The sequence below is a fragment of the Schistocerca serialis genome, chromosome 2, assembly GCF_023864345.2.
Source record: "Schistocerca serialis cubense isolate TAMUIC-IGC-003099 chromosome 2, iqSchSeri2.2, whole genome shotgun sequence".
Classification (NCBI taxonomy): Eukaryota; Metazoa; Arthropoda; class Insecta; order Orthoptera; family Acrididae; genus Schistocerca; species Schistocerca serialis.
The window spans coordinates 390,549,081-390,693,259 of NC_064639.1; the positions used below are offsets into that span (position 1 = coordinate 390,549,081).

General features: G+C 43.9%; 1 pseudogene; it reads left to right on the top strand.

The window, feature by feature from the left end:
- The first annotated feature begins 12,535 nt into the window (after positions 1-12,535).
- Positions 12,536-12,653, top strand: LOC126458916 (5S ribosomal RNA; annotated as a pseudogene).
- Positions 12,654-144,179: the final 131,526 nt, after the last annotated feature.

Below are 144,179 nucleotides of genomic sequence, written 5' to 3' on the forward strand. Positions count from 1 at the left end.
GGTTTGTAAATCACTGTTCAAAGCGATACGAGACTGCATTTCAAATACATTCTGATAGTACTTGTCAGATCGATATAAAAACTCGGGTGGGTGGCTGATGAACCAAATAAAGTGTTTGGTTTAGATCTCTGCTGGTGAAAGTAAACATCTTGCAGCATTAATACGCGTATAAATGCGAATTTTCAGACATAGTATGAAATAGAGTGGTTACAGTTTAATGTCGATGTCTTTGGAGCCGTCGCACAAAACTTTGCTGCACTCTCTCAAACATGCCTATATTCTGTTGTAAAACGACACAGGCAACTGAGAGCGCTGCAGTCAGTTCCACTTTAATTACTATTAAGATCTGATACGTCAAAGATTTCATGTCACACCGTGTTTAGAAACATCACAAGGGTGAGATCCAGCGATGAATCTGGCCGTCATGCAGGAAGCCTTTTCTTCGGAAAGAGGATTACGACAGACAGACTGAAGTGGGAGAAGCAGCCAGCCAGCTAACTAGCAATGGTGAGTGAGGTCATGTAATGGTGCGCTCTTCAGGAATTTACTATTTTGTGGCAATGTTGGTGCCGTTTGGGGAGGAAGGCGATAATTTTGTAGCAATAAGTTGTCTCACGTAACTTGTCCCGACAAAACTGTGGTCCTGCAAGAATTACGTCTTACTTCAAGAATGTTCCAAACGCCAGACGATTTGGCAACTTCGGTCTGTCTAAACAATGAAAATCGTGAAACTTCTGTTTAGAACCCTATTCTCAAGTAAAATGCTTTTGACAAGCAAGCTACTGACAATTTACTTCGCAACTGTTAGTGAAACAGGAAAAGCAGAACTTTCTTAACAGAAACTGTGGTACTGTGCTTGTGGATTAACGTAGAAATAAAAAATTAATTCTCTAAAGTGTTACCCTGTTATTTCACATCCAAGATATTTACTTCACTTAAATCCCATCTTAAAATTGTTGTCTGTTAAGTGGTTCATTATGCAAGGAAGTGAAGACACGCAACTTTGATGGGTCACGTTGGTGAAATCATTTTCTTAATTTCTCAAGTCTAAAGATAATTCATTCTGGTGAAAGAGTAACTAACTTCTTTTTTATTTTAGAAGTTCTGGAAAACAAAAGCAGAACATCTTGTGAGTTTCATCTTGGTACTAAAAGCTAAAATTACATTTACTCAAAGATACAAGGGTTATTACGAGTGCGGAATACAGCATTTATTTTTCAACGTAATCCCCGTCAAATTTTGTGCACTTATGCCAGCGCTGTACAACGTTCTCAGTTCCACTTGCAAATAATTCCTGGGGGCATGTGCTTGACCAGTTACGCATGCTGCCTGGACTTCATCATCGTCAGCGAATTTTGAGCGACTAAGAGCTTCTTGCATCTCCGCAGGTTTACTCGGAAACATTAGTTGGGCGGATCCAAATGAATTTCTACATTTTCTCCTCTATTGAATCAGTCTAAATAAGGGTCTCTTGCCCGAATTTGACCCGCGAGGAAAACCAATAATTAAAAGTCCTTTGACTACTCTCAGAGAGACGACCATTGGACTGAAACATTGCACTGCTGACAGTTCAACCACCACCTCCGACTGGCCCCGCCGATAATCTCTCCAATGAAACGGAGATAAAGTTCAGACTCACTAGGAAAAAAAGTCATAAAACTGCTACACTCAAATTCCCACACAAACAAATATCATTTGTTGGCTGCAGTTAAGCCTTGCAAAGTCCATGTCGTTTACAAAACATCAGTGTCCAGCTAGCTACGTGACTCTGCAACCATTTTTGATGTCTCGCTTCCGCTATTTTCTGAAGTTTGTTTCCAATAATCTCGGAAAACAGTGCCCATTACGGCAAATCACAAGCTTATAATCCAATCTAGTCGGCCCCGACCACATTTAGGAGGATTGCGAAAAAACCGGCTCTGGGATACACAGTAGCTGCAGGACGAGCAGACAGGAGCGGCCAGAATATATGTCGCGTTGGGTGCTGCTTCACCATGTAGAGCACCCTGCCATTTCTCAGGGAGAGACACAGACCTCAACGTGCTACCTTAGCTACATCGGCGAATTTATGGTGCCATCTCGAGCTGCCACACGCACAACGCAGTCTGAGGATAATTACGGAATTCGAAAGGAATAATGATGAAAAAATAGTTTAGATTTTGAGTCGTCCTCTATGACGAGCTTAGGTTTTTCAATACGTACAGCTGTGTTCTCTAGCCTCGAATGGGGTAAGAAAATAAGCTGTGAAATAAACTGTTGCAGCTACTGAGTACGCGAAAATGAAGCAGAAGGGCTGTACGTCTATTTAAGTGATCCTCCACTCGAATAGCCCGTGTACTGCTCCATATCGCAGAAGAAACCTTAAACTTCCGGGCAGATTAAAACTGTGCGCCAGACCTGGACTGGAACCAGGGACCTTTGCTTTTCGTGGGCAGTAATTTCGTGTCTGAGCTATACTTATACGACTCACAGCCTTACTTCTGCTAGCACCACTCTCAAAACTTCTCAGATTCACATAAATTATCACGCGTATCTTGCGGGTTTAACATTCCTCGGAGAAATGGCTTATACACAGCGAAGAGGTGTGTTTACATAATGAATCTTTCACTCATAAGCCAAGAGTAAGTTGTTACGAAACTTGCTGGCAGTCCTGACTGGCAGAGGTAAAGCGGTCGCGAGTCGTGAAGGGGTAGCTCTGTCGTTACGAGCATTTTCCGAGAAAGGCAATAATGATGATTCGAGTCCCAGACCGGCACACTGTTTTCACCTGCCAGGAAGTTTTGTAGCACACTCTGCCACAATGATTCATTGTAGTAGAGTATAGACAGTGACTGACAAGAATGGGGGGCTCATGTGACGCCAAAATTGAATCCAACCTCGGATTATTCAGTGAGCGATCACCTTGAAATGTGAAAATGATGTTTACAATGCGCCCCAGTGATATGGAGGAAGTCGAGACGAAACATTTGGAACGGGACACTTGTGGTCTATCTAGTCGGGAAGCAACCTCAAACTGACCTTCAAGAGCCACGTACGCTATAGCGCATGCACGCCGCGCAATATTTTGAACATCCTCTCGCACCCTCTTAAGCCACCGGCTTAGCCCTTTTTAACTTTTTGAAGCGCGTTTCTTTTTTAGCTAAAATGTCATCGAATATGAAACACACCTTGTTATTGTATTTACAGATTGTAAAATTGACTTTTTATGTAAATTTTTCTTTAAAATTTTGTGAATTTTAACTACGTAACAAGAACAATTACATTGTTTTGTTTCTTTGGTCTTCTTACTATGATAATACTGTGCTTGTAAGGGTTAAATTTAGATCGAATTGTTTACGTCATTAGTCCTTCTTTTTATATCCTCACGGAAAAATTTACTTTATTGATGTTAACGAAGCAAAGGTGTTTCAGAATTGTGATGGGCTAAGTCGGTGGGAGGATATTCAGCGTCATGGGTGGCGCTAGAGCTTAACTGGATTTCGTAGGCCACTCTGAGGTCGTTTCCTGGCTTGATAGCTCACAAGTGTCCGTATCCATCTGTTCGCCTGTACTTCCCCTTACGATATCGTTGTACATTATAAACAGTTATCGTTTCAATTTGTGTATGAAATCCTATCATGCCAGGAATTCGACTAATTAGCTTCGCGTTCGCGTAAGTGCTTGACGGGTGGCAATGTGTGTACCACTCATGTCTACAGGCAAAGTAACCAAATTGTGGTAACGCGATAGCCTTCGATTCTGAGACAGAGGGATGGAATTTTGCTATAACAAGGGGAAACGCGCAGTCATTCTTCCGACACACTATCCGTGAATGTAACGCGAGGAAACTTGATGCGCAGTGCACCTTAAAGCGGTTTACGGGGTGTGGACAAAGGTGTTAAAAAGTCTTTACGATTGTAACTGACGATGTGACTAGGATATCAGGACGCTGGAATAAAAATAGCACTGAATTCCAATAGCAAGATGTCAGATAGAGCTTTGAGTACTTCATTTTCCCAGGGTGGAAAATACAATATCATTTATTTTTTAAATACAACGCATTAAAGTTTCTCGAGAGATATCTTACTGCCAGTGAACTATGACTTATTCCTAATTACAAATATAGTTTCGAAATGACATAGGACGCGGAATCGACTTTCAAAGAAGCTCAGTATTACTAATACGGTTTTCTTTCCTTGCATCTCAGTTGGAGAGTTTACATTTGCTGTGAGACTGGCATAGTTTTTTCCCTTCGCTCTGAAGCCTCCCGAATGAGTTTAGATAAGCGAAACGTGACTATCGATGCATTAACGTCATGTTGTTGCTGACATATTGGCTGCTTGCTGCTGCATAAAGTAATTTAGCGCTTCACAATAATCAAGTGAAGAACTATTGCCTAAATGCACTGATATTTTGTTTCACGTCGCGCCAATATATCATTAGCGTTAATCTGCACAGTGTGATGGCTGATAAAACGGCGTACATCATATCGAAGAAAGGAATTCCATGCTGGACCCTAGTCTTCGACTGAAGTGGTTCGGCAGCGTTTTAGGGCTGAGCTTAGTGCCCATAAAAGCTACAAGGAGGGCTCTTAGACCCTCGTAAACATCGCGGCGACACCCTCCTAACGGATGATCCCGAGGCCACGCCCACACGACGGACCAGTACTTAGGTCTCCCCGAGTTCTTACCTGGCCCACAACCCATCGAGAGGAGGGCTATCTCTTGGAAGTTAATCAATCTCTAGCCCCCTTCCAGCACCAGCTCTCACCAAAGAGGAAAAGAAGTATAACAACAACTGCTTTTTGTAGAGGCCAATGGGCGAGCGTAATCGAAATAAGAGGGGCTTCCCTTTTACCCCTTGGAGGACTGCAGCTTCTCTTTCACGCTCAAAGTCACGATGTGGTGTGTACGAATGCATAAAATAGTTCACTAACACGTGCAAATGCCGTATCCCTTCCGTTTCTCTCAACTTTTTTTCTGCTAGTTATTATTATTACTCTTCTCCTGACTGCGCTATTTCAAATATACTCTTTCTTCTCCTTCCTCCAGAGGCTTAGCTTCAGCCCACAATTTCCGTATTCGTTTACCATGCCGTTACTTCCTCGCTTCAGTTTACGTTTTGCCAACTCAATTTTCACTTTTTTTGAAAACCAAGGCATCCTTGGAGTTTCTTCTCGAGTAGATTGCGGTTTTGGATATCCTCCAGTGCTATCTTCACTTGTTGCAGATCGTTTTCTAAGTCGGTTAATCACACGTACGATCAGACCCTTTCTTCTCACAGCAAAGCATTCTCTGGCATAGAGGGACTCCGGTCGTTTTACTTTGTTCTATTGTCGTATCTGGACATTAACTGGTATTGATTTCTTCTCTTAGACACTTTCGGTTAGTTGACATGCTTTTCCCATTTTTCTGATTCGTGATACCAAGGCTTCTTTCCCAGAGGAATTTGTCGCTATCCACTCTCCTAGGTATTCAAACTTCTCCGTTCGTTTGATTTTCTTTCCTTTTACATTTAGTAGTCTAGTAGGTGACTTGATGTTTGCAATAAATGCAACAGGACATCTTGAGTACTGCGATTTGCTGTTTTTCTTCTCTTCAGTTCATTGATTAGTTCTGTAGCTGTGTCTAGCAAATCACAATCAAAATGGGAGGTCATCGACAAAGACAAGTCAGCCAACTGTCAAAATGCATACCTAAGCAATTTACAACACCATATTTATTCATTCTTTTGCGCCACTCACGGATCGCTTTCTCGGGTGCCTAACTCCCAACGTGATTTAAAAATAAAAAATAAAATTAAAAAAAGATACACCTGAAATCTTGCTCTTAAACTTCACTCGGTAGGTAGTGTCAGTAAGAGTATGGAAGAAAATGTCTCCTGTTTTGTTATCTAAGCCAGATTATTTCAGTATCTCGAGACTTCTGACAGTCTAATCATAAGCCTTTTTTAAATTTATGGGGATAATTTTGAATTTCTTACTTCTACGCTGCAAAAAAGGAAACACATTTGAGATTCGTGATTTGTTTGGCATGTGAACGACCATTGCTGAACCATTATTATTAATTTCAAAACACAGAATTTGTACAAAAAGACTGGACGGGCCTCAAAATTTTCTGAGTCTTTGGGTTCATTTTCTAAATTAATTATCAATTTATGTACATTCGTTTGACTGAGTGCAATTTATGGTTTTGCGTTTTTCCGTGACGAAAGAAGGAGTATTTTAAGCAAGAGTAACATGAATAAGAAACTGAAAGTACGGAGAGGAAAAACTTTCCTGAAAAAAGAGATATATTTATATTTATATTTTCTAGCACTGAATTTGCATATAACGTGTATATAGTAATTTTTTGGGCACAGCTGATTCAAACTGAGAGACCTGCCACGGCTAACCCAAAAAGCCATGTAAACGGGTCAGACCGGATCCGACTGATGCTGTTACATCAGGGACTGCCTGCTGATACAACAAGAACTGAGCCTACGACGCCAGGTAATTACCAGATCGCTCGCCAGCCGAGGGACAAGAGCTGGAATATCAGTGACGCAACAAAAAGGTAGGGCCACTGCAGGGTTGGTGGCCTGAATGCTTCACTTCCAAGCCCCGATTTTGTTGTGGCTTTTGCGATAGATACGTTGTGGCCAAGCGGTTCTAGGCGCTTCAGTCTGGAGCCGCGTGACCTATACGGTCGCAGGTTCGAATCCTGCCTCGGGCATGGATGTATGTGTTGTCCTTAGGTTAATTAGGTTTAAGTAGTTCTAAGTTCTAGGGGACTGATGACCTCAGATGTTAAGTCCCATAGTGCTCAGAGCCACTTGAACCATTTTTTTTTTTTTTTTTTTTTTTTGCCGTAGAAACCGGTGCTGTAGCAAAATATGGGCAGGCCACGCCCGTATTTTGAGTCAAATGGATCACAGTATGCCAGCCGCCAGTCCCGACGGGGAACTAAGACAGTCTACGAGTCTACGTGGATCAACCAGCCGACGCCTTCAGCCCTGCTATAGGTGCCAAGAGCAATGCTGTGGACCTAGCGCCCTCCAACCAGCGGGGCCTTCAGGTAGCCTACTTCAGCTGCTGCCAGCTTCCTGCTTTAGAGATCACAGCTCGAGCCCGGGCCTGCAGCGCCAGGTCGGATTAAACGAAAACATCGAAGCAGTTCAAAGACAGGCTCCTAGATTTGTTACGAGCTGCTTCGATCAACACGCGAGTATTACGGAGATCCTTTGTGAACTCAGAAGGTAATCTTCGGAAGGAAGATGGCTGTCTTTTCGCGAAACACTACTGAGAAAATATTGAGAACCGGCATTTGAAACTGACTGCAGAACAATTCTACTGCGCCAACGTGAATTTCGCATAAGGACCGCGAAGACAAGATAAGAGGAATTTGGTCTCGTATAGAGACGCACAAATAGTCGTTTTTCCCTCGTTCAGTTTGCTAGTGGAACAGGTGGGAATGAGTAATAGTGGTAATGGTGGATTGCGGGATATGTATGTAAATGTAGATCAGCAATGACGAAAATCGTCGCAGGCGACCATCGGTCTATCGAATATGCACAGGGACGCATTTCTTCAGTATTTGCGCAGGTCCTATTCCCAAACGTGTAGCGGTCTGCTACTACCTGATAGCAGAGGTGGGTACCTTGCTGACAGTAAATGACTTCTGTACCTCAGCCAGTTTACATCTCGACAATACATAGAGCAATGCCCTGCAGCCCAATTGTTATTATTACTAGTATTGTTGTCAGACATATGTACTAACGCAAATAATTTCCCATCGCTTTTCAGCCAACAAGCATTCTGCCATATAGCACACCCTTCGGCCACACCTAACTTATTTTCCTGTGTGCCTGGTACCTCGGCTCTTGGTTCCGCTAGGAGAGGCCACCTGTGCAGTGAAAGCCGGCACTCCTGTCTCTTCTGGGTAAGAGAGTGGTCACCCGCTCTCGGTTAGAGTGGCTCCCCAGAGGACGGTGACAAACAAGCCAGCCAGTATTTGGCCCCTCGATTAATGCATATGGAAGAGTCAAAGGATCTGTTTGTGCTGCGATTTGTTACCGTGTTGACAGATACATCACCCCATTAACCACTCGAACGAATCTCTCTGTCGGGGCAATTGCGGCACGCGGCACACAGAATGATTCCCGTGAGTCTCTGCCGAGGCATTTCGACCCAGTAATTCTCCGATTACGGTGTCGAGTAGAGCACTCAACCGGGTTAGGAAGAATTCGACTGATCTTGGGCATCAAACAGTTGCTATTGATACTGGTCAACTAAATTAAGCCAGAAATGCAACAGAAATCAAACGCTGGGTGGTAGGTGGCAACTGTCCGCCAAAAGAAGGAAAGACGATTTCATTTGCTATAAGAGCTAAGACCAGTGTCATCTGGGCTGTAAAGGGGATTCTTTTACATAGATATTCTACGCTTTCTTGTGTGTGTTCGACATCTTACCCATGTAAAATCGCGTTACGAACTATCAGTATGAACAACGTTATTGATGGTTTCAATATATTTAAGATCTGACAAACCAGTATTGTCAGTAAAAATTGAAGGTGTGCAGGAAATTTTTTTATGTTAGGGGACCCTCCCCTAACAGAGAATGCTCGCCCACGGAGTACGGAAATAGAAAAGGTTAATATCTCAAGATTTTAAACACGGCTGCAGCAGCAACTGTTGAAATTCTTCACGATAATGGATGACAGCCAAAAACAGTTGCAGGATAAAAATTTATTAAAATTCTTGACCAAGGTTTCGGTACATATAAATATACCTTCATCAGAAGTAAAAAATCTAAAATTACATCATGCAATGGAGATTAATAAAACAATTGTGCCAAAGGCGTCGTCAATAATTAAGACATCTTCTCCATTTGTACAACATGACTATAGGCACAGGGTCAGAGCGAATAGTTTAGCACCATTACTTCGCCTATGAACAGGTTCGAATCCTGCCTTGGGCATGGATGTGTGTGATGTCCTTAGGTTAGGTAGGTTTAATTAGTTCTAAGTTCTAGTGGCGACTGATGACCTCAGAAGTTAAGTCGCATAGTGCTCGGAGCCATTTGAACCATTTGGTATGGCAATTTGTATGATGAAACCTTCTACATATCCATTTGCTAACCTGAAGACATCGCCTGCAGCGCTTCTCCTGGGCTCGTGCCCACATCGGTTGGGCCCTAGACGACTGGATAACAGTGGTCTGGTCAGATGAGTCCGGATTTCATTTGGTAGGAACTGGTGGTAGGGTTCGAGTGGGGAACAGACTCATCGAAGTCATGGCCCCATGTTATCAACAAGGCACTGAACAAGGTGGTACGTAGCTCCGTAATGGTGTGGGCTGGGTTTACATGGAATGGGCACCGCCCTCTGGATTTTCAGCTACTTTGAGACCAGTTGCAGCCAGCCATCCATGGACGCCATGTTTGCCAGCAATGGTGAAATTTTTATAGATGACAGTGCGCCAAGATACCGAGCCACAACTGTTCGTGATTAGTTTGAAGAATCATCTGGACAATTCGAGATCTGGACAATTGGAGCGAATGGTTTGTGCACCCAGATCGTCCGACATGACTCCCGTCGTTTATGAGACATAATTGAGACGTCAGTTTGCGCACAACGCCCTCCATCGGTAACAGTTTCGGAGTTAAGGACGGCTATAGAGGCTGCATGGCTGTATGTTTGTGCAGGGGACTTCCAACGATTGTGGAGTCCGTGCCTCGTTGAGCTGCTGCATTACGCAGGCCAAAAGGGGGTCCGACACGACATTAGGAGGTACCCCATGACTTTTGTCATCTCAGTGTAGTGTAGGTGTGTAGCTGGGGGAAGGTCGACCGTGTGTCTACTGGACGAACCACAGTGGTGTGTCACTTCAGACGACCTGTCTATTTTTGTTGCTCTTAGAGATTAGATTGGACGGCTGTTTAACGTAGCGCGGAGGCGGCGGACGGTGAGGCGGCGTGGGCCGCGGCAGCGTGTGGCCGCGGGCGCTGGGCAGGCCGCCGCGTCCCATCGGCCGCCGGCTTATCGCGCCTCATTGTGCGCCGATCGTCACCGTCGGCCGCGCGCGCACAATGCGGCCGGCCCGGCCTCGCCTGCCGCGACGGGTCATTCCGGGGCGACAATGGCAGCCGGCGGCCATTACCACATTCCCGCGCTCAGCGTGGCAAAAGAAACCGCTCCTGCACCATCCTCATTACGTATTCGACAGCCGCTCTGTCCAATCCTACGGTACAAGATTCTCGAGAGTTAACAGGTGGCTTTCCTCTGGAAGTCACTACGCATCGTCAACCTATTTCCTCTGCAAATCGGTACGCGGAGTCAACATCTCACTTTGGGAGAAGGCTTCATAAATGCTGGCATTTGCGCTGATCCATATACAAGGTGTCCCATTGATCGTGACCACCACAAATAGCTTTTTGTCCAGAAGCAACACAATAAATCTGTCAAGCAAATGTTGTTCAGCTACCAGGATGACAAACTAGCATGATTGCCTTTCTTCTACTTTTGTCTGTTATGAAGAACACCTTTTTCAAATGTTGTTGTTGCTATTGTTTTTGTTGTTGTTGTTGTGCCCTTCAGTCAGAAGACTGGTTTGATGCAGCTCTCCATGCTGCTCTATCCTGTTCAGTCTTCCTCGTCCCCGAATAACTGCTGCAACGTACATCCTTTTTAATTTGCTTACTGTATTCATCCCATGGTCTTCCTCAACGATTTTTAGCTCCCAAACCTTCTTCCAATACTAAATTGGGAAGCCCTTGATGTCCCAGAATGTGTCCTGTCAAGCGATCCGTTCTTCTAGTCAAGCTGTGCCACAAATTTCTTTCTTCCACAATTTTATTTAGTACCTCCTTAATAATTACGCGGCGTTTCAACGTAATCTTTAGCAATCTTCTGTAGCACTGCGTTTCAAAAGCGTCTATTCTCTCCTTGTCTAACCTTACGTGCCTAACCTCCATACAAATACCTCCAAAAAGGCTTACTAACACTTAAATCTATATTCGATGTCAACAAATTTCTCTTCATAAAAAGCGCTTTTCTTGACAGCTCCAGTCTACTTCGGCCATAATTATTTATTTTGTTGCCCAAATAGCAAAATGTATCTATAACTTTCATTGTCTCGTTCCATAATGTAATCCTCTCAGCATCACCTGACTTAATTCGACTTCATCCTATTATCCTTGTTTTGCCTTTGTTGATGTTCATCATACATCAACCTTTGAAGAGGCTGTCCATTCCGTTCAACTGCTCTTCCAAGTCCTTTTCTGTCTCTGGCAGAATTACAATGTCATGGGCAAACGTCAAAGTTATTATTTCCTTTCCCTGAGATGTATTTCCCACCTATTCCAAGTTTTTCTTTGGTTTTTCATATAGCCCCTATATTTGTTTTATTCGTTAATCCACTTCCTCTTGTAACAACCGGTTCAGAAAAATGTTGCAGTGTACAAACATGATGTTATGCTTGCTGATGTCTGTGCTTGGGTAGCTCAGATGGTAGAGCACTTGCCCGCGAAAGGCTAAGGTCCCAACTTTGGGTCTCGGTCCGGCACAAAGTTTTAATATGCCAGGAAGTTTCATATCAGAGTACACTTCGCTGCATAGTGAAAATCTCATTCTGGCAACATAAAATTGACAGAGTCTACTGTTCTAGCTCACAGTACAGTTATTTGGGGTAACATAAATTGTCCTCTTGCTGTACTTGACAGTAAGCATATCGAAAGGCAAGGAGAACACACACCGATCATTCAGTCAACCGTTTACAGTTGCAGGCTTGTGTGAGGACAATGTACACCAATAATTTGTTGCAGAATTCATAAGTTATTAGAACTCAGTATTTTGACTGGTTTCATGCGTCCCACCACGAATCCTCTCCTGTGCCAACCTCTTCACATGAGAGCAGCACTTGCACCCAACGTCCTCGTCTACATCTACATCTGCAAGATTACTCTACTGTTCGCGCTGAAGTAACTAGCAGACGATTCTTCTGAACACCTTCAAACTATTTCTCTACTTTCCACTCTCTAACAGTGCATGGGGAAAATAAACACTTATATCTTTCTGTACCGGCTCTGATTTCTCTTATTTTATGACGATGTTCATTTCTACCTATGTAGTTTGACGACAATAAAATATTTTCACATTCAGAGGATAAAGTTGGTGATCGAAGATCATGAGAAGAACTTGCCGCAACGAAAAACGACTTTGTTTCAATGATTGACACGCCAGCTCGTTTATCTTATCCGTAACAATCTCTCCCTATATCACGATAACACAAAACGAGCTGCCCTTCCTTGGACTTTCGATGTCCTCCGTGAGTCCTGCCTGGCAAAGATCCTATACCGCACAGTAGTATTGTAACAGAGGATAGATAAGCGTAGCATAGGCAATCTCTCTTGTAGACCTGTTGCATCTTCTAAGTGCTGTGCCAATAAAACGCTGACCCTGATCGTTCCAATTTAAGGTATTCGTAATTATAATTCCTAGCTATTTAGTTGAAATGACAGCCTTTGCGTTTGTGTGATTTAAAGCGTAACCGAAATTTAACGGATTTCTGTTTGTACTCAGCCAACGGCCTTGTCGCAATGGTAACACCGGTTCCCGTCAGTTCACCGACGTTAAGCGTTGTCGGGCTGGGCTAGCACTTGGATGGGTGACCATCCGGCTTGCCGAGAGCTGTTGGCAAGCATGGTGCACTCAGCCCTTGTGAAGCAAACTGAGTGAGACGTAGCGGCTTCGGTCACGTAAACTGACATACGGCCAGGAGAGCGGTGTGTTGATCACATACCCCTCCACATCCGCATCCAGTGACGCCTATGGACTGAGGATAACACGTCGGCCGGTCGGTACTGTTGGGCCTCCCAAAACCTGTTCGGGCGGAGTTGGTTCGTACTCATGTGAGTGATCTCACTCATTTCCTTATTCAGAGGCAACTGTCACTTTTTGCACATAGAGATATTGTGCCTAAATCGTTTTGGTTTTGATCTTCTGACGACATCACTGTACGGTAAATGACAGCATCATCTGTAAATAATGTAAGAGGGCTGCTCAGATTGTATCCTAAATCATTTATAGAGATTGGAAACAGCGGAACACCCATAATACTTCATTGTGGAAAGTCAGATATCACTTCTGTTTTACTCAGTGATTTTCCGTTCGTTACTACGCGATCTCTCCATTGGCAAAAGATTCCGGAATAGTCCCCCATTCGGATCTCCGGGAGGGGACTGCCAAGGGGGAGGTTACCATGAGAAAAAGATTGAATAATCAACGAAAGGATAACGTTCTACGAGTCGGGGCGTGGAATGTCAGAAGCTTGAACGTGGCAGGGAAACTAGAAAATCTGAAAAGGGAAATGCAAAGGCTCAATCTAGATATAGTAGGGGTCAGTGAAGTGAAGTGGAAGGAAGACAAGGATTTCTGGTCAGACGAGTATCGGGTAATATCAACAGCAGCAGAAAATGGTATAACAGGTGTAGGATTCGTTATGAATAGGATGGTAGGGCAGGGGTTGTGTTACTGTGAACAGTTCAATGACCGGGTTGTTCTAATCAGAATCGACAGCAGACCAACACCGACAACGATGGTTCAGGTATACATGCCGACGTCGCAAGCTGAAGATGAACAGATAGAGAAAGTGTATGAGGAGATTGAAAGGGTAATGCAGTGTGTAAAGGGGGACGAAAATCTAATAGTCATGGGCGACTGGAATGCAGTTGTAGGGGAAGGAGTAGAAGAAAAGGTTACAGGAGAATATGGGCTTGGGACGAGGAATGAAAGAGGAGAAAGACTAATTGAGTTCTGTAACAAGTTTCAACTAGTAATAGCGAATACCCTGTTCAAGAATCACGAGAGGAGGAGGTATACTTGGAAAAGGCCGGGAGATACGGGAAGATTTCAATTAGATTACGTCATGTTCAGACAGAGATTCCGAAATCAAATACTGGATTGTAAGGCGTACCCAGGAGCAGATATAGACTCAGATCACAATATAGTAGTGATGAAGAGTAGGCTGAAGTTCAAGACATTAGTCAGGAAGAACCAATACGCAAAGAAGTGGGATACAGAAGTACTAAGGAATGACAAGATACGTTTGAAGTTCTCTAACGCTATAGATACAGCAATAAGGAATAGCGCAGTAGGCAGTACAGTTGAAGAGGAATGGACATCTCTAAAAAGGGCCATCACAGAAGTTGGGAAGGAAAACAAAGGTACAAAGAAGGTAGCTGCGAAGAAACCATGGATAACAGAAGAAATACTTCAGTTGATTGATGAAAGGAGGAAGTGCAAACATGTTCCGGGAAAATCAGGAATACAGAAATATAAGTCGCTGAGGAATGAAATAAATAGGAAGTGCAGGGAAGCTAAGACGAAATGGCTGCAGGAAAAATGTGAAGACATCGAAAAAGATATGATTGTCGGAAGGATAGACTCAGCATACAGGAAAGTCAAAACAACCATTGGTGACATGAAAAGCAACGGTGGTAACATTAAGAGTGCAACGGGAATTCCACTGTTAAATGCAGAGGAGAGAGCAGATAGGTGGAAAGAATACATTGAAAGCCTCTATGGGGGTGAAGATTTGCCTGATGTGATAGAAGAAGAAACAGGAGTCGATTTAGAAGAGATAGGGGATCCAGTATTAGAATCGGAATTTAAAAGAGCTTTGGAGGACTTACGGTCAAATAAGGCAGAAGGGATAGATAATATTCCATCAGAATTTCTAAAATCATTGGGGGAAGTGGCAACAAAACGACTATTCACGTTGGTGGGTAGAATATATGAGTCTGGCGATATACCATCTGACTTTCGGAAAAGCATCATCCACACGATTCCGAAGACGGCAAGAGTTGACAAGTGCGAGAATTATCGCACAATCAGCTTAACAGCTCATGCATCGAAGCTGCTTACAAGAATATTATACAGAAGAATGGAAAAGAAAATTGAGAATGCGCTAGGTGACGATCAGTTTGGCTTTAGGAAAAGTAAAGGGACGAGAGAGGCAATTCTGACGTTACGGCTAATAATGGAAGCAAGGCTAAAGAAAAATCAAGACACTTTCATAGGATTTGTCGACCTGGAAAAAGCGTTCGACAATATAAAATGGTGCAAGCTTTTCGAGATTCTGAAAAAAGTAGGGGTAAGCTATAGGGAGAGACGGGTCATATAGAATATGTACAACAACCAAGAGGGAATAATAAGAGTGGACGATCAAGAACGAAGTGCTCGTATTAAGAAGGGTGTAAGACAAGGCTGTAGCCTTTCGCCCCAACTCTTCAATCTGTACATCGAGGAAGCAATGATGGAAGTAAAAGAAAGGTTCAGGAGTGGAATTAAAATACAAGGTGAAAGAATATCAATGATACGATTCGCTGATGACATTGCTATCCTGAGTGAAAGTGAAGAACGGAATGAACAGTCTAATGAGTACATAGTGTGGTTTGAGAGTAAATCGGAGAAAGACGAAGCTAATGAGAAGTAGTAGAAATGAGAACAGCGAGAAACTTAACATCAGGATTGATGGTCACGAAGTCAATGAAGTTAAGGAATTCTGCTACCTAGGCAGTAAAATAACCAATGACGGACGGAGCAAGGAGGACATCAAAAGCAGACTCGCTATGGCAAAAAAGGCATTTCTGGCCAAGAGAAGTCTACTAATATCAAATACCGGCCTTAATTTGAGGAAGAAATTTCTGAGGATGTACGTCTGGAGTACAGCATTGTATGGTAGTGAAACATGGACTATGGGAAAACCGGAACAGAAGAGAATCGAAGCATTTGAGATGTGGTGCTATAGACGAATGTTGAAAATTAGGTGGACTGATAAGGTAAGGAATGAGGAGGTTATACGCAGAATCGGAGAGAAAAGGAATATGTGGAAAACACTGATAAGGAGAAGGGACAGGATGATAGGACATCTGCTAAGACATGAGGGAATGACTTCCATGGTACTAGAGGGAGCTGTAGAGGGCAAAATCTGTAGAGGAAGACAGAGATTGGAATACGTCAAGCAAATAATTGAGGACGTAGGTTGCAAGTGCTACTCTGAGATGAAGAGGTTAGCACAGGAAAGGAATTCTTGGTGGGCCGCATCAAACCAGTCAGTAGACTGATGACCAAAGAAAAAAAAAAAAACTACGTACAGTGACCTTTCTGACCGGAAATCACGAATCCAGACGCACGACTGAAGCGATACTCTATAGGGACGCAGTTTGATTTAAAGACTCTTGTGAAGAACGGTGTCAAAAGCCTTCTGTAAATATAGCCTCAGTTATTTGTTGGATATGTTCCAATCTCTGCTTTCCCCGACAGGTTTTACTTTCTGCAGCTCCCTCAAATGCTGTGTTGTTGTACGCTGTACACCCACAAGCTCTCAGCTGAAGAGTCTTGAGTGAATTGTTGATATCAATTTTGTGTGTATTTCTGAAAAATGCGGAAAATGGTTGAGTTATGTCATCCCAAGAAAAGGCACAATGCTGTGATATTACAGGAGAATCAAAGTCAATTTTTTGTACGTTTTTAATAACGTCATATTTACATGAATAATACACAGTGGTACGTTTTGAAGTAAGTACTGAAGAAATGCGGAATACAAAATATAGGGTGCTATTTAACAGAGTGGTACTGCTGTTAAAAACTTCGCAATGAACAAACTTAGAAGAAGGGCAATCATACTGGTGTCAGTGGTAACTAAACAGCATTTCCTTGTACGTTATTCATCTTGATTCTGGACAAAAGGTTTTTTTGATATGATCAAGGTTGATGGGATACCCTTCGTCAGTAAAACACCTGGGTATTTTATTTCCAGTCAAATGTACCTAGGTAAGGTATGATCCTGAGAAAAAAGAGGAACATAAGAAGCTAAGTTGCTGCTGCAAGTTAAACAATATGGCGATTATCATACGTAAAACTCAATCTATGGCATTTGAAAGATTAGAGCAGAACAGCAAAAATTGTACAAAGTGCACAGATAATTGAACGAATAAGTGAACTGATGAATCAATACCAGTATAAAAAAAAAACATAAACGGTATCGCAAGTATCGGTACACTTGGAAAAACCAGCCATGACACTGCACGGGCTGAGTAAAGCCGTCCACAAAAAAAGAAGAAAAAAATGCTGACACTCAAGTTCTCGCTGTGGAGGAGCGGTACCAATCCTGTTTGTCCAGAGTAGCCACTGAAAATAGTTCTAAATCTTGGACTCCCGTACTGCAACGACCGACCGATGCTGGTGGCCAAGCGAGAACCAGTCAAAATTGAAGCCAGCATTCTGCGACTGGTAGCCGTAGATTTTTGACACAGCGATCCCTTCGATCATCACTTGCTGACAAGTGATGTTCGAAGGAATCGCCGGGTCAGCTGTTATGAGAAGGGAGAGACCCTCAGACATTGACAAGAGAAGCATGGCATTTCCGGGTACGGGTTCAGCTCTTTCCACCATCAGTAATCAAGGAGTCAATCTTTGACAATGCCAGTCACTCGTGCCGGCGAAACTTGAGAAAAATCGTTAGACAAAGGTCTGTCGAAGATCCTGAGATGAAAGCCAACAGCAATACAAGAAGTATATACATCTGTACGTAGTGTAAATGTTCTCCATAGTGCTCACTCGTTAGGATAATGTAATATTGGTTCCGTCTGGTCGTTTCATATTTCTTTGGATTTCAACTGTGTTCACCCCTGATTATCCTTAGACCAGCATTTTTATGCCAGTGCATAATTCATATAAAACGACTGTATTATTAAAGTCAAATATGAAAGTAATGTTTCCGTAGACAGGACCAAAGACTCACTTCACAAAAAGGTAAAAGGAAGTTATCACTTACTTATGAAGTTAATTTCCTTTTTAATGACAGATTACTACCGTATATTTTCTTAATAGAACTTGTTGCTGGATACCAGTAAGATGAGGCTAAGGATTGTTCGGACAGGAAAACACATCGGTGTTTTGGACGCCATTATCTATAATTGCTGCCAGCCTTTGACCTGATAACACGGTCATTGGTCTGCGATGATAGATGTTCCTTTACTTTTGGTATTCTTTCATTATACGACCTTTGTGTTATACTGATAACATATACCAGTTTATTAGTTTCTATTCATGACACTACCTGTATGGATCGCACTGAAATCAGTTTCATTCTTTGTATGCACTTCATCATGTCATATGTTTGTATAGAATTTACGATCACGCCCTATCTGATGTTAACGTTATTTTGTTTTTTGACTGTGCATCATTTTGTTTTTTCCCTGTGCAGCTTTGTAAGTGCTGTAGGTGATTCTCTGTTCTTACATATTTTTATTTGACTGTATATGTGGCACATATTTTTCGGTTTATTTTACTTTTAGTACTCCAGCGTTGATGCTTTTATTAAGAGAACCGGTCGAGAAATAAAGTTGAACATGTACAGCTGAAGGCAGAAGATGCTTTACTTCAAATATCCGACGGCTGTAAGCTCTTAATACAACACCTGGCCGTGAAAGCCTCAAAAATTCGCTTTGTTTAAATCTTTCAACAAACCATTTAGCCGCTAACGATGTACATCGAGTGTAACATAAAACTGAACAAAATACTCCTTGATATATAAAATACATCAAATTGCACACATTAATATGACACATGTAGAATTACGTGTGCGTAAGTCCATCCTTACAGTGATGGTTGTTGGACCTCGGCTATTCAGTATAAAACATCGAATCAAGATTCCTTCAGCCGTTTAAATTTCCAGTTGTTCTTGTATTTGAGCAACCAGTTTCAGCATTACATTACGCCATCTTCAGGGCCCTGACGAACGTATGAGAAGAATCCCACTGCTCCAGTCAAAGGAGGGATCAACATTCTGTAACTGGTATCGGCAGATTTTTGACATGGCGATCCCTTCGATCATCACTTGTCGGCAAGGGATGATCGAAGCGATCGCCGTGTGAAAAACCTACGGATACCAGTCACAAAGTACTGGTCTCTATATTGACTGGACGAGGGGTAGGATTTTTCCTACACGTCGGTCAGCGGGCTGAAGATGGCGTAATGTAATGCTGAAATTGGTTGCTCAAATAAAATAACAGCTGGAAATTTAGCCGGCTGGAGATGTTTTTATTCGATATTTTACATCGAGAATTAATGTTTGCGTACATTACAAACGAATGAAAATAATACGCGATAGCTGAAACGCCCTGCTAAACCCGCAGGACAGGACAGGTAATTTAAATTGTGGAAAGGGGCCAAAATAAGGGGCTGTCAGTTACACTCGAACATACAACTTTATCATTTGATGAAACATTACAGTGGGCCAAAAAAATTTTTTTTTAAACACACAGCTTTAATCTTTGGTACTTAATTACCGGCTGAAGGCCACTTTAATTTAAAAACGGCTGAAGGCCAATCACTTAAAACGCAAGCATAATCAGGAATTTAAAAGGCAAGCCTTATCTTAAAACAGTACTTTAGTTAGGCTGAAGTAAACAAGTTAAATTCAAATCGGCTGTAGGCCTAACACTTAAAACTCCATAACATTAATTCTAAATACCACAGGCTTAGGTGAAACAGTTATTTAGGCTGAAGGCCTTTGAAACAACTCGAAATCAGCTGAAAACCCAAGACTTAAAATTCAACAACATTAAAAAATTTAAAAAGCCAAGGTCTTATATGAAAGAGTTCTTTAAACTAGGCTGAAGGCCTTAAGAGCCAAACAACGCTAATTAAGAAAAAAAATTGTCTAGAAGCCATACAAGTACAAACAACAAGAACAAATTTAAGAAAAGGGCAGTACACCCAAGGGCGCTGCCGGCCGTTGGTGGCCGAGCGGTTCTAGGCGCTTCAGTCTGGAACCGCGCGACCGCTACGATCGCAGGTTCGAATCCTGCCTCGAGCATGGATGTGTGTGATGTCCTTAGGTTAGTTAGGTTTCAGTAGTTCTAACTTCTAGGGGACTGATGACCATAGATGTTAAGTCCCGTAGTGCTCAGAGCCATTTGAACCATTTTGAACCCAAGGGCGCTCAGATGTTCGGGGATCGGCCTGGAATTCAACACTAACGCTCGCTTAGGTGACACAGGCAGTCAGGCCAACCATTGACGATCCGACGGGAACCCAACCGACTGACAGTCAACGGACCAAGCGAAAGGATAACTTAACTTTCGGTGAGCCACGGACCTCGTAGCAATGGGAACAGCCCCTGACACTCCGACCGCGCGTGGACGCCGCCAGGGCCTGGCCAGACACGCGCCACGGAGACTTCCTCGCTGCTCCACGTCAACCGACCAACTGCCCAGACCCGGAAACGGTGAAAGGAGCAAATATACGTCGGCTGACGAAATGAGCAACCGAACGACCAACCAACGGTCGTCCCGCTCCAATCACCCTCCGTCGGACAGTTTATGTGCGTCGCCAGCGGTCGGCGAGCACTGGCTGTAGGCGCCTCCGCGGCGTTCCGTCCCCCGACTTCACTGCCGCTGCGTCCCGACTGCACTGCTGGTCCGTCTCCAACTGACTGCCAGACACACGACGACTCGGAAATACTATCGGTCGCTCCAGAGATGGTAGGACAGTGCACTTCACTTATCGATACGCGCTGCTGCTGCCGCTCACGTGCAAGTAAGGCAGGAAGTTTGTGACGCCAGTAAATGGAATAAGAAATGAAGCGGCAGTACCTTAATAGAAGATGACAAACAATAAATGGGATAAACGCGAGCCGTGCACGGCTCAATAACATTCTATGGTCACAATGGGACGTTCGCAGTTAAGAATATACCCTAAATGAACTCACTGTATTTGCGGATTGTTGACGTGAGATACAGAGTGTTTCAGGTTTATCCAGTGTTGTAATCGTCCTGAGAACAGTTCCAGAAGCGGTGGAGGTGATTAGTGAAAGAAAGGGCCACCCAGGAGAACAGAGGTAATTGATGCTGCGTGGCTGTCAGCAGGTTGTAGGCGAGGCGGCCGCGTGGCCTGCCAGCGGCAGACGCGCGTCCTCGGCCGGGGAAGGCCGCAGGTGGCCGCGGCGCGCCACGCCCACGCGGCCGGCCCCGCCCACACACACACACACACACACAGGCAGGCAGAGGCGCTGCCAGCCGGGCGCAGGCTGAGGGCACGTGGCGGCCGAAACACTCTCCTAACGCTGCGCCGCGGAGGCACGCGGAGTAGCTCGCGCGCGAGAGCAACCAGGAACCAGCTCTTGCTTGTGGCGTGCCAAGCACTGGACATTACGTACTGTGCTGCGCGACACGTAAAAACTACAAAAAAAAAAAAAAAAAACATAGAGGGATAGTACGGTGCGTGATCTGCCCTTATGACGTAAGAGGTAGTGAGATATTAGAACAGAGCCGCCGCTGTGGCCGAGTGGTTCTAGGCTCTTCAGTCTGGAGGACTGGGACTAGGGGACTGATGACTTCAGATGTTAAGTCCCATAGTGCTCAGAGCCATTTGAACCACAACAGAAAAAACAATCTAGGTTGCACAAGATAGGTTCATTTAATCTTCACTTGTGACGCGTTTCGCCTCTTGTAAGCATCATCAGACAATCGATAACAATTCTTGCTAATCGTGGCCGAGGCATCGAACGTAATTAAGAGCCCCATAGAACTAGGAGGTAAGAACCAGATAGCCACTGTCAGTCCCTCATTACATCACCGATAAAATTCTTCGTAACGGCTATTTGGTTGTTATCGCCCAGTTCTTTGGGACTCTTAATTACATTCGACGCCTCGGTCATGATTAGCAAGGATTTTTATCGATTGTCAGGTGTCGCCTAGAACAGAGGAAACGCGTCACATGTGAAGATTAAATAAAGCTATGATGTGCAACGAAGACTTTTTTTTTCTGTTCTAAAGATCTATTACGACTGCTATACCACGGCCACTGCGGCACTCGTGGAGTGATGTGATTTTCAGGTAATGATATAGAGAGGTGTTGCACACACTTGGATCCAGCCAGCCAGGTACGCCACTCAGCCTTAATATGGTTTTCATGGAGGCTGTCACTTCTGTTCATTCGAACACTGGACTGTTTCTTCTCTTTTCCACGGCAGAAGAAAAATATGTGGTGCAAAATCCTGCGTTTGTGAGACTATCAAATCTAACTGAATCTGAAACTGATCAAGACTCTGGCACACCCTTGAGGTATGAGCCAGTAACAGCTATCTTGCAGCTGAACTACAATACTTTTGCTATCCCTAACATGCTGCAGCTGTAAGTGATGCGTATCATAATCTTCAGTACAGTGTGAGCAGAGTGGAAAGGCAGCGGCTCCACGACATGAGAGAGCAGCCACAACTTAGTTTTCGTCACCTGTCCAAGACTTCCGCCCCGGACCTCCTCCAGCTTCCGTATCCCTTCACTCTCTGTTACCGATATAAGCAGCTCCATGTTTTTTCCAGTCTGCTCCCAGCAGGTTGCTCCTGTCCTCCAACAAGACGGGACCACGTATCCTCTTAAAAATTGCTACAGCCCGCCGATGGTATAAACGCTTTTTAACGATATTTTCGACAAATGTCAACAAGCCAATAAAAGAATTTCTTTCCCTCGTTTCTAAAAAGCTTCCTGCTGAGTGTTATGTCCTCATGATGTCACTACTAACACTCCAATTCGTGTTCATTCAGCCACAGCCACCCTGGCATTACAGATCCCATGAAATACTACAAGGCTAGTAAGTTATTGTTCTCCAGTCTCCATCCGTTAAGTAGGTCATTGCTGTTTTGTCAAGTGTTTGCGGAAGCGAAGAGATTATTTGCCCAAGTATATCAGGAAACCCCTAGCGCCTACCACCCACAACTGACAGAGTCCCGTATTCTGGAATGATGACTTCTTAACTCGGCCTCTTGCAGACCGTCCTGTAAATGGACAATGGTCCGTCTTCCTGCTCTCCTTGCGGTAAAGTGACTTCCTTCCTATGACAAGGATGTGGGCGCCTTACCTGCTATTTTTCTCCCTCTGTTTGGGCGAAGGCCGGCACACCTTTCAGATACGATGTCACTTTCCGCCGGGCCTCACAAGAGGCCTGTCCATATTCAAAGCACTCCTTACTGCCAAACTGAGCCCTTGAAGCAAATGTGTTGCCCCAGAACCATGTTAGACAACAAGAGGTTAAGAAGAGAAGTGTAATCAGTTCACACAATCATTGTTATACCATGACTCCCACTAAACTAACTCATCTCCCCTCCAATTCTATGATTAAAGGTGAAAAGAGGCGAAGGGCTTGCTGCGTTTCAGTTGTGTAACACAAAGACACACAGAATAGTGTGTCGACTCATCCAGAGAGCAGTGCTTGCTAAGGCTCCACTTCAGGACGTGGAAGTGTGCTTGCAATGGATCGGCTCTGGCGAATTAATGACGAGGCTGATGTGCCGGACAGCCTCGATGTGGTTTTTAGGTGGTTTTCCACACCCCATTAGTTGACTACCTGGATGACTACACACAGACAGTTGGGGTACTCATATTCCATCCTGAAAGGGGATGGGGGGGCTGACGGCAGTAAGGACATCAAGGTACTCCTTAAACAAATAATGCAAAATCCATTAATAGTCATGACAAACCTGCGCCGATGTGACAGAAACACACAAGAAAAATTCGACACCCATAACAGTGGTCACACAGTTTGGAGATAGATTGCGCTCATGATTTTGTGCTTTCGGTAAAGATGGTGTTAAGGCGAGAGGAAACTGACCGTACATACGAAGTGTCAAATGTTCATTAAGTAAAGATTCAACTACTAATTCATTCCTAATGTCTTCAGTTCTGAAGCGAACTTCTCTAGTGCATCCTTTAACGCTTCGGAGAATTCTTATTTCCACGGTCTGGATCCTGCTTATATCCTTTTGGGTGGGAGAACCCAGATTTCAAAGCGGTGGAGAATAGTAAGTACTTCAACGACTTTGTAAAACTTAATCTGCATCTCTTTCGTTGCCTTTTTCTTTCTTTCTTTTTTTAGTGTATGTCTCATTGTTCCAAAGATGACAGTAAATGTTAGGATCTTGTTACCAGTTTCATGGTCGAAATTTCGTTCTGTGTCACAGGTGAGATACAGAAACTAGGTTACTTGCTCCAGTATTACATTACTTACTATACTCTTAGTTCTCGCAGGCGATTTTTCCTTGAATGCCACAACCTTTTCTCATTATTGGAGATTTTCGTTTTATATTTGGAAGCCAACAAAGGAACATGACAAACAATTCTTTGAAGAGCGAATAAATATATTTACTGTGTGTCCTAAGGTTTTAGCGTCAAAATTACACAGACGAGAAAAGTGCCCTACGCCTGTATGGGGCATGTGCTTGTATCGGACAGAAACTTGGACCCTGAGAAAGGTGTAAAAGAAAAATCTGCAAATTTCGAGATCTATTGGTGAAGAAGAATATTGAATACAGCGTGAACTGAAGTGTCTCGAAACAAAGAAGTGCTTAATAGAGAGCAAGAGAGACAAGGTGGCCACCCAAACCAGTTATTGTTAGCAGGAAGAACATGGTTAACCATCTGCTTCGACATTCATTCCTTCAACACTCGGATTCAATGAATGATGGAAAGAAGAGGATAGGGCAACCGAGACAAGGGTTCAGCCACCAGAAGATACGGGAGCTTCAAGAGACTAGCTTATAGATGGGAGGTTGTATGAGCGAGCCCACTAACCTTCTGATTGAGGAGAAAAAGATGAGTATTTTTAGATAATGAACCATTTGTTGGAAAGGAATATTTCAAGTGGTGTAAGGTCTGTAGCGAGTCATGACTATTAGACACCTCCTTGCCGCATCTACACTGGTCGTGTTTATGGTGGAAATTACGACCGTTTACAGTTCGTGACTGGCTGTCGGAAAGGAAGAAGAATGGTCGATTTGTGTTTAATATCCCACAGTTAACTACATCGTTAAATAGACCGGACAGGGGAAGAACAGGGAAGGAACTCGGCCGTCTTCCTATCATAGGAGCCGCCCTGAAATTTCCCTTAATCGATTTAGGAAATCTACAGGAAATCGAAATCTGGATGGTTGGAGGAGGATTTGGGATGGCGTCCTCCCGAGTAGTCCAAGAGTTTACTACTGTGCCACTTCACTGGGTCGAAAATTTATAATTACTATTACAGGAAATAAGACTGGAAGACCATGACACCACTGTCCTCCATGAAAGTAGGGTAGAATTGCAACGGAATTGACAGTTTAATAAACTAACAACACTATGGATTGAGAGTAATCCGAAGAAATATGAATGTAATTAGGGGCAGCAGTGATGAGATAGCCGACAAGGTAAACATTACACTTGAAGACCACCAGGCACAGTGAAAGAATTCTGCTACCTTGGAAGCAAAATAACACGTGATGAACGAAGCAAGGAGGACTTAAAAAGTAGACTAGTACAGGAAATGAGGGCATTCCTGGCCAAAACTAAGTTCACTTGTATCAAACACCGATCTTAACTCGAGGAAGAAATTTCTGAGAAAGTATGTTTGGCGTACAAAATTGTGTGGAAGTCGTAACAGACAGTGCGAAAACCTGAAAAGAAGAGAACTGAAGCATTTGAAATGTGGTGCTACAGAAAGATTGTTGTGCTACTAGGTTTTCTGTTGCTTCCCTAAACCGATTTAAAGTGCATTTCAGGATCCTTCCTTCGGAAATGAAAGGCCGATTTTTGGCATGTGCTTCTTTATACCTCGTAACTGGTGACAGACTGTCGAAGAGATGTTTAACACTAAAACTCCTTCCTCTCTTCCTCCCTGCTATTTAGTCGATACGTAATTGTTGTTGTGTGTAGATATAGATATGATTGTGGGAGGAAAGAATGCGGCGATAAAGGTTCAAGCAAAGTGGCACGCAGCTGGTGGGAGAGACCTAGGAACACAACTGACAGCAACCTTGCCCTAAATGGACGCACGAGCCGCTCTCGATGCATGCCTGTCGTTTCCGCTGTTCCGTCTCTGGTCTCTAAAAGGACTACAAGCTGTGGACATTTCCTAGTATTGGAATTTATATCAGTGCTCAGTGTAGCTAACTTTAGAAAATGCTCCAGTAGTTTCAGACCAAACAAATTCTTATACAGAGCAACATGCCTCTGAGGAAAACACTCCAAACATGATTCTCTCGCAGATCTCTTTAAATTTAGGTTGGTGGAACGCAAAAGTCGAAAACTCTTCAAAAATTGTAGTTGTCGGCTGCAGTAATAGGCGTAAAAGCACGAGCATTTTATAAATCAACTTCTTAACATCCTGTAATTTTGTCGACTTGTGTGAGCGATGATGATATGTCACACAGCTGGGTAGAATAACGATAATATGATCAAATGAATCTTTGTGTTGCTATCCCTCGCCACACGGCGCTATCGATGTACGTTTAATAGGTTTTTGCCGGCGGCTTTTCAAGCAATTAACAAAGGACCGAGCCTACCTGTCATTGCCGATGTCGTTCGAATGTGTGGTATATGCAGGGCTTGCCTAGGAAGTAAAGTAACAGAAATGGGAGTACCAGATAGCCAAGCGTTTGGAAAAAAAATGTCGGGTTAGACATGAGCCATTTATGCTAGCGTAGCTTCCACGCACCGGTTGGTGCAGCGAAAGTGTGGAGAGCGGTAATGCGGGGTTGTGGAGTTGAGTCACTCTGTGAAACATTTTTTATTTTCATTTTTTCGTTACTTACACAGTAAATAAACCGAAATAACGCTTAATACATTGTGTTTACTAATATTTTCATAAAATAGATAAAATGTGGAGTCAAAGGAAAACTTTAGATTCAGGAGAACATATATCTTCTATTAACTCACCCGGGGGGAGGAGAGGGGCAGTCTACATACTAAGATATTTTTCAAGATGAATAGGGATTGTCACCGCCTAGTGTTCAAGTGATTGACCTCAAATGAACTCTGCTAGTGCCACCTTGCGATGTCTGTTTTTATCGTCAGGTGAACCAGTTTGATCAAAAAGCTTCAGAACTGCCCTCATCCAGAGAGAAAAAGAAATCACAAGCCGGCCGCGGTGGTCTCGCGGTTCTAGGCGCGCAGTCCGGAACCGCGCGACTGCTACGGTCGCAGGTTCGAATCGTGCCTCGGGCATGGATGTGTGTGGTGTCCTTAGGTTAGTTAGGTTTAAGTAGTTCTAAGTTCTAGGGGACTGATGATCACAGCTGTTAAGTCCCATAGTGCTCAGAGCCATTAGAACCATTAGAAATCACAAATCCTGACAAATTCACATCAGAATACCTTACATTGTAGATCACCAGCTATCCTCGTCAATTTCTGGTGAAAGGATGCGTTATGTGCAGCTTGTTGATAAAGTGTGAGATAAGAGAGAATCTTTATTGAATGTAAACCAAGCTTGTTTTTCTACAGAAGCTTTAAAACGATCGCGTAGTTGTAAAAATGCGGCGTTTATGATATGTGCAAAAGGCCGATATAAGTACAGCTTCCCCTGTTTTTACAATTAATATCAGTCAGCACACATTAATCATTAACTATAAAATAATAAAAGTATCTAATTTTATATACGAAGTTCTCGAGTACTTATTACAATTCATTCCTGGAACTTTACTTGTAATTCCAAATTTTCCACTGCCAATCCATTTCATGCCTTTTATGAAAATGTTAATGAGTACGATGTATTCAGTATCACTTTGATTTATTTGCAGTGTAATAACATAAAAGTTGCAAATAATTAAAAAAGAATGTCCTGCATAGGGACTCGACCCTGCGATCCCCGTATTACCACTGTGTACTGTTCCCGCTGCGCCAGCTGTTGCCTGGAATCTACGTTAACACAAATGGCTCATGCCTCGCACTAGCCGCACCAATAATTCCATTTTTCTAAACTCTTGATCATCTGAAGCTTCCATTTCTGTCTCATTTCTGGTCAAGCCATGCATATATCATAAATCTGACGAAATCAGTGATGAGAAGTAGGTGCAGTTCACTTTTTAAGTTACGAGAATGCTACCGATTTTGACGTAAAACCCTTTTACTTATCCGAAAGTTAAGGTTGTCCAGAGTGTGAGGGTGTAGCTTCGTAACAAACATTGGAAACATAAAGTAAATACATAAGCCAGACGTGACCACGGCCTTATGATTCTCTTACGTGCGCAGTCGTTTTAGAATTTACAGCAAGCTATTGGATTCCATATTGTACGACTGAACTCTGACCTCACCAGTCTTATTTATGCCTTACGCCATTTGTTCCTCACTGGTCAGCGGGCTGTTTGCTTGATGATGGCAAAAGGCCAGTATATCAATTCAAGTTCAGAAAACTGGATCTAAAACGAATGTGTCGAAAGTTATAAGCGAAAGTGAGGTAATTGTGTACCTTTGGTATGATGACAGTGACAAAAACTCACGTAGATACCTTTTGTAGTACTTCTATCTGCAAAACGTGTTCACAACAACTGTTCAAAGTAGCTTAATCTAGAGTTTATTCAGGTAAGGCATCGTAGCACAAAGTTCAGTCGTAACCATGCGAAAGCTCTAGTTTTGTGCTAACAGTGTCACATAAATTTTTACAGGAGATAAACTATTCACAAGTAAAATGCTAACAAGAACGTCAAAACTCCATATTTAGAATTGCGCGATAGGGCTTACTTATGGGGCCGAGACATGCATACTGGTCAACAAGATGAAAAGAAAAATTACTACTCTAAAAAAATGGTGTAAGGAAAATTTTTGGACTAGTGTTTGAGCAGAAAAATTTCAGAAGCATTATAAAACTGCAGGAATAGAGAACAGTAGAACTGAATGTCTGGGACATGTACTGAAAGGGAAGAAGGGATGGTGAAAAGAGTTCCAGGGCGTGTGACACAATTTAAGGATACCTCTTGGTAGACCAAACCTCAAATGTAGAATGAAGTCAGGAGGAATCTGAACAATGGAAGAAGCTAAAGAGTGAGGTAGTTAACCGACTTCGACTTGGGTGGAGTATCTGGGTGAGGCAAGGTAATTTCACAACGCGCGTGTTATTACGAAGAGATCCTCTTCAGTTTCCACAGTCTTCTCGTCCACAAGATTCTCACATGGCCTCAGAACAAGAAATCAAGTGCGCTCAGGTAAAGCGAACGAGAATGCCACGAGCAGTACCTCTTCTTCCTTTCCACTTTGCATGGTTCTTTCGACGCAGATGTTCACAAATATTAAGCTGAAAGTGTGTTGGGATTCCATCATGGTGGAACCACGTACGTGTTCAAGTGAGATATCTTCTGACAACGAGGGGAGTATGTCTATCAGATACACAGCATATAGAGGTGTAGTTTAGCGAGGAGGAAGCGGATGCGGGCCTATTAAACAGCCATTGATTATGCCTTACGCCCACCCACAACCTCACGGCAAATCTATATTGATGGCTCCTCGCAGCTATAACGTAGGGACCCTCATCGGTCCATACGTCACCTATTGCGGCTTCTGAGTGTTCTGTCTGTAGGGAACCAGATTCATTCGAGGAAAGTACGTACACAAGGAACTGAGAAGTGACCATACAATACTACAGCTGCGTCAACAAGATGAGAGGTCCGAAGTCTGGAAATGAGACTTGCGCTTTCTACGGTGGGTGCTGTTCCACCACTAATTTACACACACTACTTCGCACGACGTCCACTGCATGTGCTACTGGACGAATGCTGACTGAAAGCCCATGGACACCAGCAACACGGCTTCTCTCAACTACGGAGTCCCTACAGCCCACTCTCCTCTTCTGCTGGCATGTTTTCCTTCCACCTTGAGTCAGTCCTGGAAATGTAGTGTGAGTCAGATATCTCCTAGTTCGGACTGATATCAACCGTCTTTCCTTGCAGTCCGTACACGAAAATCATCCCTGCTAATTCCGTAACTGAGTATAACACAATTTCACTGAGGCTGATCAGTTCTACACTATAAACTGGAAAGACACACTGCGATCTTACGAACTTTTACTTCGGAATTGACCATACCAATGATGCTATCACACCATCTACGGAGCGTTAATTGAGATTTATGTTACCACACATCACGAGCCTTAGCGTAACCTACATGTTTGTCGTACACAGCAGACTCATTCTTTTCCAGGCCCGTGATCGCTATCGCAGATTCAAATACATGTTCGTTTCTGAAATTTTGTACCATCATCACGGAAACACTACATATGACCGCCATTGACACTGTATGGATGATAGATACCACTGAAATGCCTGGCATCAGCGCTCTGCTCACAAGGACCTCGCTACTGATGAGTCATAAATCTTTCATCCCCTACAAATAGTTCTACAGACACATAGTGGTTTCAGTAAACTGCTTAGCGCAAATGCTTTCCTCATCCTATCTCAATACGACATTGTGCCCTATCTCAGATAACCTCGTCGTCGATGATATATCAAACCCTAATCTTCCTTTATTTAGGAAGAAAGGTTGGTTCTAGAAAGGAAGAAAGATTAGTGTTCAGTGTCTCATGAGGCTGTTAGAGAGAAAACGCAAGCCACATTTGGGAAATGATTTGCAAAGAAATAGATCGTTCCCTATCAATGGAATCATCTCGGTATTTGCTTTAAGCAGTTTATGGGAAGCACGAAAACCTAAATGTGCGCGGCTATACAAGGATTTGGACCCTCCTCATCCCTAATAAGAGTCCCTTTTCGGGCTGGTGTTCTATCGGTAAAGCGCCCGCCTGGAAAACGAAAGGTCGCAGTATAAAATCCCTGTCGGACCACGGATCGTAACACTTCTAAACGTCCCTACGTCCACTGTTTCCGGTGTGATATTGAAGTGGAAATGTGAAGGTACACATACAGCACAAAATCGTACAGGCCGACCTCGTCTGTCTTTCCTTGCAGTCCGTAAACGAAAATCATCCCTGCTAATTCCGTAACAGACGCCGACAGTTGAAGAGGATCGTAATGTGTAATAGGCAGACATCTATCCAGACCATGACACAGGAATTCCAAACTGCATCAGGATCCACTGCAAGTACTATGACATTTAGGCGGGAGGTGATACAACTTGGACTTCATGGTCGAGTGGCTGCTCATAAGCCACGCAGCACACCAGTAGATGCCAAACGACGCCTCGCTAGATGTAAGGCGCACGATTTAACAGTGGAAAAACTTTGTGTGGAGTGACGAATCACGGTACACAATGTGGCGATCCGATGGCTGGGTGTGGGTTTGCCGAATGCGCGGTGAGCGTCATTTGCCTGCGTGTGTAGTGCGAACAGTAAAATTCGGAGGCGGTGGTGCTATGGTGTGGCCGTGTTTTTGATGGAGAGGGCTTGCACCCCTTGTTGTTTTCAGTGGCACTATCACAGCACAGGCCTGCATGTTTTAAGCACCTACTTGCTTCCCACTGTTTAAGAGCAATTCGGGGATGGCGACTGCATCTTTCAATACAATCGGGCATCTGTTTATAATTCATGGCCTGTCGCGGAGTGGTTTCACGATGATAAAATCCCTGTAATGGACTGGTCTGCACACACTCCTGACCTGAATCCTATTGCACACCTTTGGGATGTTTTGGAACTCCGACTTCGTGCAAGGCCGAGAGGTCTAAGGCGCTGCAGTCATGGACTGTGCGGCTGGTTCCGGCGGAGGTTCGAGTTCTCCCTCGGGCATGGGTGTGTGTGTTTGTCCTTAGGATAATTTAGGCTAGTAAGCTTAGGGACTGATGACCTTAGCAGTTAAGTCCCACAAGATTTCACACACATTTGAACATTTTTTAACTTCGTGCCAGGCTTCACCGACCGACATCGACACCTCTCATCAGTGAAACACTCCGGGAAGACTGGGCTGCTATTCCCCAAGAAACCTTCCAGCACCTGATTGAACGTATGCTTGCAAGAGTGGAAGCTGTCATCAAGGCTAAGGGCGGGCCAATACCATATTGAATTCCAGCATTACCGATGGAGGACGCCACGAACTTGTAAATCATTTTCAGCCAGGTGTCCGCATACTTCCGATCACATAGTGTAGGATACTGCAGTGCCTGTGTTGTTCGGAAGTACATCGCATCGTTCCTTCGGACACACATGCAAATGGAGATTACCCAGAAACGACATTTGGTTCGGATTGCATGTTAAACTGCAGGCCGCTTTCCCCAAGGGGGTAACTGGGGTAGGTAAATGGGTAAAATCACCAAAGTGAGGTCCAATTGAAAGACTTCCCTTTTTTCCCACACTGCTCTCATTTTTTCTGCATGGCCCCTCTTCCGTTCCTCTGTCCATTTTGTTCCTACTTTCTTCGGAGCTTTGTTCTATGACTTAACTTCCCATCTGTCAATTTTCTGCTTAAATAGCTTTCTTTACAGAATATCTGAATAATTTATTTGACCTTTTTGTAAGTATTTTTGACCTCTTGTATCCAGGATATAGTTTAAAGTCCTTCTACGTATTTAAGAATTTTGTGCATAAGTCTTGTTTCGGGAAGCCTAGAGCCGTACTCATAAAATTTTAATCGACTTTTTCTAATATCTGCTGCAAGTTTGGACAATTTCTCAGTTATTTGACGGCATTGTTGTCTATAGCCCTTTTCTGTTTTCTTTGGCGCTATTTACGTCCTTCCTTTTATCTGGACTGTCACGGTTTCACTGGCACTGGGAATTTCAGGTTTTACTACTGTATTATAGTGCCTAATTTTAGTGTTTTTGGACAAGCATTTTTGACTGTACACCTTGTAGGTTCTTTCATAGGCTCTCTTTAGTTTTTGGAGGTGAACGTTTTGTGCTATTTTCTCTCGCCCCGTAGGTTCAAGGACTTCACCTAAGTATTTAAAATATGGGACTTTATTGATTTGACCATATTTTGTAGTCAAGTTTTGGATATCAGTTTTTGTGGTGATGAACTCAGATTTTTGGAAAGATATTTACCGACTAACTTTCCCTGCACATTCTTTAAGGATTTCAACCTGTTCGACTGCTGTTACCTCATCATCCGCTAGTAGGGCTAAGTCGTCAGAAAAAGCTAAACAAGAAATTCTTATGTCATCCTTGACTCGCCCCATCTGCATAAGTTTCCAGCAGTTTTTATTTTTCAATTCCTTCTTATTATTATTATTAGCGGAGATACCCGAGTTTCTCAGGTATTTATTTATAACTGTGCGTCACGTTCGTACCATGCAGCGTCTGGCCTTGTGCTTAATGTTTATGACGATATATTTCTTGAACTATGTTTCGTACAACTATGGCGACTATGGGATTCCGAGACACGAATAGCCGAACGCAGCGGAAAACTGCACCGTGCAGCGCAAACCGTGTAGCAAGTGGGTAGGTTACACGACGGAAAGTCTTTTGTTACGGGTGACGTGACTAGGGGCCGGACTGTAGTGAAACCAATGCGCCTCGGAGCGATATAAATACACCTGAATTTTAAGGTGGAAGCACTTCTCGTCCTCAGTCCAGCAACATCACGACGCCGGGGCCACACCGGGCGGCAAGATGACTGAGCATCACCAGTAGTAGCCGTGGGTTCGAGACCGGGCTGCACCAGCTGCCATCGACACTAAGTCCGTCACCGGACTTGGTGAAACAAGACCGCCAACATCCCATCAGTGCCTGCTGCCGCTACTGCTGAGTTCCTAGTTCTTCTCCAGCCGCTGCTTGACTGCTGCCCGAGGGCAGCACGTCGAATCCCGTGCACAGGGACATAAGTATAATATGTATGTGTTATTTGCCAAGAAAGAATTACATGGCTTATTGAATCGTATGAACACTCTAACGAGAACATAAAATGAATTCAGAGTAAATCACATAATGAGGAGAAGCAAAAATGAGTTGAGCGACAAGCTTGTCATCAAAAGTGGGTATATATATATGGGGCACTATGAATACAGTGCGGGACAATAAGTTGCGAATGTGGGTCTCACGGTAGGCGTGCCAGAGATAAGTCCCTGCAGACGCACTATCCTCTGTGTCCTTGGTGGCTCAGATGGGTAGAGCGTCTGCCATGTAAGAAGGAGATCCCGGGTTCGAGTCCCGGTCGGGGCACACATTTTCAACTGTTCCCGTTGACTTATATCAAAGCCTGTATGTAGCTAAGGGTATTCATTTCATTGTAAATTGGGTACTACAAAGTGCACGAAATGAAGGAATTCGTCTTCCTTGGAAACAAAACAACACGTGACAGACGAAGTAGGGAAGTTGTAAAAATCAGACTGACATGGCGAAGAAGGCATACTTGGTCAAAGGAAGGGTGCTATTATCAAAAATCTGCCTTTATTTGAGGAAAAAATGTCTGAGAATGTTAGTCAGGGGTGCAGAGTGTATGGAAGTCACAGATTGTGGGTAAACCAGAAAAAGAAGAGATAGAAATGTTTGAAATGTAGTTCTTCAGAAGCATGCTGGAAATTAGATGAAGTAATACGTATATCTTCATAGAATGAGCGAGGAGAGGAGTGAATAAGTGGAGAAGGGACAGGACGGTAGGAGGTATGTTAAGGCATTAGGGAATAACTTACTGGATACTAGGGCGAGGTAGAGATCAAAATCTGTAGGGGAAGACAGATATTGGAATATATCTAAGAAATATGTAATGGCTGCAAGTGATACACCGAAATAAAGGGATTGGCGCGGTGGGGGAAGTCGTGGTGCACTGTACCAAACCAGTCAAAAGTGTGAACAGGAAAATGCTGCTACTTTAGAAAACGTATTTTATAAGCACACGCGACTGTACGTCCCTACTCTGATCTGCAAGGTGTAGCGTTGTTGTTATTATGAGAAGTGACAGAATTTGGAACTCAGTTGAACATTTAACGAGGTGTTGCTCTTTACTCTACAGCTCTCTTACTGTCTTAATGAATTGTGTGGCTGTGAATGGACACGTACTGCAGTTTGAAAGCCAGCCACGAAGTTAAGAAATGCCGTAAGTCTGCGTCTGTTTTCGCGTAGCATGCTTGTGAGCGGCCTCAAGGAACTCATCTGTCAGCAAATAAATCTTCGGGCCATGCACCGTGTTTTCCCTAAATGCCTTGAGGCAAACGTCGAGAGGGTTGCTTTGGAAGGAGTACGGGCGATTAAACTCTCTATCATTTGCAATGCGAGCTATTTGACGCTGCTCTCGAGGGATATACCATCAAAAATTAGATGGAACACCCCATCGAAAATAAAGGCACTATTTTGCGTTGGAAATGACAGAATGAAATCGTCCGTATCCCTTTCAAAGGACCATTCACCATATTCGCCTCAAATCATTTACGCACCGAGGTCAGTACAGACAAAGCAGAAGGTTAACATTACAAAGATGAGTGAATGAAGCGGCTGTGGTTTTCAGAATTCGCATAACGAGTGTAGGGAAATCGCAGAAAACATGAATACATACGAGTAAGTAGGTATTCAAGCTATACATTACCTAAATACGATACCAACTTGTTACCATTTGCGCGATTTCGCTCGGTAGTCTTTAATCGACATGAGTATCGAGAGCGATATGTTGCAAATAATAAATTCAGGTAAAAAAGCAGCATATCGTCAGCTGATAACCGAGCCACTATCATACGAAGTATCTTCACAGTTCTCTAAATACAGGATATATCAAAAAGCATAATCCGCTTTTGGAACGTCTATTTTTATAAACATATACAATGAATTTTGTTTTGTGATAAACGGGAAACTCAAAAAGGTTTTTCATACCTTTTTATAGGTGTTCAACATGCCCCCCCCCCTTGAGATGCATGCTATATGTCAATACGGTATTCACACTGTTCCCACACTGCAGCGTGCATGAGTTGAGTTACAACTTCCACAGCTGCTGTTATCCGGTGTTTGAGTTCATTTATTGTTGTTGGTAACGGAGGCACATAAGCAGAGTCTTTTATAAACGCGCACAAGAAATAATCACATACAGTCAGGTCAGATGACCTTGGAGGCCAGTAATGTAAGGCTTGATGATTTGGTCCAGTGCTACCGAGCCATCGTTCAGTAATTCTTTGATTTCAAAATTCCCGCACTTCCTGATGCCAGTGTGGCGGTGCCCCTTCCTGTTGGTAAGTGAAGTAGTTCGAATCAGTCTCCAACTGTGGGAAAATCAACTTCTCAAGCATATCGAGATATGTGCTTCCTGTAACAGTGTTATCGGCAAAGAAAAATGGACCATACACCTTTTCCTGTGAAACTGCACCAAACACATTGAATTTTGGAGAGTCCCACTCGTACAGCTTCATGTGGTTGTTCCGCACCCCATGTTCTGACATTATGATGGTTCATCTTTCCATTTAAATGGAATGTTGCCTCGTCACTAAACGCTAAGTATGGAGGGAACTGTCATTCTCCATCTTGCCAAGAACGAAATCACAGAACTGCACACGTTGTTTCTCACTTCACGAAGAACATGTAGTAGCTGGATTTTGTATGGTTTCATGTTAAACGTCGACGCAACACGTGCCAGACGGACATCGGGAGCATGTTGAGCTGTGGAGCTGCACGGCCGACGGATTTCTGAGGACTCCTTGTGAAACTATGGCGGATGCGCTCGACGTCTTGTAAGTAGGCTGTTTATGTTTTCTTATTGGCAACGTTACGTAGCGCTCAATATGAAAATCGCTGGCTGTGCTGTGTGCAGTCTGTGGCTAGTTTGCATTGTTGTCTGCCATTGTAGTGTTGGGCAGCGGCAGCTGGATGTGAACAGCGCGTAGCGTTGCGCAGTTGGAGGTGAGCCGCCAGCAGTGGTGGATGTGGGGAGAGAGATGGCGGAGTTTTGAAATTTGTCATGAACTGCTATATTTATATATGATGATATCAAGGTAAATACATTGTTTGTTCTCTATTAATACCTTTCATTTGCTAACTATCCCTATCAGTAGTTAGTGCCTTCCATAGTTTGAATCTTTTATTTAGCTGGCAGTAGTGGCGCTCGCTGTATTGCAGTAGCTTGAGCAGCGAAGATTTTTGTGAGGTAAGTGATTTGTGAAAGGTATAGTTTAATGTTAGTCAGGGCCATTCTTTTGTAGGGAATTTTGAAAGTCAGATTGCGTTGCGCTAACAAAATATTGTGTGTCAGTTTAAGCACAGTCATGTATAATTCTTTAAAGGGGATGTTTCAGTCTGTATCAGACACCCGCAGACGCCCCGGCAATTTGCCCTTACACAAACAACCTGTTTCTCAGAATTGTTCAGGTCATCGTCTAATGCTCTGTGCTGGAGGAGGATCCACTCCGTACCTGGTACGTAAGTCACGCTGATAGTCATTACTGACCGGCACTGCGCAAAATGTAGTATACTAAACGCTTTCTGTTGCCCGACACCACTTTTACTAGAACGGAAGTGGGTGCACAGTGCTGCTATCTAGCGAGAGCGATATAAAACTATAGAGATTGGTCTTTTCCACTGTACATTGTTCACGCATAATCTCAAACAACATAATAATTATGATTTTTTAAAAATCGGGTGATTCTTTTTGACACACCCTGTATTTTATTGATACGACCAAAGTATCCAGTGTGTACTGGACTGGGTATGTTCAGCAGAAACGAAACTAACATAGGATGTACCGTAAAGTAGTGTAAAGAGACGTCTAACCTTCTCAGCATACATAATCGGTTTACCGGACAGCGTCGGCAGCATTGAGAGATTACGCGCTGGCGATGCTGGTTTTTGCAAGAAAGTATTGGACAATGGTAAGCACATGCCAAAAACTTAGACAAAATTTACGCTTGTTCTGATGCATGGTAGCTTTCTTTGAATGTGGGTTAATGCATGTTACTGTCTGTAATAAAGAGAAAGAATACGGTAGTATCTGATTACCAGGTTAGTAGATTGCGAAAGTATCACTTTTTCGAAACCTCATCATTGTCTCCCATTGCGATGCGTAAGTTAGAAATTTGGCCAAACCTTCCTCTGCAATGGTGCAAAAGCGTGGCGCCCAGCGACGTCATCCTCGAGCTCAGTGAGAATTCAAACAGAAAGGCGTCGACACATGCGAAGAAGAGGACACAGCTCAGAAGTTAACGATGTCACACCGGCACCTCATTTCATCACAGTTCTGCCCAACTTCATTGTGGACGTGTCACACGATGGGAAGCTCGTCACAGCTCCTCTTGCCCACATTTCACCCCTTCTTTTGACGTCTCTGCGATAGAGGTCAGAACGACGACACCCAGCGTTGATATCAAGCGGTTTTCTTATGGGTGACCGAGGAAAACATTTCTGACACACCGCTGCCCACAGGAGGTGGATTAAAGGGTGTCAGTGAAACAACCCCATTCCCTGGCACGTTGATTCCCAGCATTATGCGGCCGAAAACGACTGGTCGCAAGGCGATATGCAACAGGACCACGTAGTTGACAACGTCTGACGCTGTTGAAAACCCCGGATGATTCAGCCGTACTCTAGGACACTGCGAGGCTGCAACCCTATTGAACGTGATCTGACTCCTTTGGAGTGTAGTGTGACAGCAATTTTTGCTCCGGTATACCGTGTGGGATCACAAGGGAACGTTCAAAGCCATTCGACACAATTTGAACGGGATTCTAAGCAGGAAAGTGTGTATATGCTTTTTCAGCCGTCCTGCTGTATGATCATGTGGAGAAGGGGGAGGGAGGGAGGGAGGTGCAACATTGACACATGTGGGCGAATAAAACCGACACAATCTGAATGGGATTCGACGCAGGAAAGTGAGTCTCTGCTTTTTCAGCCCTCTTGTAGTGTGATCGCAGAGAGGGGGTTGGAAGGACGGAGGGAGTGAGGTGCAACGTTCATACATGTGCGTGAACATACCGGCAAAGAGTCCCTCTCAGACTCCGCAACAACTTTGGAGCCATCCATGCACCTACGCTGAGCAAGTTAAAAATGTACCTGTGAGAGACTTTGGCCTATTCAGTTGCGTGGTGCCTCGCGGCCGTTCTACCGCCTGAGGACAGGCAACCATTTCGATCAGTGTTAGGGCAGATGAATGCAGCGGTAGATTTGTTAAAAGAGTTTTCTGGGAGTTCAGAGCACCCGTTAAGGAATTTTCATAGAAGACGCTTGTGCGACCTACTCTGGAGTTTTTTTTAAAGCTTTTGGAGTCGTTGTCAAGTACTTGTGAGAACAGATGTAAAATGAATTCTGAGAGGCGATGCTACGGTCGCAATAGGACTTTGCAGCCCATACAAAAGTGTGACAGAAGTGTTCGGAGAGTAGAAATGGGTATCGTGGGAAGAAAGTGAAGACGCCGCAGTTCTTGTGAGACGCAATTGGACAGATGAAACGAATGTCTTAGAGGTCGACTGAGATCATTCTGGTGACATCTCCGTATAACTTGCGTAGGAATCTTGAGAGTACAATTAGAGAGCTTAATACGCCTCCAGAGGCGTACAGTCATTTTATCTTCCCTGAATACCAGAATGGGAGAGAAAATACCGAGTACTGGTACGCTCCACCACGCGCTGTTCTGTAGCTTACAGAGTATATCTGTAGATATAAAATGGGGCAATATAGTGTCGTAGAAGAGGCTTACCAGAATTGGTCCGATAGAGGTTGTTCTAGTTTATTTCTGGCGAAGAAGTTTCATTCGAGTACTGTAGGCAAGTGACATGCTCAGTCAGTCCAAAAAATTTCGTGACTGTAGTAATAAGAACTACAGAAAAGTTAAGGTGGTTGTACTAATACTTCAGGAAATACTTCAGGAAATCGTAGGAATTTCCTTTCACCGATTTAATTCGCATTGACAGGTTGTGTAAGACGTCACTAGGACTTCAGTATGTGTAACCAGGAAGCCGCAACTCTCAGCCGTTTTTGAGAAAATCGAATTTGAAAATTATGGGCGTACTTACGCTGCTTATAGTAAGCGCTTAGTTTCATAAGTGCGAGATTTCTGGATCGATTCTAGCTGCTGGTACTATTTCGTTTTGTCAGTTACCTGCACCAATATTCGGAACTATATTTCGATAATGTGTGACGACTGAGAAACGTTTATGATTGTAAAGCAAGCTTGTTCTGCAGTAGACACACGGGAAAAAAACCAGGATATGCAAAAATTCGGCGTTCATTACATCTTCTGTACGTGGCGATAACCATCGTTTTCTATGTTTCTACGATCTGTGTCATCGTGATTCATGCACTACTGCTTAGGTTACCCAGTTTACTTGTGACACATGTAGATAAAATAATATAAATAAAATTAATACATTGATTTGACTGAAATTTCTCCTGTATCCTTTCCTCACTTATAAAAAAACTCTTTCTCCTTTTTTCATGTTAAAGATTAGGAAAATAGTAAATTAATTATTAAATGTTGATAGTTTGGACGGTCATAATAAATCTGTTCCTGGATCTACATGCGAATAAAAATAAAAACTGCACCGAGTTTCGATCCGGAGACTTCGAGGTACTGAAATGTGCTGAGCTGCCGGATCGGTGAACACTAGCGACGCTACAAAGCGTACGACATGAGCAAACCCATAGTTTTCAAACTCGATATTCTCAAAAACGGTTGAGCGCTGCGTCTTCCTGTTTACATATGATAATGTCCTAGTTGTGTCCTGCACACAATGCCAGTATCAATCAAATCGGTGAGAGGAATTTCATACGGCTCCCTTGTTAGTTCTACAGGGACTCGTGCGTTACACTTTGAACACACGTTCACACGTTTCACTTCTTGAGAACATTCTGGTGAATGTACTGTACACCTCTGACTTACAGATGTTCCTCCACTGCGATTTGTGACACAACAGCGTTGACACACTACGGCCGCACGTCCACTACTTAACACTGCCTGTTCACAACTGGCTGGCCATTTGCACATCTGTTACTTACAACTGTTAGTTCAAGCTGCCACCATAATTACTGTGCTGACATCGCTTATACGTCAGGACTATGTGTGAATGGACGATGTATATGTCCGAATAACCCTAAACTCTGGAAATCATTGGCTTTGTGTCCTTTAGTTACTAGAGAAACGCAGCGTGTGCACCCAGATACATTACCTTTGATCTTCTGCCCTTCTAAAGAAGGTCCTCAAACAGTAACGATTCTTCGATTTGCGAATGAACTGGTGCAAGCTAATGTATTTTTCAGCACTGTACAAACTATGACATTATGTCAGAGGGCTTTCTAAAGTCTACATTTTGACGAAGTGTTCCTTGCTGTAGCAGTAGCACAATTTTGAAACCCGGTATTAAAGCAGATACGCGTTTAGACGATGCAGTAGGGGTACCTGCAAAATCAGATTAACTTGCCCTCGTGAATTTGCGGCATAGTAAGTTTCTTTAGAATGGTTTTGAATTTAATGAGCGTGTTATGGATACGAGGCGCGTACGGCGTTGCGTGCAACATCGAGGTGAGGCTGAATGGCAGCTGAAGCTGAAGTAATTACCAGCACAGGAAGCACATCCGTTCCGCATTACGCCACTCGTCATTAGGCGCCGCACTGCACTTCCTGCTGCACACGAACTGAATAACGAATTCCTAATAGGGACACGGTGTAGATCTCCTGCCATTAGCGAGCAGGTTATTACCGTGTTGTTAGTGTAGCTTATAACCTGTCATTAAATGCCACTGCGTGTTCGCAGGTCGTCAGCTAATGAGTAACTGTGTAGTCCATCTTGAAAACGGTGAAATGTTCGCAGTAGCGGGTGTGAAAAAAGAAACTGCTGAAATTCAGAGATGGCGTGTAGCAACGAAATAAGAAATACTCGTAAACTGGTATGTAATTTACACACAAAATTTTTTTAAATTACGTCATCTGGCTGCGTTTTCTAAGTGCACGCTCGAAACCTACGGAGGAACAGTTTTAAGACAAGGAGAAAATTTTCGAGACTGGCACAGAGGTTGCGTTGATAACGAAATTTTGTTTCTACTTAGGTATACGTTTTGCACCATTACAAACGTAGACTGTAACTTTTGACTTGCTAGAATGTCAAGTACTGAAATAGCTCTTCGAACCATATTTAATTTGTTGCCCTATTCTGGAGTTTAAAATTCTCATGTCTTCGGTATGTCTTGTATTTACAACTTGTGAACTATTACTGTTACAAGATGCAACTATTAACAGTAATAATCCTTTCTTCAAGCACGCAGTGGCTAGCAAACTCAAAGCCTACGACATATCATATGAAATTATGATATTTAATTCCACAGAAGATGGGGGATGGTGTAAATACTTTTCGTCTGTGCTTGGAGAATACATGAATGGAAATTCCCTGCAGAAAAAAGCCTTAGGTACTTCAGTTACCTGTCGTGAGTAACTAAAGGATCATCAGCCAATAGTTTGGTTTTCTTTTCACGTGCGCAGGGGTTCGCAGATAACTGGCTGTTCAGTGAAGGACGATTCAATGACACCAAGCGTGCCACTGCATGCAATGGAAGATAAAAGTTGGTTGGTTGGTTGGTTTGGGGGAGGGGATCAAATAGCCAGGGCATAGGTACCATCGGGTCAGGGATGGATGCGGAAGTAAGTCGGCCGTGCCCTTTCAAGGGAACCATCCCGGCATTTGTCTGAAGCGATTTAGGGAAATCACGAAAAACCTAAATCAGGATGGTCGGACGTCGTTCTCCCGAATGAGTAGATAAAAGTGTGCCCAAAGACAACATAGAAATCTTAGTAATGTACTCATACGTTCTGATATACAGCCGCAGTCGGTATTATTCAAATTTCGATTTGAGCAAATGGGTACTGACGATGGTATCGAAATGGGTCAGCATGTTTATATAGAAATATTTAGCTACGTTGCGCAAACAGCGGAGTCCCTTAGCAGTTATTATGAAGATAAGAGCAAAGTCCACTCTACAAATTCTGAAGCTGTTGAAAAGGGACATACCACGTGTATGGTAGGTGGCTTGTTTATTTTTAGGGGTCCGTACCTCAGTCGATAAAAAAGGAACGCTTACAGGATAATTTAGTTGTCTGTCTGTCGATCTGTCTGTCTATCTGCTCTGTCTGAGTGTTAAAAACTCGTTTTTTCAGGAACGGATAAATGTATCAAGTTGAAATCTGTGTAAGATACTAAGGCCTATAGTCCCTGTTCGTTGGAAAAGTTCAAGCTTCTAAGTCAGAGCAGTCAAAAGATTTGTCCATTTACGCCACATATTTTGATATTCGCAAACTCAGTCACCGAAACCAGTAGGGCACTTCTCACTGACCTAGAATCATGAAATTTTGTAAGAAGAAAAGTATCGCAATACAAGTAAAGGAAAAAAATATTTCTTCTGTCATTTGTCATCCAACTTTAAAATTAAAACATTCACGAAAGTTATGGAATTCCCAGGTCCGATATCTTGTAAATATCAATGTCGATAAAAGGTAAAAATCTTCGAGATTCTAGATTCCCAGGATGTATAAACTGCCTGAATACATAATTAAGTTTGTACGAAATCCTCAGTACACAAGTCCTACTCGAACTTGGACAATTTTTTTTATTAGGTTTAACGTCCTGTCGAAACCGGAAGATAGCTCAAGTACGTCTTGTAGACAGCTAAAGAACGTATCAAACGTGGCTCTGTTGACCAGAATTCGAATCGGGGGGAAAAAATAAACTCACTGACCAAGCTTTCCATCCATTTCCTCTTCTACGAATACACGCTTACCTATTAGCATTTTGCTATCCTGATCAACAACTTTAAGCTGATCCAAAGTATTTCAACCTGAAATTAACGCGCAAGTAGATTTTCTTTACTATTGAACTCTTCCAGATACTCTTGTGGGTATTGCACAAATGCAACTTACATAACGCTAGGATGATTAGAAGTTGTTTCTGCTAATATCACACATGTGAATACGTGGAATAACAGTTATTGTTTGCACCACTACCCAGGCGGTATCACTCCACCTGCGCCGAAAGCGATCGATACGTATCAGCACAGCGAAGGTAAACAGAAACGGTGGCGATAGCAAAGCAGCTATTACAGTCCCGCGAATACAGTTTATGTTAGGGAAACGGCAGCAGCATAAGAAAACACAGCAGCAGCGTTCAGCACTCAGAAGCACCAGAAAAACCGTGAAATTGTATTCCGCCAGTGTGGAGAGCTGCACAACAGTTTAAAATAAGTTACTGCGCAAGAGTGGGCGATAAAATGCTGTGAAGCCCGCTGTTAACGGCACAATAACCGCTAAAGGTCGCCTGTTGGTGACAGGTACGTGGCCCCGCGGCCTTCGTAAAAGTCTCGCCGTGCAGGTACACATATCTATCCGCGTCGGCGCGTCGCTTACTGTCCCTTCCCTTCCTCTTCTCATAGTAGCTGCTGCTCTAGACAAACGTGTCTTAATTTCCTCTATGTTAGCTGCACTCGGTTTACTACTTCGTGGGATAAATGTGGACTGAGAAATCCCCACCACTTCTGGGAGCTGCCGAATGGTCTGAGACAACGAGTCTATGGGCAACGACAACCTGCTATCCAGTAATTCAGTAATCTAGCAGCGAGGTGTTAAGCACATTATGTCTCCTTGTTTACATCTCCTTGAGTGTTGCAAATGCATTTTGATATCAACAATAAATCAACCACTCATTCTATTCTGATGCGTAAAACGCAATGTGTTTAGGATCATAAAAAAAATAAAAAAAGTCTTATTCAACCTGTGACGTAAGTAATGACATAGACTTGTACGTATCTGTTGCAATGCTCTTGAGTAGTTTATTTGTATGCTTTTATCTTACATGTCAAGATTACGCTATTGAAATACTCTCTCACATTCAAAAAGTTCAACTAACGCGAAACATCACTCGATATGGCTTCTCATAGATGATGGAAGTGACACTGAGAATAAACTGCATTCAGACGATTATTAATAGTAATGTGAACAAGAGGGAACAAAGTAGTAGTAATCAGCAGAGGAAACCAAGGAGGAATTTGGAAAGAGAATTTAAGTTCATAGAGAAGAAGAAGAAGAAGGAGAAGGAAAAGAAAAACAAAACAATACTTTTAGATCAGACGCGGCAGATGATTTGGAAGATGTGTCGAACGGAATGGACAATCTTGGAAAAAGCTTACAAAATGAACATCAACAAAAATAAAGCAGGTTGAGACAAATGTAGGTGGCAGTAGTTAAACGGAAATAAAGAGGCTTGCAACGGGTAGCGTAGGGATCTGCATCAAACCAGTCCTCAGACTGACGAATACAACGTAAACAACAACAACAATAACGACGACGACAACAAAACCTAGTCTGCCATGACAGATTTAGAATGAGAAATTCTCCTCCTTCTCCTCCTCCTCCTCCTCCTCCTCCTCCTCCCGCTCTTCCTCCTCCTCCTCCTACGACTACTAATAATACTAATAACAAAATAATAGACACTTTTAGGCACCTGACAAAAAATGCTAAGTAGTTACGGCTTTGGAAGTCTGTTTTCTTATGATGCCAGACATTAATTCCTGTAAATATATTTCTACTTTTACAGGCTTGTCCAAACATTTGGAAACCTTCCAAATTTAGCTGAACGTAAGAGTGGAGAAAACTGAACGGGTAGTTTGAAATTCAGTGTAGCGTGTTAAAAGCACTAATGGGAACAACACGTTATCGAGAGGAAAGTGTACGGGGCCTAGGGAAAATGCCTGCAAAATACTAAGTAGTGGACAGCTGTCGAATGGATAGCAATTTGGAAAGATATTATACGATGAACATCAACAAAAATAAAGCAGGGTCAGATAGATGCTAAGAAAAGAGAAGAAGCTGAAGTAAAGAAAAGATGCTTCAGATCTGTGGAAAGGAATCTTCTATTAAGAACTAAGGGAATCAGCAAATGATACACTGTGGTGGAAGAAGCACATCTGAAATTTGTCTTCTGACAGAATTGCATATTTGGTGATTTAATAGAGTCTTTCCAGACATATTTCAGTGACTATTTTTCATTCCATTTTCTGCGTAATTAATCAAAGTATCTTTTCGAGTTTTCATTGCATTTAATTTTAAGCTTGTTCTTCTTCTTCGAAAACTGTCTATACCAGTCTTTTGTCTCAATGATTGCTTTGTCTTAATGATTGCTACGTACTTTTTTTGGAATTTCTGTTCAGTAGCCGTCAGACAGCGTACCTGGAACAAAGGAAAAAAATATAAGAGTAATAAAAATATAAGAGTAGTAGTACAAGAGTAGCAAGACTGTAAAATTATTTAGAAAATGAATTAGTGCTATTGCATAATGAAAAGTGGTAATCATTCATGCAGTTGCATGTAACATTTAAAACGAAAAAAACTGAGACAATAATATTTTTGATACCTTTATGTTGTAGTAACAGAAAAGTAGCGCAAAAAACTAACTAAATATTTCGTAACGAAGTTTATTCGTAGTTCATCGAATATTAACCATTAAGATGAAACGCCAAACAAAGATTAGGGAACAGAAATAATGTGGAAGACGACTTCAACATTTAGTGAAGTCTTGTTTCTCAGTTCGAAAACTACATACAATCTTTAAGGGGAGGTTCGTCATTACACCAGAGACTTTCTGTTGACGAAGTATTTTTGGTGTTGACACAATCTTCTCAGACTAATTTCATGTTTTACTCCTGCCTCAGTCTCTTAACAACTAAATAAAACGAAGAAGAAAACCAAAACCAAAGGTTTTTTTGTGACACTGGTAAAGTATCCGACTACGGATCCAGATTTATCCGTCTCGATTCTTGTTTGGACCTAGAATTTTTGTCCTCCACTAGTTTCACTTCTAGCAATGTTAGTTAAGGCGAAAAATGCCGAGTTTCGCTGTAGTTTGAAATCCTAATAAAATTGTAGGTCCCCTTATAACTGCAGGGTATGTCAGATGTCAGTTCAAAGATTGGAGGAAAGAGATAGTACCACTGCTAATAAAACAGTGTGGAGTTCAAAGAAAACTTCGAATTGTTGACAGGTTTATACGTACTGACTAAATTCTGTCATAGTAACGGTTTACGAGTATGCGAAGAATAGTTACCCAAGCAATTTTGCTGTTTGTTGGCTGTCGTAGACCTGTGATGACAGTGAAAAGGGTACTGCATGATAACAATGTTGTAAATGCATTCAAAGACGCCATTTAGTCGTTTCTCATAAGTTACAGCTGCGCATTTAAAGAGCACAAACTTTGATTTTTTAAAGCGTGAAATGTAGAAAAAAGGTGTAGATTTAACCATATTTTCACGAAATGCTGTTATTGTTTGCACGAAAGTAGCCAAAAGTGTTGCGTACTTTCCTGACATCACTACATACACGGCGTAGCATGGAAAACCAGGAAATAGCGAAATGTATCCTGAGGGCTATATTGATTTGGACATCACAATGTAAGGCGCTACTGCACATCGTACGTTCAAATGGTTCAAATGGCTCTGAGCACTATGGGACTTAACATCTGAGGTCATCAGTCCCCTAGAACTTAGAACTACTTAAACCTAACTAACCTAAGGACATCACACACATCCATGCCCGAGGCAGGATTCGAACCTGCGATCGTAGCGGCCGCGCGGTTCCAGACTGAGGCGCCTAGAACCGCTCGACCAAATGGGCCGGCCCGTACGTCTTTGCCTTCGTCTGACAATGGAAACGTCTCATCTAGTCACAGGGGGACCAAATGCTCGATATGGAACCCGAGTCACAATATAACTAGGATTTTTTGCAAAGAAATGCTAGAGGTTGGAATATGAACCAATCAGTAGATCATATTTCGCTACGTATTGTACTTGTCGGTACCTTTCAAGAAATGGGCTATACGAGACATTAATAAATTTAACATATGATACAAACGAGTTCAAAAATGTAGTTTCACATTTCGTATAGTTTTCATGACATCAATAGCGTAGTTTTGTGCACTTACATACGAAATGTGTATTCAAATGGTAGATCTCATATAAACAATATTAATTTTTATTATTTTTCCAAATGCTTAATTATTTGTCATATGTTGCTTTTATTTCAAAATTTACTTATTAAATTTAATTTCTGTTTGAAGTTATAGGCATTAAAATTGTTATTATGAACTTTTAACATAACTTTACAGAAAAGAATATACACTGTAAGCAATTCGTTTGTTACGCCAAACAATTTCTTTGATACATGTATGATCTTTGCTCTTTTTAGTTACTTGTGAGAAGTAGCCGGAAAGATATACGTTGGTGGGAAGTAGACGTAATTGTTGGCGCATATTGCTATATTGAACAGCTGTAATTTCACTTGGAAGTATTTCAGTGATTACGTATGATGAACCGGCGAGTGTTTTGTTTTACTTACGTTAACCTTTTTTTTTTTTTTTTAAGAGGAAGCATAATTTTTGGTTTGTGAAACCATTCTGACTGATTATAACGAGAAAGTTCTAAATCTGAAGACGTTGTGGGAAAATGAAAATGACTATACCTGGAGTGAAGACAATAAATCAACAGAAGAATGAATTTTAATTACAAGGTGTACTTACCTGAAAATCAAAACCTGGATGAGCCTACCTAGATGCAAATTATTATTTCAGAATGGCACGTTTTCGTCGGGGAGCCACAACAAAGAGGGGAATAATAGAACGTTCATCGTGTGACCTCCTTTCTCAGACATTTTGGCTTGACAACTCCAACACTGCAGCAACTGCTAAAAAGGTGCATTTAATTTAAACAACAATGAGAGACATTTTTAGAGTTAGTAAATCAAAACTTGTGTAAGTTAATAGAGGAGATGGTCTGTTAGATGACGTTGAGTATGGATTTAGAGATGGTAAAGGCACCAGAGGGACATTTCTGGCGTTGCGGCTGATAATGGAGGCAACAAAAATAAAGACCAGTTCATAGGATTTGTCGGCCTGGAAAAAACGTCCGACAATGTAAAATGGAACAAGATGTTTAGAATTCTGAGAAAATTAAGGGGTAAGCTATGGGGAAAGACGGGTAAAATATAATGTGCACAAGACTAAGAGGGAACAATATGACTGGAAGACCAAGAACGAAGTGCGCAGATTGAAAATGGAGTACGACAGGGATGTAATCTTTCAGCACTGCTGTTCAAGCTATACATCGAAGAAACAACGAGAGAAATAAAAGAAAGCTTCAAGATTCAGGGTGAAAGGATGTCAATAATAAGATTCGCTGATGATATTATTACCGTCAATGAAAGTGATGTAGTACTGAATACGTTGGCAGGAATGGGCATTCTAATGAGTGCAGAATGAGAATTGAGAGTAAGTCGAATAAAGACGAAAGTAGTGAGAAGTAGAAGAAAAATAAAACAATGTGGAACTTAACATCAGAATTGGGGGTCACAAGGTATACGAAGTCAAGGAATTCTGCTATCTAGGCCGCAGAATAACCCATGACGGACGGAGCAAGGAGGACATGCAAAGTAAACTAGCACTGGCTAAAAGAGCATGCCTGGCGAAGAGAAGTTTACTAGTATCAAACACAAATCTTATTGTGAGGAAGAAATTTCTAAGAACGTACGTCTGGAGTACAGCATTGTACGGTAGTGAAACATGTATTGTGGGAAAACCGGAACAGAAGAGAATCGAAGAATTTGATATGTGATGCTACAGGCCGGCGGAAGTGGCCGAGCGGTTCTAGGCGCTACAGTCTGGAACCGCGCGACAGCTACGAACGCAGGTTCGAATCCTGCCTCGGGCATGGATGTGTGTGATGTCCTTAGGTTAGTTAGGTTTTAGTAATTCTAAGTTCTAGGGGAACTTTGTCCCATAGCGCTCCGAGCCATTTGAACCATTTTTTTGTGGTGCTACAGACGAATGTTGAAAATTAAGTTAACTGATAAGGTAAGGAATGAGGAGGTTCTGCGCAGAATCGGAGAGGAAAGAAATGTGTGGAAAACAGTGACAAGAAGAAGGGACAGGATGATAGAACATCTGTTAAGACATCACGGAACGACGTCCGTGGTATTAGAGGGAGTTGTAGAGGGTAAAAACTGTGGAGGAAGACACGAGATTGGAATACACCCAGCAAATAATTGAGGACGTAGGTTGCACATACTACTCTGAGATGAAAAGGTTGGCACTGGAGAAGAATTCGTGGCAGGCCTGCATCAGAGCACTCAAAAGATGGCTGAAAAAAAAAAAAGAAAAAAAAAAAAAGATAGAGGCCAATGTCGTCGGAACGTGAAAGTCGCGTTGTATGTCAGGCCCAACGTGGGATGGAGAACGGGACTAGGCTTTTAGGGCTGAACTTACGCACGTAATCTTGGGCCTGACAAAATCATGTCAGGATTCCGAAAACAATATTTTGACGAGTATCGCACCCGTTATCCTCTGGCGACTGACACATAATGAGGCTGTTGCATCCAGACGACGACTAGTAGCTTGAGAATACTTCACCAGTGAAGTTGGAGAAGATTGTCTCCGTTCACAAAAACAGAATAGCAATACATATGAAATCTTCGGCAAGTCCAATCTGCGTTTCAAAGCCGAAGTTACGTGAATGTACTGGAAGCACACAGCTTCTAATAAACGACACTAGGAAAGTACATTTTGGCGAGATGTATTCCCGATCTTGAGCAGCGCTGATTCTCGGACGCGCCGTCACGCGCTAGTTGTAAAATACGGCGGTCGGTGAAAAATGACGAGCGCCTGGAGTAGCGAGCGAGTGAGCAGCGGTCCGCAGCCGGGTTCTTCATCACCTGCAGCTCGTCAGCGGGGACTGCGGCGGCCGGCGAGTGCCGCTAGCGCAGCGCGGGCCGTAAATCTTTGTTTTACGAGTGGGCTCCGCGGCCGCTGCCGCCGCTCTCTGCAAGCAAAATGTCCGCCATCACAATGCCGCGCACGGAGCGTGCCGCGCTCTGCTCGCAAAAATGTCAAAACCAAACAAGACGTCACTCTTTCACACGTGGTTGCGCATTTTCACTTGTTACCAGCAGCGACAGGCACATGTTTCAAGCTTTCACCCAAACAAGACTCATTTTCAGATATGTTAATTCTCTCTCTTTCTGTTCTTGCGCTGTACTCGTATCCGTGCATAGATCAGTGCTCCGTATGCCACCCGGCATTGGGTGGCGGAGGTACTTTTTGAGGTAACGTCCAGAGATCGTGGTGCCTCATCAAAGTCGGGAAACCGAATCGATACCACAGACACTAACGAGGGATCGCTTCAATCCGCAACAACGTATTGGGGGGGGGGGGGGGGGGGTGCGCTCCTGGAGACCGCTCTGTCCCAAATCTATATCTACATGTACACACATACTCCGCAATCCACGATACGGTGCGTGGCGGAGGGTACCTCGTACCACAACTAGCATCTTCTCTCCCTGTTCCAAACAGAACGAGGGAAAAATGACTGCCTATATGCCTCTGACGAGCCCTAATCTCCCTTATCTTATCTTTGTGGTCTTTCCGCGAAATGTAAGTTGGCGGCAGTAAAATTGTATTGCAGTCAGCCTCAAATGCTGGTTCTCTAAATTTTCTTAGTAGCGATTCACGAAAAGAACGCCTCCTTTCCTCTAGAGACTCCCACCCGAGTTCCTGAAACATTTCCGTAACACACGCGTGATGATCAACCCTACCAGTAACAAATCTAGCAGCCCGCCTCTGAATTTCTTCTATGTTCTCCCTCAATCCGACCTGATAGGGATCCCAAATGCTCGAGCAGTACTCAAAAATAGGACGTATTAGTGTTTTATAAGCGGTCTCCTTTGCAGATGAACCACATCTTCCCAAAATTCTACCAATGAACAGAAGACGACTATCCGCCTTCCCCACAACTGCCATTACATGCTTGTCCCAATTCATATCGCTCTGCAGTGTTACGCCCAAATATTTAATCGACGTGACTGTGTCAAGCGCTACACTACTAATGCAGATTTCAGACATTACAGGATTCTTTTTCCTATTCATCTGCATTAATTTACATTTATCTATATTTAGAGTTAGCTGCCATTCTTTACACCAGTCACAAATCCTGTCCAAGTCATCTTGTATCCTCCTACAGTCACTCAACGACGACACCTTCCCGTACACCACAGCATCATCAGCAAACAGCCCCGCATTGCTATCCACCCTATCCAAAGGATCGTTTATGTAGATAGAAAACAACAGCGGACCTACCACACTTCCCTGGGGCACTCCAGATGATACCCTCACCTCCGATGAACACTCACCATCGAAGACTCGCACTGAGGTCAATATAGAGCCGAGCTTGACAGAGCTCAGCCCCATTTCGACACTGCAGCTACAGCAGTCGACATCATCGTTCAGGACCAACGAGCAGTTAAAGTTTCATATGAACTTAGATTGTTCATAATACTGAGTATTGTACCTCAAAAAAACAGTTTTTTGCTTAATGCATCAAATGATGTTTTGCTGGTCACTGGCGTAAATTATTCAGAAGCGTGCCAAAGTTAGTAAATCATTTATACATTAATTTGATAATAAAGTGAACTAACGTTTCATGTATTCTACTTTGATGAGCCTTCTCCCAAAGCAATCAAAGAGGCCATAGTTGTGGCCGGATGAAAGTGGTTTCACCTAACCGCAACACTTCTGGTATCACTAGGTGATCCCTCTCCCTCCCCTCCCCCCCCCCCCCCCTTCCCCGCGAAAGGCGCGTGTGAGAATGATTGTCGGTAAGCCTCTGTATTAGCTCTAATATCTCGTATTTTCTTGGCCTGGTCATTAACCGAAAAGTATGCGGGAGGAAGTGATACGTTGTCCGACTCTTTCTGAAAAGAACCCTCTCGGAATTTCAATAGCAAACCTCTCCGTGACGCACAACGCCTCTGCCACTGGAGTTTGTTGCGCATGTCTGCAATAGGTCTCGTGCCGCCTAAACGACCCCGTGACGAAACGCGCCGCTCCTCATTGGATCTTTTCTCTTCTGTCAGTCCTACCTTGTAAGCGTCCCAGACTGAAGAACAGTTCTAAAAAATCGGTGGAACAATCGCCTTGTAAGCCACTTCTTTACTGGGTGAATTACATTTCCTTAAGATTCCTCCTGTGGTTCTCAGTGTGGCATCTGCATTTTCTAGTATTTGCTTTATGTGGTCAATCCACTTAAGGTTGCCCTGTAAGCCTGTAGTTACTTCTACATACTTCACCGTTTCCACGAATTTGTCATCAATGGTGCAGTCGTATGATAGTGGATTTATTTTCTGAGTATGTGCAATACGTTACACTTATTCACTTTCAAGGTCATCCGCCAGTACCCGCACCATTCATCAATCCTCCGCAGGCCATTCTGCTTATGGTTACTGTCCTCGGGCGTTGTTACTTCCTTGTGGACAACCGTATCATCCGCAAACAGCCTTAAAGAACTTCCGAATCGTTCTACTAGCTAATTTGCATGCATTGTAAACAGTAACGGTCTTATAACACTTCTTTAGGGTCGCCCCGTAATTATCTTTATATCTGTCGATTTAGTACCGTGAAGAGCGGCGAGCTGAGTTCCGTCTGCAAGAGTCTTGAATTCAGTCTCAAACCTGGTTCGATGAATCGATAGTCAGTAAGCCGAATTTTTTTCACTAAACGACAGTACGGGACAGTGTCAAATGCGTTGCTGAAGTCGAGGCAAACGGCCCCAACCTGAGCGCCGATGTCTACACGCTGTTGATCTCATGGAGGAACAGAACGAGCTGAGTTTCGCAAGATTTATGTTCTCCGAATCCATGTTTATATTTGCAGAGGACATTTGCGTTCGTCAAAAATGTCATAATACATAAAACATGTTAAGACTGACATTAACGATATAGGACTAGTATTAAATACACCTTTTCTATGACCCTTCTTCGAAATGGGGTTAGTGATCCTGGATATTTTTTGGAGTCATCGGTTTTATGACTGGTTTGATGTGGTTCACCATAGCGTCCTATGCTGTGAAAAACTCCCCATCATAGAGTAGCACTTATATTCAACGTCTTCTGTAATTTATTGGTTAAGTTTTAGTCTCTGTCAGCCGCTGCAGTTTTTGTCATCTACATCCGCGCTAGTGCCGTGGAAATTATTCCCTAACACATTTACGATCATTCACTCTCTTCTTTAGCCGTCGTCTCGCGCGAAGAGTTACTTAATGGTGACGTAGAGCTGTACGAGTTTTTCACGTTGAGGAGCTATTTTGTCATGCGAAATATAAAATAAGTTCTGTGATATATCAGCAACATGTCTCGTAAAATAGAAACCATAAGAAGCAAGAACGCTCTCTTCGTAACAAGCAGAACTTGCGAGACACCATATTGTATTTGTCGTTTTCAGATGAATGGTTCAAATGGCTCTGAGCACTATGGGACTTAACTGGTGAGGTCATCAGTCCCCTAGAACTTAGAACTATTAACACCTAACTAACCTAAGGACATCACACACATCCATGCCCGAGGCAGGATTCGAACCTGCGACCGTAGCGGTCGTGCGGTTCTAGACTGTAGCGCCTAGAACCGCTCGGCTGGTGTTTTTTTATCATAACTGACATCTTATGAATATATGCTGTAACCAAGCAATAGCTCATTGAGGATTTCTCACAAACGGATCATTATTGTTACGATTTATTGTAATAAAGTGATAGTAAACGTCATATTGGTGGTTAAAGAATTTTCGTATTTAGTTATTTTCGTGTTTTAATTCACTTGTTATGAAAGTACACCCTACCTTCTTGGTAGGACACGTTATAATTAAATGACAGCTAATTACATACAGGCGATTAAAGCCTTCAGAAGATTATAAAATAAAAGGTCGTTTCCTGTGAAAGTTTAGTTTAGTTCAGTTTAGTTTAGAGGTGACAACTTACGAAGGAATGTGCAGCAGGTCTGCATTTCACTATATCCGAAAAAATTTTGCTCACCTCCGCGTTTTCTGAAAGTTTATGGTACTTTCTTATTAAATTCACAGAAATAATTTCTGTAATAATCGGTACTGTTTTAATGTGATTGCGCAGTATCTCAGGAGTGGGTTTTCCGATTTTGTAATGTTTTCAAAGAGGATGTCCTTAGTGAAAGGACATGGAATTTTCGTGGACACTGAAATTTTCATTTACGTATACAACAAATAGAACAACATGTCTAGCGTGTGGAAAAGCTAGGAACTGTGCGTTTTAAAAGAGCTAATACAAACTTTACGCACGTTCATTTTCGTAAAAAAAAAAAAACTGTGTGGTCATTCCGACAGTTGTCCTGGAGAGCGCTGCAGTTGCAGATCAGGTTAACTAGCACCTCCCATCTGACACGGGCGTTGTCTCGTGAAGTTGGATTTCCCATCCACGCCAACGTTAACTGCCTCGACTCCTATGAGGGCGGGTTTAGTGTTTTCTCCAGCATACCCAAGGGACAAGCGGTAGGTGGTTTTCGGCGCAAATGGTGATGGGGGGCCTCGGCTAACTCCTGCCTCTGGGCAGTGACCACGTGAAGACCGCCTTTCCTGTTTACGAGGAACCCCTTGAGTGAGAGGTCAATCTTCAGCAATGCTCATTTGAAAGTGTTGTATCAACAATTATGAAAGAAAAAATATTTGCTGCTAATGACTCACCATGTGCATCAGGAAGGCGACAGAACGTTATTGTCTGGGAGGTGCAGAGATCAACCTCCTATGAGATGCATTTATTACACTTCACAAAATGAACATTGTAGATATTCAAGAAATGTTAAATACAAACCACTGACTCGCACCACGAACACCAAATGAAAAAAGGCGAACCACAGTAATGACAAATATTCACACTGTCAAGAACAGAAGCGAACTACCTGGGAGTTAACAAACAGTGCAGGACATTCGGCTGGTTATGCAGTCTTAAAGAATGCGTATAGCATCATATTGGTGTAACGGGTGATGAGAACTGACGGAATATGATGGCGTCCAACCGAGTGCTAAACAGTCTGTAGTGAAGCTTCTAGTGAAACAGGCTATCCTTTAAGAATTAGATGTAGACTGTGCCATAATATGTGTCATAGACACAGAAAAAACAAACATCCACAGGATGTCCAATGCTTCCAGGCAAAGTCACACACTTTTAAATAGGGATATTTTGCTCTAAAGGAGTACGATTTTTATATGCAGTCCAGGAATCAAGCAAAATAAATTATTTTGAAAAATGGCTCTGAGCACTATGGGACTTAACTTCTGAGTCATCAGTCCCCTAGAACTCAGAACTACTTAAACCTAACTAACCTAACGACATCAACACCTCCATGCCCGAGGCAGGATTCGAACCTGCGACCGTAGCGGACGCGCAGTTCCAGACTGTAGCGCCTAGACTCGCTCGGCCACCCCGGCCGGCAATTATTTTGACCAGCTATTGGCCCAAAGCATTACTTATACCATAGTTGTAATTCTCTTATACCCCATTCCCACTCTTCCTTGCTGTAAAGTAAATATTTCATATTGTTGCAAGATAACGCACACGAGAAAGAATCGTAGAGTGCAGAGCAGCGCCAAAATTTTGCAGCACAATAAATAACTTTCCAGCCGATTTACGATCCATATTTACAGTCGGCACAATTATATACACTAGTGGCCATTAAAATTGCTACACCAAGAAGAAATGCAGATGATAAACTTGTATTCATTGGACAACTATATTATACTAGAACTGACATGTGATTCCATTTTCACGCAATTTGGGTGCATAGATCCTGAGAAATAAGTACCCAGAACAACCCCCTCTGGCCGCAATAACATCACTGAGCCAAACAGAGCTTGGATGGCGTGTATAGGTACTGCTGCCCATGCAGCTTCAACACGATACCACAGTTCATTAAGAGTAGTGACTGGCGTATTGTGACGAACCAGTTGCTCGGCCACCATTGACCAGCCATTTTCAGTTGGTGAGAGATCTGAAGAATGTGCTGGCCAGGGCAGTAGTCGAACATTTTCTGTAACCATAAAGACCCGTACAGGACCTGCAACATGCGGTCGTGCATCATCCTGCTGAAATGTAGGGTTTCACAGGGATCGAATGAAGGGTAGAGCCACGGGTCGTAACACATCTGAAATGTAACTTCCACTGTTCAAAGTGCCGTCAATGCGAACAAGAAGTGACCGAGACGTGTAACGAATGGCACCCCATGCCATCACACCGGTTGATACGCCAGTATGGCAATGACGAATACACGCTTCCAATGCGCGTTCACCGCGACGTCGCCAAACACGGCTGCGACCATGATGATGCTGTAAACAGAACCTGGATTCATCCGAAAAAATGACGTTTTGCCATTCGTGCACCTAGGTTCGTCGTTGAGTACACCATCGCAGGCGCTCCTGTCTGTGATGCAGCGTCAAGGGTAACCGCAGCCATGGTCTACGAGCTGATGGTCCATGCTGCTGCAAACGTCGTCGAACTGTTCGTGCAGATGGTTGTTGTCTTCCAAACGTCCCCATCTGTTGATTCAGGGATCGAGACGTGGCTGCACGATCCGTTACAGACATGCGGATAAGATGCCTGTCATCTCGACTGCTTGTGACACGAGGCCGTTGGGATCCAGCACGGCGTTCCATATTACACTCCCGAACACACCGATTCCATATTCTGCTAACAGTCATTGGATCTCGACCAACGCGAGCAGCAATGTCGCGACACGAAAAGTGTACTCGCGATAGGCTACAATCCGACCTTTATCAAAGTCGGAAACGTGATGGTACGCATTTCTGCTCCTTAAAGGAGACATAACAACAACGTTTCACCAGGCAACGCCGGTCAGCTGCTGTTTGTGTATGAGAAATCGGTTGGAAACTTTCCTCATGTCAGCACGTTGTAGGTGTCGCCACCGGCGCCAACCATGTGTGAATCCTCTGAAAAACTGATCATTTGCATATCACAGCATCTTCTTCCTGTCTGTTAAATTTCGCGTCTGTAGCACGTCATCTTCGTGGTGTAGCAGTTTTAATGGCCAGTAGTGTACATGTGCGCTAAGGCACTGATGTTAGGTGATCTTGATACAACTGTCTTGGTACCTCTAATTTCCAGTGTTCCTTTCACATGCATTTGCTTTTTAAATTCAGATTTGTGGGAGTTGAAAACAAATTCCTTACTGAAAGATGGGATAATTTTGTCTATCCCATTTAAAAATTGTTTGACAGGTTCCGCTGTTGGCTGTGCATCGTCAAGTTGAAAATTCGTTACCTTAAGTCTTCCAATTCTATAGCACTGTTTGAAGTTATGCAACTATCCACTGTTTCCCCTGAAATGACTGTAATCTATGTCGCGGCCAATTTGATGTGCATAAAGTAGTAGGTCACATTCTGTAAATTGTAACGAGCACCCTTGAAACGCTCGAAAACAGCCTTTGTAGGACATGTGCCTTATCCTCTCTCTCCTGAATATCCGTAGTTTTTATATGCACTGCACGGTCGTATTGCTGTGGACTTATTCGAAATCTGTTCATAATTATGTATTTTACTATGCTGCGGATGATCTTTCATGTAATTATGTTTAGTACACGCTCGTTGGACAACGATTGTCCTTTACTACGTTTCACCGGAGACGGGATTTGTAGCTTCCTATCCGACAAGGATGATGAACTACAGTACATTGTGCGACACTTGTTCCAATGCCACATTTATTTGTTAAGCACGTATTGTCATAATTTTACTCCTCAGGTACATCACCCACACAGCCAAGTGTGTATGTCGAGCGTCGAATGCCGTAAACGCGATTGTCACACGACCGTGCACTAAGGGTTTTCTTGTTGGTGTGTTTCGAGAATCAAGAGTGCTTAGGTAGCTCATTTGGTAAGAACACTGCCAGCGAAAGACAAGGGACCAAATTCAAGTTCCGTCCAACTAACTTGTAAACTGTCAATAAGTCAGTCACATATGTATCTAAAAGTGCAGGGTAGCATTTACTGTCGTCTGGACGTTTCGAAAATGGAACAGGCATGAATAATTTCGATAATTACAAGTATGAGTACAGAAATTATCTTACTAAAAACCGTCGGTATTTGCTGTTTGTGGACAATAAATTAGTGGAACTTTTATTTGTTTCGTTGGTGCTGGGCTGCATTATCTATTGCGTAACTTTGTTTGGTAACAGTAAAGGAATGTTTGCTGGCGGGTGTTAAATATGGTTAATATCTGTAATGTATTACATATTTTAATGCCTCTACATTTGTGGCTCGTTTGTAAAGTCAAATGTAGTAGTTAAACAGGTTTTAAGTAGTCAGCAGCTCGAGTGTCACCTCACTTTCTAGAAAAATCTCCATTAAACGTAAAATACTGCCAGTCTAGTGCCGAACTCAGCAATATATAATACGCCAGAGAATACTAATCACCGACAGTGACACATTTACCACAAACATCGTATATCAGAAAACTCCACTTGGAAACGGCTAAAATTACTAGTACGTCGTGTAAATGTCATTTATTGTTATCACACAGGCATTCGAAATGTACTACATAAAATACACGAAACGGTTATAGCTTGAATAATTAATCCCCGTCCCTATCTTAAAAGACATAAATTAAAGATGCTCTGGAACATTTTCATCCATAATTACTATCTCTATATATACCCAACAATTACTACCTCAAGGTGGCCGATCAATCACTGCATTAGGTCGTAACGGAGTGATACATATCGAGGGAGCCCAATAATTCAAAATTCTGAATCCGAATGGAAACTGGCAAGAAGTAATCTAAGACAGCAACGTTAAAGCAGTTACTTAATGGTGTGATACTAAATGTATGGATGAGAATTGTGATCAAACTGAAACATAGAATATAAATTCTGAGAGTACGACCTCGTTTTCGTATATCTTTGCTTCTTAATATTTGAAAATATAATGCGGGATATTCACAAGAACAAAGAAAACTGAAACAACGTAATTCTCATTCCTTAGAAATTACCCCACTCCAAAACACAGATGTGCTCTCTAGAGCCGGAGGTAAAAAAGGTACCAGAGTGCTATTGGTGTCGAAGGAGTTGTTAATCTTTGCCATAGAGCATAAAAGAAGTCGTAGAGATGATTGTACAGTGAATAAGAACATTTCTACCCGATTATGGAATCACGAAAAATATGCGCAAAATTTACATCACATTTTTTTAGAACGTAACAGGCCACAGATTTGTTTATTTCTTGATTAGTTCTTTCTGTTAAAGTTAAATTTTTTAGAAAGCAACCGAGACGTGGATATAGCTACGATATACTATTTAAGAAATCAGTAACTAATAAATGGATTCACTACTAAAAGAAAAATATATTCTAAATATTGTTGTTGTACCGAGTGAAGTGACGCTACGGTAAGACACTGGACTCGTATTCGAGAGGGAGGAGGTTCAAACCCGCCTCCGGCGATCCAAATTTAGATTTTCCGTAATTGCTCTCAATCACCGACGCCAAATACCGCGATGATTCCTTCTGAAGACATGGACAATGCCTTTTCGTAATCTTCCTTCCTACGTTCCTTCCGTTTGGCTGTGGTCTTCAGTCTGTAAACTGCTTTGAGTATCTAGCGACTAGCCTAGGCCGTGCAAGCCCCTTCCTCTAACTGCTGCAACATACATCTGTTTGAACCTGCTTACTGTATCAAGCTGTGGCCATGGTCTCCCAATCTCCCATGGAACATCACTTCACCCCCCTGCCACCCCAAATCTCTCCCCTCACACACACACACACACACACACACACACACACACACACACACATACACATCTCCTGACTTCCTCAGCTAATTATTCCTTGATGTCTCACGATGTGCATTATAAAACTCTCCGTTCTTTTGGGCGAGTCTGGAAGCACTTTATGTCAGGTGCTGTGGTTGCGGCCACGTGTTGAAGGAACTATGCATAAAAAGTAAATAGGATATTCATTGATGTTCTATAATATCGATTACTTACATACAATGAGTCCTGTTATTCAAATCGTTTTGTTCGACTGAACGAAATGTGAAGCTATTGTAGTAAGGTACAAAAAAAAAAAAAAAGTTCAAATGTGTGTGAAACCTTATGGGACTTAACTGCTAAGGTCATCAGTCCCTAAGCTTACACACTACTTAACCTAAGTTATCCTAAGTACAAACACACACACCCATGAGTAAGATACACTTACGTGTGTGCCTGGCTCAAGTCTGAACACTTGCCTTTCGCGAGCAGAAGGCTAATAGATTGTTAGATGGCGAAAAGAAGCGTTGTGTATGATCTAGCTTGGTAGTGCTGACATTCTCTAGAGTACGCCTCGGGTTTCTTCGCTGTGAAAGGATACAGGGAGTTGGGGAGAGGTATTACTCAGTACATACAAAGGGAGAGACAGATACAAGGAGCGCCTGAGCACCTAATGACAGCCACAGTTGCACTGTGGAAGGCATGAGAAAAACTGAGAAGACAAAATGCATACAGATAGCCAGAACTCCATCGAGAAACTTTCAGAGGTGATAGTATGGACCAAAACAAGAAATAAATATCTAGTGCAAGTGATTTCTGAAATGAATATCTTAAGAGATATGTTTCACAGCAGCGAAGATGAACACTGCTCATATCTCTTAAGGTATCCATTTTAGACTCCATGTTTTCCATACGTTTCCTTCTTGTTATGGTCCACGCTACCTCCTCTGAAATTTTGTCGGTGGAGTTCTGGTTCACCCTATATGTATACCACAAGCCACTATGCAGTTGAGGCTCGGTTGTACTTTTATCGACATTATTTACTCGAATATCACGTTCAGTTCTCTTCATAAATCGACTTATTTTATACCTCTATACTAGCTCTAATCACAAACTGTACTGGAGGTAAATTATGAAGGCAGTATAATTGTTGAAAAATCTGCATCGATCATCGATTCCCTATATCTCTCCAACGCCAACTTTTTCCCAACGATTTCAGAAAGTTACCTAAGTACCTCTGCTCTACTTTCGTATGAGCTGTACTGATCTGCTTCTAGGTTAACTATGTGGCCTGTTTGTTAACGACGTCTGGGACAGTACTCCATAGTAGCTAGCGTTAGCAACTTGTGTGTGATACCCTAAACCGATGCACTGTACTTACCCTCACAAGCCTATTATTAATCTTCGTTCCAATACACATCGCTTCGCAGTGTAGCTCCTAAGTGGTTGCACCCTATGACAGGCTCCAGAATTCCATCACTAACACTGTAATGGGTATGACTAAATCTTGTTTCATCTCGCTGGCGGCACAATTTTGCACTTACCTATACTGAAAGAGAGCAGTCGCGCAAGCGTAAGCATTACACTTTTTTTTCATGCAAATTTATGTAAATTTCGTCTGTGTGAAATTAAAATCGTGGCAAGTAATTTATAGGGAATTAAAATTCGGCAATTAATTAATGGAGCTATGTACATCGTGATACGACCACAAGCCCAAGAATATTTTGTTGAGAATCCGCCTTCGAAAGCCTTCATCGATGAAAGGCTTCAGATCTATGAGCACTTAAACAGCAAACGAATCGTCTTGGATCAATGGCTCTCAAGCCTTCTGCGACCATTACCCCTGTACGAAATTAGATGTCATCCAGTACCCTCAAAAAAGATTAGCACATAAACAAAACTTCCGTTTTTATCTAAAAAGAATAAAAAGGTTAATAACTGTTATTGTGAGATTTATTTTGACGACCTGAACCTTAGGGACGTTGTGTTACTGGAGAGTCCATTCACTTATTTTATTGATGGTACTAGCATACCCAGCTCTGGTTCAAATGGCTCTGAGCACTATGCGACTTAACTTCTGAGGTCATCAGTCGCCTAGAACTTAGAACTAATTAAACCTAAATAACCTAAGGACATCACACGCATCTATGCCCGAGGCAGGATTCGAACCTGCGACCGTAGTGGTCGCTCGGCTCCAGACTGTAGCGCCTAGAACCGCACGGCCACTCCGGCCATACCCAGCTCTACCCGGGTATATATTTCTCCAAATCTTCTATCAGACCATCTCCTGCTTCTTCTCCGTCCGTCTCCTCCTCACCCTCTCTCTGTCGATCTCCTCCTCTTCTCTTTCTCCATCCATTTCTCCGTCCCCCTCTCTCTGACCTGCTCCACCTCTCTCCGCCTGTGTCCTTATCCTCCTACTCCTCTTTGTCCATCTCCATCCCCTCGCTTCTCTTTCCACATTATCACCCCTACCGATGCTGGTTCTTGCACCAACAGTACTTCTTCTTTCCAGATAGTAATATGTGTACTAAAGTATGATTACATGTAAGATATAAACTCTTCACGCGGCTTTGCCCGCATACTCATTTGTAACGTATGTTTAAAATATTTCCCTGATATTTTCACCCATATTTCATCTGTATCTGTAACGAATTTCGCTTAGCAGTTCCGTTTTCACGCAGTTCAATGTTTATGATGTCATGTTTCGTTAACTACGGATCGTACAATGGTGTATGTGGATACTCACCGTGGAATGTGTTACAAACTGAGTTAGTAGCAAAGCAGTAATAAATTAAAACGTCATGCATGATGCACCAGTTTTTCGCGCATCTCAGTGTTTGTTACGTCATATCTCCTGAACTATCTCTTACAGCGATGCACTTTTTCAGGCACATTTAGTGATATATGTGAGCTCTGTATGCAAAGTATGTCGCATACACAGTCTGTAGTAAATAAGTAATAAATTAAAACGTCATGCATGATGCGGCAGTTGCGCTGCCTGTACAGCGAATATGTGATAAGCTATAAGTTTTCTTTCATTACTTCGAGAAGGTTGTCAGCGAGAAAAAATTTCGTAAAGGAGTGCCCTCATTCTCCATACTGACACTCATCCTGAGCACATTGATACGTAGCCGGTTCTTATTTCCACAGCGATTGTTTTCAGACAGTAAATGATGTTACCAAGTTTTGCCGAAATTGGCCCACTGGTTTAGGAGGAGATTTGGAACATACATACGTACATACATTTTTATGATGTGTATGGATTTAATACACATGATCTATTTCGACATAACACAATATCATGCTCAGACGTGCTTGTGGCGGTAAACACCATCCGAAAGGTTGAAGTACACATAGTATCATGAGGGCTGCGACTGTTGATAAGTATAAATAAAACAGTTTACTGCGTCAATCACTTGTTTATTTATACACTAAGCGTTTCGATGCTTCACACCATCATCTTCAGGTAGAGAATGATGTTGTTACATTCCTAGTGTTAGTGTAGAGCACAGTCGCCTTTTTACAACAGCAGATCAGGCACAAACTAGGTTAGTTTCGTTTTCGATGGGAAGTAGACTCGAAGAGACGTTACGTACCACTACTTTTTGCAACAAACAGAACGGATGCTTTTTCACAGGAGTAGACCAAGTGCAAGGCAAGTTATACTTCGTCTTTTGAAGGGTGGTGGAAACGAAAAGATGGTACATACTGCTACTTATTGCAACACACAGCAATATACAACTACTTTTTTGTTCTGCTTCTCTTCGTTGTTGTTGTTGTGGTCTTCAGTCCAGAGACAGGTATGATACAGCTCTCCATGCTAATCTATCCTGTGCAAGCCTCTTCACCTTCGAGTAACTACAGCGACCTACATCCTTCTCAATCTGCTTACTGTATTCATCTCTTATTCTCCCTCGACGATTTTTAGCCTCCACACTTTCCTCCAATACTAAATTGGAGATTCCTTGATTTCTCAGACCGCGCACTACCAACCGACCTCTTCTTCTAGTCAAGTTCTGCGACAAATTCCTTCCCTCCCCAATTCTATCCAGTACCTCCTCGTTAGTCACACGATCTACCCATCCAATCTTCAGCATTCTTCTGTAGCACCACATTTCGAAAGCTTCTATTCTCTATTCAGTACCTCCTTGTTAGTCACACGATCTACCCATCTAATCTTCAGCATTCTTCAGTAGCACCACATTTCGAAAGTTTCTATTCTCTTCTTGACTACACTATTTATCGTCCACGTTTCACTTCCATAAATGGCTACGCTCCGTACAAATACTTTCAGAATGGACTTCCTGACCCTTGAACCTATGCTCGATGTTAACAAACTTCTCTTCTTCAGGAACGCTTTCCTTGCCATATCCAGTCTACGTTTTATATTCTCCCTACTTCGACTATCATCAGTTATTTCGCTCCCCAAATAGCAAACTTAATTTCGTAATGTATTTCCTTCAGCATCACCTGATTTAATTCGACTACATTCCATTATCCTAGTTTTGATTTTGTTGATGTTCATCTTACACTCCTGGAAATGGAAAAAAGAACACATTGACACCGGTGTGTCAGACCCACCATACTTGCTCCGGACACTGCGAGAGGGCTGTACAAACAATGATCACACCCACGGCACAGCGGACACACCAGGAACCGCGGTGTTGGCCGTCGAATGGCGCTAGCTGCGCAGCATTTGTGCACCGCCGCCGTCAGTGTCAGCCAGTTTGCCGTGGCATACGAAACTCCATCGCAGTCTTTAACACTGGTAACATGCCGCGACAGCGTGGACGTGAACCGTATGTGCAGTTGACGGACTTTGAGCGAGGGCGTATAGTGGGCATGCGGGAGGCCGGGTGGACGTACCGCCGAATTGCTCAACACGTGGGGCGCGAGGTCTCCACAGTACATCGATGTTGTCGCCAGTGGTCGGCGGAAGGTGCACGTGCCCGTCGACCTGGGACCGGACCGCAGCGACGCACGGATGCACGCCAAGACCGTAGGATCCTACGCAGTGCCGTAGGGGCCCGCACCGCCACTTCCCAGCAAATTAGGGACACTGTTGCTCCTGGGGTATCGGCGAGGACCATTCGCAACCGTCTCCATGAAGCTGGGCTACGGTCCCGCACACCGTTAGGCCGTCTTCCGCTCACGCCCCAACATCGTGCAGCCCGCCTCCAGTGGTGTCGCGACAGGCGTGAATGGAGGGACGAATGGCGACGTGTCGTCTTCAGCGATGAGAGTCGCTTCTGCCTTGGTGCCAATGATGGTCGTATGCGTGTTTGGCGCCGTGCAGGTGAGCGCCACAATCAGGACTGCATACGACCGAGGCACACAGGGTCAACACCCGGCATCATGGTGTGGGGAGCGATCTCCTACACTGGCCGTACACCACTGGTGATCGTCGAGGGGACACTGAATAGTGCACGGTACATCCAAACCGTCATCGAACCCATCGTTCTACCATTCCTAGACCGGCAAGGGAACTTGCTGTTCCAACAGGACAATGCATGTCCGCATGTATCCCGTGCCACCCAACGTGCTCTAGAAGGTGTAAGTCAACTACCCTGGCCAGCAAGATCTCCGGATCTGTCCCCCATTGAGCATGTTTGGGACTGGATGAAGCGTCGTCTCACGCGGTCTGCACGTCCAGCACGAACGCTGGTCCAACTGAGGCGCCAGGTGGAAATGGCATGGCAAGCCGTTCCACAGGACTACATCCAGCATCTCTACGATCGTCTCCATGGGAGAATAGCAGCCTGCATTGCTGCGAAAGGTGGATATACACTGTACTAGTGCCGACATTGTGCATGCTCTGTTGCCTGTGTCTATGTGCCTGTGGTTCTGTCAGTGTGATCATGTGATGTATCTGACCCCAGGAATGTGTCAATAAAGTTTCCCCTTCCTGGGACAATGAATTCACGGTGTTCTTATTTCAATTTCCAGGAGTGTATATCCTCCTTTCAAGACAGTGTCCATTCCGTTCAACTGCTCTTCCAGGTCCTTTGCTGTTTCTGAGAGAATTACAATGTCATCTGCAAACCTTAAAGTTTTATTTCTTCTCCATGGATTTTAATTCCTACTCCAAATTTTTCTTTTGTTTCCTTTACTGCTTGCTCAATATACATATTGAATAACATCGGATATAGGCTACAATCCTGTCTCACTCCCTTCTCAATCTCTGCTTTCCTTTCGTACCCCTCGACTCCTATAATTGCCATTTGGTTTCTGTACAAACCGTAAATGCCCTTTCGTTTCCTGTATTTTACCCATGCCACCTGCAGAATTTGAAAGAGAGTATTCCAGTCAATATTGTCAAAAGCTTTTTCTATGTCTACAAATGCTAGAAATGTAAGTTTTCTTTACCTTAAACTATCTTCTAAGATAAGCCTCGCGTGTTCCAACATTGCCGGCCGCCCTGGCCGAGCGGTTCTAGGCGCGTCAATCCGGAACCGCGCGACTACTACGGTCGCAGGTTCGAATCCTGCCTCGGGCATGGATGTGTGTGATGTCCTTAGGTTATTTAGGTTTAAGTAGTTCTAAGTTCTAGGGGACTGATGACCTAAGATGTTAAGTCCCATCGTGCTCAGAGCCTTTTGAACCATTTGTTCCAACATTTCTACGGAATCCGAACTGATCTTCCCCGAGGTTGGCTTCTACCAGTTTTTCCAGTCGTCTGTAAAGACTTTGTGTTAGTATGTTGGAACTGTGACTTATTAAACTGATAGTTCGGTAATTTTCACACCTGTCAACACCTGCTTTCTTTGGAATTATTATATTCTTCTTGAAGTGTGAGGGTATTAGGCCTATCTTATACATCTTGCTTCTCTTCAAAAGACGAAAAACAACCTGCTTTGCACTCTGTCTGCTACCTTGAAAAGGCATCTGTGATCTGCGGTAACACAAGGGACGTAAAAATTCTGCCTCTGAATATGATGGTGAGAACCACCGAACCGGGTAATGGGAAAGATGAGGAAGTGACCGATGTAGTAAAGTTTTATTTACTTATCGTCCTCCAAAATGTAAAGACATTGGTTCAAATGGCTCTGAGCACTATGGGACTTAACTACTGTGGTCATCAGTCCCCTAGAACTTAGAACTACTTAAACCTAACTAACCTAAGGACATCACACACATCCATGCCCGAGGCAGGATTCGAACCTGCGACCGTAGCAGTCGCGTGGTTCCGGACTGTAAATACATTGAAAAATCGGTTGTGTAACTGTAAGCGTAGAATATGAAAGTTGTTGCGTGCAGTCGGTTTGAATGCCAAACATATGGTACGCGAAGGTTCATGTCTTTGCAGTGGAAACTAAGCTAGTTGTTAGGGAGCTCCCCCGCACCCGCCCCTCGGCGGCGTCCTTGCCTCAGCCCTGACCTTGCCCGCTCCCTTGGATCCGGGTTGCCCGCCGGCGGCCGGACTGCCTTCTATTAATACGATCGGCCGGCCGTTTTATGGCAGCCAGCGGCCGGAACGGGCAGCCGGTGCTTAAAGGGGAGGGGTGGGGGAGGGGGCGGTCTCACTCAGCTGGGCATCAACAGCCCGCGCCGGCTGGCTCAACACACAGGCGCCTTGTCTCTACAGGATCTCCCAATATACTTGCCGTCAGCTGCGAGTTACGTCCCGAACAACATACAAATGGGTGTCTGGCGCTCGTTCTTAAAGCGGATGCCTAGGCGCGGTCCAAGATTCGGATTCAAGCCGTACATCAAATCCGTGGCCGGACGTGTCTCGCTCTACAGTACAATGTGCAGAAATGAGGTGCGGATGGTGATCCGGAAAGTGTCACCGATTGGACTGACAAGATTTATTTTTTAGAATGACCGAAATATGAAGCAGTTTTGTGCATATTCTGCGCTGAGTCGCCACATAAGTTAATACTTTATGATACATGTAAAACACCAGCTGCTTTTAAGAAATTCTTCAACTTCCTGTATCCATTAAGGTCATAGAAAATCCTCAGGTGACAGGTGCCTAGAGACTAGCAGAGTGCTTCGTTACACATGAGAATATCGTAGTAGCATGGGGTTTTATGTCAAGTTTCATGATGGAGTACGAACAAGCACAAGTGCAGTAGCATAGGGGTATTGAAGCGTTTCTTAATAATAGGTGACGTATCTTTTTACCTATACCTTGTTAGCTCTCTAACTGTAAACTGTTATCGCAATTTAATTAATCTGTGGCAGTCGTACTGTCTAATTAGTAGTAGAACTCATATCTGTTGGCAGCATCCGTTTTTAAAAGAAGACTGTGTGCCTTAACCAAAATCACCACGGTTAAAGCATTATTGCGGAGGTGAGTACTATTAATGACCGTGAAAGTAAAGTTTCACGACGATTTTGGAATTTGTTGCTAAACATAACTCACCGTAGTTTCTGGCTGTTGCAAGGACGATGTTGAAATCACAACTCTAACTTACATACACATGAGTCCATTACTAGCGACAATTCCTCCTGGTTTCTCTAACAACCAACGGGAGATAAATATTACGTAAATCTCTCGCATTACCATTTTGTGTCTCCCCTGTTAACTAACTCTGTTACAGCCACTTACGTACAAAGCGCCCCGCGACCACCCTCCGGCCTCAGATTCGACACTCTCCACACTGCCGACTAAACCAATGTCCATCGGCTACACTAGCTGTAGTATAGCTGAAAGAGAACCAACGGCGAAAGAAAAGGTATACTGCCCATGAATAAGCTGGGCAGTAGGCGTACTACTGAGCGATCATTGCAAGATATTAGGCAGTGAATAGTGTTTGACGCCATTGAGGAACCACAGCGTTAATATTTTTTTTAACTTTTAATTCCTGTAAACTGTTTCGGTCTATACGATCATCTTCAGTCCAAGGGGTTCAGATGATGAGAGGAACAACCCCCGTACCTCGTAAAATGCGCACTGTACGGAAAAAATGTTTCAGATGAAAAGATAATTTTTTCAATGGAGGCATCGGTCTGTGCAAAAACCACCATCCCTAACCGCCCACCTCCACGCAGGGTCAGCTTTTTATTTTCGAATGAGAACTCTTATTTTTATTACAAATTCAGATTCTATGTTACAAAATACCTAGTAATTACGGAAAACACTTTTTTTCCCGTTAGTTTCAGTAAAAGTGCAATACCGAGTCAATATTTCGTTAGTAACGTTGTACCTTGTGATGTTTGTAATGATTTGAGAATGAACGACAACATCGGAAACTATTCAGTAATAAAATATTGTACGCAACTGTAACCGAAACTTTAGTTTAAAAAAATACAAAAATATTACTCTTTTTTGATGTAAAACTGCTGGTATTATTTTCAAAACTTTTGTTTTGCAAATTAGATTGCACGGTAATACTTTTACGTTTAGACATTTAAAAGTCCGTCAAACAAGCTACTCTCAACGTAGCGTAGTTTCTGTTCCCTTTGGAGTTCATTTACGTGAATCTCCATCACATCAGGATGCTTGATTTTGTTTAGTCCCCTCGTAGCTCACAATCAGAGTGACTGATTTCGGTGTGTTCTTCCGTCCAACGGTCGTAACTCTCGCGCCGGTTACACACCATCTACCACGAAAGGGAAGAATTGTCTTGCACAAACATGAGGCATTTTTTGTCGTAGAATCCGAATCTGCAGTGAAAAAATAGGTTTTAATTTGAAAATTAGATGCTGACTCCACATTGGGGCGAGAAACTAGGAGGTGACCAATTTTAGCATAGGCAGATGTCCCCTTTGAAATTACTAACTTTTCATCTGGAACCCATTTTCAATATGATGCGTATTTTTCGAGGTATTTAATTTTTCCAGGTTAAAACAAACACTTTGTATACTGTTTAGTTAAAATTTATTTCATGTTTACTAGAAGAGAAAGTTTATAGGGAATAAAGAACTACAAATTTTCTAAGTTCTTATTTCAGTCCCTATTCCTTTTGTTATATAGCTAAAGAATTTAAAAACAATACGGTACCTCAGAAGCTTCGTAAGTCTGGCGACCACTGCTCTGTAGCATTTCGATTAACAATTGAATTATGGCTGCTGCGTTAAACAGAGAGTGCTCCTACAGTGGAAAAAAAATCTGTGTAGTGCACAACCTCGGCATAAGTTTGAAACTATAGGACACAGTCACACCTATATTTATGAGCTTACTTGTGTTACAGTATGTTCATGGACTGCCTCTTCTTGAGATGGGTACATGAAAATGATTTCATGATATCTCAAGAGTAAAATCCACACTTTAGGGTTCTGTCAAACACTTGCTTGAGTAGTGCTTGGATACCTCCGTTGGCGAGCAATTACCCGCGGAAGGCAGAGGTACCTGGTTCGAATCCCTGTCCTGCAACCGGAAGTTTCAAATCAGCGCAAACTGCTTCAGCGGAATATTTTTATCTCTCTCTTTCACTGCTGGGAGAACATTTCATTTAGATTTTCTCTATCAACTAGGCGTTCTGCTGACAATAAAACTAGTAACGCCGGCTGATGCAGAAAAAGCCTTTTAAATTATTGTTGAAGAGCAGTAGTTTCTCCGAATGCAATGTCATAGTAGATGCTAGGAAATTCATTATATTTTTGTCAGAAAAAAGAGCAAATAAACGCATTTTACATTCAGTTCGTGATTGCGTCTTATTCAGTTGGTGCAAAGGGCTATTTCACGTGCCCTATTCACGGAACTACACAAATATCAGTAACAGACGTGGCGAATGCAGGACTCGAAACTAACTACCTTTACTTTTTTCATATAACGATTTAATTCTTTTAATTTTATAAACTGTAGGTCATAGTAATTAAAATATTTTTCCATTTCAAAGTTTAACCGATTCCAGACTTATACCGTACACGCAAGAGTGTAAGTCACGTTATGGATCTAGAGCGATCACTCAGTAAAATAAAGATGTACAAGGTACTACAAACAAATATCTACTGGGAGACAAGTACGCTGTCCACAATACATGCACTGCAACTTCGAAAGTGCGCTAGACTATGCCGGCTAGAGGAGTTTGGCGTTAGCAAAACCGTCTCCAGACCTAGTTTGTTGTTGGCTGCTCCCGTGAGGCAACAACGGATTACAGCGCTCGCAACTACAGCCCAGCGCTCCAGTTTCCCTAAGTTCCCGACACTTAGTAATTATCCCCAAACCACAAAGCCTGCAGCAGTATTAACGGGGCGAGGCCCTCCTTTCTTTGGCCATTTTCCATCACTCGCTAGTTGGGGCTGTACAGCGGTCTTCAGAAAATAGCTTTTAACCAAGAAATTAATCAGTCTAGAAATTACGCCTTCGATTAAGATAATCTGAGGCTAAACGTGAAGAGGTGGAAGTATTATTTGTAAGTAAAGTCAGGTACTTGCATTCCGCTGCTCTACTAAATTCCAAAACAGAAAATTCGTTAAAGAAACCCAAAAGTAGGCAGCGCACTCGCGGGTGTGTGTGTGTGTGTGTGTGTGTGTTATATGGGACCTAAAAGAAAAGAGTACCAGCACATTTACTGAAATAATTCGAAATAAACGTGGTTAAAATGTCTAACACAATCTTAATTAATATTGCATTCACTCTATTCAAAACTTAAGTTCACATGCGCAGTCACACTGTCACGCAACTTTTAACATGCTGTGAACTTGGTCAGATGTTCTACAGGTTCCTATTAATATATATTACAAGAAACAGTACAATAGAGACACTAAAATAACGAACCAGTGATATTCAGTGTGTTCGGAAATTCCCGTTACAAACGTCTATGGCTTGTAACGCGGAGTGACTACATAATATTCCATATTTACATTATTCCAAAGCAAAACAGAAGCCAGCACACTGTACGAACAGAATGTAAAGCTTAAGCGTTAATATGAAAAATGTGCTTACGTGACAAATGATTATCTGTTCGTTTTATTTCGATTTGTTAACTAATAGTTGTACTGCGTCACGTGTAATTAAGGCAGAAATGGATACGTTAAACATCTGAATTGAAACCGTTGTAGGGAGAAAATGGTACGTTTTCCCGGACAGGGATTATTATGCACTCACTCCCCTCTACAAATCTTAGAAGTTGGTAATGGGAGTTTCCGAACACCCTGAATGGCTGGCTAACCCCCCCCCCCTTCCCACCCACACACAAACTAAAAAAAAAAGGACTCGCGCACTGTGTGATCCATAGAGACTTAATTATGCACATAGACAGTTAATAAATACTGAGAATCGAGGATCTCGACGATTATTGCCTGTTATCGATATTGATACTCGCAAGATATCGGTCTTGGTGATTCCAAGTCTTTCGAGGATGTCGTAATTTCAAGTTTGAAGTAGAAATAATAATAATACATTAAAAATCGTCTTATATTATTACAAATTAACCATTTTCGGATTTTTTCCCTTTATTCGTACAATGGAACCTCGCATCTTGCGAAATTTCGTAATGCTAGGTCAACGGGAAGTACCCTATATATTTTCGTGAGGGAGATTGCGAGTATAAAAATGTATGACATAAATATCAGTACTTTTTGATTGCACTGACTTAGAAGCTTCAGTTACTTACACCGCCAAAGGACTATAGACCTTAGTACGTGACACAAATTTCAACTAGATACGTCCACCCATTGCTGACAAAAAGGTTCTGTAACAGCAGACAGACAAACAGCCTCACAGGCGGACAACTGAGTGATCCTACAAAGGTTCCATTTTTACCGATTGAGGTACGCAACCACCCTGAAAACACATCTCCAGGCAAAGTAGGCGCTGCCCTCGTGTCTGAATATAAAACAGCTGTGTAATCCGTATGACACAAGCGCCCCACATTCGATGCTCCTCTCGCTGGAGAAAGAAGCCAAATGACATAGAACTGTGTTCTGCACTAAGACGCGAAGGTCGTCTGAATGGAAGCACGCGATGGCCGCGTAGTGGACTTTGCTAGTAACAGCTTATTGCCTGCAGCTTCTAGCCATTCTTCTTACCATACATGCATGACTATGTACCCCAGCAATGCCATTTCCAGAGAGATGAGTCACGCAAAATACATGTATGTTGCGTTACATACTGCATATGTTCGAAAATCTCCAGACATTGAGACTGAGTATTAGTGCAGAGGTTTTCTTAGATGTAAGAGAAGACACTGCTTCGTTGTTATCTTATAATCTACTTCTCACTCTCTACCTGTAGATAATGGCTAACCAACACTAAGTAATAGCTCCTCTCCCCCCCCCCCCCCCGCCTCTTCTCTCTTTCTCTCTCTCTCTCTCTCTCTCTCTCTCTCTCTCTCTCTTCCTCTCCCCCTCTCGGCACTATCAAGTGGCGGATTCCAGCAGCAAATGTAGCCGTTTTCGCTGCCATGTCTCCCAGTTAACGAACGCAGGTATATTTCTTTCTAGGTTTTTTACATCTGAAAGTTATTACTTGACACGAAATATAATGTAAAACATGAAATATTAGTGTAATCGCACTTTACGCAGCAGTAGGACAAAAAGAAAAAAGGACAACAAAGAGTTTCTTTAGGGCGCAGCAAAGCTAATTTTGTGCCGTGCGATGCAGATGAGGAGTGTTGTTATGATGTGGCTAGTAGCTTTTCGGGGACTCAGTGCACTAGAAAATTGAGCAGTAACAAAAGTATTCTTAATGGTGTCGTTATCCTTCTCAGAGGAAGAAAATACGAGTAAAAGGGACGAAAACAACAATGGAACATTGATTACCACAATTTAGTGTCCAAAAATTACTTTTCAATGTGTATGGAAAATCAGACACGTACATGAAAGGACTGAAAAAACATATGATTTTCCTCGCAATCCAACATTTACGGGGCTATCACTAATTTTTTGAGGCCTATGAACACCAACTCATAAGAATATAAAACTAGCAAATTAATACGTAAAATGATCACTTTGTTAAGATTTCATGGAGTTGCTTCGTATAAACGAAAATACGTTGATTGCAAAATGCACTGCAAGTTTCATTGACAAAAATACCAGCAAAACAAAACAAAAACGGATTAGAAATTTTATTTGGTGACTAGTCTATACTGTATGAAGGCAACAGTTATACACTATGTGATCAAAAGTATCCGGACACCTGGCTGCAAATGACTTCCAAGTTCGCGGCGATCTCTATCGGTTAGACTGATATTCGATATGGTGCTGGAACCACCCTTAGCCTTGATGACAGCTTCCACTCTTGCAGGTATACGTCCAGTCAGGTGCTGGAAGGTTTCTTGGGAAATGGCAGTGCATTCTTCATGGAGTGCTGCGCTGAGGAGGGGTACATCGATGATGGTCGGCGAGGCCTGGTACGAAGTCGGCGTTCCAAAACATCGCAAGGTATTCTGTAGGATTCAAGGGAGGACTCTGTAGAGACCCGCCCTTTACAGGGACATTATTGTCGTGTAACCACTCCACCACAGACCGTGCATTACGAACAGGTGCTCGATCGTGTTGGAAGATGCATTCGCCATCCCCCAATTGCTCTTCAACAGTGGGAAGCAAGAAGGTGCTTAAAACATCAATGTAGGCCTGTGCTGTGATAGTGCCACTCAAAACAACAAGGGTGGCAAGCCCCCTCCATGAAAAACACGACCACACCATAGCACCACCGCCCCCGAATTTTACTGTTAGCACCACACACGCTGGCAGATGACGTTCACCGCGCATTCGGCATGCCCACAAACTGCCATCGGATCGCCACATTGTGTACCGTGATTCGTCACTACACACAACGTTTTTCCATTGTTCAATCGTCCAAGGTTAAGCTCCTTACACCAAACGAGGCGTCGTTTGGCATTTACCGGCGTGATGTGTGGTTTATGAGCAGCCGCTCGACCATGCAATCCACGTTTTCTCACCTCCCGCCTAACTGTCATAGTACTTGCAGTGGATCCCGGTGCAGTTTTTGATCTGCTTCTCGGATGAATAGCGACACTTTCGAACAATTTGTACCCCAAATTTCATTTGGCATGCCACTCATATACATTTACTTCTCAATAATACTACAAATATACTGAGATATCATCTAAAAAAAACCTGTAGCGAGGAGGGACTTCCAAAGGTAAACTACTCATGTCGACCCAAACCAAGATCATTGCACAACAAGGGTGGTGGATGTCGGGAGCACGTGCGTGTACTGCGGAACTACTGACAGTTGCATCACAGCGTGAGAGCGAAATGGCGCAGCAACTGAAGTTGTATGCGGTACAATACGATTCTTGTGGGCGAAACTTCTAAATCAGACCCAGACTCACCGTGAAATTCTGGCGATATCGCGTCCAGTTGTGGCGGCAAAATTTGACCACGGCCGCACTGACGTGGGTGATGCCTATCGGGAAGGAACGCTATCGACATCAACCAAAGTGTCCAGGAAACCGTGGAACTAATTCGCATAAGTCGAAGATTTTCCGTCGATGAGGATATTCACACAGTGGATCTCGAATGTTTCCGTGACCATGGAGTGGATTTGTCTCACCGAGGGACTGAACGATGAGACTTCCGACCGTTTACACAGACTCGGTGATTACCTGAAACGTATTCGCAGTTGCGAATATTGACAATCATCAGTTGTATAATGGACTAACGGCAATGAAAATTCATACCGGACCGGGGCTCATACCCAGATTTCCCTCTAAAAGCGATCGGTCACTTTACCTTTTTTTGTTGATCTCATTTTGTTCGTTACTGTTCGTTCTATTTGTTCGGGGCGGACGTCCCATGACGCTTGTTCAAGTTCATCGTTCGTCCATTAACTCGATTTTTTTATTTTATTATAGACGGCTGCTAACCCTCTGACCGAGCCTTTCGACTGTTGGAGCAGGATTCACGGCCAGACGCAGACTTCCATACATCGTCAACCATGTGTCTACAACCTGCACTCGTACATCCTTTATGTATATTACCGTACAGAGGAAACATTTTTTCCGTTGTCGGCGGATAAGTATGTTATGTAGTGCCTGTTTTGTTCAGAAATACGATGCAATGTTCTTCAGGACATGCATGCATGCAACTGCGAATACATTCCACGTATTATGCTGTAGTTGCAGCAATGCCCGTTCCTGCGGACATACATGCATGAAAATAGTGTCCCTTTGAAGAGTTGTGCGGCATTCAAGTAGTCACCTGGCCTGCCGTAATAACGTATAAATTTCTTTTCGGAGTCCCTTCCCATGTTAAATTCATAGTCCACTTGGCACGTTGTCAGGCTTGTACACTGATTCATAATTTCGTTCCTGAGCTTCTCTTCAAATGCTTCTACTATAGAAAACACAGAGATAGCCAAGTTGTAAGGCGATCGCCAGCGATAAGCGGGAAATCCGGTTTCGAGTCTCGGTCCGGCACAAATTTTCACTGTCGCATTCCATTCTACAGCTGATGGTAGTCATTATTCGCAACTGCGAATTCATCTGATGTGTTTCGTAACGGCTGTAGTCACCGCTGTGCATTGTCATAAAATAACACATGCACTGCTATATCGTACAGAGGTATTCAGTTGCGTTTCTCTTCGGGTTAGGGCAGAAAACCACGAAAGCTGAACGAAAGCTTAATCTTCGACCTCCGAAATAAAACAAAACTTGACTCAAATTTGAACCTAATGCTGCTTACAGAATTAAAGAAAGCAGAGGAAAGTGATAGTTCGTTAAGACTTGTTTATCTCATACATTCAGAGTCTTCTTCACAAGGGGGACGCTCCCCATCGCCTTGCACCTCTGTAACTTCTGTTACAGATAGGAGCAACCTACAGTCAACGGGTTCATCTCATCGCCGGGTACAAATAAACCGCAACTGGTTGTCAGAGTCCTGAGACGTCAGTCTCAATAAAGCTGATCTGGGAATCAATTCTGCAGCTGTGGACGTCGTGCGATTGATGTCCTCTCCAATAATAGCTTCTCGGTCGACCCACATTCCCACCTAACGCCGCTTGTCCGCAGTGCTTGTCCGTGTCCTCCATACTCGCTACTTAGAGATTTCCGCAGAAGATCGGGCGTAATTGTGCATCCGCACTGAATGTGGTGGGTTCGTTGCCCGTTGAGGCGAATCGGTTATATACTCGTAGTCCACGCAGTCGCGGTAAACACCGTGTTCGGGTGCCGCAGTGTTTAACGCAACTGCCCAGTAGGCAGGCGATCCCTGGTTCGAATCCCGATGTGGCACACATTTTTACTCGTCGCTGGTGGTGCCGCACGAAGTCCTGATGCAGTTAATCCACCACATTCAACGCGGATGCACGCTTACGTCCGACCTCTTGCGGGAATCTCTAAGTAGCGACTTTAGAGTACATGGACTGGGGCTGCAGATAGGTAGCGCTAGGTGGAAACGTGGGTCCGCCCAGAGGCGCGACGAGGTTGTCCGCGCAATTGCGATAAACACTGTGTCCGGGTGGTGTAGTGGTTGAAGCAAATGCCCAGTAAGCAGGCGATCCTGGGTCCGACAGAACAGACAAAACGCATTCACATAACTCTTGGGGACTATAAAGAGCATTTCTCCGGTCGCGGAAACATTTGACAGTGGCCCAGTACGAACATGGGCTAAAAAAGTCTGTGGGATGATTCGAATGTGCTTCGATGGCCAGGTTTTCCTACTGGCCCTCGGTTGTTGGAAGCGAATATAGCACCGTCATATTTTTACCTTTTCCGTCTCAACATCTCTGTGCAGCACATCAGGCTTGTAGCAGCTCGCGTCCAGCCATGAAAGAACACAGGCAGCAATATATTCTGATCAGATAGGGACAAAGGGAAGTGTGGCCTAGTGTAGCAAATCTAGTTCAGGAGGCGATTGAGTAGATACTAAAAACACACTAAAGCAAAGTATTTGTAATTTATTAAAACTTGAATATGGTAAATACTTGACTTTGGAAAGTAGTAAAGTCCATACAGATGACACGAAACTGATGCTGTCACTGACACTTACAACATTTAGCACTCCATTATAGAATGTTAGTTTCACATCATAGTCTAACTGTCTTTAACATGACCTAATGTCCATTAAGTAACCTGTAGACGCACGCTGCCGGGTCTGCTCTACGACGATACTGTCACAGAAAGCGAAGATTCCAGCTGATTGCTGATTACATAAAGTGTGAGCTGAGCGGCACTGCGCTCGGACATAAACAACTTTCCGCCTGCGGTGGCGTAAGGAAACACTTCCCGTTGCTACGTCTGACAGCGACTGTCTTTACTTGTGGTGCCGTCGTGAAGGTACCAACTTTTGCATGAGACCTCGTTCTTCGGACAATACCACGGGAAGCGGTCTCTTTTCTTTTTCTGTACTTGTTGGGGGGGGGGGGGGGGGGGCTGAGAAGGTAAAGCTGCAGTTCAGTTGGGGGCCGCGCAAACGGCTCGTGGCTACACGCCAACTCCAAAAATTAGGCGCAATGTATAGTCTTCATACAGGACCAAATGTAGTCCGACCTGTGGATATCTGTAATACTGTGAAAAATAAAATAATAGGTCTCCATATGCAGAAGAGATAAAGTGGAATACAGACAGAGTTTTGGGTTATGATACAAGATTACTTCCCGTGCTGAAATTGCCTTTTGTTCTGAAGCCACTGTGCTCGTATCGGTCAACTTCTCACATTGATCTATTCAGCAATCACCTATTCATGTTTAGAGAGTCGCTATGTGCTCTTCCTCACACCAGTGGTCTTTGGACAAGAGCAAGAACGTGTCACTTCCTAAAAACTATGAGGTCCAGATTAAACGAGTGTGAGACTTTTTTAAGTTTGATGTATCTTTTACAATGTCCTACGAGACAGTCGAAACTGATGCTCCAACTATCGGTGAAATCAACAATGAACTGCCCAACCTTCAGCTATGTATAAGAATATTTCGGTCCTCGTATTTAGTAAATGAAGGTGGCATTTCTCCATTGGGCCCTCGTCATACAACTGGTTTCGAATTTTTAAGTCACTGTCGAGTGTTCAACTGTATAAGGAGCACACTACATAAACAGCGCGAAACGGCGGTTACAATATTGCGAAGGTAATTTAATTGAAATATAGTTACGTCGAACAAAGTGCCGTAAGCATGAAAGTGGCAGCGTGTTTAAGTGATATCCTAGCGTTTCTTTTGGTTTACAGATACTACTGTTTTTGATTAACTGACATATATTCGCTGCACTTAAACTGGGGAAATGTTCACAGATATAACTTTCTCCAAACAATAAAGCTGAGGTCAGATCAATAATTTCATAGATCACTGCAGAAATACTTATTCGAACACCCGAATAAAAGCTAATAAGAACAATAATAAAAAATATGAAAAGTTATGGAGGTTGTAACCTCTTCTCGAAATGTCGGTGAAATCTGCATGTGTCGTCGCGCCTGACTTTATGTCTCAGAACACTAGGGGGTGCAACATACTTAGTTTTCTTCGTGACGGTGTCGTAGAAGTCGAAAATGAGTAATTAGTATCTTCATGTCTGAAGCAGCATCTCTACAGAATTCTCACGTAATGGATTTTGTGAAATTAATTAAGAAAAGGCCGTCAGCTTCAGTAATAATCGTGGTTTATTATTACTTCTGGCTCCACTGATGTATCATACACATTAAACATAGGCACTAACATCGCGTAATACATACGATGAGTTTACACAACACATCTTTCCCATAACACACGCGACCTGGAGCTCCCAATTCAGTTTTTTCATGCCAAAGTCATAAAAGTGTTTATATATGAATTTATTTATGAGGCTCACTGAAAATTGTTGAAAGAGATTTGACAACAAACTGATGTCAGTAAATTTAATAAACCTCCTTCTCTATGTAATTATCACATACTGTACAAATACATTTTAGCATTTCTACTTCCAATAGCCCATGTGATTTAGCCAGGGTGGTGGTTGTTGATACCTTTCAGACTTTTACATTCGATTTGCGATGAAATTCACGTAAATAATAATTGAAGTTTATCCCAGCTCTACATATTAGACAAATTCTAAAACGCATTGTGTACATCCTCTGAGCTCTTCACTCAGATATGAATTATAGTAAGGAAAAACCTTTTTGCAAAAACATAACTTTTATAGCCGAAGATTTTACGAGATTAAGTGTCAATTCGTATTCCTAATTAATTTGGTTGACTTTTCGGGTTTTTATACACGACATGGTCATAGACGACGTCATTCATTAGCCACAATCAGGATGTTCTCTTTCGATACGCAGATGGTCGCAAACATGATTGTAATTATTGCGTCTTGGAAACATTTCTTTCTTTTGATAATAAGCTAGAATATAAAGTGGTTATTATGTAATTCTATGACCATAAATATCAAGAATAATAATAATATATGTACTTATTTACCTACGGGTTTTTTACCGTCTTTGGAACGAACAGAGAAATATTGTAGTATCCGATACATGGGGTATTTCGTTACAAGGTGAGGTATGGAAGTATTTGATAAATAAAAGTTTCACTGAGGATGTGGACAAAATAAATAATTCTACTTATCAATGTGTAAAACACGAATGGAATTGCTAATTTGATTTTGATTCGCTAAAACTAAAATTGTGACGAAAGCTATCGTGGTAGTTTCTGTATTGTAGACTAGTTTGCTCGTTACTTATCCTGTGGTAAGTTTTCACATCTCTGAGGTCATTTCACCTTCATAACGGCGGTCATATACGCTCAGATGCTAGACGCTTAAGTCTGGTTTCAGGTCGAAGTAGCGAATATGAACAAGTGCTCATAGATTTTAACGTATTCATTTTGGAACACAGGTTTACTGAACTTTTTTTCTCATTTTGGTCCATACTACCACATCTCAAAACATGGAAAGCAAAGAGCTTGCAGTAGAAGAGATTTGTTTCAAAGTATCGCAGTTCAAGAATTGCTTATACCTCTTAAGGTATACGTTTTAGAGCCCATGTTTACTTGACTATTTTTGTTTCGAATGATCATTCTTGGTATATCCCTGAATATTGACCATCACTTCCGAAGCACTTAATATTTGGCCACCTGATGATGACTGTAGATCGAACGTAAAAACATCGTTAATATAACACCTTTGAACAGTTTTAAGATGCCTGTTCTGGAACGTTTACGAGCTGTGGAGCACTGCCTGCTAAGAGTATTTTGTGTCAAACTAACAGACCGCGTGGTACAAGTTCTCCTTATGCTTCGAGAGTGTAATGTGCAGCCGCACAGGACAGGCGAGGGATTCGTCAGTGGAGAGTGGTGGTGGTGGTGGTGGAGGGGTGTTCGCTGCCGGTCGCCTGTGCCGGATGAGAGGCGGATTGGACCTGACAAGCAGAGTTTCTGTCGTTTTCGTGCCACTGGCGCCAGCGCAGCGCAGCCCAGCGCACCCGTGCATCGCTCTCGCCGAGGACTCGAAAAAAAGGACGGTGCGCGGCACGAACGGCGCGTGAGCCGTCACGCATGAGGGAGCGCGGCCTCTGGCCTAGTGTTACCGCGGCGCTGCTATGCGTGGCTTTCCGCCTGACGCGGGGCGGACGGCGGCAGCCCGCGCACACAATGGGACAAGCGGCCCTGTAACGCTATACGTACACCGTAACCAGAGAGCCGCGCCGCAGATAAGGAGGCGCAGTCGCCGGAGCGAAGAGCTCTCCCATCTGATGTTCCCTCGGCAGCGTTCGTCCGCAAAGACTGTTTGCTTCTTATAGCAGAAGTAATAAGAAGTAGTGATAAAGCCACCTTGAAGTATTGCATTAACAGCTGTAGACTGGCAACTGCAGCGTGGCAACATGTGATACAAAATAGCGTGCGCATAAGCGAATTGCGAGACGAGATTGCCCGCACTAAGCGCAAAACTGCATAACCGTACTGTGCAGCTGGTCCCGGCGGAGGTTCGAGTCCTCCCTCGGGCATGTGTGTCTGTGTTTGTCCTTAGGATAATTCAGGTTAAGTAGTGTGTAAGCTTAGGGACTGATGACCTTAGCAGTTAGGTCCCATAAGAATTCACTCACATTTGAACATAGCCATAGCGGGCATTCCGCATCTCGTGGTCTAGTGACGCCGGCACGGTAGCTCAGCGAGTTCGATCAGATGGTTAGCTGCCCTCTGTAATAAAAAAAGCTGAATGAATTAATCAACGATGAACTTGAACAGGTGTCATGAGACGTCCCCGGAAAAAAAGTGGCTAACGTTTCTGCCTCTGGGTCACGGGGATCCGGTTCAAATGGCTCTGAGCACTATGGGACTTAACATCTGAGGTCATCAGTCCCCTAGGACTGAGAACTACTTAAACCTAACTAACCTAAGGACATCACACACATCCATGCCCGAGATAGGATTCGAACCTGCGACCGTAGCGGTCGCACGGTTCCAGACTGAAGCGCCTAGAGCAGCTCAGCCACAGCGGCCTGCCGGAGCTCCAGGTTTGATTCCAGGCCGGGTAGGGGATTTTCTCCGCTCGGGGATTGGATATTTGTGTTGTCCTCATCATTCCATCATCATTCGTGAAAGTGGCGAGACCGGAATTTGTAGGAGACTGGACAGTGATAATATAGGGAATTTGTACGGACGCTGATAATCACGCAGTTGAGCGCCCCACAAACCAAATATCATCATCATCATCATCATCGTCATCAACGTAGCAGGTAGGTCGAATTCACGAAATTGGCGCAACTCTCTTTTTATGGACATCGTTTCGTGGAATAAAAGCGTCTTGGAGCAATATGTCCAAATTTTAAGACAGAATCACTACTCTCATCGGAGGCCAGCAGCACCACCAAGAAACCAAGACCCTGCCTACATCTGACAGCGAGACGGCATCGCTAGCATCAGCCATGGGTTATATTTAGGCTGTGCCTGTCAGCGACAGCAGTTCCTCATTGGACTTAATGCCTCAGCACTTGCTGCCACCAGCACTGAGTTCCCATCACTGTCCAAGGCCCGCCAGAGGGCAGTGAGTCCAATCCCGCGCACAGCAACCTGCACTGCAGCAGTTTCCACGTGCCACCGCACTGAACACGTGGGGGGCCGAGGGGCCACGATAGGTGCCATCGCTGACAGAGTAGTAGTGTGCTACTGACGTCACGGCTGTGACCTGAGAGGCTGCCTGCCGTCCACGTATCTGCCGTCAGCAACGCATAGAGCATAAAGCGTTCTCCAGTGTTTACACTGAACCCCTCTGGCACGTCACCAGCACCACTCGCTGTACTGAGTGCAGTTGCACTCTTCCGAAGATATTGCACCTAAATTTCTCTGCAGCAGTTGCGAAGGACGACTGAGAGAGAGAGAGAGAGAGAGAGAGAGAGAGAGAGAGAGAGGGGCGGAGGGGGAAGGGGGAATGTGGGCAGGGAAGATAGCAACAGACGATAGGTCGAGGAAGACTGTGCCACAGTTCTACTGCCACATTCGTACACCTCTCTAAGGGATAGCTGAGTAAGAGTTTAGCGAACGTGCAGAAGTATATGGACATTTTTGTTTCGCTCAATAAGCAAATAAAATACAATAGAAAATTGCTAATACTAATATGAAGGTACCTCCACGAGCACTATACAATAGCTTACGAAGTACCTAAGAACACCGGACAAAAAATTGTTCACCTGCTATCGCTTGTAATGCCATCTCTAGCCCAGATAACGAGCACTCACTCCTGATAAGCCACCGTACAGCAACCAGATAACAGGAAAATTAATTAGTGGCGCAGTCGAGTTGCGAAAGTTTTCCTGACTGTTAAGAGAGGCGAAAGCTTTCCTGATTGTTAACCAACGTATCCATGGAGGAAATAATCTTGTTAATTTTGAGTTTCACAGCCATTTCATGTTAATAAAAACCATCGAAACTCTATTTAAAGGACTGCCAGGTGGTCTGCGGAATGTTTGTTTGTTTGTCACGTTCCGGCGTTGCAGCAGTGGTAACACCGGTTCCCGTCAGATCAGCGAAGTTAAGCGCTGTCGGATTCGGCTAGCACTTGGATGGGTCACCGTCCAGGTCTGCTGAGCGCTGTTGGCAAGCACGCCGCACTCAGCCCTCGTCACCCCAATTGAGGCGCTACTCGACTGGAAAACAGCGGTTCGGATAACAAAGATTGATAAGGGCTCTCAGAGCGATGTGCTGACCATATGGCCCTCCATATCCGCATCCAGTGATGCCTAACGCCTGAGGACAACACGGCCGGTCGGTACCGTTGCGCCTTTCGAGGGCTGTTAGGTTGGAGGAGAGTCTGTCACACTCCAGAACGTGGCTTTGAAGTCATGTATGGTGATTTGACATCTGGAGTCACGATATCAGTATGATTCTGTGAGAATTAGTTACGAAGACTGTTTACGAATTTTCAGTGTCACCAGACTGTGTGCAATAGAACGAAACTGGTTGCGACGTAGTAAACGTAGCTTAAGTACAGCTGTGGTGGTTTTTGTTGACATTAGGGCGCACGCAGTCCCTGTGAATACGGCTGTCGTTAGGTGGGAGTGTCCACCCCATACTCTTCATGAGGATTTGAAAGAAAGGGTAACGGTCATAGAGAAAGTCATTTTGTGTTCACGATAAGGTGAATGTCAAGTAATGTTACGGAAGACACCCCCAAAACGGCACAGAATTACAAGGATCTCAACCCAACTTCGTACACTTACGCACCGTTGGCGGGTATTCGCAATCCGCTGTGACAGATAGGACGACCAACAGAGTGCATTGGTGTTATTCGTTTTCAATGCTGTTATCGGTCGTGGTTGGGTGTATAACGAGGATGAACAACGTCAGATGTCGACTGATCACTGCGAAGGACATGTAGTTGTGTGATACAACATTATCGGCACTTGGAGTTGGAATGGCTCCTCGTTGCGGATCCTCGTTTGGCCGGCTGGTCGAATGTGCAGTATCCAGATTTATGGTACATTCGGATGTGACAGAGGTCTTGTGCTGGACTGCATGGGAAAGTGGGGACAGGCATACTCATCTTCAAGGTTTCGAGGCCCACATCCGATTACCAAAAAAGACGATCACCTTAACTTAACCTCTTAACATCTGCGTCTGCCATCCAAGAACAGGTAATGGACTCCCTGTAACATTCTGTGTCGTACCGAACCATTGACAGGAGAGTAACAGCAGTCGTACTGGGGAATTACCGTCCCATGCGTAAGCTGCCGTATGCACCACAAGACAAACGGCTTTATTTGGAGTGGTGTCGTGACCGGGAAGCATAGGCTGCTGATGAATGGTGTTCAGCGATGTATCGCGATTCTGCGCTACTCCGGACTAACAGCGTCGGCGACCAGGGCAGCGTCATGGGCAAAGGTCTCATATTTTGTAGAAGCACAGCAGTTTTACTCCTGGCGTCAATGTGTGGGGAGCCATCTGATATGTCGTCTGGTTTCAGCTGGTAATGATTGAGGGAACTTTGATGACACAACGGTACGTCAACGATATCTCCAAGTGTTACCTCTCGTGTGGCAGTACCGTGATGCCATTTCTCCACAGGATAATGCTCGTCGACATTTGGCATGTGTCTGTATGAACTCTTGATGAGGTCCTCCCGTGGCGAGCTAGATCCCCAGATCTGTGTCCGATAGAACATGCGCGAGACCAGCTATAAGTCTGTCCCCATGTCAATACCTAGGATATCAAGGACCAATTACAACATTTATGTTCCAATTTATGCAGGAGAGGATGCAACGGCTTTATGTCGTCCTTCCCAACCGAATCCGTTAGTGCATTCAGGCTAGAAGGGGTGCATCTTCATAACGATAAGTAGGCTGATAATGTCAATTTCTTTATGAATTTGACTGTATTTTAAAAACAAACATCACCTACCATCTCGACCTTTGAACTTTTATAGTCGGCCGGTGTGGCCGAGCGGTTCTAGGCGCTTCAATCTCGAACCGCGCGACCGCTAAGGTCGCAGGTTCGAATCCTGCCTCGGGCATGGATGTGTGTGATGTCCTTAGGTTAGTTAGGTTTAAGTAGTTCTAAGTTCTAGGGGACTGATGACCTCAGCTGTTAAGTCCCATAGTGCTCAGAGCCATTTGAACCATTTTGAACCTCACATGTTAAGTCCCATAGTGCTCAGAGCCATTTGAATCATTTTTTTGAACTTTTATGTACTTTTTCCTCGTCTTCTGGGTGCTTCAACTTTTTTGTCAAGCAGCGTACCTTCGACCTGGTGGTCAAGCGCCTCGCACCATTCGCGAAGAGGCAAAATCGCCATTTGCCACAGCACACTACGCGCTACTGCCCATACTCTGCGTTGTTTGGCACATTGAAGACACACAGTTGTACGTTCGCTATGAGCAATGGCCTTTTGCGAGGTACACGACTCCAAATGTTAAATGGATGCTTATCTTTTCGCAATGTTCGCTCTGAAATTGATTGAAATGGATCTGAATTCACTAAAAGAAGCAATTCCTGTCGTGTCGGAAGCCGCTTGTCATTAAAAAGACGTGACATTCGTCTCCAGTTCCTGGAGGTTATAATCTTTATACGACGACTTTTCTTACGCAATATTACACGACTGCTTGTAGTACGCCATTCATTCCAATGAGTTCGTGTATACCAGGTAAGTTCGTAGCGTTTTTTCCATAAGTTCATTAAACACAACATATACATACAACAGAGACTTTGGTCATCAATAATACGTACTCCTTACCGTTTACAACAGTCTGCCAACGCTGCGGTAACTTTTCGATTGTGAACCTGTAGAAACCCATGGTTTTGAGGCGAAGAACTCGTCAAGTCATGTTCGGAGCGCCTTTTCAACCTGAAAGGAAATTCCTTGAAAGTTGTTCGACAGAGATCGGAAAAGGTGAAAATCTGAGGCCGCAAGATCAGATGAATAAGGTGAGTGCGGAATGACTTCCAAACCCAACAGCTGTATACGGGCGGGCGTTATAGCGGAGTAGCATCACTTCACGCAGTCTTCCTGATCGTTGTTCTTGGACTGCGCCTACAAGATGCCTCAGTTATTGACAGTAAATGTCATCAGTAATGGTGTCACATCAGGGACGCAATTCACAGTACACCACACCATTGCTGTTTTACCAGATGCATAACATCAGCTTTTGTGGATGCGCGCAGGTCTTTGAACGGGGAACTGTTGCTTTGTTTGGGATGAATCACATTCGCCACTTTTAAGATACAGTGATGTGGATCATTGTCTGTTAAAGTGTTTAAACGACCACCATGAGATCTCGAAGGTCTTCCTGAACGTGGAGAGTCACTAATGTCAAAAAGATCCTTCTTAAAACGAAAAAAAGAAACAGTTTCCTGCCATTTTCTGTCCAAAGGCGTTACCCCAAATACGGCGCAAATGTTTTTTGCTGCCTCTGCTGTTGTCACCCCTCTATCGAACTCAGATGTTCCAATTTCTGCACTTAGCACTCCTTTTCGCTAGCGTCCACAACTCCACTCACTGTTTACAAAAGACAACAAAGCAATATGCAAACTCAACTAGTAACAGTGAACTATAAATAGAAGATGACATTCGATAAATAAACCAATAGCAACACGAATACCAACCTGCAAACCAAAAATGTTACGAACTTTTGCATCTACCTAATAATTACATGTTGTATACCGACAAATCGGGCAACTTCATTCACAGTTTGGTCATGGGTACGTCCAAATACGACAGCTCATTTCTGCCACTGCGGCACGTGCTACTGCGTTTATTCCATATAACCTACTGCCACATTCGTACCACTTCATTGTCATGCATTATGTCAGCCATGAAGAGACATATGATCGCCTGACTTCAATGGAATCTATACTGCTCCAAATGTAACAGAGTGCTCTTTCAAAGCTGTGACCAAAATTTTTTCTGCGTGGTTATTCAGTTGGAAATGAAATGTGCTTATAGCGTTTTTGGCAAGGAGTCCCATTTTGGGAAATGTGTTCCTGACATTGCCAGTTTATGGGTGATCTGATTTGATAACTGTAGAAAACTTCTGAAGCCAAGATAGCTAAAAACACATGTTATTGGATGGCTGGTTTTAATAGAGCTATACTGTCATCAAAATCTGCAAGAGCATGAACTGACGATGACAGGAAAATATTATACCGTCATGAAGCTAGAAACTGACAAACTGTCTTGTAACCTAACCTGTTAATACTTTGTGCTTTAAAATTTTACAAAACATTATTGGCTAAAGTATGTATGACATACGTTAGGGAACAAGAATTAGACTCGAAATATGCTAAATGTAGACATGAATTTAAAAAGAAGTTTTCTGTCAGGATGTCGGCAGTCTGATGTACTCTGTGTCGTGGTTATAATTTACATTCTAATGCCATAGTTATCACAACGGCTACAAAATTCATATTTTTTTTTCAATAACAGTGCTATACCCATAGTATTATAAACAGACCACCGTTAAAAAATAACAACCTTATTGTATTGTATTGTATGGAACTGGGGCCCTAGAATCGACGGAGAGGCTTCGTCCCCTTCCGTAGCCCTCAGTGGTTCACAGGCTCACAACAGGTTACAGCAGTCCACTCACCCCACCGCCGCCCCACACCGAATCCAAGGTTATCGTGCGGTTCGGCTCCCAGTGGACGCCCCCGGGAACGTCTCACACCAGACGAGTGTAACCCCAATGTTTGCGTGATACATTAATTATGGTGTCTGCGTACGTGGACGCAGTGTTTGCGCAGCAGTCGCCGACACAGTGTAACTGAGACGGAATAAGGGTAACCAGCCGGCATTCGCCGAAGTAGACGGAAAACCGCCTTAAAAACCACCCATAGACTGGCCGGAGCACCGGACCTCGACACTAATCGGTGGATTCGTGACGGGGACCGGCACGCCTTCCCGCCCGGAAAGCAGTGCGTTAGACAGCACGGCTAACTGCGCGGGCAACAACCCAATAATTTTAACCACGGAGTTTCAATGTTCCTTTTCATCGCACGTGTCGCTCGACGTCTAGGTACGCAGTAAGAATATCTCATCAAATGGAATTAAAGTAATGTTTACTTCTACTTAGAATGTATACAGAAAATAATAACACTCTTAAGTAAATTCACAGCAATCGGGCGATATTGTCATGTTTTGTGTTTGTCCATAAGACTTTCATATGACAAACTGATGTGCAGTGATGTTCATAGAAGTGGGAAGTGCATATGAAATGTGAAGCGACTTGCAGCACTCTTCTACAGTAGGTTGTAAAACTTTTAAAGCAAAAGGTATAACACAATAAGTTATGCAACAAGACATTTCATCATGTTGTAGTATCATGATGGTAAAAATTCACCTATCAACTTCTGCTCGTACTCTTGGGGATCTGATGAGGACAGCATAGCTTTGTCGAAACCGATCATGGCTTGCGAAGATTTCTTCAGTTATCACCCTTTCGATGAGTTCGACCGTCTGGTGCAAGTACTGATGCCACTTTGGCCGCTTATGCGTCCGTGATGATGAAATGATGATGCGGACAAAGCAAACAAACACACACACACACACACACACACACACAGACACACCAAGTCCCGCGCGGAGAAAATCCCTGACCCGGGGGCCGGGAATCGAACCCGGGGCACCATGATCGAGAGTCAGCATTTACAGTGATTGTGTGTTGATGCACTGGCAAATGAAACAGCACTGTATGGCACAGTTTCCGTACGGAAGATGAAAACAAATGAAATAAAGTGTAAAAAGCCGCTCTATTGTCCAGTGAAGCAGTAACAGGCCTGTGCTGCAGCGTACAAGGAAAGAGTAATTAATTGCGCAGGTGTAGGGGTAAACGTCTGCTAGTCTGCCATACAGGAGAGGCAGTGAATCACGGACGAGCACTGAAGTCGTTAAGAGATATCTTTTGTGAAGGAAAGATGACTGGCAGTAATGTTCATTTACAGGGATTGTGTGTTGATGCACTGGCAAATGAAACAGCACTGTATGGCACAGTTGCCGTACTGAAGATGAAAACAAATGAAATAAAGAGTAAAAAGCCGCTCTATTGTCCAGTGAAGCAGTAACAGGCCTGTGCTGCAGCGTACAAAGAAAGAGTAATTAATTGCGAAGGTGTAGGGGTAAACGTCTGCTGGTCTGCCTTACAGGAGAGGCAGAGAAAACACACGCAGCGGACAGCGAGTTCGCCCTTTGAGAAGCGCCAGCCAGTGCCGGCAGGTCGCAGGGCCTTTATCACCAGTTGCGTGGGCGTGGGTGCCCGTGAGAGCAGCTCTGCAGCTCATTAACCTTCCTCCAGTGCAGCGCTCCACGGACGCAGTCCGCGAAAGTCGCCGCTGGCATTGTACGCAGTCGGAACGAGGCTACAACGGGAAGAGGCGCGCCAGTCATACCCTGACACCACAGATCGGCCATCAGAAAATTTTCTGTGAGTCACGCTATAACAGTTCTTTACCCCTGAACTGGTGTTGCGGTTATTTTATGAAATGTACAGGGTCGGGGTACTGGGGTGCACAGAGGCAGAACAAAACGCTGAGCTGATGAAAAACTAAGATCTTGAAACTTCCTGGCAGATTAAAACTGTGTACCGGACCGAGACTCGGACTCGGGACCTTTGCCTTTCGCGGGCAAGTGCTCTACCAACTGAGCTACCCAAGCACGACAAGAACAGCTTGGGTAGCTCAGTTGGTAGAGCACTTGGGCGCGAAAGGCAAAGGTCCCGAGTTCGAGTCTCGGTGCGGCACACAGTTTTAATCTGCCAGGAAGTTTCATATCAGCGCACACTCCGCTTCAGAGTGACAAATCTCATTCTGGAAACATCCCCCAGGCTGTGGCTAAGCCATGTCTCCGCAATATCCTTTCTTACAGGAGTGCTAGTTCTGCCAGTTTCGCAGGAGAGCTTCTGTAAAGTTTGGAAGGTAGGAGACGAGGTACTGGCAGAAGAAAAGCTGTGAGGACGGGGCGTGAGTCGTGCTTGGGTAGCTCAGTTGGTAGAGCACTTGGCCGCGATAGGCAAAGGTCCCGAGTTCGAGTCTCGGTCCGGCACACAATTTTAATCTGCCAGGAAGTTTCATATCAGCGCACACTCCGCTGCAGAGTGAAAATCTCATTCTGGAAACTAAGATCTTGATTACGTATTAATTCCAAAGCTCAGCATTTCAATTATTTGCTAAAAAAATAAAAACACATCATTGGTAATCAAAAACAGCACAGTTGTATGCATTAATATCTACGAAACGAAACTAACTATATGTATTTAAGGAAATTTCTATTTCAGTCCATTTAATAAAGCCTAAACTTGACTTAATTTACATTCATCGACACACTCGAAGCGGGTTGAGCTCCGCAGGAAGCACAAATGTGTCGGTTGCAATTTACACATAAGACTTCAGGATTCTTTTGGTATGATCGAAGACTCAGAGAACATCTCTTTACTTTCGTCTGACCACGTCGCTGCCCAGCTGATGCAACACAGTTATCGAGAATACCTCCAATTGAGACTCTATGTGTTCTCGGGGCAGTCTTGCACTGAATACCTCTCATTTAGATGCGACTCACACAGATACCTTGACAGACCTTTAAGGAAATCAGATCTGCTACTGTCTCTGAAGGCTGAATAAAGTGCTTGTGAATTTACACAGGCAATGTTAAAAAAAAGTGCCATTGGCCAACGACAAGTGACCTTACTAGTTGAAAAAACGTCGTACTTTTTTATTTAATCCATTTTCCTTTTGTTATTCGTAATACATTACAGTTTCTGGTTTGCCGGTTTCATTGCCAGTACTCTTACAATGATGCACAGACGAAATTAACACCGTAGCCTTATTTTTCTTGTCTAATAACAAGTAAGTGTAGCGCCTTTGGTAAAACCATATTCAGATGACCCCTCTTTAATTGTTTTTCGGAAAGAATTGTATTGGAAATTTTGTTTTATTTTTCTTCAGTTCAAAATGGTTCAAATGGCTCTGAGCACTATGGGACTTAACATCTGAGGTCATCAGTCCCCTAGAACTTAGAACTACTTAAACCTAACTAACCTAAGGACATGACACACATCCATGCCCGAGGCAGGATTCGAACCTGCTACCGTAGCGGTCGCGCGGTTCCAGACTGAAGCGCCTAGAACCGCACGTCCACACCGGCCGGCTTTTCTTCAGTGTGTCCCTGCAAAATAACTTTCGTTTTTTTTCCAGTTTGTCAGTAACTTCTGTCTCACTGACATAACTGTCAGACCTAGTGTTTCCACAGTTAACTTGAATAGACGATCATGTCGAATTACATTCTGCAGTGATAGATTCTTCTCTTGAAATGACATACTCTTTCCATCACTGTCATTGCCATTACAAATGTAGGGGTTTAAGAGATTGTGTTCAAAATGGTTCAAATGGCTCTGAGCACTATGGGACTCAACTGCTGAGGTCATTAGTCCCCTAGAACTTAGAACTAGTTAAACCTAACTAACCTAAGGACATCACAAACATCCATGCCCGAGGCAGGATTCGAACCTGCGACCGTAGCGGTCTTGCGGTTCCAAACTGCAGCGCCTTTAACCGCACGGCCACTTCGGCCGGCTTAAGAGATTGTGTGTTTTGCATGATTTTGAGACCATGTTTTTCAGGCTTGGTGCAAAATATATTCTAAATCTGCATCGTCCGTAGAATCTTAGCAACATAGGCTGTTTCTCCTATAGTCTTGAGCTTTTCTTATTACAGAGTTAAATACATATGATATTGCAGATGCAGGATCTGGTACAGGAGTCATCTGATCGATGACAGATCACTACAACCAGTATTCTCTTCAGTCACGTAGTGCAGTGAAATATATAGTGATATATTCCATCAGTGCCAAAGAGGTACTCTAGAATCTTTATTCTCTTGGTTGGATTTAAAAATTGCAGAGTAAATCAGTAATACAATAAAGGCCCTCACCTCAGTCGAAGAGGTATGTGCCAATTCGGTTCTACAAATACTCGGATCTTCTCATTAGTACCTGTGACTTCTTCAAGTAACATGTATTCTGAGAAAATGCATACCCACATGTGTAGCAATGTGCAAGAATGTCCTATATTCAAAGAAGGTGGATTATAATATTGTCGACAGGTGTTTGAACATTTCTCGAAGGTTCCTGAACTTTTCTTATATCTGTTGCTCCAATAGAAATTATTCTGTTCTCTTTTATTACCAGGTAAAAGTTCCGGTCTCATCCCTACCTGACACATCCGAATCGGATACAGTATCGAGTTCACTGTAGTAATCGGGATCACCGTCATTCTCAGCTTCAGCATCACTGTTTTGATTATCATCAAAGTAATTTAATCACTGAATTAGAACGCGTTCAAAATTTCGATGCGCAACACGCACACTGTCCTTAGAGGTGCTAGCAACAGTAACAATTCTGTAAACTATAAAGATATAAAATGTCTAAAATTATTATGTCTGTAGAGCAAACCGCATTATGTGGGTGCTTTATATTCCAAGGTTTTACTTATGTGATCCAACAAAGAGACGCTTATAACAACGATCAGTCATTAAAAACACTCTTAATGAGCTGAGCGCAAGGTACTGAGTAGGGGAAGAGCGCAGATGGGAAAATTCTGCCATTATGGGCATTGGGACATTGGATGCGGTGTTCTCGTACTCCCGACCCCACACCTCCGACAAAAAGAAAAAAAAAACGATTGAGGCTTAAACAGACCTGACAGGAAGACAGCTACGTCTCAGCAAGACTCCTGAACAAGCGGGCATTGTTATGATAATGCACACCACGAAAGAGGAGAGAGTGAGAACAGTCAGCAATGCACGTCACGTTCTTACGTATGCGAGTCATCATGTGTGTGTGTGTGTGTTGCCGAGGGAGCATTGTATACCAATACCGTAGCCGCTTTGACAGTTTTTCAAAAAATACGTTGAACTGTCTACCGATTTATGGCGACAGCTAGAGCTTGAGTAATATTAAATCAGAAAATAGTGTTAGGTAAGCCTATTTTTTCAAAACTATAAATCTGAAGTGAATTTACTTCGATGAAATCAGAATCGTTTTTAATACCTTTTTAATGCTGTGCTGCAAACGTAATCATGCGCATAACAAAATTCGCGATAGTGTTGCATTCTCCAAATTGCAAAAGTAGTTTTTCTTCTATTTTCTTTTGGGCTTAGGTATCCGCATGAATGTCTAAGAAAAGTGAATAACCACACAAGTCATGATAGTTTCCCAGAAGATCGTTAAGCACAAAAAACAATCCCGTTTTTGTAACGCAATTTTCCTTCATTTATAAAGCTAACAATTTTAACAGGTAGCTAGCCAGATGCCCTTTCAATAGGATATGACCGTTTTCATTTGTCTTAAAATATTTGCAAAACTCTGTAGTTATGATGCGATAAATTTTGTAATTAGTAATTCCAACACAGGTAAGTGTCGCCTTCTTTCGTGTTACGTCTTCGAAAGACGTATCTTCGACACCGTTTGCGACGTGTTTCGAATTGCTTGAGTAACATAAAGCAACTCGGGAAAAAGCATTAGTACAGAAGACTGGCCCGATTTCGACAGTTAATGACATCATGACCTAGTTACGTAAGTGGCGAGCTGTTTTTAGAGCAATGTGTATGAAGAACTCTAGACGATCCAGATTAAGTACATATGGAATTCCCATAATTACATTTATATTCATACACAAAATGAGTTGTGGAGCTACAAATATCTGCTCCTTTGTCTGGTCGAAACCACAGGACTACTTTGGCAGTTGACGATGACAAGAATTTCTCTCATTGAAAGATTAAACGTACCAACATAATTTGTAAGATGGCAAGAACTATGCCCCTTACATGAAGTCATTAAAGATCACCTAACTCACGTTGAGCGAGCAGTAGGGCTGAACAAAATGACTGACAAGGCACAATGCATCTTGTAGAGGGTATAGTATGGACGTAGTGGAATAATTAATGTCGGGTGATGGTTTTAAAGTAATTCACACGGCATGAAAACTTTGTGGAAACGAGTCGACTTACTGGACGCTAGTTTACCCCAGGGAAGTATTTAGAATTGACCGTGGCCAGATGGGGAACGGCGAAGGGAAGTGACAATAGGCAGCTTAGGGCGGCTCACGCTCTGAGAAAGCGGGAATGCGGCGCGGCCTCCAGCCGGCTTAAGATGAGTGACAGCATGGGTGGTTGACCCCGACCCCATGCTGATGTACTGGGAAACAGACGGAGAACTTTACGCCTATTGATAAATGTCCATCGTCCCGTTTTCTGTGAAACATGCGAGAAAGCCGTGCAAAGCTACGGTGGGGCGGTCAACAGAGGTCAAAATATGCGTGTTTGTGACTATAGCAACTTCACGGTGAATTCACTGTCTGCAGAGCCTGAAGTAAATCAGGTGAAGAGCGGCAGCATGAAATACGCCGGCCTCCGATGGGAACGTAGGACCTAGGAATTTGAAGTACTCTTACGCCGGCCTCCGATGGGAACTTAGGACCTAGGAATTTGAAGTACTCTCCTGGGAGTCGGAATTCCAGAAAACCTGGTGTTTGTGCAGACGCTAACCTTGATGGGTGGCCTGGGAGGAGCTATATAACAGAAGTTGAGAAGAAGGGAAATTTTGTGGGAATTTGTTCACTTCCCAGAGCAGGCATTGGTCGGCGCTGGGAAGCGACACATAATTAACGCGACTTGCGCTGCAATTGGCGTAAGTGATTTTGCTGGAGGGGAAACCGAGGCAAAGAGTGGACCGTGAGAAGTCTCCGTAGAGGTCTTCCATTCCCAGCTTGCCTAGAGTGCGGACGTGGCGTTCGTTACTCAACTTGCCTGAGAAAGAGTGAGCATCTCTGCAGTTTAGGACTTAGCAAATGGAAAGACTGAGCTTGGAGATAGAAAGTTTTGGTTCAGCTACATACTGAGCAAGATAGCTAGGAGTGAATAGACGAGCGCACCCTTGCAGCACCACGAGGTCGGCCGACGTCCACACGACGACGCCGCTCCGCCACGCTGTATTCGGTGATATTGCGCCCGCTCCGGCCACTGATTAATTTGTTGGATTACGTTGGCAAAGTTTCCACGAGGGTTTCATGTGCCGTGTACTGTAGAATTCTTCTCGCACTTCGCATTGCTCCTGGGTCAGTCGATAGGAATTACTTTTGAGTTATCGAGCTTTACTCCACGCAAACGCAATTTATTACCACTGCCTGGTAGGAGAGTCATGTAATGTGATGATTGAAGGTCGTGAGTTAAAATAAATTTGTGATAATTGACTCCATCTGTTTTCAATCAAGTAGTTGAAATCCCAAGTCACTTTCTTAATTAATTTTATTTTCAACATTTGCATCTGGTTTTTAATAGCTGCATATAACATCAATGTGCACCCTTTTTTAATTAAAAGTGATCAATTCTGAATCAATTAATGTCAACACTGCCGCCGCAGTTCAATCAGGAGTCACAGGGCCTTATTACTTTCTTTGCGTTATCCGATATTGCGGCAGTTTTGCACTCTCTGTTGATCTGTTAGTCAATTAGCTGGGGTGAACACACGCCAAAACCAGATATGTGACGAGTGGGGTGTTACAAATTATCTTCACAGTGTTCATAACTTGGATGAAAATAAAATGATCGCTTAAACACTATATTTTAGAAGTTAACAACGCCAAGGTAGAATAATTATACCCATAAATTTGACTGATTAAAAACTACAAGAGCTATCACATATCCTAGCCTAATTACGTAGAGAGCAGATGGCAGTGAAAGAGAAGATGTAACATTGTTTAAGAAGGAAATTTTTCTGGGTTCAAGATATTCTAGGATTTCTCCGAAATGAAAAACATCTTAAGTTTAATTGAGCTCGTCCAATATAAAGTCTAGTTTTAGAAACGGGACGGAGCAGTCAGTATTAAATTGCGAGAGGAAGTAATCAATGAATGTGTGTATTCAGGTATATTATACTTAACTTTTAAATCAAAAATAAAATGATAAACGTGGCCAACTATGGAGAAAATGATCGAATTTTATGGTTCTCTAATCAGTACTTCTTGCTACCACAAGGGATATGAATCGCAAGCAAGCACAGTAGCAAGCGGCGTCTTGAGCACTTTGTACAACTTAACAGTAATGCAGTTAGTTCCACCTTGCAACAGTTCCTTAGATTATAAGCCTTCCAAAGGGACCCACTCGTAATATGGGGAATATACTGCATATCGCGTACATGTGAAAAAGTCCTTGTGGAAAAGACGATACAGGATCGTAATATAGGGAATATCTAGCATACCGCGTACATGTGAAAAAGTCTGTGTGGCAATGTAAAGATGATACAGGATCGCCAAACTTAAACGGTGCTGCAGTAATGGGCATGTGGAGAAATCAGCCATAGATGATCAAACGCTGTTTGAGGTCGACTACGTAATAAAATTCGCCAACACGGAATTTCTCACTGTAAAGAAGAGCTAGCACGCCCCCTTTTTCTCAGAGAAGCTTTGCAAATTCACAACCATGACAATGGTTTCAGCAAGAAGCAAAAAAGTCTCCAGATAATAGGATCATGGGGTCCCGAGCTGCAGCGAACCATTGCAGATAGAAAGGGAAAAACCATAGCGGTAATGACCGTGAAAAATACGCCAGACCTTGGCTCGACTGGTAAATATTCGTATAATGTCGGGCAACAGGCTCGACTGCGTCACCAGCAAGGAAGGGTGAACATTTGACAGCGCCAGCCATCCTTGTTGGCAGAACGTCAGGGAAATCGCTAAACGAATGTCGATCGAGGATCCCTGGACAGGCCAACAAGCAATACAACAACAAGTATCTACGAAAGCCACAACAACTCTGTACTGATATTGATGTTGGTGCGCAATTTCCGGCCCAGTTCTATTTTGGTCTCCGTGAGTGTCTACATTAAGCCTCGTTCCGTTTAGAGCTACTAATGACACTTCCCTCGCCATTCTAGGTAACGCACTGGAGGGAAAACAGGTCGCGAGTAAATGGAACCCAGCCTTGGTGCCGCCTTGTTGAGAGCAGCAGACGGGAAGTGCGTGGGAGGTAGCTAAACACGGGCAGGTTGCCTGGCGGCCCGTGTGCGGCGTACATCAAAGGGCGCGAGGCGAGGGTGCAGCAGCTGCAGCTGCAGCTGCAGCGGTCTATCTTCGGCGCTGCGGCGCAACTGCAGGGGCCTCGTGACGCAACACGGGGAACGGGGGTCCGCGGGTGGCCACAGGGGTACGCAAATGAGAAGCTGCATTGCTTTCTGAAACGCGCTCGTAAATTACATCATCATGTGATTCTGCGACATGGGTGCTTACTTTCTCGCGCGTACCTGTTGCAGAGCGTAAGTAAGAAGCGGGGCATGAGATGCGTTCTACTCTTATAGAGACGGCAGTATACTCTCCGTTGCTGTCCCACGCTACATGCCCCAGCCCTTGTTTGCCCTGGTAACTCGCAACGTAATACTTGTCGTGTTTGCTTTATGCCAGCCGTAACTAACACTACAGCGGCTGCAGCGTCACGTGATATGCTGCCTCTTGGCACTGCATTCCGCCCTCTCTCTGAAGTGCATACCATTGCTGGCGAAGCGTATCGGGTACAAGTAGAACGTCTGTAGATGGAATCCAGTAAGTCGTTCTCACAGGAAGATGTCAGAAGCGAATGAAGCGCACCTCACGGGAGTGACGGAACAAAACGTCAAATTCAGTTGCATGAATAAGATATAAAGGTTAGGAACAGGCGCGAGGATTTTGCAGAAGGTCTTACTGGAGATGGATTGACATTATCCCCTTACAACCAGTGTGTCCGGAAATGCATCGCCGTCACGGTAGATGGCACTGACGAATGAAAGTTCCTCTGAGCACATGTTCCTTACGTGCTACAAGCTGTATGATTGATGTGGCGTACTGTGAGCAGCTTGCGGTATTCGTATCAGGGAAAAAGCCAATATGGTATATGTGAACGGCCAAGCAGATGGAAACGGTTGAGAGGCAGCACGGTTACACCAAAACAAGCACCGTCGCAGAGACCAACCACATCACACAACATTTTAAGCCCTTTTTGAGTGTTTGTGTGATCGTGGGTCCTTTCAGACTGACGGAAGTGCAGGTAGGCGGCAGTCTATGCGTACGCCAGATTCGGAGGACCTTTTTTCCTCCATTTCCAAATAGTAATGCGTCCTTGCAGTGTATATGTTTGTGAATGACGACTGATTGTCAGTTATGGATGAATAGAAGGGAGAGGGTAAAACCCATGATATCTACTTCTCGTGAATAGCACCAAGAGGACCACTGAGATATTACCTCAGTCCAACAGACAAATCACCATGAGGCACTGCGGAGAGGAGTGTACTTTCAAGCGGGACATTAGCAGGAATGGTACCCCAGCGAAGAAAATTTCTGTCACCACAACTATTCGAACCGGCGTGCGTTAACAAACTCTGCCACGGATCCAGCACTGACAAAGACGCTAAAATAAATGAACACGCAGTATCCATAATACGTTCGTCGATCGGACAGAAGGAAGCACATCATCGTAAAATGATGGTCTTTTAACTCTTCCACTTGATTACTATACATGGTGAACATTGGTAAAACCGACAAACTGCAGAGACGGTTTCTTGACTTGAAACGGAGGGAAAAAGGTCGTATTAAAATGTGTCCGGAAATGCATCGCCGTCACGGTAGATGGCGCTGACGCGTGGAAGTTCCTCTGATCACATATTCCTTGCGTGTTACAAGCTGTGACTTATGCAGTGTACTGTAAGCAGCGTGTGGTATTCACGTCGTGGAATAAGCCAATATGGTGTATGTGTACGGCCAAGCAGATGGAAACGGTCGAGAGGCAGCACTTTTATGCCAAAACAATTACCCTCACAGTTTGTGTGATCGTGGGTCCTTTCAGACTGACGAAAGAGCAGGTAGGCGGCAGTCTATGTGTACGCCTGATTCGGAGGACCAGGTTCCACGTGATATTGAGACAAATCCTTGTACAAGCTCCAGGCAAGTTGCCCGCCAACATGCTGTAAGCCAAAGCACGGTTACGTGATCACACAAACGCCCAATAAAGGACCTGAAATATTGTGTGATGTGATTGGTGTCTATGAGGGTACTTGCTTTGGTATAGCGGTGCTGCCTTCGACCATTTCCCTGCGCTGGGCCGTCAAAAACATCATTTTGGCTTGTCCCCTACATGAATTCCAGACCATTCTGCTGCTTACAGTACGCTGCGTCAATCACACAGCCTGCAACACACAAGGAACACGCGGCACATGGTCAGAGAAATTGTCATTCGTCAGCATCATCTACCGTGGCAACGATGTATTTCCGGACATATGTTCATAGGATCTTTTTTCCTCCATTTCCAGTTAGTAATGCGTCCCTGCAGTTTGGCGGTTTTATTAACCCTGTGGCGTATAACGTCCACTATAGTGGAGAGCTATTAGTGGTCACTGCTTTGGCGTTTGCCATCAGACCTCAGGGTGCAAATTCACATTGTCCACTGCACTGCCACTCCCTACTGCTGTTGTGCCCTGCATGTATCTGGAGCCTTACGACTGAAGACACCAGAGAAATGACCATTTAAAGCAGTCCATTGCAGTGAACATCATGCACCACAGGATTGTCTACCCTACATGTTACTCTCACCGTGATAGTTGAAAACTAACAAAGGTGGCTCTGAGCACTATGGGACTTAACTTCTGAGATCATCAGTCCCCTAGAGCTTAGAACTACTTAAACTTGACTAACGTAAGGACAACACACACATCCATGCCCGAGGCAGGATTCGAACCTGCGGCCATAGCGGTCACGCGGTTCCAGATTGTAGCGCCTAGAACCGCTCGGCCTCCCCGGCCGGCGTAAACTAACAATCCAAAGGGAGCTACGTTTGATGAACGAACAACGATCATAAGTTCAATGCAGGCCGAGTATGGAACGGACTTAACGACACATGTTACCGTGTAATACGACTAGGGGAGTTCCATAAATGTAGTAACACTCCATACTTTTATGGTAGTTGATGGTTGCAGACACAACATCGCTATTACAGTAGTCTACGGAAGCCAGTTCGTAGATGTTGGCCACTGATGGGATCGTTTATACGATTGGAGTTTATCGCCTAAGCGTGAGTTAAGGCCCGAAGATGTGTATTGAGTCATAGGAACTGGTAGCTTTATAATAAATAACGTAGAATGGACAGTTGCAGGTGTTTAATTTTACTACATAGTTTTATGATATTAGCACATTTGCCATGTGAGCGCAAAAGTCTATCAAATGAATTGTACCTGAGATTAGGGTAAAAAAACCTTTGCAGTTTACATTTGCAAAGCATTAGGGTTAAAATGTAGATTCCCGGTAGTTACTGCATTATTGTTGAATGCCACTTCCGGAACACTGTTTTTCTGCCGAGGAAGTTACAGGGTGTTTCAAAAATGACCGGTATATTTGAAACGGCAATAAAAACTAAACGAGCAGCGATAGAAATACACCGTTTGTTGCAATATGCTTGGGACAACAGTACATTTTCAGGCAGACAAACTTTCGAAATTACAGTAGTTACAATTTTCAACAACAGATGGCGCTGCGGTCTGGGAAACTCTATAGTACGATATTTTCCACATATCCACCATGCGTAGCAATAATATGGCGTAGTCTCTGAATGAAATTACCCGAAACCTTTGACAACGTGTCTGGTGGAATGGCTTCACATGCAGATGAGATGTACTGCTTCAGCTGTTCAATTGTTTCTGGATTCTGGCGGTACACCTGGTCTTTCAAGTGTCCCCACAGAAAGAAGTCACAGGGGTTCATGTCTGGCGAATAGGGAGGCCAATCCACGCCGCCTCCTGTATGTTTCGGATAGCCCAAAGCAATCACACGATCATCGAAATATTCATTCAGGAAATTAAAGACGTCGGCCGTGCGATGTGGCCGGGCACCATCTTGCATAAACCACGAGGTGTTCGCAGTGTCGTCTAAGGCAGTTTGTACCGCCACAAATTCACGAAGAATGTCCAGATAGCGTGATACAGAAATCGTTTCGGATCTGAAAAATGGGCCAATGATTCCTTTGGAAGAAATGGCGGCCCAGACCAGTACTTTTTGAGGCTGCAGGGACGATGGGACTGCAACATGGGGCTTTTCGGTTCCCCATATGCGCCAGTTCTGTTTATTGACGAAGCCGTCCAGGTAAAAATAAGCTTCGTCAGTAAACCAAATGCTGCCCACATGCATATCGCCGTCATCAATCCTGTGCACTATATCGTTAGCGAATGTCTCTCGTGCAGCAATGGTAGCGGCGCTGAGGGGTTGCCGCGTTTGAATTTTGTATGGATAGAGGTGTAAACTCTGGCGCATGAGACGATACGTGGACGTTGGCGTCATTTGGACCGCAGCTGCAACACGGCGAACGGAAACCCGAGGCCGCTGTTGGATCACCTGCTGCACTAGCTGCGCGTTGCCCTCTGTGGTTGCCGTACGCCGTCGCCCTACCTTTCCAGCACGTTCATCCGTAACGTTCCCAGTCCGTTGAAATTTTTCAAACAGATCCTTTATTGTATCGCTTTTCGGTCCTTTGGTTACATTAAACCTCCGTTGAAAACTTCGTCTTGATGCAACAACACTGTGTTCTAGGCGGTGGAGGAGGAGGAGGGAGGAGGAGATTAGTGTTTAACGTCCCGTCGACAACGAGGTCATTAGAGACGGAGCACAAGCTCGGGTTAGGGAAGGATGGGGAAGGAAATCGGTCGTGCCCTTTCAAAGGAACCATCCCAGCATTTGCCTGAAGCGATTTAGGGAAATCACGGAAAACCTAAATCAGGATGGCCGGAGACGGGATTGAACCGTCGTCCTCCCGAATGCGAGTCCAGTGTGCTAACCACTGCGCCACCTCGCTCGGTCTAGGCGGTGGAATTCCAACACCAGAAAAATCCTCTGTTCTAAGGAATAAACCATGTTGTCTACAGCACACTTGCACGTTGTGAACAGCACACGCTTACAGCAGAAAGACGACGTACAGAATGGCGCACCCACAGACTGCGTTGTCTTCTATATCTTTCACATAACTTGCAGCGCCATCTGTTGTTGAAAATTGTAACTACTGTAATTTCGAAAGTTTGTCCGCCTGAAAATGTACTGTTGTCCCAAGCATATTGCAACAAACGGTGTATTTCTATCGCTGCTCGTTTAGTTTTTATTGCCGTTTCAAATATACCGGTCATTTTTTAAACACCCTGTATTTACATTTAGTTCAGTGAAGGTTCAAAATGGTTCAAATGGCTCTGAGCACTATGGGACTTAACAGCTGTGGTCATCAGTCCCCTAGAACTTAGAACTACTTAAACCTAACTAACCTAAGGACATCACACACATCCATGCCCGAGGCAGGATTCGAACCTGCGACCGTAGCAGTCGCGCGGTTCCGGACTGCGCGCCTAGAACAGCGAGACCACCGCGGCCGGCAGTTCAGTGAAGGCTCGTAAGTTTTGAAGGAGAGAAATGTGATTAATGACGAGGTACTTACCATAACTCTCAACAAAGTTTCGTGACATTACACGTTGTGTAGGATGACTTAAAAATCCAAGGATATAATATTAAAGGAGTGGAGTCAAAGGCTCTATTAATCAGCCCTATATCTAGAATGAAACTGCAGTGGTATGCATGCCGAGTGGTACCTTAAACAATAATTAAAACCCGCATTGAATTCTCAACCACATACACAGTGGAAAATGGGTGGGAAACGGAATGTTATGATACACTCCAAAGGGTGCACTGGGGACAGCGTTGGCGAACTTTTGTATTTTTTAATGTAGACTTAAAGTACACGTGTCTTCCCAGAGAAGTCGCAATTTCTGCTAGCTTAGAGGTTTCCCTTCCACCAATTTCTCCCTTTTTTCAACTGGAACTCCAGTACCCATAGCCGAAAAGAGAAATTACTTTTTAAAGGCCGAAAAAGTGAAAAGTTTGTCAGGCAACACGTGATTCCGCCTCCATCTGATTCATAATAAAGCAAATGACTGCAGAGTAATCAGTGTTGAGGAAAAAAGGGCGAAGGCCTGTAATCGGGGTAACAGATGAGACAAACGTGTGCAGGTCCGCTTTAAACGGAGACTGGTTAGAGAGTCGAGTGACACAGTGCGGGCGCACTGTTGGGTGGCAAGTTTGGCGTGTTGCAAGTTTGATGCCCTCATCAGCACTTGCGTCGCGCCTGCCCCCAGTTGCCGCGTCGCGACCGAGTTCGCCCCTTGTACAGACCTGCCTAATTCACGCGGCTCCTGTTCTGGACACGAACGGTCACGAACACTTGACGGCAGAAAAAGCGGCGGCATTATATCGCCGTCAGAGGCAACGTGCGGTACAGCACTGATGCAAATGAAATGTAACACGTCGTTTTTTTTCGGATTGCGTGGGTGACGTGCGGTAGATGAAATATTACTTGAAATATCACTAAAAATGGTTTTATCTTCCCATGTAAAGGGGCTGAGTTCTGATTCCATATTCTTTATTGGTATAAGAGACACGTATTATACGAAGAACTTGATAGTATTCCGATGGCGCGTAGTTAATTTTCCACACTAGACGTGACGATTTTTAGGACGTTAATCATCAGGGCCACTTGTTTTGGCAAGTATGACAAAATTGACGACAGCATTTGCTGTTAGCAATATGGTTCAAATGGCTCTGAGCACTATGGGACTTAACATCTGAGGTCATCAGTCCCCTAGAACTTAGAACTACTTAAACCTAACTAACCTAAGGACATCACACACATCCATGCCCGAGGCAGAATTCGAACCTGCGACCGTAGCAGTCGCACGGTTCCGGACTGCGCGCCTAGAACCGCGAGACCACCGCGGCCGGCTTGCTGTTAGCCCATCCATATGAGCTGGCTGTGACTTCTACAGAAATAATAATAATAACAATAGTACACTACGGATGAATTAGTTCTATCACAATGTAGCCTACCGAGCCCCGTCCCACCCCGTGATTTCGACGCGCCTTAACGCTCTGCTCCTTCATATTGATGCTGATGATGGACATCAGATCTAAGTGGAATGAAACTTTAATCTTTTAATACCGGTAATCTGATGAACATCTCCAAAATATTTGGCTAATATCAGACTGATGCATCCTGGGGTAACATTTCTCGCTGCCGTCAGCGTATTTGAAGAATATGACTTGACCGTCGATTTGAATGATTAATAGTTTCTTTGGGATTTTGTTTCTTCCTAGGAATCGATAGATTGATTTTCGGATGTTGACTTGGCTTTTCCGTTTGGATCTATATGATTTATAGTTTATTTCGTGATTTCATTTGTTTCTAGTACGTCTATAGTTGAGAATAATCATTGATGAGAACCTGGATTGTGGAAGTGTACCGAACCGCGATTATATTCGGATTCTTGAAAGTGACTTGGATTTTCAATTTGGATTTGAATGACTCATAGGTTCTTTGCTGATGTCGTTTGCTTTTAGGATCTCGGCAGTTTGCTTTTCTGGTACGTCTCCTCTTTGTTTCGTACAGTGACATGGCATGTGATTTGGATTACAGATTTGGGTCATCGATCTTTTTTTTCGGCATCGTGGAGTTTGCTGGGGTGAAAGTGGCTCGAGCCACAATTTTTGTGATGGTGAATACGTATTAATGATGAGTTACAGCATTAACATTTCTTTTATAAGTAACTGTTTAAGCGAGGGTAACACAGCGGGGTGGAGCTAGTTTTCTTCAGGTGGGATATGGTTCAAATGGCTCTGAGCACTATGGGACTTAACATCTATGGTCATCAGTCCCCTAGAACTTAGAACTACTTAAACCTAACTAACCTAAGGACAGCACACAACACCCAGCCATCACGAGGCAGAGAAAATCCCTGACCCCGCCGGGAATCGAACCCGGGAACCCGGGCGTGGGAAGCGAGAACGCTACCGCACGACCACGAGATGGGGGCCCAGGTGGGATATCACAGCCGTGAATTTATTGAAAGTTACAGATACAGGTCCACTCTGGCTGTTATATGATTTGGAAGAGTTTATATTTACTGCATTTTACACGATTCGCTTTACAGGCCATTCTCGAGTACTATCGGTACCAAATTACCTACTGCGTGTAGGCGTACTGTTATCATAGCTCCCGATGTGAGTATGCCTACATGATGAAGGTGTTACGATATTAATAGCGCTTGAGAATGACCTGTAAGGCTAATCGAGTAAAATGAAGAAAAATACTTGCAAATCTAGAAAAGAACGGCCGAAGTGGAACCATGTCTCTAATTTCACTTTGAGCTAAGATTACCTATGTCTTAACCGCAAACTCCCACAGCTTTATTCAGATTCGTTTCGTGGCCAACCCTAACATTAAACAGATACACGGTACCTATCTTTAACTTCAGTTTGTTCTGCAAGAAAGAAGTTTCGCAGTCGACATATATTCGGCAACGAGCTTCTTTTAAATGTCGCGCACACGCAAATGTCTTCAAAACGGGTAAATGTTGGCGCAGCGGTCAGTTGCGAGAGCAGTGGAAATGCGGTAAGCGAGACGCGAAATGGCTACGGCGGGTCCGTGGCTCGTGGAAGAAGCAGGAAAAAACGCGCGGCTATAATCCCGGCACATAACAACCCGCTAAATGCGGCCCGGGGAGAAAATTAAACAGTAATCACGGGTTTGCGCCGGCTGAAGAGGGGGAAAAAAACGCAGAAACGGCCGGAAAAAAAAGAAAGCAGTGCAGAGCGGAGTCAGAGCGGAGCAGCGGTGAGACGGGCCCAGAGCGGCCCGCAGCGCGCAGCCGGCAGCCTTGTCGCTGCGGTCCTGAAGTACGCGGCGCATAAAATGAGCCACGTGAGGCCGTAAATACTTGATGGCTTGTGCGGAGGTGGGGACGCTCAGCTCCTCAGTATTCACGGCTCGGCTGGCCGCCGCTTATCTGTGCAAAACGCGGACGTGCCGCCCCGCCGCCCCGCCGCCCCGCCGCCCACGAGAGCCACTCATCTGGCGGTCTGGGGCCAGCGCCGAGGACCGGACCGGCCGCGCTCGTTACGCTGGCCTCCTTACTGCGCCTCCCGCCATTTTCCTAAATTACTCGCAGCGTAGGCGGGGCCGGTTCCCTAATAAATGCCGCTAGTACTTCTTATTTTGTCCCGTCCCCTGCGAGGGGGCCGCAGCTCCGAGTGTCAGGAGGACAAGCACATGGCTCACATTCTGTTAGCGTTCTTCAGAGTGCCAAGTCACGGGGAACGGACGACTACATCTGATTACTCTGTTCAGGAGGAAATTAGCTGTCGGGTGTTCCCTGATAGATGTTGATATGAAATACACTGGTGTCCCAAATTAAATCAACAATCCACTACTTCCCCGTCCTGTGTCTAATTCACGATAGAATCACACAAACTGCCAACAGGTCCATACGATCGTGTCCTGTACGGAAGGTGGCATTCTCGTCAAGGGACAACCACGGTGACGTCAGGGCACCTACCAAACGCGATAGTGTGCGCCGGATAGTCCCCCATCCGCAATCGCAGTGCCGGCCGCGGTGGTCTAGCGGTTCTAGGCGCGCAGTCCGGAACCGCGCGACTGCTACGGTCGCAGGTTCGAATCCTGCCTCGGGCATGGATGTGTATGATGTCCTTAGGATAGTTAGGTTTAAGTAGCTCTAAGTTTTAGGGGACTGATGACCACAGATCTTACGTCCTATAGTGCTCAGAGCCATTTGAACCGCAATCGCAGTGTATACAGACGGTGCAGCATGGCACAGAGAAGACGCCTACAAGGCTCTCTGCGGTGAAAGGCCATGGGAAGAATCGAACCGGAATAGTCGCAGACTGATGTGGCTTGTTGGCTTCATGTGAATCGTCCTGTTAATTTTCAAATGTGGCGACAGTTTACTTCTTAAGTAATAGAACCCAGTGCGTTATCCTCGATGGCGAGTGTTCATCGGAGGTGAGGGTATCATCTGGAGTGCCCCAGCGAAGTGTGCTAGGTCCGCTGTTGTTTTCTATCTACATAAATGATCTTTTGGATAGGGTTGATACCAATGTGCGGCTGTTTGCTGATGATGCTGTCGTGTACGGGAAGGTATCGTCGTTGAGTGACTGTAGGAGGACACAAGATGACTTGGACAAGATATGTGATTGGTGTAAACAATGGAAGCTAACTCTAAATATAGATAAATGTAAATTAAAGCAGATGAATAGGACAAAGAATCCCGTAATGTTTGAATACTCCATTAGTAGTGTAGCGCTTGACACAGTCACGTAGATTAAATATTTGGTTGTAACATTGCAGAGTGATATGAAGTGGGACAAGCATGTAATGGCAGTTGTAGGGAAGGCGGATAGTCGTCTTCGGTTCATTGGTAGAATTTTGGGTAGATGCGGTTCATCTGTAAAGCAGACCGCTTATAAAACACTAATACGACCTATTCTTGAGTACTGTTCGAGCGTTTGGGATCTCTATCAGGTCGGATTGAGGGAGGACATAGAAGCAATTCAGAGGTAGGCTGCTAGATTTGTTACTGGTAGGTTTGATCATCACGGCAGTGTTACGGAAATGCTTCAGGAATTCGGGTGTGAGTCTCTGGAGGAAAAGAGGCGTTGTTTTCGTGAATCGCTACCGAGGAAATTTAGAGAACCAGCATTTGAGGCTTACTGCCGGCAACTTGTATTTCACCGAAAACCACAAACATAAGATAAGAGAGATTAGGGCTCGTACAGAGGCATATAGGCAGTCATTTTTCCCTCGTTCTGTTTGGGAGTGGAACAGGGAGAGAAGGTGCTAGTTGTGGTACGAGGTACCCTCCGCCACGCACCGTATGGTGGATTGCGGAGTATGTATGTAGATGTAGATGTAGACTGAAACTGTATCCCGACGGAAAGGGCAGCGCTGACCACTTGTAACATCAGTAAGAGATAATCTTTATTTGGCTCTAAGCTCACGACGGTACCGCCTTAGTACTGCACGGCAACTGGCATCTGACCTCGCAGCATCCACTGGACGTGTTGTAGCAAGGCAAACGGTGTACAGAAAGTTTCGCCAGAGTGACCTTTATTGTTGGAGACCTATTGTATGTCTACCTCTGACGCGTCTTCACAGAAGGGAACTCCTAGAGTGGATCCTTCAACCTGCCACCTGGACGGTTCTTTCCACAGATGAGTCCCGATTTGGTCTGGACAGTGATTCTCGACGGATTCGCACCTACAGGGAACATGGAACACGATTTCTGGACCCAACCATTGTAGAAATAAACTGATATCGAGGATGATCCCTAATGGTTTGGGCAGGGAGTATGTTGACCGCTCGAACACCTCTTCATGAAATTGTGCGGTTAAATCGGCAAGGTTTAACTGGTGTCAGGTATCGTGACGGGATCTTGGAACCTTATGTGCGGTTGTTGCGAGGTGCAGTCGGCCCAGACTTTCTATTCCTGAACGATAATGCTCGACCCCATAGAACACGTGTGGTCGACGTTTTCTCGGAAAAGGAGTGGCTTGCTCGCTCTCCCCCCCCCCCCCCCCCCCCGCCCCCTTTTTTTACTATGGGACTTAACTGCTAAGGTCATCAGTCCCTAAGCTTACACACTACTTAACCTAAATTATCCCAAGGAAAAACACACACATCCACGCCCGAGGGATGACTCGAACCTCCGCCGGGACCGGCCGCACAGTCCATGACTGCAGCGCCCAAGACCGCTCGGCTAATCCCGCACGGCTCGCTCTCCCTATTTGAATCCCATAGAACACGTATGGCATGCACTAGGGTCACGGGTTGCATCACGTCAGCATCCACCAACCATTCTCCAAGACTTGCGAGCAGCGCTACAGGAAAGATGGGCGTTATTGCCTCAACACGAGATTGATGACGTCATTCACAGTATGCCCCGTTGTTTGTCAGGCCTGTATTGCTGCCAGAGATGGTCGAACCCCATACTGAGCGCATTAACCAGCTGTCAGAATGTTCGTGTAAACCCGTTAAGTTGGAAAAGACGAAGAACATTTTTGTCTGCCGTTTCGCATGTTGCAGTTGTTTACGTTCTATACTCTTTACATTATTTCTTCTTTGCTATCACCTGATTACACTGTTTTGTGGTAAAATAAACGCTATCTTGCGAAGTTTCGGTTTCTTGCTTTCATTTTGGACGTCAGTGTGGATCTAGGAATACACATTCCATCTTCAGATATATCTGACAAAACAGTCACATATACAGGGCTGTCAGAAACACACTGAAAAGCTTGTAATGATGTTGCAGGATATGTTGTGCTGAGAAATAATTGTTAAGAAAAAAAGTCGCTACTTTACGCCATTTCAGAGTTAATTAGCATTGAAGTTAGCCAATCAGACCGTTGTACGCTCAAATTCAAGCGTCCCACCGGGGACGGTGTCACCAAACGTGTTCTCCGTTTAGTTTCATAAAACCGGACAAGGGAGCTGTAAAAAAAGTGGACATGGGGCGGTAGTAAGGATCGATCCCGAACAAGAAGCTGAGCAACCTCGTGGGCCACCGTCAACGCTATTAGAACAACTGACACTAATTGCATCTGGCGGGCAACTTGAATTTGGGCAAGCAACAGCCCAATTGGCCAACTTCAATGCTAATTAAATCGGAAATGGCGCAGCGTATCGATTTCTTTCTTAACAGTTATTTCTCAGCACAACCTATCCCAACACCCTTACAAGCTTTTCAGTTTGTTTCTGACTACCCTGTGTATCAGTTCCTTGAAATATGTCCATGCATGGACAGCCGATAACCATACTATCCAGCAGTGCCAGATAACCAAGTAGGTACAATCAACTACAGAAAAAAAGTGTGTGAAATCTTATGGGACTTAACTGCTGAGGTCATCAGTCACTAAGCTTACAAGCCGGCCTGTGTGGCCGAGCGGTTCTTGGCGCTACAGTCTGGAACCGTGCGACCGCTACGGTCGCAGGTTCGAATCCTGCCTGCCTCGGGCATGGATGTGTGTGATGTACTTAGGTTAGTTAGGTTTAAGTAGTTCTAAGTTCTAGGGGACTGATGACTTCAGATGTTAAGTCCCGTAGTGTTCAGAGCCATTTGAACCTAAGCTTACACACTACTTAACCTATATTATCCTAAGGACAAACACACACACCCATGCCCGAGGGAGGACTCGAACCTCCACCGACCCAGCCGCACAGTCCATGACTGCAGCGCCTCAGACCGCTCGGCTAATCCAGCGCGGCAATCAACTACAAGTATGAGAATTTTTTACGTAGAGAAAAACAGTAAAACCTCTGACTATGCTTGATTGTACTTATTGGTGAAGTGGCATAGAAGCATACCAGTGGTTGCAAACTATCCATGCATCGACGTATGTCATCGAATCGTATATATGTGACTGATTGTCCAGATACAACTGAAGATGGAATGTATATTCCGGAACCAGTCAAGTATGTCGTATGAGTAATCAACATCAGTGACGTGCAGCCTGAGAAAGTCTGCCGATAAATGGTCAAACTAGTTGCCATATACATCATCAATGTTGTAAGTGAGTGCGACAGAACAAGCTGTTCCATTACTTTTTGTAAATACTGGTCTAATTATCAGTCACCCGATGTAGGGTAAGTCATTTATATTATGTTTGTTATCTCACACGCAAACAAACACTTTTCAGTATCAATGTTTAAACCAAATCTTTTGGCCCAGAAACAAATTCCTTGTTATTTATGTCGGTTGGACAGTTTCATCTGTGAACCCCTAGTTGTCGAAATATCGCCCGATCGGTGAAAGCGGCCGCACTACTCGTCGGGAAAAGTAGCCAATCTGTTTACTCCATTAAGTCTTCCAAACTGTCATCAGTGATTCTGTCCTTTTGTGACGATTTCGAATTAATCGATATGAGTCATTTAAAGCCGTCTATGTTCTGTCGCATTGGACCCAATTTAAAAAATCTGGTTGAAAGCTGTCTGCTGCACCCACTTGGTACAGTTTCAGATACTAGGACATCAAAATGCCTAGAAAATATGTTCGACAATCACAAGAAAAACGAGATGCTGTTGCGGCGGCACTGGCCACATTACACGCATAGCAATCGAAATGTGAACACTACGTAAGCCTTCAGAAAAAGCATACAATTCCTATATATTACCTTTTCTTTTTCACTTTAAAATATCCGGTGTGATATCTTACAATACGCAGATTAAAATGTGTAAGCGGCAAGCTGCTATCAAATACCATCGTATTGTGAAAATTAAATTTCCATTAGAACAGAATAAACTTCTGTTATTTCCTTCAATGATCAAAAACGTTTTGATATTTGCACTATCGATTTCGCTTTTTTCCCCATTCCTGTGTCTATTTGCACCAACGTTTACCTGTTTCCCAGGGCGCTTGTACGCTTTTTGTTGTCGATGGGACAATGCTCTGACCAGATGTCAGTACACTAGCTGTACAACCTCGAACTGATGAAATGATTCGTTACCTTTGAAAATGGAGATATTATGTTCCGAAACCGGTATGCAGATAAGTAGAAAATGGTACTTACACAATGTAAAAATGTTTCCCTCATGCATTATGTACATTTATACTACTCATGACACCAGTAAAATGCAGAGTAAGTAGCGTATCAGAATCATATTTCACCCTTTCTGTTCCTGTCTGAGGTGGTGCATGGGAAGAATGATTGTCAGTACGTATCGTCAACATTTGCGCAGCCGGGATCCTTACACGAATCGTATGTTTAAGGAAATGCATTGTTTCTAGACAACATGGACCCTCGGAATGTGCAGGATGCACACTGCCGTTCTTACAGAGTTTGGTATTTTTATGAAACCGCCTGGCTTATAAGACCGTGACGAACTCACAGCTTTTTAATTTTCTGTATCTTTTTTTAAACCAACTTGCTACGGTCTCCAAACCAATAAACAATAGTCAAGAATCGGTTGAACGAGGGTTCTGTATTTGTCAGATTTCTTTGGGATTTTTCTTACAAACTTTGATTTGTGATCGACTTTCTTCGCTCCTAGATACTCACAGGGTGTGACTGTTTCTAGTGTCGCCAATGTATTATGTATTAAAAACATTATATAGTCTCGTCGTGGATTTAAGCTCTTGCATATGAGCGTACCATGTGTGCGAATCTTACTCACGTCCGTCCCTCGTCTGACTCCCCCCCCCCCCCCCCACCCCCCTCCCCTTCTCTCTGTCTCTGTCTCTGTCTCTCTCTCTCTCTCTCGGCCTAGGCGAAGTTGCTGCTTATCTAAATCTTTTTAGAAAATCATATTCACTGACTGATTCTTGTCCGTTTCACATTTAATTTACAACGTCAGCGTCATTAAATGGTTCAAATGGCTCTGAGCATTAGGGACTTAACAGCTGAGGTCATCAGTCCCCTACAACTTAGAACTACTTAAACGTATGAAACGTCCCCTTAGAAAAATCATAAATGACTGTGCTTAAACTGACACACAATATTCTTAGCGCAACGCAATCTGACTTTCAAAAATCCCTACAAAAGAATGGCCCTGACTAACAATAACCTATACCTTTCATGAATCACTTACCTCACAAAAATCTTCGTTACTCGAACTACTGCAATGCAGCGAGCGCCACTACTGCCAGCTAAATAAAAGATTCTAACAAGAGAACCTCCCCATCGCACCCTCCTCAGATTTAGTTATATGTTGGCACAGGGATAGGCCTTGAAAAACTGAACACAAATCAATCGAGAAAACAGGAAGAAGTTGTGTGGAACTATGAAAAAAAGAAGCAAAATATACAAACTGAGTAGTCGATGCACAAGGTAGGTAACATCAAGGAGAGTGTGAGCTTACGAGACAATTATCAAAGTTCAGGCACTCACACATAATCAACTTCGCTCTCCAAAATTCCAGAACATGTTCAGATTCGCTTGGACATATGCAGGATTTGACGGTCTACACACGGAAACATTTGAAAACGTAAAAAACATTTGTTTTGACAGAGCACAGGGAAAACTGTGCAACTGTGAAACTGTTGCATTCATTTGTTGCAGTTTATGTGACAAACTCTTATGTTTTCATCACTTTTTTGGGAGTGATTATCATATCCACAAGAAAACCTGAATCGGGCTAGGTAGAAGAATCTTTTTACCCATCCGCCAAGTGTGCAAGTTAGGTGGGTCGACAACATATTCCTGTCATGTGACGCACATGCCGTCACCAGTGTTGTATAGAATATATCAGACGTGTTTTCCTGTGGAGGAATCGGTTGACCTATGACCTTGCGATCAAATGTTTTCGGTTGCTATTGGAGAGGCACGTCCTTTCGTCTACTAATCGCACGGTTTTGCGGTGCGGTCGCAAAACACAGACACTAAACTTATTACAGTGAACAGAGACGTCAATGAATGAACGGACAGATCGTAACTTTGCGAAAATAAAGAAAGTAAAATTTTCGTTTGAGGGAAGACTCGAACCAAGATCCTCTCGTTCCGCAGCTGCTCACGCTAACCACAGGACCACGGCGCTTCTCAGTTCACAGTGTCCTTGATGTTGCTTATCCTGCACATGGACTACTCAGTTTGTATATTTTGCTTATTTTTTCATAGTTCCACACAACTTCTTCCTGTTTTCTCGATTGATCTGTGTTCAGTTTTTCAAGGTCTATCCACTGTGTCAATTTATAACTAAATCTGAGGGGGGTGCGATGGGGAGGTTTCCTTGTAAGTACTGAAGGCACTAACTACTGATAGGCATAGTTAGCAAATAAAAGATTTTGATAGAGAACAAACAATGTTTTACCTTAATAGTGTTCAAAAGTCATAATATATATAAATCAGTTCATGACATCCAGTCTTACAAATTTACTGCCTCTGATGGACACACGTCCAGATCATCCGCTCTCGAAACTACGCCATCTCTCTCCCCACAACCACCACTGCTGGCGGCTCACCTCCAACTGCGCAACGCTACGCGCTGTTAACAGGCAACTGCCCAACACTACAATAGCAAATTCCAAGAATGCAAACCATCCACAGACTGCACACAGCACAGTCCGTGATTTTCATACAGAGTGCTACGTGACGTTACCAACATTAAATGGTTCAAATGGCTCTGAGCGCTATGGGACTTAACGGCTATGGTCATCAGTCCCTTAGAACTTAGAACTACTTAAACCTAACTAACCTAAGGACATCACAAAACACCCAGTCATCACGAGGCAGAGAAAATCCCTGACCCCGCCGGGAATCGAACCCGGGAACCCGGGCGCGGGAAGCGAGAACGCTACCGCACGACCACGAGCTGCGGACACCAACATTAAAACCTGAACAGCCTACTTACACCTAACTAACCTAAGGACATCACACACATCCATGCCCGAGGCAGGATTCGAACCTGCGACCGTAGCGGTCGCGCGGTTCCAGACTGAAGCGCCTAGATCCGAACGGTCACTCCGGCCGGCTCAACGTCATCAACGCTCTTGATTATTACAGACACGTGGCTGACGCTACCACTTCAAGATGCTGCAGCTCGTAGTAAGTCCGCAGCGTTACTCTGCTAAATACGTATTCTGCCTGGGCACCATGAAGATATCAATAATATTCGCAGTCCGCGATATGGACGACTGGAAAGTAATGCTTTCCGCACTGCAGCAGCTACGCCAAACACTCTTTTTGTTACAGACGAGTAACATTTTCAGCTTTCGCTAACAAGCGTCAGTTTCGATGAAGTTGGTACGTTCCGCAAGCGGTCGCATATGGCGGCATTGTGACTTTTGTGGACGCGTACAGTGGAAACGCCGCGACGGCAATGTTTAAGCAGCGACTGCAAGTCGGTCCGAAACCCCGGAAGGCGCGCAATTGTGTGGCGAGCGGTGCGGCAGAGCGGAGGGCGCCAACGGGAGCTTCCGGCCGCCGGCCGCCAATTGGCAGCAGGAAATTACACCCCTAAACCCGCGGACGCGCTCGGTTCCCGCTCCCCTGGCGGCGGCGGCTGCTGCTATCCGACGGATATTTCACCTCAGCCTTTCCCTCGCCGGTTGACATTTAACTCCGTTGCGGTCCCCTACTCGCCGGGGAACGACTGGAAAGTAAATCGAATCTGAATGTCAGCTGAAAGAAGGGCGAACAGCTGCATCGAATAAATCACTTCGGTTACTCTTTGAAATTAATTATAACAGTTTAGAACGCAAGGCGCGTTTATTAAAAGGTGATCAGTTTCATTCATCACATGATCATCTTCGGACATCTACATCTACATTTATAATTCGCAAGCCACCGAACGGTATGTGGCGGAGGGCACTTTACGTGCCACTGTCATTACCTCCCTTTCCTGTTCCAGTCGCGTATGGTTCGCGGGAAGAACGACTGCCGGAAAGCCTCCGTGCGCGGTCGAATCTCTCTAATTTTACATTCGTGATCTCCTCGGGAAGTATAAGTAGGGGGAAGCAATATATTCGATACCTCATCCAGAAACGCACCCTATCGAAACCTGGACAGCAAGCTACACCGCGATGCAGAGCGCCTCTCTTGCAGAGTCTGCCACTTGAGTTTGCTAAACATCTCCGTAACGCTATCACGCTTACCGAATAACCCTGTGACGAAACGCGCCGCTCTTCTTTGGATCTTCTCTATCTCCTCTGTCAACTCGACCTGGTACGGATCCCACACTGATGAGCAATACTCAAGTATAGGTCGAACGAGTGTTTTGTGAGCCACCTCCTTTGTTGATGGACTACATTTACTCTCCCAATAAATCTCAACCTGGCACCCGCCTTACCAACAATTAATTTTATGTGATCATTCCACTTCAAATCGTTCCGCACGCATACTCCCAGATATTTTACAGAAGTAACTGCTACCAGTGTTTGTTCCGCTATCATATAATCATACCGTAAAGGATCCTTCTTTCTATGTATTCGCAATACATTACACTTGTCTATGTTAAGGGTCAGTTGCCACTCCCTGCACCAAGTGCCCATCCGCTGCAGATCTTCCTGCATTCCGCTGCAATTTTATTATGCTGCAACTTCTCTGTATACTACAGCATCATCCGCGAAAAGCCACATGGAACTTCCGACACTATCTACTAGCTCAGACCTACAACTATACCTACAACGGACGTACAACTATACTCATGAAGAATGGCTGTGCGTGGATTAGGAATCGCTGAAAGATTATGGTATGACAGTAGTGATACGAAAGAAGAAAAAAACCCGATAATATTATATTAGACCTTAACCAACTGGGAGTAATAATAAAACATCGATAAACGCTTATTAACTGCAGATAACATACTGTACTTCAAATACCAAACAGACTTTTGAACACCAGTATTCAATAATAAGGTATGTATTTATTCTTCATATTAATATTTCTGTCAATACTTATAGTAATGTAACTACCATAATCTCAGAAAGCTGATAAATATCATAATGCATAAACTCTTTGTATATTCTTCAACAGATAATAAATAAAACTCAATGAAGATGGAGAAGCTTCTCTGAAACATGTGTGGATACCACAACAAGGAAAATTGTATTTGCTCAAGGCAGAACCACATTTACTGAAGACAACTCGGTTGTTTTCGATGTGAAAGCGTCTATTCGCTCGTCGATCGAACTTCCTTGAGTGACAAATAACCGACTGATTTGAATTGCTAATTATTACTAGTCTAACAATGCTTAAAAAAAACTGGCTGAGCCCACAGGAGATAGATATTGTCTGTATGTCTTTGACACGCATTAATTGTTTTGTCTGTGGTGTCATCGTACCAGCGTAGATACATGTGTGTGATTATTACGAATTAGCATTGATTAAAGTTATAAATTGTTGTAGCGTCAAACACGTTTAACTAGGACATTGATTCGGATATCGTTGTGAAGAGCAGCGCTGCCAAATCTCCCGTATTTTTTTGAGATCTTCCGTATTTTACCCAGAATTTCTACTGTCCCAGTATTTTCAAGAGCCTCCCGTATTTTACCTATCTCACGTGTTTGACCATTTGACATTGTTTTCCCTCGTATTTCATAAAGTTTTATTTATTTATGGAAATATTTCCGTATTGTTCAAAGATTAGCGTTTCCTAATGAACAATCGATGTTTCCAGTTTATCATCTTTGAATTCTCTCTTTTTCATGTCAACAAGCTTGTTGCTTGTATGTATGTATATATGTATTAAACCGGGGACCGAGAAACGACGGAGACTCTTTGTCCTGCCGTAGCCGTCAGTGGTTCACCATCCCATAACAGGACACAGCAGTCCACCCACACCACCGCCACCCCACATCACACCCAGGGTTATTGTGCGGTTCAGCCCCCAGTGGATTTCCCCCCCCCCCCCCCCTCCCCCTGGCCCTGGGAACGTCTCATACCACACGAGTTAACCCCAAATGTTTGCATTGTAGAATAATTATTGTGTACGCGTACGTGGAAACGGTGTTTGTGTGTAACTGAGGCGGAATAAGAGGAACCAGCCCGCATTCGTCGAGGCAGATGAAAAACCGCCTTAAAAACGACCCACTGGCTGGCCGGCACACCGGACCTCGGCACTAATCCGCCAGAAGGATTCGCGCTGGCGACCGGCACGCCTTCCTGCTCGGGCAGCAGCGCGTTAGAAAATGGTTCAAATGGCTCTGAGCACTATGGGACTCAACTTCTGAGGTCATTAGTCCCCTAGAACTTAGAACTAGTTAAACCTACCTAACCTAAGGACATCACACACATCCATGCCCGAGGCAGGATTCGAACCTGCGACCATAGCAGTCGCGCGGTTCCCGACTGAGCGCCTAGAACCGCTAGACCACCGCGGCCGGCACAGTAAAGTAACTCATCTTAGTAACTGTTGATATCCTCGACATTACTTTCTAAAAATAATCATATAGATAATTTTGGAGTAAATGTAATGAAATTTAAAAACCAAAGTGAAGTGAGAAGTATAATTGCCGTGAACAAACACAGTATCGTTTCTGTTACGAAGCGACATGCTTAAGGGTAACGACTGCACTACAATGTCAGATGTGGTGGATTCTGTCTTTTATGTCACCCAGTGTTACCACTGCACACGTTAAGTGAATGGAAAAGAGTGAGAACCTGTGGGCAGAGGTACTGCAGAAACGAAGGAAGCGCCTCTGGCGGTGTGTCACACGCTCCGAGTCCGCTGGCCGCCACGAGGCCTCACTAGGTGTCAAGGGGGTCATCATTCCATCCATGTCGACATATTAATTTCCAAATTTTACAGGTAACTTTCGGAGAGTAATGTCTCTTGGCAAGTAAAAGCCTAGAAAATGGCGAGAAGTTCTAAAAATTTACACGTTTCTTTCAATACAACCCACTTTTCACTTGCGTTCCTTTAGGTTAGTCCACGTTGTTTGGTGCCTGAATCACTGCACAAAACATTTCAGGCAGGAAGAGGTATACATGCGCAGGCTGACCACACCTGCTGCCAACGGCAAATCTGGGACAGTTCGTGAATCCACGGTTGGATAGGGAGAACACAAGAAGCTAAGAGAAGTCAAGATGCTTCACTAAGAACGTAGGTGGAAACGACGGAGTTGTAGGATTCCTCCAATTTATAAGGGGCGAACAAGAAAGTTCCGTTCGAAAGGCGTATGATCCGGAATCGGTATGCCATCAGGCTAAGTCGCCGTGAGCACTGAGGAAATTATCCCACCGACGCACCAGGCTGAAGATACCCGTTTGGTGCAACACCATGTCCTGCTGTGTGAAGAAGTCCGTAACTGCCTGCCGCACATCGTCCGACAGCAATTGGCGACCATTGGCGGCTTTTTTAAAGGACCAAAGGCGTGGTGATCGTATGGGGAGAGATGAAGACAGTGGGGCTGGTGTTTGCTTTGTCTCCAACTTGAGTGGGCGTAACTTTCCAGTTCCACCGGCGTCTTGTGTCGAATCGCAACCAGCACGGAACTTCATGCTGTCTCATAATAATTCTTCTTCAGAATAACACCACGTTGGTACTGTTTGGACGCATTTGGTGCTAAGATCGCCATAGTTGACTTTCTGCATTATCACATGCACTTCAGAAAGACATGACTGCCATAATACCCTGCACGAATGCCAGTGCTTATGTACCTGCATCAGAGTAGCGCTACGTTGCATATACGCTGCAGCAACGCCCTCGAACCTTAAGCGAATTACTAATAATTGTAAAAGTAAACTGCAATATTATACCGTATAAATTATGAAACTGTGGAAGCTGTGACACTGTGTTGTTATTATAATTCTTATAACATATAGGTTGACTCTTACACAGAAGGTTACAACAACCAGCCACTTCTTACAATGTTATTTATTTATTTAAACAGTGCCTTCACCGGTTTCGAACCGACAGGTTCATCTTCAGATGGCTAGTTCACTTTTATATTAGATTTCGCCTTGTTTCCCCACCTGACGAAATTTCCTTGGGATGGTGTCGCCGACGAAGAACCCGCGCCATTATGTTCCAGTGTAGGTTGCTTATCATCTTGCAGCAGCGAAAACTGTGTAATGCACTTTTTTGTGTGAACATATATGCACATAATGTAAAGCACCACACTGGTGCAACCTGCACTGGAACATAATGGCGTGCATTCTTCATCGGCACCACCACCCTAAGGAAATTTCGTCAGGGGAAACAAGGCAAAATCTAATGTAAAACGTGAACTAGCCGTCTCAGGATGAACCTGTCGATTCGAAACCGGTAACGGTGCTGTTTAAATAAATAAATAGCATTGTAAGACGTGGCTGGTTGCTGTAATCTCCTGTGTAAGAGTCAAACTATATTTTTTACACAGCCACGAGCTCAAAATGTCAGTTTTCGACAAAATAGCAATTCTTAAAACAGATACATGACACGCTTAATTCTCAAATTTCTGCGAAAATGCTTTTCACACAGAGTATTTATCTAACATGTAGTGTATGCGGATTTATGCTGAACTCATATACTAAAAGCGATTTAAACAAGTTATATAAATGTTTTAATACAGTAATAATATACTGTTATTGTTTTTAAAATTTTAGAGATCTGTGGCTAGTTAAAGGTACGGATGAAGACAAGAACCCTAGACCTTCTCTGGAGTATGGCGTCACTGCAGTGGTCGAAAATCAGTAGTCAGGAAGATAAAAAGCAGAGCAACCTTGAGTAGAGCAGGTGGTACTCTAAGATAATCTTCTATCGGTCAAGACAGTAGACTAGTAGATTATTACTAATACTGGAAACAAAAATTACTTCATAGCGTGACGTACCAGCCAAACCACTTTTCTCCGAATCGAAGGTTTCACGAGATTTCAGTTTTCAGTCAGAGCCCCCAACTGAATAGCAAGCGTGGGAATTTCAATAGGAAGACAGAAGAAAAATTAAGGTTTAATGTCCCGTTGATGACTAGGGATTAGTGAAGAAAATCGACCGTGTCCATTTCGAAGGAACCATTCCGCCAATTGTATTGAGATTTAGTGAAACCACGGGAAACTTAAACTTGGACGCCGAGCGGGGGTTTGAACCGCCATCCACACGAATGAGAGCCTCGTGTCCTGGCTCCGTGTCATCTTACGCGTTCGCGTGAACTTCAGATAGATGTGCCCAAGTTGACTCACTTTTGTTTCCGTTAGAGGTGCCGGATGTGCAGAGAAGAAGAAAAATATGTTGCAATCTTTTTCATTGTATTGAAATAAAGGCGTTGGACAAAAATATGGGAACACTGCCAGAAGTGCATGCTTGAACAAAAATGCAGAGGCGAGCAAATTCTGCATGTTTCGCTGTTGTATTGGTATTCTCGTCACACCGTTGACACTGTGGATCTCGGAATAATGAATTCCCTAGCGATTTCCTAAATGGAATGTCACATGCGTCCAGCTCAAACTACCAGCCTGCGTTCAGAGTCTGTTAATTCGCGTCGTGCGGCCATAATCACGCCGGAAACCTTTTCACATGAATCACCAGAGGACAAATGACAGCTCCGCCAAACCAGTGCCCTTTTATACGCGGCAGTAGCTCCTTCTTTATATATGCACGTTGCTATCCCGTGACTTTTATCACCTCACTGTATGTTACGGTACGTGTTTCACTGAACTGATGACACCAGGAATGGGCTACACATGTTACTCAATGTGTGTATGAACCGTGGTAGTTTTACTGCAAGATGAATACGTTATTTCCCACTTCTCCGTTTGTAACAGGGACTCTTGAAGAAAAAGAAGTATTATAGATGGTCCAAAGGAACTACTTGTCGTGTTTTCTTGTACCTCCCGCCGCAAGAAATTTCATTTTTACTGATTTTTTAAAACTCTTCTACGTAACGGTCATTACAGACGGGTGTAAAAGAACAAACAAGCACAAGGTTTTTTTTTTACATTCTGCACTAACTTGTAAAGCATCATGATTATGAGGCCCTAAACGCTTTACTGCATTGGTGTCCGCGAAATACAGTGACGTCTATATGGCGTTTGGTATATTGAGTCAGACTTCGCGGGAAGCGCTGTTAAAACGTCGATAGCTGCACCGTGTTACATCCGAAGAAGTGACTGTGCGGGCCACTGCAACGTGCCGACCAGCGCCAGCCTGCAAATGGAACGCGCCCCAGCCAAACAAAGTTACTGGTTTCCTGAAACGACATTGAGAGCAACAACTCTGCGGGATAAAATATGCAACGCTCAGCTCCGCCGCAAGAGCTGGCAGGGCCAGGGTACCACTGTGCGCAGCCGTTCACTGGGGAAGCTGAGGGCACAGTCCGCAGGGAAGCCCGCTCCGCGAGAGGAGGGCATTACGGCGGAATCCGTTTCGGAAACGGTGAAATACGAAAGCGCGCTGATTTATTACGTGCAATCATTGTAGAGCAGTGGTTCCCAATCTTTCTTAGATCATTATCCCTGAGTGCGATTAGGCATTAGGTAGCACCCTCATCCTTCCCCCCCCCCCCCCCCCCCCCCCCCCCGCGCTGTCTGTTACCTCCCTTCCCCCACATTGTCACCTACTTTGGCAATCTAACTAAACTGTAGAATGAAAGACTTTTCTTGGAACACTGTTACTTTTAAGATGACCAAAGATCAATGATATTTAGTTTGTGTGTGTGTATGTGTGTGTGTGTGTGTGTGTGTGTGTTTTAGAATGAATGACGGAGGAGTTCGAGTGCATCGCAAGTGCTACTTGCAACTGCTTCTCAGATAAGAAAGGTGAGGGTAGACATTATATAACAAACTTTCCATGCATTACTCCTTTCCACTGCGGCTCTTGTTTGACCTGCACACTGCAACACCATTTAAAATCAGCCAAGTTAAAATGTGTGCACTATACTTATTGCTCGTAAACCACTTGATTGCTGCACTCCTTACATCTGAATTGGCAAAACTGGAAGATTCAAGCTGTTAATGCTTTGTGTCTGACCACAGCCACTAATAGTAATAGTAATAATAATAATAATAATAATAATAACCACATAACAAACCTGACATCATACTCACCAATAAAAAGAAGAAATTAACACAACTAATCGAAATATCCATACCAAATGCAACAAACATACAGAAGAAAACAGGAGAAAAAATACATCCAACTGGCTGAGGAAGTCAAAGACATGTGGCATCAGGATAAAGTTGACATCATACCAATTATACTATCAACTACAGGAGTCATACCACACAATATCCACCAGTACATCAACGCAATACAGCTACATCCAAACGTATATATACAACTACAGAAATCTGTAATTCTTGATACATGTTCAATTACCCGAAAGTTTCTAAATGCAATGTAACATATACCGTACAGTTAAAAGGAAGTTACGCTTGATCAAGGTCCGCGTCGCTTTCCATTTTTAACGAGACATAACGTCTGAGACAGGAAAGAAAAATAATAATAATACTGTGTACAGCACTATAGTAGCCCTTAGGTAGTTACTGCTATGTCATGCTGTCAGTTAATTCATTTATCTGTTTAAGCGAGTAATAACGCAATTTCTGGACTACTGCAGATACCATCTACAACTTGGGGAAGACATTTTCTTGAGATATTAAGCATGTTATATAGGACTACATGTCTCACTTTTATCATCAGCGGTGTGCAGGACAAAGCGCAACATATGTGTGCAGTGGGTGGACTATGTGAGGAACCTGTAACCTCTTTCGCATTAATGCTACTAATTGAGGAAAAGTAAATATTGATAACTAATGTAATCAGTATCACAGTCTTACAAAATTGAGATGATGTTAAGAATCTTCTGAAAATAATTTAGTTTCGTGACTCAAGTAGAATCGAGTCGTTAAGCATGGAAAATTTCGTTTTACTTCTCAGGGAGTAATAACCCCCAGGTTTATATACAATCATGAGAAACTGCCAGAAAAGACCTTCTTTGGGCTGTTGTTCAGCTCGCACGTCACATTTGTTTCAATTTCAGTTACATCCTCAAAGGGCTTATTCCTCATGTGAATCTATGCACCCAGTCATTTTGTGGTATGTTCGAATTTATTACACCAAGACTCGTCAGACGTGATGCCTTTTTTTTTTTTTTTTTTTTAAGAGAAGAATTTTCAATGTTCCGTATTTCAGTCAAGTCGCAGCACATGTTCACGCTCCGTCGGCTTTGTTCAGGCATCAAGGTATGCGGGGAAAACTTGTGCAAACTTTCCTCGCCTTCGGAATTTGATTTAGATATGTTGTTCCATTGTGGTCTGTCGCACAACAACGTTGCCACTCCACGATAGCACGTCTGCTACTTAACACTGCCTGCTCACAACTGGTGGTCGAATGCACATCTCTTGTTTACAGTTGGTAGTTGAAAGTGGCATCGTAATTACTGCACTGACGTCGTCTATTCGCCAGGAATAGAATTAGTCATGGAAGTTTTTGGCCCGGCGGTTTACTTGGTTATGGATTATTCAGAAGATTTGGAAGAAATGTGGATTGAACAGTTCGACACAAGAAAAAATAAAAAGAAACGAAGAAACCGACGGAGTTAAAAATATCAGAAACCTATTCCTTGTAATTAGTGATGCTGGGAAAGGGTTAATTAAATCTACAAGGGACAGTGATGCAACACGAGCTCCAAACGAGTCTAGGCATCATAAGACGATAATCGTTAAAATGAAACTTGTGCACTGACGGAAAAAAAACACAACATCATGAAGGAGTTGTGTGAGATAAATCAAAGTTGGTAGGCGTGTTGCTACATCCGAAAGAATTTTCAGGCCAGTCGCGGAACAGTGGCACTACGAGGATGCAAATCATCTTTGTTAAAAATACGCCCTGTAACTACCGCGAACTTTAATTGCCTTTGAGATCGGAAGTAGTGGGTTGATGTTAGTCAAAAATGCATTTAATGGTTCAAATGGCTCTGAGCACTATGGGACTTAACATCTATGGTCATCAGTCCCCTAGAACTTAGAACTACTTAAACCTAACTAACCTAAGGGCATCACACAACACCCAGTCATCACGAGGCAGAGAAAATCCCTGACCCCGCCGGGAATCGAACCCGGGAACCCGGGCGCGGGAAGCGAGAACGCTACCGCACGACCACGAGCTGTGGACAAGAATGCATTTAAGACAAGGACGCCATTATCAACAATCTCACTGACTTTGAAGGATGGGGACTGATGACCCCAGATGTTAAGTCCCATAGTGCCCAGAGCCTTTTGAACCATTTTTGAAGGCGCTCGTGTAATAGAGCTACGAGAAATTGGCTGTTCCTTCATCGATACTGCAGAAAGGCCGACAGGAATATAGCTACTGTACATGATTGTTTACAGCGATGATCACGGGAAGGTACGGTCGCAAGATGGCAGGGCTCCGGATGGCCAAGTGGCACTAAACAGAGGAGAGACCGTAGTGTTCAGAGTATGGCCGCGGCGCATCATACTGCGTCTCCAGCAGGAGTTCGAGCAGCAGTTGGCACCACAGTGACACAGTGAACTGTCACAAATCGGTTACTTCAAGGAGAGCACCGAGCCAGATGCCCTGTCGAGTGCATTACACTGACCCCAAACCACCGGCGACATCAGTGGTGTCACGCGAGAGTTCGTTGGAGAGCCGAGTGGGGGTCTGATGAAAGCTGGTTCTGCTCGGTGCCAGTGGTGACCATGTGTTGGTAAGGAGGAGGCTAGCTGCGTGACTGCAACCGCACTGGACCTGCACCTGGAGTTGTGGTCTGGGGTGCGATTTTGTGAAACAGCAGGAGCACTCTCGTGGCTATTTCAGGCTTTTGACTGCAAATTTGTACGTCAGTCTGGTGATTCGAGTAGTTGTACTGCCACTCATGAATTGTGTTTTCCGACGGGTTAACGCTCGCGCACCTACGGCTATTGTAAACTGAAGAGCCAAAGAAACTGATATAGGCATATGTATTCATATACAGAAATATGTAAAAAGGCAGAATACGGCGTTGCGGTCAGCAACGCTTATATAAGACAACTAGTGCCTGGTGCAATTGTTAGATGAGTTACTGCTGCTACACAAGCAGGTTATCAAGATTTAGGTGAGTTCGAACGTGGTGTTATAGTTGGCGCACGAGCGATGGGACACAGCATCTTCGAGGTAGCGATGAAGTGGGGATTTTCCTGTTCGACCATTTCACGAGTGTACCGTGAATATCTGGAATCCGGTAAAACATCAAATCTCCGACATCGCTGCGGCCGGTAAAAGATCCTGCAAGGAAGGGAACAACGACGACTACAGACAATCGTCCAACGTGACAGAAATGCAGCCATTCTGCAGACTGCAGCAGATTTCAGTGCTCGGCCATCAACAAGTGTTGTAAGTAGGCTGTTTAGGTTTTTTTTATTGGTAACGCCACGTAGCGCTGTATACGAAAATCACTGACTGTGCTGTGTACAGTCTGAGGCTGGTCGGCATTGTTGCAATAGTCGCTGTTGTAGTCTTGTGCAGTTGGCTGTTAACAGCGCGTAGCGTTGCGCAGTTGGAGGTGAGCCGCCAGCAGTGGTGGATGTGGGGAGAGAGATGGCAGAGTTTTGAGAGCGGATGATCTGGACGTGTGTCCATCAGAGACAGCAAATTTGTAAGACTGGATGTCATGAACTGATATATATTATGACTTTTGAGCACTGTTAAGGTAAATACATTGTATGTTCTTTATCAAAATCTTTCTTCTGCTAACTATGCCTATCAGTAGTTAGTGCCTTCAGTAGTTTGAATCTTTTATTTAGCTGGCAGTAGTGGCGCTCACTGTATTGCAGTAGTTCGAGTAACGAAGATTTTGTGAGGTAAGTGATTTGTGAAACGTATAGGTTAATTTAGTCAGGGCTATTCTCTTGTAGGGTTATTAAAGTCAGATTGCGTTGCGCTAAAAAATATTGAGTGTCAGTTTAAGCACACTCATGTATAATTTTTCTAAGGGGACGTTTCAGTGTCAGGGTGCGAACAGTTCAACGAAACATCATCGACATGGGTTTTCGGAGCCGAAGGCCCACCCGTACAGCCTCAATGAATGCACGATACAAAGCTCTGCGTCTCTCTTGGGCCCACCAACACCAACATTTGACTGTTGATGACTGGAAAGATATTTCCTGGTCGAACGAGTCTCGTTTCAAACTGTGTCGAGCGGATGGACGTCTACGCGTATGGAGACAATCTCATGAATCCATGGATTCTGCATGTCAGTAGGGAACTGTTCCAGCTGGTGGAGGCTCGATAATAGTGTGAGGCGTGTGCAGTTGGAGTTTTATGGGTGCCCTGATACGTCTAGATACGACTTTGACACGTGACCCGTATGTACATATCCTGTCTGATCACCTGCATCCATTCATGTCCATTGTGCGTTCCGACGGACTTGGGCAATTCCAGGAGAACAATGCGACATCCTGCAAGTCCAAAATTGCTACAGAGTGGCTTCAGAAACAGTCTTCTCAGTTTAAACACTTCCTCTGGCCACCAGACATGAACATTATTGAGCATATCTTGGATGCCTTGCAACGTGCTGTTCAGAAGAGATCTCCACCCCCTCGTATTCTTACGGATTTATGGACAGCCCTGCAGGATTCATGGTGCCAATTCCCTCGAGCAGTTCTTCAGACATTGGTCGACTCCATGCCGCATCGTGTTGCGGCACTTCTGCGTGTTCGCGGGGTTCTACACGATATTAGGCAGGTGTACCGGTTTCTTTGGCTCTTCAGTGTAAGTCAGCATGCTCCATGGAGTGTTGAAATATTGCCTTGGTCTGCTCGATCCCCAGATCTGTCTCCAATCGAGGACGTGTGGGACATAATCGGATGACATTCACAAACAGCATTAGCCGTTCCTGTATTGACCGACCAAGAGCAACAGGCATGTAACTCCATCCCACAAACAGACATCTGGCACGTTTACGATACAATACGGTCGGCTACACCGTTTACCAGCATTTCACATTGGAAATGGATTTTCTCGCGCTTAAGTGAACCTATATCTTTCAACGTTAATCACTTAGACAAATGTATTCCCGATATTTCACTACATTCTATTACTCTTGGTGCTGCGATTTTCTTGTTTCAGTGTATGTGCGGACCCCACACCTTCACCTATGAGTAACGAGAGCGAACTGGCCTCTGACTGCAGTGAGGGCGTAAACACTATCAGTGGGACGTACTTAACTGGCTCCTGAGTCAGAGGTGATGAAACTTTGGAGGCCCGCACTGCATTAGCGCGCCGTCAGTCGGCAGCCGCCGGCCTGACTTATGATGAACAACGCTCTCTGTGGCGGGCCCAAATCCGTGCCGGCGCGTTGCGTCGCGTCCGCATATCGCGGAAAATATGTGCTGGCACCGGCTCAGGGTGGCAATGCGTCACTGCAGTGGCGATTTACTGCGCTGCCAGCGCCGCGCTGCGGCGGGCTTTCGTAAGCTGTTACGATTCCGCCGGCTTCCTCTCATGTCGTGCGCACTTTCCATTTTAATTACGTCTGCACGCACCCGTCTGTCCACACCGGAATGTCACGCGGAAATCTGACAATGTAGGAGGAGAGCACATCCGTCGAACGAAGTAAACTGTGTCTGACGAGAACAGTTCATATTAGGGGTATTTCACAATTATTCTTCCTATTAAACAAAGATGTATCTCCCAAATAAATGAAGACAGAAAATTGACCTAACTTACGTGTCCAAACAGAAAGTTTACCTTTTTTAACGATTTTTATTGTTAATAACTTTAAAAATGATTGTGCATAGGACACTTACATACAATATCAACAAATCTTGGTGGAGAAAGAGTCTCAAATCAGATTGAAAAGCAAGCCCCAGAAAACTGCAAAAGAATTTCAAGGAAAATGTGAATAATTTTATCATAAGGGAATTCATTTGCAATCCCACAAAATTGTTAAAAAGTATGGGATACCCCTTAGAGATTATGAAAACAAACAAACAAAAATAAAATGCCAAATGAATTTAGGTGCTTCAACGGTAAAACGATGTAACTGTTTTCACGTTTCTTATAAAAGGATTTAATTAATTAACTAATTGGCTAAAACTCCTTTTACCAGAATGACTGAAGTAAATTTGCCTGTTAACGTCTGCACTAAAATACCAGCGGCTATAAATCATGTATCACAACGTCAGCACATCTGTATCATGTTTGGAAGCTCATTTCCATTACAGAATTTTAACAGTCATAACAGTACAATTTATCGCTACGGAGAAAAAGAGTGACCTCATCGCCAGGCTTGAGGTGAACAGTCCTCTTCAGGGTGTGACGACACACGCTGGTCTGCTTCCGGATGCACATCCGGATGATCAACATCTTCAGAGAACAATCGTGATATCTCCTTGTGTTTCTGTAGCAAAGCAAGAATGTCCTATAGTTACGGTTGTGCATAGGAAAGACTAACATGAGCCGGCCTTCGCTATTAATGAAACAGCCAATAATACTGTGTAACGACGAGAGCATTGTTTTCAACTCTCTGCAGTTTCAGATGCCTTGGTTTGCAGTTTCAGAAGAATATGAAAATACAGGCATTACAAACAGCTACTGCTTTGTTCCTTAAATCAGCATTTTTTTCCCTTGTATGTAATATTAGTGAACTGGAGCTTGTCTGCTAAATTTATACGTGAAGGTTTTCGCTGTGAAGCAATAAACGACGTTAGTATCAAGTAGCAATGAAAATATGTAGTGTTCTACGGCTCCTTCACCCACGTAATTCATTCATGTGGAGTGCCCATGTATATATTCAAAAAACTGTTCGGGAGCGACCGTTTGTTAACTTTGGTCAAGTGCAAATATTTTCAGCACGGAATAATAGAAATCATAGATATTTGTTATCTACATGAACCGATGCGCCACACATCGGTATAATCGACATTTTCAGGTTTCCTAGGAGAAACAAGGCACATGTGCAAAATCTCTCACTTTACCAACATTTTTAAGGTAATATTATTATGAATACAAGGCAAAATTTGGGAATTATGGTTCAAATGGCTCTAAGCACTACGGGACTTAACTTCTGAGGTCATCAGTCCCCAAGAACTTAGAACTACTTAAACCTAACTAACCTGAGGACCTCACACACATCCATGCCCGAACCTGCGACCGTAGCGGTCGCGCGGTTCCAAACTGTAGCGTCTAGAACCGCTCGACCACTCCGGCCGGCTGGGAATTATGGTTTGTTTTCGTAACCAAACTGGTTTATTAAGTCAATTCTACAACAATTTTTTCCAGCTAGTGAGTACATACTCGCTGATTCTAGTATATGTTGCTGACATGTGATTAACATACCTTAGAGTGGCCGTGGTATATTATTTTTTCACTACTGCATTTGTGTTAAGGAATTATTTTTCTCGACACTTTTCAATACTTCCCCGTATCGATATTTCTTACGATGCTGCGAAATAATCGGAACAAAAGTATCGATACTTTCTCACAGAAATATCGACCTATTCTTAATAACGAGAGCCATAGCTATAATAGGCCAGGAAGTTTCAAATTACCGCGCGCTCCGTTGCAGACTGAAAATCCTTTCTAGAAACAATTCTCAGGGTATGGTTTGTTTTTGGAGAGGGTCTGCCTTGAGAAAAACACATTTCTTTTTCCTTTTATTTCTGAGATATGTTTCGTTGAAGTTTCAGCATCATTAACAGGTTTTTTATTATCTTTCTATAAAACAGAAAAAATGCTCTTTACTATATAAACATATATAAATTTGAGTTTTTAAGACAGTATTTACATATTGGAAAAAACGGAGAAAGTTTTATACGTATATTTTGTTAACACATGCTGTGGTTATCCTCGATTTCTATGTTTTCTTTATTTCGGCTGTTTTGTTTCACAGTTTGTCATCTACAAAAATACAGAATTTAATGTAGAACAGTTACTTACTTCGAAATTTTACGATTGTGAATGTTATGGTTATGCCTACCATTAAATAATTGTATGCGGAAGATTGTGTTTGTGTTTTCGTAATATGCTTCATTTACTTTTTCTGGTTTCCACATTACTTTCACTGTGAAACCTGCACTAAATGACTGTGAAAGTTACTCAGTGCAGGGCTTCTCAGTGAAGATAAAATAGTTGGCATTACCGTAACATTCCCAGTCGTAAAATTTCGAAGTAAGTAATTGTTCTACGTTAAGTTCTATATGACTTCAGATGACAAACTGTGAAACAAATGAATAAATAAATAAATAAACAAAAATCGAGGAAAACGAAAGCATGTGGTAACTTATCCATTTTTCAAATATGTAAATACTGTCTTAAAAACTCAATTTTATATGTGTACAAGTGGTAGAGAACATTTTCCCTGCTTTATAAAAAGACAGTAAAAAACCCACAGATGATGCTGAAACTTCAGCGAAACACGTCTGGGGAATAAAAATAAAAACTGTGTTTTGCTCAAGGCGAGCCCTCTCCAAAAACCAAAACTTATTTGTAAGCGCACACGGACTGAAGAGCTTATGGTCGAGATATTTATCCCAGGGTGTTATTGAGCCATTGCGCCATGTTAACCTTGCCTGCAGGAGAACTACTGTGAAACTTTAGACGGAGAAGAGAAGTACTGGCGGAAGTAAAGCTGTGAGGGTGAGTGGTGAGTTGCACGTCTGTATCTTTTCTCTGTAAGCCATCTTACGGTGCGTGGTTGAGAGCACTTCTGATACTACAACTAACCCTCCTTCACTGTTCTATTTGCGAATGCCACTTCGGAAGAATGATTGTCGGTAGGCTCCGTATTAACACTGATTTCTCTCATTTCTGTGATCAGTTCGCAAGATTTATGTGGTAGGAGGTAATATGTTGACCATTTTCCCATAACGTGTTCTCCCCGAAATTTCAGTAGTAGTTCTGCATATTGCAGCATGTCTCTCTAGCTATCTGGTGGTGTCTACCAATGGAGCTCGTTCAGGATCTCCGTACTCCCCCACGCCGACGAAAGGTGCCGCTCTTTGTTGGATCTTTCCTAAATCTTCTAATACTGCAAACTGGTATGGGGTCTCAGGTACAGCAACAACAGAAGTTCGACGAAAAAATCTCTTGTACCTGGAGAGCCAAGTCGGTACAGCATTTCCGAACACAGTTCGCCACACACTTTTAAAAGGGCAGGAAAAAGTTAGGTTTAGAAAATTCAATCGTGTGAAACCCAGCTCTACGAGATCCAGAAAGCAGTAGCTGGCGGTACTTAGGTTCCCGCCGTGTTCCATTACTTCCGGGAGGCATTTGCTTCCTGCCGCCTAATGTATGAAAAACAAGTGGATGGACTATCAGATCAGCTGTGATTGAATTGAAGTGTTTCTCCTTCTCGACGGGGAGACGTATTCACAAGTAAAAGTTACTTCGGGAGTACCGCAAGGGAATGTCATAGGACTACTACTTTTCACAGTGTATACACACATCAAAAAAAGTTTTTCATCACTTCGGCACCCAGAGTCCAGGAACCTGTACAGAAAGTTGGAATAGAGATCAACACAAACATCATTTACGCCCTTTTTATTGCTCATGAAAACCACACATTGCATGTTGTATCACAATACAGCGATACCTTCAGAGGTGGGCCCGCATCTCGTGGTCGTGCGGTAGCGTTCTCGCTTCCCACGCCCGGGTTCCCGGGTTCGATTCCCGGCGGGGTCAGGGATTTTCTCTGCCTCGTGATGGCTGGGTGTTGTGTGCTGTCATTAGGTTAGTTAGGTTTAAGTAGTTCTAAGTTCTAGGGGACTGATGACCATCGATGTTAAGTCCCATAGTGCTCAGAGCCTTCAGAGGTGGTGGTCCAGGTTGCTGCACACGCCGGTACCTCTAATACCCACTAGCACGTCCTCTTGCATTGATGCATGCCTGTATTCGTCGTGGCATACTATACACAAGTTCATCAAGGCACTGTTGGCCCAGATTGTTCCACTCCTCAACGGCGGTTCAGCGTAGATCCCTCAGAGTGGTTGGTGGGTCACGTCGTCCTTAAACAGCCCTTTTCAACCTATCGCAGGCATGTTCGATAGTGCTCATGTCTGAAGAATATGCTGGCAACTCTAGTTGAGCGATGTCGTTATCCTGAAAGAAGTCATTCAGAAGACGTGCACGATGGGGGCGCGAATTATCGTCCGTGAAGACCAATGACTTGCCAAATTACTGCCGATATGGTGGCACTATCGGTCGGAGGATGGCATTCACGTATCGTACAGCCGTTACAGCGCCTTCCACGACCACCAGCGGCGTACGTCGGCCCGACATAATGCCGCCCCAAAACAGCAGGGAACCTCCACCTTGCTGCACTCGCATGACAGTGTGCCTGACCGGATAGCCTTCAAACACGTCTTCGACGATAGTTTAATTGAAGGCATATGCGACACTCATCGGTGAAGAGAACGTCATGCCAATCCTGAGCGGTCCATTCAGCATGTTGTTGGGCCCATCTGTACCGCGCTGCATGGTGTCGAGGTTGCAAAGATGGGCCTCGCCATGTACGTCGGGAGTGAAGTTGCGCATCATGCAGCCTATTGCGCACAGTTTGAGTCGTGACATGACGTCCTATGGCTGCACGAAAAGCATTATTCAACATGGTGGCGTTGCGTCAGAGATCTCCGAGCCATAATGCGTAGGTAGCTGTCATCCATTGCAGCAGTAACCCTTGGGTGGCCTGAGCGAGGCATGCCATCGAAAGTTCCTGTCTCTCTGTATCTCCTCCGTTTCCGAACAACATTGCTTAGGTTCACTCCGAGACGCCTGGATTCTTCCCTTGTTGACAGTCCTTACTGGCACCAGGTAACAATGCGGTCGCGATCGAACCGCGATATTGACTGTCTAGGCATGGCTGAACTACAAACAACACGAACCGTGTACCTCCTCCCTGATGGAATGACTGGAACTGATCGGCTGTCGGACCTCCTCTGTCTAATAGGCGCTACTCATGCATGGTTGTTTATAACTTTGGGCGGGTTCAGTGGCATCTCTGAACAGTCAAAGGGACTGTGTCTGTGATACAATATCCAAAACCAACGTCCATCTTCCGGAGTTCTGGGAACCGGGCTGAAGCAAAACTTTTGCTGATGTATGAATAAACGACCCGGGAGTTTCATTATGCTATGCGGGGGCGATAATGTTGCATCCAGAGAAGGCGAAAAAATTGTAGCGAAATACGGGAAGACATACGGAGGATCGACGCTTGTTGCAGGGACTGCAATTGATTCTCAACATAGACTAATGCGACGCATTTCACATAAATAGGCAGAAAGTCCCATTACTGTATGATAACATGATTGCAGAAGTTACTGGATGCAACTACAATAAAATACCTGGTAGTGTGCGCATGGATTGATTCAAAGTGGAACTAATTGCAAGTAAGGCAGATGCTGGACTGCGATTCATCTGAAGAATCCTCGGAAAGGAAGGAAGGTAGATTTGGGTTTAACGTCACGTCGACATAGAGATCATTAGAGATGGAACCCAAGATCTGAACGTTTTCAATGGAAACTTCCCGGCATTTTCCTCGAATGGCTTAGGGAATTCACTTGATACCTAAATCTGGATGTCCGGACAGGGATTTGAACGGTCGTTCTCCAAAATGCGAGTTCAGAGTGCGAACCAATGTTCCACCTTGCTCGGTGATTCCTCAGGATATGTAGTCCACCCACAAAGGAGGAAGCTTACAAAAACACTCGTTCGATCAATACATGAATATTGCTCGTCAGTCCGGGATTCGTACCACATAGGATTGATAGAGAAAACCGAGAGGATCCAAAAAAGAGCAGCGCTTTTTCGTCACAGGTTCATTCATCAAACTCGTTAACGTGAGGGAGGTGCTCAGCCAACTCAGTAGTAGGCGTTGCAATAGAGGCGTTCTGCGGCACGTGGTTTGTTGTTAGTGTTCAGAGGGCGTATGTTCCTAGAAGACTCAACTGATATATTGCTTTCATTATAGGTAGTTACAATGCTTGTGTTTATACAGTGTCTGTGTTTTTCACATCACAATGTCCTTCAGACATGCAGACATATCTGTCCTTCAGAAATACATGCATGCCTGACGGAACAGGCACTGTTCTGACAGCTGTGGTAAATGCTACGAAACGGATTTGCATTTCGCGAGCGGTGGTTTTACCCGCTTCGACTATCCGAGCACGCATCTAGATCCAATCCAAACTTCCATACGCCACAGACTGACCTGAATCCAGATTAACGAAATGCGAATCCATTTCGCAATACATTGCTTCTTCCTACGTATATATCGTGAAATCCGCCCACAGAACCTGGCGAGTCCACCAGTACCGAGCGATCGCCTTGTCGTCCTCTGCTAATGGTGTCATTGGACGCGATATGTGCTTGGGGTCAGCACAAAGCTCTCCCGGCCGTTGTCCGTTTTTGTGGCATATACCTGCTACTACTCGGTCGATCGAAACCTGGTCCTCCACATGGTAGTCAGCCGTACTGACCACTCTGGTATGGACTACGAAGGTAAAATTGTAGTAATTCGAGTTCACCCAAAGACTTATCATCCGTCGTTCGTCTGTGGCGCACCATTTGCGCCTGATACATGAAAAGGGGGAAGTGAAAGTGGGTACACACCGTAAAGAGGTTTGTGGAGTATCAGTGTACACTGAGGTGACAAAAGTCATGTGATACCTGCTAACACCGTGTTGGTCCTCCTTTTACCCAGTGTAGCGCAGCAACTCGATATGGCATGGAGTCAACAAGTCGTTGGAGGCCCCATGCAGAAATATTGAGCCATGCTGCCTCTATAGCCGCCCACAATTACGAAAAAGTTGCTTGTGCAGGATTTTATGCACGGATTGACTTCTTGATTATTTTCGCTAAATGTTCGATGGGATTCACGTTGAGCGATATGGGTGGCCAAATCATTTGCTCAAAGTACTCAGAATGATCGTCAAATCAATTGCGAACAATTGTGGCTCGGTGACGTGACATTGTTCAAATGGTTCAAATGGCTCTGAGCGCTACGGGACATCTGAGGTCATCAGTCCTCTAGAACTCTCTAGAAACTACGTAAACCTAACTAACCTAAGGACGTCACCCACATCCATGCTCGATTCAGGATTCGAACCTGTGACAGTAGCAGTCGCGCCGTTCCGGACTGAATCGCCCAGAACCGCTCGGCCACAGCGGCCGGCCGTGACATTGCTGTTGGGAGTATGAAGCCGGTGACTGGGGGCAAATGGTCGTAAAATAGCTGAACTTAATCATTTCTAGTCAATAATCGGTTCAGCTGGACCAGAGGACCCCAATCGATTCCATGTAAACGCGGCCCGCACCGTTTGCACAGTGCCTTGTTGACGACATGGATCCACGGTTTCGTGGAGTCTTGCGGCACACTCGAACCCTTTCATCATCTCTTATTAAATGAAATCGGGACTCATGTGACCAGGCCACGGTTTTACAGTCGTCTAGGGTCCAACTGAAGTGGAAATTTTGGAAATTTGTGGTAAGGTACTATGGGATTAAACTGCTAAGGTCATTGGTCGCTAGTCTTACACACTACTTAACGTAACTTAAACTAAGTTACGCTAAGGACAACACACACACCCATGCTCGAGGGAGGACTCGAACCTCCGACGGGAGGAGCCGCGTGACCCGTGACAAGGCGCCTAAGACCGAGCGGCTACCCGTGTGGCCCAACCGATGTGATCACGAGCCCAGAAGAGGAGTTGAGAGCGATGCTGTGGTGTTAACAATGGCAATCGAGTCTATCGTCTGCTGCCATAACATATTCATGCCAAATTTCGCCTCATTGTCGTAACGGATACATTCGTCGTGCGTCCCACATTTATTTCTGCGGTTATTTCAGGCATTGGTACTAATCTGTTAGCAGTGAAAACTCTATGCAAACGCCGCTGCTCTCGGTAGTTAAGTAAACGGCGTCTTGGTGAGAGGTAGTGCGTCTTGCCACACACTTGACACTGTGGAACTTGGAAGATTGAATTTCCTAACGATTTCCGAAATGGATTGTTCCATGCGTCCATATGTCTAGCTCCAGTTCCGCGTACAGTGTCTGTTAGCCGGCCGGTGTGGCCGAGCGGTTCTAGGCGCTACAGTCTCGAACCGTGCGACAGCTACGGTCGCAGGTTCGAATCCTGCCTCGGGCGTGGTTGTGTGTGATGTCCTTAGGTTAGTTAGGTTTAAGTAGCTCTAAGTTCTAGGGGACTGATGACCTCAGATGTTAAGTCCCATAGTGCTCAGAGCCACTTGAACCAGAGTCTGTTAATTCCCGTAGCGCGGGATATAATCACGTCGGAAACCTTTTCACATGATTCATTTGAGTACAAATGACAGCTACACCAATGCACTGTCCTTTCATACTTAGTGTAAGCGATACTACAGCCATCTGTATATGTGCGGATCGGTATCCCACGACTTTTGTTATCTCAGTGTACATCTAGAGTCTGCTGCAGAGTGAAAATTCGTTCTGGAGACTAGAGTCATGTGCTATTTTTGCACCCCCAGTCAGACGTGAGGGGAGTTGTCCTCTCGCTTTACTGCGGCGGAGCTGGCGACTTGTGACGACCGCCCGTCGTGTCGCGGCCGCGACAGCGAGCGCGCTCTCTGGCTGCAGGCGGCCACGCGTGGCAGCCTCTGCTCTCGTATGCAGCGGCGGCGCGGCGCGGCACGCACAGCGGACTTTCACTGGCGCACTGGCCCGGAGCACCACCCAGCGCAGGCCGGCGTTCACGCCTCTCCCAGCCGTAGCCGCTCCGCGCAGCCCGCGTACTGCGCCACCCAGCCGGATCGCTCGCTGCTGGCGCTGCGCCTTTTATTTATAGCGGCGCCTCAGCCGTCGCGGTCCCGGGTTCAACGCACGGCGCTCGCCTTCCTAACAGCAACTGCGCAAACCACGGGCGCGCTTTTCCGTTAACAGGACTACGGGCCCATTTGCCTAGGTGTTAAAATCACAATGTTGACGATCCATTATCCGAGAAAGGTGTAATAAAAAGAATCATCCGATTTGGCACGTCTATATTTCTGCAATAACAAACATATACAATGATACAATGAAATCTGGCTCTGAGCACTATGCGACTTAACTTCTGAGGTCATCAGTCGCCTAGAGCTTAGAACTAATTAAACCGTAGCGGTCGCTCAGTTCCAGACTGTGGCGCCTAGAACCGCACGGCCACACTGGCAGTCTTTTTTTTTTATGAACGGGAAGCTCAAAAAGTTTTTTCATACCTTTTCACAGGTGTTAAACATGCCCCGCTTGAGATGCACGGCATATATCAATGCAGTGTTCAGACTGTTTACTGTTTGCACACTGCAGCGAGCATGTCTTGAGTTACAGCTTCCACAGATGTTGTTGCGCGATGTCTCAGTTCATTCATTGTTTTTGGTAACGGAGGCACATAAACCTGCACAAGAAATAATCACATACAGTCAGGTCCGATGACCTTGGAGGCCAGTAATGTAAGGCTGATTCATTTGGTCCAGTGCGACCGATCCATTGTTCAGTAATCCTCTGATTTAAATATTCCCGCACTTCCTGATGCCAGTGTGCCATTCTGTTGGCCAACTGTGGGAAAAGAAACTCCTCAAGCGTATCGAGTTACGTGCTTCTCGTAACAGTGTTCTCGGCAAAGAAAATTGGACCATACACCTTTTGCCGTGAAACTGCACAAAACACATTACATTTTGGAGAGTCCCTCTACGTTGTACAACTTCATGTGGTGGTTCCGTACCCCATATTATGACGTTATGACGGTTCACCTTTCGATTTAATTGGAATGTTGCCTCGTCACTAAACACTAAGCGTGGAAGAAAACTTTCATCCTCCATCTTGCCAAGAACGAAACTACGGAACTCCACAAGTGTTGTTTGCCACCTTCACAAAGAGCTTGCAGTAGCTGAAATTTGTATGGTGTCATGCGTAAACGTAGACACAACGCACGCCAGACAGACATAGGGGGCATGCTGAGCTGCCGAACTGCACAGCGAACGGATTTTTGCGGACTCCTTGTGAAACTGTGGCGGATGCGTACAACGTCTGTGTCAGACACTCGAGGACAGCACGGCTATTTTCTTTTACACAAACGACCTGTTTCTCTTATCTGTTCATGCCATCGACTACTAGTCTGTGCTGTAGGAGGAGCCACATCATATTCTAGTACCGAAATCACGTTGAACAGTTATTACTGACCCACACTAGCACTGAAGTGGCCGCTTACTGCTGCTGCCTAGCGGTAACCATGTAAATCTCGAGAGTTTTTACACACACATTTCAAATAGCATAGTAGTTATCATTTTTTAAAAATCGGATGACTTTTTTTTTTTATACAACCTGTATAGTGTGCCGGTTGGCACGTCTTTACCTATCGATAGTTTTGTGGTTGTCGATGGCCTGCGAGTCGTGGATCGTTGGGCTAACGGCTGCGGCAGTGAGGACGGTTGTTAAATGGGGGACCACAGGAGGACAACAAGCAAATGAGGGCTGTATAAGGGGCAGTACACAACCGAACGTGTGTGTAACAGGGGGGGGGGGGGGGCTACGGCAGTCGGTGCTATGTGAATGACGTTGAAAGTTGCAATAATTAATGTGGTTAAGTCTGTGGGGACTTGGAGGCCCCTATAGCGTGGACAAGGGGATATGTTTCTTCTCATAGAACTTGACAGATGGGAGTGGCTTCCTATTCTGTAGTAGGGATGGACTGAGTCAAGGCACTGTTATGTGGTAGGCCTTCTGAATAATTCCGTATGGAAGGAATTTGCTGCTCTGAACTGACATCATTCACTGCTTTTTGTCACTGTGTTTTGCTGCAAACTCAAGGGCGGCAGAGTTGGTGTTTGCCTTGTGGCCCTCTTAGCAATATAGAACTCACATAACGGAGCAGACGTTATTGATGGTTGTTTGCCAATCGTATTAGTGCGCATACCGTGGTGCGAGTATACAGTTCACAGTACGATGATGTGCGGACTGGGTTATAATGCAGTTTTGATAGTAAATGAATTTCACGTTACTGTGGAGTGCTAACTGTGACGTCGGGCCTCGCGTGAATTTTTCTGTATCTTCATAGCCAGCAGGATCTGTATCGTATAGTATCTCTGTCTCAGATGAACCTTAGGTACGATAAGTACCTGTTATCTGTGTGGACAGCAAACAGAAAGGCCCAAGCAAGTACTGTTGGTTATATGAATGGAAATGTACCATGCTAGTGACAGACGATGCAACTGCACAAGTGATTTCGTCGATGCTTGCAAGTTACATAAACGTTTGTTTTGTGTCTTGATGGTCCTTATATCCAATATCAACGTGCTTTTAAATTTATTTATGAATGAATTAGACTGTAGTTTTGGATTTTAGTTATGCTAGGGTTAGTTTCATACTTTAGTAATACTATTACTGATATTAAGCGAAAATTTTCAAATAAGAGTGCTTGAGGCCCTCTGTAGAAAGTTGCGACGTAGAGATGTGTGGATACCTGAAGGGTTCACAATTATTCTGATTACATCTCAGCTTTGGTTACTGATAACTAGATACCAGTGTCTATGAGTTTAATTTGTACACCACAGCACTGAAGATGATCACTATGTGATTGAAAATCGATTTTGCTATCAATAAACCATCAATATTACGGCCAACGCTGACCTTCCTTTTAATTTAACATATATGGTCGTTGTGCGCACAGCACTCCATGGAGTCGCCAATCAATTATTATTATTAGTAGTAGTATCGGCAGGGGGAGACGCAAACCACTATCAGCCTAATGTCTTCCAACATCGCTAGATAAGCGAGTGGTGCAGCTTTCTGTTCTGAAAAGGACTTGTAGATATCTCTCGCGTTTCACTGAGAACTGCATCAATCATTCTAGCACGCAGTGTACCGCAACACAGCACACGGAAAAGAAAATTTGCACTCCAGATTTAACATTGTGAAAGTAGATTTTTGATTGTGATAGCAATGAAACAGGAAAGGATCGGAGTGAACTTGTGGTATGACTTATGATGTGCATTGACTGAAAGAAAACCAAATATAAAAAATCTTGTTACAAGTAAGCTGTATCAATCGTCTCGTTAACTCAGTTCTTCATTTGATAAAACACAAACAAGAAAAAAATATTATTTAGCTTTAATCGTTTGAAAAATAAAAGTGTAAAAAGATAATACTTTAATCCTTCTAACGTTTAGCTTGGTAATATTGTTGTCGACGATGGGGCATTATTAGCTAGTAACAAATAGCACTTAGGGGAAATGGTCTGAGGAAGTTTTGGAATAACTGCGCTAGACAATGTAATATTCATTCGCTTTTTTAAAATTTAAACGTTACCATACCAAAAGACTTAATACTAAAATGGCATTTTGACATCTTTCAAGACCTGCTGACGTAGCAACACAGCGAGTACGTACGAATTGACGCTTTACCTGCCCTCCAGCGGGTGCAAGCTGTGATTTATCTGGCCATGGCTACAGCGCGTCACTGTTTAATTCAGTTATATTTATTGTCGGGCCGAGTGGTCTAACGGTAAATGACGAGCCTGGGAACCGAAAGGTCGCGAGATCAAAGAAGGAGGTCATCAGAGAGGGAGCTCGGAAGTGTTTCAAGGATGGGTAAGAAAATCTGCCGTGCCCTTTCGAAGGAACCATCGTGACATTTGCCTGGAGCGATTTAAGGAAGTCACGGAAAACCTAAGTGTTGATGATATGGACGCATGAGTCGTTCCCCCCAGTGCGAGTCTATTGTATAGCGTCACCGAATTCTGGTCAGACTCCGCAGATTTCCAGTTTGCCTTTAATATAGCGTTCACCTCTCAACGACGTGAGGAGTCGGCAGGAAATATACATGGTTCTGATTCCACGTTAAACTCCAAGTTCCGTTTCCTAGGCTGGATAATTGGGGTAGATCGGAGACACGGAAGTCGCAGAAGTGGCGTGCAATCGAAATACTTGCACACGGCCATTGAGCCAAACGCAATTATTATTAGGCTTACTTATATGACTGAGATGTACAACGAATATCAAATGCATCGCTGTGAAGGTTCTGTGGCGTTTGAAACAAGCACTCGATCATACTAGTTTACGTTACTACCAATACAAGCCTCAAAAGAAAGATAACCAGTAGCAAACTGTTCCCCACCCCTTGCAACTATCAACTCTAGCCGTACAAGAGATGTCAAAGAAGGTGATTCCACCTCGCCTTAGCAGTTCTGAATCATAATGTCCGAAACGATTTGCGGAGATAGGGAATCAGTCAATGATAGAAGGGCTCAACAATGTGGGATGTGCGGATGACGTTGAGGACTTCCGTTAGTCTTCCGAGTGGTGTCTACGAAAGTTGATGGGGTCTTTCTACGCAAGATTTACTTTATGAATGAAGTCGTCTACAAACCCAGGGCAAGTTAATCTTCACAATATGCACTACTGGTCAGTTTGATGAGAGAAGTGGATGTTTGATATGTCTACGTATGGGCGGGTTGGTATTATTGGTTTCTTAACAAGGAATTATGGAGACAGCTGTATCGAACATTCTTGAAGCCCCAAGTAAACACGATGGCCGCGGGACGATGATGATACCGATGTCAAACATTGCCTTTTAATTTTAACATTGCCTTTTAATTTTAATATTTTACGTCCTTGCTACGAGGGGTTGATGAAAAGTAATCTCTCTGAATTTTGTATGTGAAAACTCTTAAGGCTTTCCAAATAAAACAAACATTATTAATGTTCTGCTTCTTTATTCTTCGTTTCTACACATTTATTTCTCAACATAATCACCCTGGCGACGAACACATTTCCCCCACCGAAAGACCAGCCTACACCGCTTCATCACTATCAAAGTGAAATTCTTGAAGGTGTTCTGTAAATTATGGAAACAGATGAAAATCGGATGAGGCCAAGTCGGAACGATAGTGAACCAAAGAAGTCGGATTGTTGCAGATGTCGCAGCGCTCGTGTGTGGTCTGGCATTCATGTTGAAGGAGACGGATTTCAATTGGAATTCGATTACAGCACGCTGTTTCTTATGCACCGACGTAGTTATGTTACACACTGCCATCTTACATGCTGCAATTCGAAGTTCTCTAACGGCAGAGTCAGCGAAGGGGGAAAGTCGACCGAGTGATATTCATGACATGCAACAGATCAACCGACATGGAGAACAGAATAAAAAATTCGGAGGCACTACCTCTAAGCACGCCCTCACGTATATATATTAAACACTACAGTCCTATTATCTTACTACACTTCACTTCCTTGGATTACACTCGAATTTCCTTTCACACCTATTGTTTTCGTTCCGTCAAGAACAACGTTGGTAGGACTCAGACTGCTGATTTAAAGGATCTGAGTTTGATCAATGGTCATTCTATTTCCGTTGCTAATCGCCGTCTTCACCTCTGCAGTGGTCTGGGTACAAGAAAAAAGCTATTTTTCGCTACTTTTCCGAGGCTAAGACAAGTTGGGGTCGCCTTATAAGTACGTGAATAAGTTAGCTTTCAGGTCAGTATTGTCCCCAGCGACTAATGAGGCCACGCCTTGTAAAATGCTGTAATGTCCAACGTTGTGGTTGACGAGTGATCCGGTTTGTGTTTCAGGTAATAGTATTCTGTTCCCTTTCCGAATTTATGCGTAGCATCTTGTTATAGAGCTGTTGACATCTCTCCAGATATGTTTTACATATTGTGCTCACCTGTTAGGTATTTTTCCCTGAACACAATATACTAAACTCTTACGGTAAGAGAATTTTTGTGCAGAAGGAACCGCCTGTTCAACTTCCAGCAGCAAACGAAGAGAAGAACAAATATCTAAAATGGGGAAGACTTTTCTTTTTTGTGAGCTCACTTCTCAACGTCAAAACTTGAGACCACGCGATTTACGATGAAACTTGTGGAAAGGAGACGCCTTCTCGTCACAAATAAAAAAGAACTTCGTCAAGAAGTAAGCCCCCAGCAGCAAGGGGTTCCTTTCATTCGAAGATTTATGTATTCTCAATCTGATTGGAAACTG